This window comes from Stegostoma tigrinum, chromosome 2, assembly GCF_030684315.1.
Source record: "Stegostoma tigrinum isolate sSteTig4 chromosome 2, sSteTig4.hap1, whole genome shotgun sequence".
NCBI classification, from domain to species: domain Eukaryota; kingdom Metazoa; phylum Chordata; class Chondrichthyes; order Orectolobiformes; family Stegostomatidae; genus Stegostoma; species Stegostoma tigrinum.
This window is the reverse complement of record NC_081355.1, coordinates 51,018,664-51,162,842: the sequence shown is the minus strand read 5'-3', so window position 1 is coordinate 51,162,842 and position 144,179 is coordinate 51,018,664.

The following is a 144,179-nucleotide window of genomic DNA, read 5'->3' as shown; positions in this document are numbered from 1 at the left end:
TGTCAGTATTGAACTCTGCCATTTCTCCAGCCAACTGCCCATCTGATCTATATCCTGCTGAATCCTTTGACAACCTTCTTTACGACCCACAACTCCACCAATTTTTGAGTCACCTGCAAACTTACTAATCAGACCACCTATGCTTTCATCCAAGGCACTCTCATAAATGATAAACAATAGATGTCCTAGAACTGATCCTTGCAGAATACAGACCTCTAGTCAGTAAAACACCCATCCACAACTACCCATTGTTTTTTATGACCAAGCTTCTTCCATTACTATTTATAATGATTTCATAAATAAAACATATCACTTAAATTAAGCCCTATGAAAAGATGGAATGTGACCATACATAGTAGAGCAGGCAGCCTTACTTATTTCTCACCATACTTTCAGAAAGGAAGAAATTTAAGGTTCCCTGGGCTATGTGGGTTGCCACCTTGCCAACACACTACGAATCCCTTGTGACTTAATCTTCTGGACCAAGCTACCATTAGAGACTTTGTCAAAAGCTTTAGCAAAGGTTATGTACACAAAATCCAGAACACTACCATCATCGATCATCTTCATCACTTCTACATAAAATTCAGCCAAATTTGTGAAACAAGACCACCCCCTGCACAAAATCATGCTAACTATTTCTAATAAGTCCATTCTTTTCTTTTATGTTCATAAATCCTGTCCCAAAGAAGATTCTCCAATAATTTCCCTAGGATGGGTGAGAAAACAGTGAGGTGAGCCACCCAATATATTCTGTAACCCACCCACTGTCACAAATACATCCAGCTCTAGGGGATCATAAAATTCAGCCCTCTCTGAGCATCAGCAGACAACTTTCTGGTCATGAGGCTTGGGATTTCAGACACAGCACAGCTGCTATTACTGTGATGTTAGTACATAAAGGTGAAGGACAAAATGAGAAGTAAGATGATCTGGAAGGAGTCCCTGGAAAGCATAATGCTGAGTGTGGGGGCCAGCAATTGGGAGGGAGAGCAGTTAGGGAAGTGCGAGGGAAGGCAATTGGAAACTTGTGATCAAGCTTCTGGAACTCCTCATAATGGAGAAATAGAGCTGGGAAGAGCATTCCCAGGACCTTCCATCCCCATGTTCATGTAAATATTTTTCAATGTAAATTTATGTAAATTTTAGTTCTTATTATGAAACATTGGTAGGCCACTTTGCCTGACTTTGATGAAGACAGTTAGCCTGATGCAGTGGTAATAAATTTTCTACATATATTATCAAAGAGGCTTTAGGCAGTTTATTTGCATGAGCAATGGAAGTAAAGCTTTGTTCCTTTCGACATCCATATCTTTGTCTATATAAACATGGTGGGTGGCACATTCCCATCTCATATAGTGGTCAGCACAGTGGCACAGTGGTTAGCACTGCTGTCTCACAGCACCAGGGACCTTGGTTCGATTCCACCATCAGGTGATTGTCTGTGTGGAGTTTGCACATTCTCCCTGTTACTGCATGAGTTTCCTTTGGGTAGTCCATGTTTCTAAACCCACAGTCCAAAGATGTGCAGGCTAGGTGGATTGGCCTTGCTAAAATGCCTGTAGTGTTCAGAGATGTGTAGATTAAGTGGGTTATTGGGTGATGGGTTTGGATAGGATGCTCTGAGGGTCAGTGTGGACTTGTTAGGCCAAAAGGCTTGTTTCCACACTGTAGGGATTCTATGATATGGAGCTTGTGGTCCTCAACCATCACAAGATACCCACATGCCTATTTTGCAACTCAGAAACATAAATAGTGCCATCAGATTCCGAAGCTGTAGAGTTTTTATTATGGCCACATCTATGTAATCACCTAGCAATTGGTAGAAAGCAGCATTGGCTGTGTTTAGAGAGAAGGTTATTCACTTACCATCACATACTGAATCTTAAAAATATGCTTCACATAAACATTTGGGTTACTAAAATAAACTAGAGTACTGTGAAACATTTTAATCAATCATATGAAATAATCTCATTCATTATTTCTGACAGCATTGTAATATAAAAATATGATGAAAAGAAAAATTAATCTCATTTTCACATTACTGAGATTACCAAGAATTAACACAATGTGATACCCTTCCTTATACAGTCATGAAATACAACACCTCAACTGTAATTAACATTAGTGAATATTTACTGGACACATCATTTTCTTAAGAATGTAAATTTCTTCCATTACTATTCATAGTTATTTCTTAAATAAAATATATCATTACATTTAAGCTCTATGAGAAGATGTAATATGATAATTCATTGCAGAGCAGGAAGCCCAACTTAATTCTCAGCACTTTTTCAGACAAGAAGAAATTTAAGGTTCGCTGGGTTCTGTGGGTTAACTATTCGTCAGGGTTAACAGCCTGAATGGCAAGACTAGAGATTAGGTCTGGGACTTTATTAATATCAAGCTGCACTTATCAACAGTGACTGAGGTCCAGGCGATTGAAGGTGCAACCAGTCAGAGTTTTGAAGTTGAGGAAGTAATTAATAATTGGCGGAAGGGAGTAATGGCTGTATGTTTTAAATGTGGAGTCAAACAGAGCATTCCTGTTCTTCTCATTTCTGCATTCAGGTAAGAAATTTCAAAAATATACCTTTTCAGTAACAGGCATTTATATGCCTTGGTGTTGGACCTCCTATATATAAAAAAAAACTGCAACTCCTTTCCTGTCTCAAACTTTAGGCCTAACATTTGCAGATGGAAATTTGAGTCAACTTGCTGTGAACTTCCTAAGTGAATCGTAGTAATATGAAATATTCTGAATTGGTTAAGCCTAGTGCAGTCCTCAGAGAAATGATCACCTCAGACAATGGACCCAAGTTTGTTCCTTGGAAGTTCATGCAGTTCCGAACAAGCTATAGGATTCATCATGATCTGTCATCATAATACAACCCTAGCTAAGTGGATGTAAGAGACAAAAACATTGTCACGGTCATCTTTAGCCCGTGTAACAGTAGCAACAATGTAAAAGAAGGCATTCAATAAGATATCAGAGATGCGTGCAATACAGGACAACTGTAATCATGACTAACTTTATTTACATGTGGGTTAGACAAACCAAATTAAAAATGACATTGAGAAGAAGGATTTCCTGGAGTATGTATATGATTGTATTTTAGACTAGTATGTTGAGTAACTAATCAGAAAACAGGCTATTCTAGATTGGGCACTGTGCAACAAGAAATGACTAATTAACAAATTTATTGTGAGGTGGCCCTTAGGGATGAGTTACTATAAAATGATAGAATTCTTTACTGAAATGGAGATGATGCACGAAAGTCCAAAACCAGGGTCCTGAAACAAAATAAAGGGAAATGTGAGGTATGAATAGATAATAATGGATTAAGGAACCTTATTAAAGGGGTAAATGGTGAACATTAATGGGGTTAAAGGCTGACAAGTGACTATGGCCTCACAATCTTCTTCCCAGAGTACTAAAGGAAATGGCTCTGGAAGTATTGGATGCATTGGCGATAATCTTCCAAAATTCGAGAGATTCTGGAGCAGTTCCTACAAAGTGAGCGTAGTAATCATAATGCTATATTTTCATAAAGGATCAAGAGGAAAAAAAGAGAATTAAAAAGCAGTTAGTTAATATCAGAAGTGCTACAGTCTATTATAAAAGATGTGATAACAGAACACTTAGAAAGCATTTACAGGATTGGACAAACCCAGCAAGCGTTTATGAAAGACAAATCATTCCGCCATTTACAATCCGATCCCACCACCCAAGATATTTTTCCATCCCCACCCCTGTCTGCTTTCCGGAGAGACCACTCTCTCCGTGACTCCCTTGTTCGCTCCACACTGCCCTACAACCCCACCACACCCGGCACCTTTCCCTGCAACCGCAGGAAATGCTACACTTGCACCCACACCTCCTCCCTCACTCCTATCCCAGGCTCCAAGATGACTTTCCACATTAAGCAGAGGTTCACCTGCACATCTGCCAATGTGGTATACTGCATCCACTGTACCCGGTGTGGCTTCCTCTACATTGGGGAAACCAAGTGGAGGCTTGGAGACCGCTTTGCAGAACACCTCCGCTCAGTTCGCAACAAACAACTGCACCTCCCAGTTGCAAACCATTTCCACTCCCCCTCCCATTCTTTAGATGACATGTCCATCATGGCACTCCTGCAGTGCCACAATGATGCCACCCGAAGGTTGGAGGAACAGCAACTCATATTCCGCCTGGGAACCCTGCAGCCTAATGGTATCAATGTGGACTTCACCAACCTCAAAATCTCCCCTTCCCCAACTGCATCCCTAAACCAGCCCAGTTCGTCCCCTCCCCCCACTGCACCACACAACCAGCCCAGCTCTTCCCCCCCACCCACTGCATCCCAAAACCAGTCCAACCTGTCTCTGCCTCCCTAACCTGTTCTTCCTCTCACCCATCCCTTCCTCCCACCCCAAGCCGCACCCCCAGCTACCTACTAACCTCATCCCACCTCCTTGACCTGTCCGTCTTCCCTGGACTGACCTATCCCCTCCCTACCTCCCCACCTATACTCTCTCCACCTATCTTCTTTACTCTCCATCTTCGGACCGCCTCCCCCTCTCTCCCTATTTATTCCAGTTCCCTCTCCCCATCCCCCTCTCTGATGAAGGGTCTAGGCCCGAAATGTCAGCTTTTGTGCTCCTGAGATGCTGCTTGGCCTGCTGTGTTCATCCAGCCTCACATTTTATTATCTTGTATTCTCCAGCATCTGCAGTTCCCATTATCTCTCATGCTGAGCAAGTCTATTTCAGTTTTTTTTTGAGGATGTTGCTAGTAGAATAGATAAAGAAGAACCAGCAGATGTGGTGTAATTGGATTTTCAGAAGGCCTTTCATACGGTCCCTTAGAAGAGGTTAAAAAGTAGAAAGCCAGTGTATGATTTAAATTAAGGCTGGGGTGACAATGGCCTAATGGTATTATCGCTGGGCTGTTAATCCAGAGATCTAGATAATGTTCCGAGGGCCTGGGTTCAAATCCCACCCTGGCAGAGGGAGGAAATTGAATTCAGGAAAAAAAGAAATCTGGAATTAAAATGTGATGACCGTGAATCCATTGTCATTTATTGTGAAAAAACCTGTCTAGTCCACTAATGCCCTTTTGGGAAGGAAACTGCCATCCTTACCTGGTCTGGCCTACATGTGACTCCAGATTCTCAGCAATGTAGTTGACTCTTAATTTCCCTCTGGGAGTTGGGAATGAACAATAAATGCTGCCTAGCTAGCGACACCCTCATCCTGTGAATGAACAAAGAAAATAAATTGACAGTAGATTGGGAAGTGTGGAATACAATGAGACCTGAATGTTCTTGTACACCAGCCAATGAAAGTAAACAGCTAGGTGCAGCAAACAATTGGGAAGGTAGATAGTCTTCATTGGCCTTCATTGCAAGAGGATTTGAGTTCAGAAGCAAGGATGTCTTACAACAGTTATGTGGAGACCACACTTGCAGTATTGCACACAGTTTTGGTCTACCTTACTGAAAAAAATACTTGCCGTAATGGAGATTCGCTAGGCTAATATGAGGATTGCAGGACTGTCCTCTGAGGAGGGATTGGTTCAATTGGGCCTCTATTACCAGAGTTTCAAAGATTGAGAGTAGTTCTAATTGAAATATATAAAATTCTAACAGTGCTAAATGCAGGGAGAATGTTTTCGCAATGTTAGGATACAGAGTAGACTATTTGGGACTGAAATGTGGAAAGAAATTCTTCATTCAAAGGTTAGTGAACTTGTCCAATTCCTTACCATAGAAAGCTTTGGAGACTGAGTCACTGAATTTATTCAAGAAAGGGATGAATACATTTTTCGATTTTAAAGGCATCAAGAAAGCAGGAATATGATTCCAAGATGGAGGATCAGCTATGATCATTTTGAATGGGGGTGCAGGCTTAACGGACCAAATGGTTTACTCCCGCTCTTATTTTCTACGTTCCTATAATCCACAATCAAATGTGGCACCAAACAATTCATCAAGGTGATAAAGGACAGTCTGTGAGCTCATATATTAAAGGGAAAAAATACAAACATTGTATTTCAATCCCATACTTTGCATATCATTCCAGCCCACCCACTGACTAAATAAATGTTGATCAATCTTAGGCTAGCTTATAACTTCCACAATTATCAATGCCAAGTAATGAGGATTTCAGAGTGAAAATAGAACATGTTACGAAGTGAGAAGGTAAAGTAGAAGCTGGGTGCCATTTTTCATGTTTATTGCATAGTTGACAATTGGATGAAAATGAAAATTTTTTCAGATTTCATTCGGGAGAGTGTGTTTTAGGCTCTGCTTATTACTTCAGGTGTCTCCATGCAACCTTAACAGTTCTTTCTGTGTATCAGTTCCTGTCAACCCCATCAGATTTGAATCTTCTCACCTTCCAATCCAATCATTTGTTTAGCCATTCATCTCCCCGATTTACCCTCAAATTCAGGCTTACCACATAACAATACGAAATAGCATGATGCACCATCCTTCCTTGAAGATAAGGTGGCGGTAGTTGCTGATGAGAATCACTCCCATGTGAAATACCCTGTGTCCTGCCATGCTGTAGGACCTCCCATCTTAAACTTGTTCCTGTTCACAGTGATTTATCTGCTCTGCATCCTTGTGTGTTGGCTCGTATTCCCACTTTGGCCTCCCAATTTTACCAGTACAACACTGTCTCCTGATAGCGCACCTTAATGTTTAGGGCTGAAACTCATAGGACTGACTGTGCATTATCCTGGATAAATTTTGGAGACTGATTATTGACCAGAGCCTTACTGATTTCAGTAAATATACAGTAGGTAAGGATACAGAGATCAGGGCTTATTTCACCAAACAGCTGACTTATTGAGGTCACCTACACGGACTGAGTTTGACAAGCTCTTGACTGACAGTGGTGGGATCTCTTGACTTCACCTTGTCTAAACTAAGGACTGCTCCACTCTGACTTTTGGATATGGCCATCAAACTGAAGCACATGCAGTGCTGCAATGGCAACATGTCCACCTCCTTGACAGTTTGATGTTAGCAAATATGACAAGCTGTTTCTATCTGCACTGATTCTAACTGTGCTGACAAACCAGACAAGAAGAAAATACTGTGATCCTGGAGATTTTGAATAAAGAAGCAATGCACTAAAATGAATTGTTTTAGTGAGCATACAGGTAAAACAAAATGATTAAATGCTGGGAAAGCTAGAAAACAGCCAAGAGCTGCACCCTATTCCAGTGCATGAGATGGGTGCCTACCCCTACATGAAGAAGTCTCACAGCAGCATTGCAACAGAAGATGTTGGAAAGCTGCAGAATGCAATAGTCAAATGCTAACCTGTATTATAAATTAGTTTGAGGTGTGGCATGCTGATGTGATGAGGCTGGGTGCTTTGTTATTGGCAACTTTCATGTATAAAAGATGCAGGTGGTCGCCTCCCATGTACCATGCCCTAAGTTGCTGGGGATTGATGGCCAATATGGAGGTCCAAGAAAGACATCAGTGAAATGCAGTTACCAGGTAACCAACTTTGATTTTCAAGTCAGGAATTTGGGACATCTACACTCTCACTGGTACCTGAAAAAGTAACAAGCTACAGCCAAATATAGTGAGATTAAGCACTAATGACATGCCACTGTGTGAAAATAGTACCCTGGCTATTCACTCACAAGATTCACTTCCAGCCATTGAAACCTTAGTTTGAAAATCAGATTTTTTTAAATTCAAGAATCTTACTTTGTGATTCTTACATTTTCTCCAACTTTCTTGCCATTGCCAAATGAGTTAAGACACCAAGAACATTCTACCCGTAGTAATCCATTGCTCTGAGGTTGATTTTGTGAGTTTGTTTGCTTTAGCTGCTGACCAATCCTGATTGCTTAAGCCCGTCAGTGGACTCAAGCAAAAGTAAACAAACTGTAGATGTTAGTGAAAGAATGAGCTATAAGCATGAAGCAGACATTTTAAATCCATGTGATTAAACTCCTGTAGCACACACAAACTGATATGTCATTTCTTATTATTAGAATAATACAACGCAATCCACGAAAAAGACATTAACGCACTTGTTTGTTTCTATATTTCTGCTGTTTTTTTTCTTTGACTGTTTTATGTTATGTTCAAATTTTGTTCTCATCTAGGAAAATTGAATGGAAGCATCTGGGGTCCTAAAATCCAGTACACAGAATATCCTACAGAATTGCACCCTACCCATTCAGTAGAACATAGGCAGTTTGCCAGATTCCTGCTGTCAGATCATTATAGTGATTCCTGTGTGGAGATTGTGTATTGTGCATTGTTTGTTGACTGCACACATTAGCAAGGATACCTGTCTCACCTCCGTCAGTGCAAAAGTTAGTAGGTTAGAGTTGTGTTTGGGAATGAGAAAAATATGTACATTAACTCTGATCCAAATCCACCTTGTACAGAATTAAAATTCCTCCTCCCCACCAAAGCCTCAATGTAGGGCTTCATCTTCATAATTCTATCACTTTATCATCAGTGTGGGAGAGCTGCTTTTAGGAATACTGACACAGGAGAGTGAGCACAAAGGCATCATTGCAACATGATCTGATAATGGAATTTTATCTTAATGTAACACCATTGAAGTATGAGGATTCTATTTACTTACAGATCTCTAGTGTGTTGAGGTCGGTTGGCTCGCCGAGCTGGTTTGTTGTTCTGCAGACGTTTTGTTACAGTGCTTGGTAACATCCTCAGTGCAGCCTCTGATGAAGCATTGGTGTGTTTTCCTGCCTGGTTTTTAAACTCTGAGGTCTATTGCAATGGATTGCCTCACTTCCGGATTTCCTTTGTATTGGAATGTATTTGGGGTCAAGTTCAACGTGTTTATTAATAGTATGCTTCGTGGAGTGCCATGTTTCCAGGAAATCTCATGCTTGTCTCTGTCTAGCCTGTCCCAGGATCTTGGTGTTGTCCCAGTCGAAGTCATGGTTTTCCTTGTCCATGCGGATTGAGATGAGTGAGTATTGGTTGTGTCTTTCTGTAGCCAGTTGATGTTCATGTACTTTTATTGTTAGTTTCCTGCCTGTTTGTCCGAGGTAGTGTTTCTCATAGTCTCTGCAGGGGATTTTGTAGATGACATTGATCCTGTCCATGGTGGGGAGTGGGTCTTTAGTTCAGGTAGCAGTTGTCGTAGGGTTGATGTGGGCTTGTGTGCCACTCTGATGTCCAGGGGTTGTAGAAGTCTTGTGGTGAGTTCTGACATGTTCTTGATGTAGGGTGATGTGATGAGTGCATCGGGGCATGTAGAATCTTTCTGATGCTGTTCCTGTAGGCATCTCCTGATCCAGTTCTTTGGATAGTCATTATCCTTGAATACTTGGAAGAGGTGTTCCTACTCCTCTTGGCGTAGTTCTAAAAGGGCAACAACACACTGCTGCAACACAGAACTACACCAAGAGGAAGAGGAATACCTATTCCAGGTATTCAAGGATAATGGATATCCAAAGAGTCGGGTCAAGAGATGCCTACAGGAACAGCATCAGAAAGATTCTACATGCCCCGACGCACTCATCACACCACCCTACATCAGGAACACGTCAGAACTCACCACAAGACTTCTATGACCTCGGGCATCAGACTGGCACTTAAGCCACATCAACCCTACAACAACTGCTCACCTGAACTAAAGACCCACTCCCTGCCATGGACAGGACCAATGTCATCTACAAGATCCCCTGCAGAGACTGCGAAAAACACTACATCGGATAACCAGGAAGGAAACTAACAACAAGAGTACATGAACACCAACTGGCTACAAAAAGACACAATCAGTATTCACTCATCTCAATCCACATGAACAAGGAGAACCACGACTTTGACTGGGACAACACTAAGATCCTGGGACAATCTAGGCAGAGACAAGCACGAGAATTCCTGGAAGGATGTCATTCCATGAAGCATGCTATTAATAAACACATTAAAACTTGACCCCATATATATCCCACTATGGAGGAAACCCGGAAGTGAGGCAACCCATTGCAATGGGCCTCAGAGTTTAAAAACCAGGCGGGAAAACACACCGATGCTTCATCGGAGGCTGCACTGAGGATGTTACCAAGCACTGTAACGAAACGTCTGCGGAGCAACAAACCAGCTCAGCGAGCCAACTGGCCTCAACACCCACAACCTGAGCTACTGATCTGCTCCAAAACCTTAGAGATCTCTAGTGTGTTTATTTACACCTAAACTAATAAAAACAGTACATGTTAATCACCTGACACAATCTGCGCCTAAAGAGCTACAGTGCAGACAGCCTGTGGCCATTTGATCAGAAATGGGTACTTGGTTCATTTTGCATGTTGAACTTGTAAAGGGACACTACTTCAATAATGATAATGCAACAGGAAGCAGTGAGTATGAAGTCACCTTACAAAGTTTACATTAATTGTTCTCTTACCACATGTCTGGTGTGACAATCTTAAAAATACTTCTGAGATGCTGCTGGGCCTGCTGTGTTCATCCAGCCGCACATTTTATTATATCACATTGAAAGAAGTTTTGTTTTAGTTTGCTTGGCTGGGTGAGGCAAAGATGATAATTCATGCGTTTTTACAAACATTCTCCTAAGTGATTTACTACAATAGGTGGATAAGGGATTTCTCTGGCTACCTGCTGGATTTCTTCACAATGTTTTATATGTATGACGATGAGGGCAGCACAGTGGCTCAGTAACACTGCTGCCTCACGGTGCCAGGGGCCTGGGTTAAATCGCATCCTTGGGTATCTGTGTGGAGCTTGCATGTTTGCCCTGTATCTGTGTTGGTTTCCTCTTAGAGTTCAAAGGTATGTAGGGTAGGTAGATTGGCCATGCTAAATTGCCCAGGGTGTCTAGGGATGTAGAAATGCAGGATTACAGGGTTAGGGTAGAGGATGACTTTGCATGGAATGCAGAGTGTGGATGTCAGTGTGGATTTGATGGACTGAATGGTCTACTTCCACAGTGTAGGAATTCGACATTTCAATAAGATTTCTTTTTGCATGGTTTTCCACCACCTGCTCAACAAGAGGTCAACATAATGTTGAAAACTGTTTTTTTTTACCTGGACTGACCACATCAAAAAGAAAACAATTGTCATTCAGCTGGAATTTAAATTTATGTTTCAGTTAATTTCCTTCACAAAACAGTCATATTTTTGTTGTTTTATTCTCTTCGCTTTGTAAAGTAAGAGTGTCTGTATAATCAACATCCATTTTAATCTACTGTCTCCTCAAATAAAGTCTATCCTGGGAAAATTTAGTTCCATATTCAAATTTTGACAAGTGAAACAAACTTCTAGTCTCTCCCATTGTAAAGAAATCTAAATACAGACAAACCTATTTATTCATACTAACATATGAAGTGTTCCTTATTTTCAGTGAATTGGAAAGAACAACCAAGTAATAACACATATGTTCTTCCATCTTGGACAGCAGACTATACTGGCAGCATTAAATGTTGATTAGTCTTTCGTCCGTGCTGCAGTTATGTGAAATAAAAATGTTTGACATGAAAATAATGCTCAGTTTAAATGTATAATGAAGACTGAAAGATGCCTCGTGACCACAGAAGAACTAAAAAGCATCTCTTTCAATGTGTTGCTATCCAAGTTTTCTTTTAACCAAGATTTTCAATGACAAATTTGCTGAAATATTTTGAGTCTAAGGTCTTTTTTGGAGTCGCTGATGAGGTTTCCTAGATGTAAGGTCATGATATTATTAATATAGCCATCACTGAGTCATAAAATATGAACCCTTCAGTCTGTCAAATACACACCAACAATGTTCCTCAACTAAACTATTCTGCTTACCTGTGTTTGGCCCACATCCTTCCAAATCTTTTCTATTATTTTGTTTGGTTTATCTTTGACTATGGAATATTAGTTACTTTATCCAAAGCGCAAGTCATTCAGAAATTTGTAATTTTAAGTCTCACTTCAGTCACTGTACACAGGCTGGAAAGCCCCAGTACAGTTCTGATGTGGTCCTACAACATCAGGCATGTGGTATTTTGGGTGAATTATTAAACTGGAACCAGAATTGCATTTGGTGATGTCAACAGAAAATGTTGTTGAAACCTTAGGTGTTGGTGTTTGCATGATTCTCTCTATTGCCTCTCTGCCACAGTAGTACCCAAGGGCTCAAGATCTATTCCTTTCTGTGGGAGCACTTTTAGAACATAGAACATAGAACATTACAGCACAGTTCAGGCCCTTCGGCCCTCGATGTTGTGCCGACCTGTCATACCGATCTCAAGCCCATCTAACCTACGCTATTCCATGTACGTCCATATGCTTGTCCAATGACGACTTAAATGTACCTAAAGTTGGCAAATCTACTACCATTGCAGGCAAAGCATTCCATTCCCTTACTACTCTCTGAGTAAAGAAACTACCTCTGACATCTGTCCTATATCTTTCATCCCTCAATTTAAAGCTATGCCCCCTCGTGCTTGCCGTCCCCATCCTAGGAAAAAGGCTCTCGCTATCCACCCTATCTAACCCTCTGATTATATTATACGTTTCAATTAAGTCACCTCTCAACCTTCTTCTCTCTAATGAAAACAGCCTCAAGTCCCTCAGCCTTTCCTCGTAAGACCTTCCCTCCATACCAGGCAACATCCTAGTAAATCTCCTCTGCACCCTTTCCAAAGCTTCCACATCCTTCTTATAATGCGGTGACCAGAACTGTACACAATACTCCAAGTGCAGCCGCATCAGAGTTTTGTACAGCTTCACCATAACCTCTTGGTTCCGGAACTCGATCCCTCTATTAATAAAAGCTAAAACACTGTATGCCTTCTTAACAGCCCTGTCAACCTGGGTGGCAACTTTCAAGGATCTGTGTACATGGACACCGCGATCTCTCTGCTCATCTACACTGCTAAGAATCTAACCATTAGCCCTGTACTTTGCATTCTGGTTACTCCTACCAAACTGCATCACCTCACACTTGTCTGCATTAAACTCCATTTGCCACCTCTCAGCCCAGCTCTGCAGCTTATCTATGTCTCTCTTCAACCTACAGCATCCTTCATCACTATCCACAACTCCACCGACCTTAGTGTTGTCTGCAAATTTACTAACCCATCCTTCTACGCCCTCATCCAGGTCATTTATAAAAATGACAAACAGCAGTGGACCCAACACCGACCCTTGTGGTACACCACTAGTAACTGGTCTCCAGAATGAACATTTCCCATCAACTACCACCCTCTGTCTTCTTTCAGCAAGCCAATTTCCGATCCAAACTGCTATATCTCCCACAATTCTATCCCTCCGGATTTTGTACAATAGCCTTATGTGGGGAACCTTATCGAACGCCTTGCTGAAAGTCAGCGAAAGCATCCAGAAATCTAAAATTACTGAGGGACATGTTGTGCACATTTGTGCAAGTGAAAGAAGATGGACTGCAGCCAGTATGTAGAACCACTGTGCTGATAACACTTGCAACAAATTGACTTAGCCAGAATCCAGCACTGTCTGCATTTATGCATCCTTTATGTAAGGAGAATGTGACTTCTACCACACAATGCTGTAGTTTCAACTTTGGAAAACGTTAACTAATCCAATTGCTGATATTTAACAATTTTACAGGGTAGCAGCAGAAAGATTTTGCTTCAAGAATTTATACAACAGAAGCGTTTATTGGCCTTAAAGTTAATTTTATTGTCACAAACATTTAAAACATCTCATACCTGAGGATAATTTCAGTAAGCATTTGCTATGCTGATTTTCTGGTTGAAAATGTTACTTGTTCTTGCAGGGCCAATAAGACAGCACAGTGGCTCCATGGTTAGCACTACAGCACCAGGGGCCAGGTTCAATTCCAGCCTCGGGCAACTGTCTGTGTGGAGTTTGCACATTTTCCCTGTGTCTGTGTGGGTTTCCTCCCACAATCCAAAGATGTGCAGGCTAGGTGGATTGGCTGTGCTAAATTGCCCATAGTGTTCAGGGGTGTGTGGGTTATAGGGGAATGGGTCTGGATGGGATGCTTCACAGGGCGGTGTGGGCTTTTTGGGCCACAGGGCTTGTTTCCACACTCAGGTAATCTAATCTAAAAAAAGCTCACCATTGCTGCCATTTGAGTTATCATGTGACCAAATTTCAGACACTGGTTCTGTGAAATCAGCTTAATTTCAGAATTCATCATTTATAAGAAGATTTTATAGGCACCTTGAAACAAGAAACGTGTTGCAAAAACACTATTCATCAAATGATTTCTGCAGTTATTATCTGCTAAATACGATTATAGTCAGTTTGTCCATATTTGAGGAAGCAACATTACTTTTGAGTGATAACAAAGTGTGAAGCTGGATGAACACAGCAGGCCAAGCAACATCTCAGGAGCACAAAAGCTGTGGCCTGCTGTGTTCATCCAGCTTCACACTTTGTTATCTTGGATTCTCCAGCATCTGAAGTTCCCAATGTCTCTGATTACTTTTGAGTGAGTTTGCTCTCCGTTAAGATTTCTTTGCACTTTTTGGTATAAGTTCGGATCGGTTAATGGCAGGATTCCCAGCAGTGTGGAGGCACAGAAGGATCTTGGGGTCCACGTCCATCGATCCCTCAAAGCTGCTACCCAAGTTGATAGGATTGTAAAGAAGGCGTATGGTGTGTTGGCTTTCATTGGCAGGGGAATTGAGTTTTAAGAGCAGTGAGGTTATGCTGCAGCTCTATAAAACTCTGGTTAGGCCACACTTGGGATATTGTGTTCAGTTCTGGTTACCTCATTATAGGAAAGAAATGGAAGCTTTAGAGAGGGTGCAGAGGAAATTTACCAGGATGCTACCTGGACTGGAGGGAAGGTCCTATGAGGAAAGGTTGAGGGAGCAAAGAAGGATGAAGGGTGACTTGACAGGGGTCGACAAGATGATGAGAGGCAAGGATAGAGTGAATAGTTGGAGACTTTTTCCCAGGGCTGAAATTTCCATTACAAGGTGGCATAATTTTAAGGTGATTGGAGGAATGTATAGGGGAGATTTCAGAGGTAGGTTCTTTATACAAAAGTGTTGGGCGTGTGGAATGTTCTGCTGGTGGCGGTAGTAGAGTCAGATACTTTAGAGACTTTTAAGCGACTCTTGGATTGGCACATGGGGGATAGTAAAATATGGGGTATGCAGGGTAGATTGATCTTAGTAGGATAATAGGTCGGCATAACACTGTGGGCCGAAGGGCCTGTACTGTGTTGTACTGTTCTATGTTCTATGTTCTATAAGAGTACGTTCACAGTGATGATAATGAGAGAGCAGCACAGCACAGATAATGAATTATATTTATTTATTAGGACACAGACACTTTAGCATTACCACACAAGTTGTCACTGTCTTCTACTAGTAAGCATCTCTGTTTTTAAAACAAGAAGACAATAAGACATAGGAGCAGAAATTAGGACATTCAACCCATCGGGTCTGTTCTACCATTCAATAATGGCTGATAAGCTTCTCAACCCCATTCTCCTCTTTCTCCCCGTAACCCTTTATCTCCTTGACAGTCAAGAACCTATTTATCTCTGGCATAACTATACTCAATGACCTGGCCTCCACAACCTTCTGTGGCAGTGAATTCCATAGGTACAACATTCTCTGGCTGAAGAAATTTCTCCTTATATGTTCTAAAAGGTCTTCCCTTTACTCTAAGGCAATGCCTTCAGGTCCTAGTCTCTCCTACCAACGGAAACATCTTCCCAACATCTACTCTGTCCAGGCCATTCAGTATTCTGTAAGCTTCAATTAGACCCCACTCATGCTTCTAAACTCTAAACTCAGAGTCCTCAAACGCTCCTCATACGTTAAGCTTTTCATTCCTGGAACCATTCTCATGAATCTCTTCTGAACCCACTCCAGGGCTAGCACATCTTTCTTAAGATATGGGGCCCAAAACAGTGCACAATATTCCAAATGTGGCCTGTCCAAAGCCTTATTGAGCCTCAGAAGTACATCCCTGCTTTTATATTCAAGTCATCTCAAAATAAATGGCAAAGTTGTATTTGCCTTCCTAACTACTGGCTCAACCTGCAAGTTTACCTTGAGAGAATCCTGGACTAGAACTCCCAAGTCTCTTTGAACTTCAGACTTCTGAATGTTCTCCCCATTTAGAAAGTAGTCCATACCACTATTGTTTTTACCAAAGTGCATGTTTTCACACTCTCTCACACTGTACTCCATCTACCACATCTTTGCCCACTTTCTTAACCTGTCCAACTCCTGCAGCCTTCCCACATCCTCAATGCTACCTGTCCCTCTGCCTATATTTGTATTGTCTGCAACCTGAGGCAGAATGCCCTCAGTTCTTTCATCTAGGTCATTAATGTGTAAAGTGAAAAGTTGTGGTTCCAACATTGACCCTTGTGGAACACCACCTGTCACTGGCTGTCATCCTGAGAAAGGCCCTTTTAACCCTACTCTCTGTTTTCTGCCAGATGCCCAATCTTCTACCCATGCTAGTACCTTGTCGCTAACACCCTTATCTTAATTAGTAGCCTCCTCTACTGTACCTTGTCAAAGGCCTTCTTGAAGTCCAGTTAGATAACGTCCATTGACTCTCCTTGTTCTAACCTGATTATAACTTCTCAAAGAATTCTGAAAGATTTGTCAGATATGACCTCCCCCCGATGAAGTCACGCTGACTTTGCCCAATTTATCATGCACTTCCAAGTATTCAGAAATCTCATCCTTCACAATGGACTCTAAAATCTTACCCACAACTGAGTTTAGGCTAATCAGCCTGTAATTTCTGGTCTTTGGCCTTACTCCCTTTGTAAACAGGGGTGCCCCATTAGCGATTTTCCAGTCCTCTGGGATCCTCCCTGATTCTATGATTCCTGAAAAATTACCACTAACAACTCCACTATCTCTTCAGCTATCTCCTTAAGATCTGTTGGATGTAATCCATCTGGTGTTTTATCTACCTTCAGGCCATTCAGCTTTTATAGCATCTTCTCCTTGGTGATGGCCACCATACTTAGCTCTGTCCCCTAAACTCAGTCAAATCTTTGGGATATTACTTATGTTTTCCACTGTAAAGACTGAAGCAAAGTAATTATTCAGTTTCTCGGCCATTTCCTTGCTCCTCACTACTATCTCTGCCATGTCATTTTCTAGTTGTCCAATGTCCACTTATGCCCCTTTTTTGCCCTTTATATATCTAAAGAAACTCTTGTAGCCCTCCTTTATATTACTGGTTAGCCTACTCTCATATTTAATCTTCTCCCTCCTTATTTCTTTTATGTTGCCCTCTGTTGGTCTTTGTAAGCTTCCCAATCCTTTGGTTTCACATTGCCCTTTGCCACATTATGTGCTTTCTTTTTTGCTTTTATGCTATCCCTGACTTCCCTAGTCAGCCACTGTTGCCTCATGGGCTTTGTATCATGCTACTTTATCCTAGGGATGAATTATTGCTGAGTATTCTGAATTACTTCTAAAAACTCCTTCCATTGGTGTTCTACTATCGTCCCTGCTAGGCTCCTCTCCCAGTCAATTCTGCCCAACTCCTCCCACTTGCCTCTGTAGATGCCTTTATTCAGCTATAATACCATTACCTCTGAGTCTATCTTCTCCCTCTCAAATTGCAGAGTGAATTCAATCATATTGTGATCACTGCCTCCTAAGAGTTCCTTCACTTTAAGCTCTCTTATCAAATCTTCCACATTGCACAATACCAAATCCAGTATTGCCTGATCCCTAGTAGGGTCCACCTCAAGCTATCTCAAAAAGCCATCTGGTAGACATTCCAAATTTCCTTTTCTTGCAATCCTCTACCAATATGATTTTCTCAGTCCACCTGCATATTGAAATCCCTCATGATCATCATAAGTTTGCCTTTCTAGCACTCCTTTTCTGTCTCTTGGTGTATCTTACACCCCAGCTCCTGACTACTGTTTGGAGGCCTGTATATAATTCCAGAGTTTTTTTTTATCTCTGTGGTTCCTCAACTCTACCCATAAAGATTCTATACCATCTGACTCTACTTCATTTCTTGCTATTGAGGTATTTTCATTTTCTATTAATAAGGCAATGCCATCCCCTCTGCCCACCTGCCTATCTTTTTGATAAGATGTATATCCTTGGATATTCAGCGCCCAGTCCTGATTCCTATGCATCCATGTCTCTGCGAGGCCTATCATGCCAAATCCCCCAATTTCGATTTACTTTCATTTACTTTCTTTCTTATGCTGTGTGTGCATTCAGATATAACATTGTCAGTCTGTATTAACTGTCCAACTTCTCATTGTCAGTTGTTTATCCAATGTGCTTGAAGTCTGATTCCTAACTCTTTCCAAACAGTATGTCCTGTTTGTCTCTGTGCTGTAGAATTTAGTAACCTCTCTTGAGTTCTCCTTTCCCATCATTTTTTTCAGATTTTTCTACACAGTGGAATCTACCCCTCCTGATGCTAGCCTGCTGCTTTGTTCCTCACTGGGGGATGTTTTAACCTTCCCTTCTCCCCACGTTCTACTTTAAAGTCCTGTTTGTAGGGAGTGAGGAAATACACATCAGACACACCACATTTCCATCTTGGCTCTTTCAATCCTATTATGGGCCTTTTGCACCTGGATTGAGACTAGAACTGAATGAGACAAAAGTGACTAGCACCTTTGTTGGTACTGATGAGCTGGGGATATGTGGCAAAGTGTCCGAAGTAAGTGAGTAGGCAACACAGCAGCCATGCAGTGTTAATATTTGTGGGCAGTGGTAAGGAGGAGGTCAAGGTGAGTGAGATTGAATGAGGGAAGACGTTGCATGCAATAATGAGAGTTTGAGGCCATCCATGAGCCTATATGGGTGGTAGATGAAGTAGCAGAGTTAGTGATTGTGATATAAGCGAAGGGAATTGGAAGTACTTTGCCCTTTGGACACAGAGGTTTATTGACATGTTTGCAGCACTGTTGGCTGTTCTTCCAGATTTGTTAAATACCAGTGTCCTGGGTGCCAAACTGGACCAGGTTGGCAGTGTCTGGTGCTGTGGACTTCTATAGTGATCCTAAGGAAAGAAGACAGCCTTCCACGGTCCTGTTGGCAAAACATGAAACTAACTTGCTTCTATCTGCTATTAATGGTGTAATTCTCATGAAACAAGAGCCATGTGGGTCAACTCTGGAGTGATAGCATTTGATCTGTGCACGACTGTGTTGTAGATATGATGCCAATGCCGGGAATCCTGGGAGATCTTGGCACTAGTGAGTACATCCATTCCTGGTGAGCATGAGTGAGGCCCCATGAAGGCATGCTATAGAGATGATGAAGTGAGTTGTGGAGAATAATGTGAGAAAGCTTGGTAAGCCTGATAGAGAGAAACCCTGCTTGAAGCTCATCAAAATTGACATTTAGCTGATTTCTGATAAAATTAAATCCTTGATCAGTAATTGAAGCAGCACTGAGATTCCACATATACCTTATTTCAAATAGCTGTGGATCATTCAAATTAAGAATAAAACTGTTAATTTTAATATTTAGCCACTAGTCTAGCTGAATAAATCACGGTCATTTCTAAAATAGATCAGTCAACCATTTGCAATCAAAGCTAGTCAATCATTCAATCCAAACCACACATAATTATGTGCTTCTCTCCAGAGAAAGCTAAACAGCTTGGTCCTTGTGTACTTTAGAAAATAATTTAATTTAGGTAGGCAATAGATTTATAACATAACTTCATATGACGTATAAATCAATGAAAGGTATGCATTATTGCTAAATAATATGCATTGGATTTAGTTTGACCTTGGGGTACATTGGCTGTGGTGAATTAATCATTATTACTTTAGGTACTTAACCAATTCAGTGATTGTTGATATACTCTGTGCTCCTTTCCGACATTCCAGCAACACCACCAGCATGTATTTGTAACCCACAGACCTTCATTCCTTCAGATGATCCATTAGTAAAAACAGGGCAAAATGACATCTATATAAATTTTTTTGAGATTTTAAGCTTTGTAATAACCACGAAGCTGCAACAGCTTGCATTTATATACTCATTTCATGTTTCAAGGAAATAGTTCTTCACAGAAAAAGGAGGAAAAGAGAACTCACATGACAATAAAAGGATCATAGCCTTGACCACTAAAGAGAAATTGAAAGTGATCAAGAGCTTTTGCCAAAAACAGGGTATTTAAAAAGTTTTGGGAGAATGGAGATAGAGATTGAAAGGAAAAGGGGTCTAGTGAGGATGTTCCAGAGAATGAGGCTATGGTGGCTGAAATAGTCATCACCAATGCTGAGGAAAAAGGAGAGAGGGAAATGCAAAAAGAGAAGCACCAGAACACTGAAGATTAGCAGCATAGATATGAAGCTGAAAATGCTTGCTGAGATAGGGTGATATGAGGGCATGAAGGAATTTGAGGGAGCGAATTTTTTTTTAATTTCCTACTTTGGGAGCCGAGGAGCCAATGTATGTAAATCACTGAGGCCAGGGTAATGAATAAAACATTTTGCGGACAGGTAGCTAAGTTTTGCTGAGAAAATGCAAGCTTTAAGGCTCAGTTTAGAATTGAATCATGGTTTAACCTAAATTAGTAGTTACAGCCATCTAACAATGTCAACTATGAGTACTGAGGACGTGAGCTTTAAAGTAAGGACACTGGTTTCTGTCAGCCTGATATTGTGCATCAGCACAAACATACAAAATTCTCAAAATGCAAGAAGTTTTCATGGATTCAGGACACAAGTGAAGCAGCAGGGAGCTAACAGGGTGAATGAATTTTGCACTGACATGCTAATCACTGGTACAAGGAAAGTCTCGCCTTGTTGCATGACAATGGATTAGGATCGTGGGCTTTGGTCTTACAGCAGATTCAAGAAATGTTTTGTGTTTCCATCATTTCTCAGATTTGACCTTGTAAAAGCCTCTTTCCATACACTGCAAACAGGAAATTTGATTCAGTATTCATTCCAGATGAAAATCCCTCAATTTCCCATTCTGTATTATAATGATTAATCGCCTGCTGTGATTGCAAACTTTGAGAAATCAACTGTTGGAATCCAACATGAGGTGAGTTTGAACTATCCATAGCTTGAAACTCTGAATATGCAGTAACCGAGTCCAGTCCACTGCCTCCTTTGGACAATGTTGTGAACAAAATTTTCTTTTCAAGCCCAGACGTAATGTTGAATCTGCTAAGCTACTTGTATTTCAATTCAGGATAACTTTCCCTTGACAACTGTAGTGACAATTCCACTGAACAGTTTTTAAGTGCAAAGCAGTGAAAGGTAAGCTGCAAATAGTGAAGTAAATTACTTTAAGAAAATAAAAAGACACCCTCATTGCGGAGATAATAACAGTAACTGAGAAAATAATGCTGCCAATGGACATGAAGCAGCACAAGATAACATGTTAGTAAGTTGAAATAGAGTTCTTTAGAATAAGATGCAGGAGCATATCTCTAAAAATCAAAGTGGTGCAGTGTGGTGGACTAGCAGTGGCATTTGGTGATCAGCCCACATCATTTGGACAGAAGCATCCCCTATCATTACATTGACAACCTCAGTCAGAGACCACAGGTCGATTGGTGTAGGACATGGAAAAGATCATCTGTTGCTTCATAATGGGTGTTCACTTGACACGTAATTTTACAGTACAAGTAAATTTACTTTGCATCTAAGTCATCTGTAAGCGCTGAAGATGGATGCTTGAAATGGGAAGTATTTGTACCACAGTAGCAGTTTTGAAGAGTGGGGCTGTATACTTTCTCCTGGCATGCTGATTGGACATTGGGAGCTAGAATCACTGATCACCCAATAAAATCAATGCTGAACTCAACGTCTAAAGCTTCAGTTATGAACACAGTCACTGAAAAGGTATTATGTATGTACCCCAGATGACTTCCTCCTCATTGATCCAGGGTTATGAAGGTCAGCTTGAATATCCTGTACAAACTCTACTTATACCCTCTTTAATAATAAGCAATGTTGCTGGAGGATCACAAAAGTGCTTGCTCAGTGAAGAGAGGGAGCAAGAGATCTCGTGGTGGTTTAACCTGAGGATCACCACGGTTCATGTCTGAGTCAGGTTGAGGAAGTGGAACCTTCATGGTGACCTTAGCTGGTGCAGGAATCAAACTCACGTTGTGTTGACATCGCTCTGCAATACAAACCAACTGTCCAGCTGCATGAGCTAACTGACCCCATGGCATAACCTATTTAGTGTTTGAGTGACCGAAAGTGGCTCTACCTCCATTACAGACATTCCCAAAACAGAAGTGCAGAAAGGAAGGAGTGCAGGAGTTGGGAGTGCTCTGACTGCATCTTCCTGTTCCCATTCCCCAAGCACCCTTACTCTCACCCACAACCCCCTCGAGGTCAGTGTCACCAACCCGCTTTCCAGCAACACAGACTTTAAAACCAACTTCTCCACTTACTTTTCCACTCAACTCCACCCATTTCTTAAACCCCTTCCAAAGGATGCTCATCCCTTCTTGTCCACTGGTCCTTACTTATTTTTGTTAGGGGATTCACTGGACATTTTTTTTGGGATTGGTAGGGATCCTGACATCCTACGACAGAGATCTGGTGCTGCTAATCAATCTGATTAGCTGGCTGCTCCAGAGGGAAGGCTTTTCTCCTACTGAGGGGTAGAGATCCCAATCTCAACCAATTTAGCCACCCACTTTACACTAAGTCTGTGGAGCAGGCTTCTTCCATGGCTGTTGCCTGGTCACTTGCATATCTTCCTTTGAGGGCGGTGGCCTTCTGTGAGCCATTCCCCCAGAATTTATATGGCGAAATCCAGGTCCCTTACCTTAATGACAAAAAGTATCATTTGATCTTTCATTGCAATTAATGTTTAAAGGAATTTTCTTCAATAAATAAGATGAACTCTTCTCTGATTTGTTCTGGGATTCTGTTGTTGCAATTGAGGAAGTAGCCCTCTTTTACACATTGTCTGTTCCTCTCATTTTTATTCCACTTTCAAGGCTCCATCAGGCTCAAAAAGCTTTGATATCCTCAGGAGATGTTGTTAGCAGCTCCTATGTTTAATACCTTATATCTAGCTTTTTTATTTGTTATTTTTTCTATTTTCTTCAATCTTATTTCATATCTGACATGGTTAACCTATTGTAGGCTGTTCATTTCTACAATAGGATTGATTGGAATCTTCAAAGTTTAACACAAATTTCTCATGGGAACTGTTATGACATGCCTTCAAATATTTTTTATTGTATAACTTTGTTACCTGAGAGTGCTAAGGGGTGAAATTTATTTTGAGTGGTATCATAAAAACAATTGGAAGTCAACTTGGTAATTCATTTAGATTTGTCACATCATTTCTCTCTCTGCCTCTCTCTCTCATCCCACCCTCAATTCTTACAACAATTTGTGCATCATCATCGTTCATTTGTTTCTATTGACAATACATCATTCAGATCTTGTTCGGACTACTACAGAGCTGGCTGTCTATTCACCATTGAATTTTTATCTTCCAATTCTTTGAGAAACTTTCTCCTTTAATTAATTTTTGCACCAAGGCTTTACTCATGATATTCCTCTCTTTAGTCACCATTGCTATCTGCAAACTCATACCCAACATTGTGTACTCACTAGACAGCTTTAGGCAGCACAATAATTTCAATCTGGCACTGCTTCTATCTAATCTATCTTTTCCCCCAGCTGATGGTCACTAACTTCTATTCCTTTGTCCAACTTTTCCTATTTGGCTGAAGGGTGACTACCTCTTCCTCTTGTATAACATGAAGTATTTTCAATTGTTTCTCAAACTCAGCACCCTTTAGGCTAGAGCATTAGTGATGAGTGGTGGTTCCTTCTCCCTTCCCTCTTTTATGTACTCCAAAAAGGGAAAAGTGGTTACTGAAGGGAATGCTTGAGGTGCTAGTTTCTGCATGCAGTTACATCCTCAGCATGTAACTGGCTCACAGCCACCTTCTCAAAAGCAGCGAGTGATACACAACAAACACAGCTCTTTACAGAACCACCTGCATCTCTCAAAGGAATCAAAAATATTCAGTTCAAAATATTCATGTGCCACTTTTTGTCTGCTCAATTAACTGAACAGAATCTGAGCAGCAATAGATTTACCACAGCAACCCTAACACGTCTGGACAGGAAGGGGCAGATCATCTGGATTCATAGCTTTGGTAATTGTTCAAATCTGTGCTCTAGCTGGTTTCATTCAACTGTCCAAGCTTTGTCAACTCTTATAAAAAGAAGTAGTCTTGATATAAAATCATAGAGTCCCTACTGTGCAGAAGCAAGTCATTTGGCCTATCGAGTCCACACTGAACTTCCAAATATCATCCAGACCCATACCCCTACCCTATCTATGTATTTCCCATGGCTAATCCACCTAGCCTGCACATCTCTGGACACTATGGGTAAGGTAGAATGGCCAATCCACCTGTCCTGTACATCTTTGGACTGTGGAAAGATATCAGAACACCCAGAGGAAACCCATGCAGACACAGGGAGAATGTGCAAACTCCACTCAGACAGTCACCCAAGGGTGGAATCAAACCCTGGCACTCTGGAGCAACAGTGCTAACCACTGAGCCACCGTGCTGCCATCTATGAAGCTCTTTATTGCTTTTTTCAACAGTTTAAAATATCTGTACTTTTATCTACTGATTTTATATAATTAGATTTAACTTGTTAGACTGTTACCCAGCATCCTTTTGGTCTCTTGGGAGAATTAGGACACTAACTTATATGATTGCGCAATACAAGTTCTCTGGGTCACTGAAAAGGTAGTCACATTTCATTTTCAAATTACACAAAAAGGATTTATCAAATTGTATTATGGATGAAAATGGGAGGTAAATGGTACTGCAGGGAACACAGTAATTCATATTGGTGTGGCAGCCTAACCGTATTTGACAGGGAAAAGACCATCTGTGGTAAGGATACCTTGGTGGAAATATTGGCTAATAAAGTATAAACAGGCAGTTAAAGGCTGTTGTTCCTCTAAGCATTTCATATACCAAATAGACTCCATTTAGTTTGAATCATGCGAAGAATTTCCAGCTTTAGAAGTGCTGCATTCTCCCAAGAATAAAGTTTGGTCCACATCTTGAGCACCAAAGAGAACAACCGACTTAATTTAGATTTCTGCACAAATTTCAATTCCCAATTATAATCAACGAAAGGTGAGACTTAGCAAAATATTTCAGTGTACAGTTGATGATTCAGCTGTTACTCAAGTTTAAAAGTTGAATTAGAAACTCATTAAAGGAGTATAGTTGTTTAAAACCATAGTTAAGAAAAGTGATATAATTTGAAGGACCAGCACACACTTCATTGATTTTTACTTGGCTTATGCATTGCCAACCTAGAGATTACTGCAGTGAATCTGTCAGTGATTTCAAAGTTAGCCACTACATTTATATATTATTTCCATGTTAATTAATTCATATAATCAGCCATGATAATGACACACATGAGTTGAATCCAATTTTTAAAGAGACATTCGAAATGCTACATTCGCTATATTTGGATGTTGGGATCTTAACAGAATGAATTGATACAATTCAATCTAGATGGTTAAAAACTGGGCAAAGTTTTATTAACATCTTGCACATCCTGATGTGCACTGCACCCCAAACCATTCAATCTGCTTTCTCCAGCGTACTACTCTCGCATTAATTTAGTCTACAAATAAAACCTGCTCCCTTACTTTTATCACACTTGCCCATATCCCCGTTGTACAATCCACCAATAATGATCATGCTTTATGTAATGTATTATCTCTCCCTCATCGTCATCCTCAACAAGTGCTCCCCACCTGTCCATTCAACACATGCCATTGCTGTTAATCACAGATCTGTTTCCTCCTTGCGTGCTTAGAAGTGCTCACAGAAATTGAGGGAGAGACAAAGAACCTGTGCCTAGTCGCAGGGGAGGAAAAGGTGGATATCAACTGAATCTAAGAGTGCCTGGTGTTCATACCTGGAAACCTTCCCTTAGTGAGGGAAATACATGAATGAATGAATGAACCAATCAATCAATTAATGATTTTATTGTTACATGTACTTAACAGGAGTAAAACAATACAATATAGTGAAAAGCTTTTCCACATTCACCATGAATTAAATAGTTTTAAGAGTAAGAAGAAAAAAAAGATATATCTTAAAAAGAGTCCATCAGTCCTCAGCCAGATCATCATCAATGACACCTGTGCCACCATCCATCCTCCACTGCCTTGTTGCCATCTACACAGGACTCAACCAACATTGAAGTTGCCACTCTTCAGACACCATCTTTCACTGCTGGGCCGATCCTCCTCCACTACCTTGTCACCACCACCTGCACAAGACCCACTAACATCAGTGTCGCATGTCTCACTGCTGGGCCCACATTGATGTCGCTGTGATGCCCTTCCACCACTCCCTTGCCACTGCACACATCTGACTCTCTAATAATGAAGCCACCAACCCTCATGTGCTATTTTTCACTGCTGGGCCTACCTCACCAATGTCACCTCTGCCGATGTAACAGCCACTGATTCTAATACCTGATCCTTTGTTTGCCCTAGAAAAGTAAGCAAAGACCCACCCGCCACCACAAAGTGCACACTGAGCCCATGTATGCCTGCATTGGTGTTCTTTGCCTCCGCTAATACTGCCCAAGTTCAGGACAAGGGGTAAGCAAAAAGAAAAAAAAGAAGAAAAAAAAAGTGGTCGGAGTGGACGAGCCCTGGCTCAGGAGCCCTCCTCCACTATCAACTTGATGGTGTAGATGTTAAACATATAGCAAAAAACACCTATGTTAATGTCAGAATCAAGCAAAATAATCATGCATACAAATTCTTAAAACATCCTTAGCTTGATTAGTCTAATTCATGTTTTAAATCCCTTACAGCATTTTCATTTGTACTGCAGGAGGCAGTGGAGGAGATGACAATCATAACTCCTCACGTGAGATGATTGACTCTAGGAGCGTGAAATCTCAGGATTGCTGTGGGGCTCATAATTCAGTGGGACTGGCAAGGAAGAGAGATACCCTGTGTCTCACACAACAGCAAATGGTGGAGAAAGTGTCAATTATGGAAAAACATGCCAGAGGTTACAGAACGCTCCAACTTTTCTCAGCTGGTAATAACTGCTGAACCCTGTGGGCTCTCAATAAAATGCACAATGTCCTCGCTGACATTCCAAATGCATTGTGCATGCTTGCATGGAGATTGTGTGGCATAATGTCCCAGGCCTTTGCGATTATATCTTCCTCCATGAAAAAGGTAGCAAATTGCATGGAGTATCAAATGCACCAGTAAAAGCAGTGCGTGCCTAACTATATTAATGGTTTCAATACTGCAACTTTAAATAGAATGAACATATCTTAGGGTTAATTATTCATCATTCAAATAATCTTTGAAGTGTGTTTTGCAATTCAGTGGTGAGGCGTAAGTAGGCTATGAGAGGGAAGAAGATGACGAGATCATCAAAATGAGGATTTGATTTTAAACCACATCCTATTTGTTGCATCTCTTCTCCCCACCTCTTCTACCAGTCACAACCCCACATGTTGCTTTTTGTCCTGATATTGCAGACTGTCCTTTGACATGGCCTTCAAGTTCAAAACATTGAGGCTGTTGGTTAAACATTTCCCAGCAGTCACAGCAGATTCTGAGACTCCCTCTTTGCCCAAGTTATTGGGCTTGCATTACACAGAGGAACAGCAAAAATTAAGGATGATTCCACAAGCCCTCACAGGTAAAATTAAAATCTCTTTTAACATATGACCTAATAACCTCTATGAACAAGCAACTTGTTTTTTTCAAGGAAAGTGAAGAAATCAGTGAATTGGAGCTAGATTCCTGACTTCTAGCGATATCCATGCTTTGAACTCATAAGACAGTCTCCCCATACCACGGATCATCTCTGAAGTCCCTCCAATGCAATGACATCTTTGCTTAAATAAGGATGCCAAAACTGCTCAGTACTTCAGATGTGATCTTACCATCACCTTACAGTTGCAATAAGACTTCCCTACGCTTATACTCCAAACCATTAGAAATAATGACCAATGTACCAGGAGCTTCCTGATTACAACTTCACATTTTTCTGCATTATAGTACATTTACCAACTTTTTGCCCATTTACTTATCTTATCGCTATCTCTCTATAAACTCTTACAACTTGCCTTTGCACCTATTTTTGTGTTGTCTGCAAATTTGGCTATAGTACATTTCACCTCCTTCCTCTTAATTAATGTGTGTTGTAAACAGTCATAGTCTCAGCTCTGATCACCATGAAACCCCATTGGTCATAAGTCATTAACCTGAAAAAGAATCCCTTATCCCCACTTGACTTGAATTTCACTGAAGCTCCTATGTGGGCACAACCTCAAAGAGAAGGGACCAGTTTTTTGAACTGAGATGAGAAGGATTTTCTTCAACTAGAGGGTGGTGAATCTGTGGAATCCATTCCCACAGAAAGTTGTGGAGGCCATGTCATTGAATGTCAAGTTATTTAAGACAGATGGGTTCTTGGTTAAAAAGGGGACCAAAGGTTAGGGGGAGAAGGCAGAAGAATAGGGTTGAGAAATATATCAGTCAGAAAGGAAGGGTTGGTCTAAAAGCATTATTGCTGCACTGTTAATCCAAAGACACAGTGATGTTCTGAATGTAAGTTTGCTCGCTGAGCTGGAAGGTTCATTTTCAGACGTTTCGTCACCATTCTAGGTAACATCATCAGTGAGCCTCCGGTGAAGCACTGGTGTTATGTCCCGCTTTCTATTTATGTGTTTAGGTTTCCTTGGATTGGTGATGTCATTTCCTATGTTGATGTCATTTTCTGCATTGGTGATGTCATTTCCTGTTCTTTTTCTCAGAGGGTGGTAGATGGGCTCCAAATCAATGTGTTTGTTGATGGAGTTCCGGTTGGAATGCCATGCTTCTAGGAATTCTCGTGCATGTCTCTGTTTGGCTTGTCCTAGGATGGATGTGTTGTCCCAATCAAAGTGGTGTCCTTCCTCATCTGTATGTAAGGACACTAGTGATAGTGGGTCTAGGCCCGAAACATCAGCTTTTGTGCTCCTGAGATGCTGCTTGGCCTGCTGTGTTCATCCAGCTTCACACTTTGTTATCGTGGATTCTCCAGCATCTGCAGTTCCCATTATCTCTGAATGGTTTGCCAGGTTATTTTAGAAATAAATTAAGAGTCAACTACATTGCTGTGGTCACCAATTAGGCCATGAAGCAGTTGAATTTTTTTGTAACAATCTGCTAAATTCAAAGTTTTTTTTGATCAATACCGACATTTAGCTTGAGCAACCTACCACAAGTTTACATACTCATTCAGCTGAATTCTATTAGGTTGCCTCAGTGTGATGAAGGTATCAAAAGCATTGTCTGAGGATTTGATAGTGTTTTCTGCAATATTTCTTGTAGCAGCATGCGTACTGCTCAAAGTGGCTTCCAGGACATCACAGCAATTGAATAATCCCTTTTCCAAAAGATAGTTCAAATTTCTGGGGATCTAGCTTGTGAGAAATTGTGCCTGTGATAGTGGTGTGGCTTCATACAATACAAACCCACTGTCCTCTCTCAGATGACAGCATTCATCCCATGCCCGTTCTGCTAGCACCCTTGCCATTGTTTGCCAGCCAATCACCTAAGACTGCTCTAGTTTAGGCAGGAATAAAGTTAGAAATCACACAACACAAGGTAACAAAGTGTGGAACTGGATGAACACAGCAGGCCAAGCAGCATCTCAGGAGCACAAAAGCTGACGTTTCGGGCCGAGACCAGGTTATAGTTCAAAGGATTTGTTTGAAATCACAAGCTTTCAGTGTGCTTCTCCTTCAACAGGCACAGAATTTATAGGTGGTGACATCATTGCAAGATAATTCTAAGTATGCAAGTGTGTCAAAAGTTTGTACAAATGGTATGAATTGAGTGTCAACAGGCTGAATAACAAATCTTTGCAGATGATCAAAAATGTCAAATGGTGTGAGTAAAGTGTCAACAGCTGAATATCAAGCAAAGGGTTAACCTATGATCTGGTTACTTAAGACAGAGAGATGATTACAAAAATATTTTAAAAAACAATGACATGACTTTGTCCATCCCAGTTCAGCACTGACATAGCCACATCTTAGGCCGGAATGGTGCAGTCTTACTTTAATGGTCCACAGTTGCCCATAGTTGTCTTCCAAGGTTATTTGTGGTCCTTCAGTTGAAAAATCCCTAGTCTGACCTTGCTATAGCCAATGCACATGACAGAGAATTGCAGAACTTTTATGGTGCAGAAAGAGATTGTTCAGCCCATCATGTCTGAACTGGCTTTCTGAATATTTTGACTTATTGCCAATTCCCTGCACTTTCCTCATAACCTTACGCATTCTTTTTGATTTAAATAATCATTTAGCACCCTCCTTAACACTTTTTGTTTTGAATATTTGAATTGACACATCTTATCAGTTCTATCCTGTGGCATAAAAAGATGTAGAATCTAGGCAAAATCTTGATCTTCTTCCACTTGTCTCTAACATAAGAAATGAAACTTTTTTTTCTGTGTATATAGTAAGCTCAAGTGGCCTCCGTTATGTAGCAGGTTTACTGTGAGATGTTGCTTCTCTCTCCAATATTACCTGGAAGGAGTCAGACACAAAAAACAGTGCCAGTACCTTCATAGCCAGATGTAACATATCCCTGCCCTGCTTTGAAGTTACAGTCATGATGCAACATTTAGCTGCTTTCAGACTTAAAACTTGTGAAACAAGCACTTCTCACACTTTGGCCCTTGCTGAAATGAAGGTAAGAAAATTGCTCCCTGAAAAACCCTTGGCATTAATATCCTCCTGATGTTTACCCTTCTTACCTTTTGCCTCCACTCACTTCCAACATCTTGTATTTCTTTGCATGGCCTCTACTTATTCTTCCAATGATGATCAGTTCCATTGGAAGTCCAGCCAAGCCAGTCTGTACATCTTTTGTTTTGCGATAAGCTTTCAAAATGACAGAGAATTATGTCAACACCAGCCATACCACTACTGCAAGAATGTTAGCTAGATATAAGAAATTTTCCAAATGCACATATTCTTTTAACAGATTGCAGAACTCAGAGAAAACAGCACCCAAAATTTTGATGTTCATGATTCCCTTAAGTAGCACAGGGGGGGCATCTTCTTTCTATTTAATGTCATGATTTTTTGCTTGCACAGGCTGTGAGCTGATGTGTCAAGCTCCAAAATATGTTGCTGGCATCAAATTACCATTGCAAACTGTTGTCATAATCTGTGAGCCCTTGTGAGCTACCAGTGATTGCAAAGTGTGTGCATGCAAACCCTTTTCTGAAGAAGACCTTTAGAAGTGTACAGGGATAGTTTGGACTCCATCGTTGGGCATAAGCTGGGTGTTTATTACTTAAACTATGGGCCCTACATGGCCTAATTTGGCCTCTATTATCTTTTATTTATATAAGAAAAGGTCATGTTTATTTGCGTGTACAAAACTGCAAAAGATACATCAGCACCTCATTTGGATAAGGAATTTTAAAGCACTTACTCCGTCACAGTGTGTAAAACATGTAACTAAAATTTTCTTATAAATGAGGCCAATTTTTCATTGACAGATTATTTCATCCGAATTTATCCCCAAGAATTTAATTGAAAGCTAGCTCTGAAAATATATGCAAAATTGATGAACTTGAAAATCTCAATCTCTTTAATAGTTCAATGTTTCTTGCAGCTCTGACAACAGCAAAAATATTCTGTTGGTTGACAGTACGCAAACAGGGTCCAGCAATGTTTTTAGATAGCACATGTTTCAGCTTGTCTGAAATTCTTGAAAGCAGTATTTACCTCTTAAATGGCAGCTACAATCATTGTAAGGAAACTTTTGCTAACTGCCTGGGCAAGAACTAACTTCGAGGCTAAAGACTCCCTTAGAAGCAGCAAAGACGAGAGAGAGAGAGAGAGAGAGAGAGCTCTGTATTTTTCCAATGTGCACATGAGTCATTTGGTATAAGTAAATAGGAGAACTAGACCAGGCTGTGTTCCTGCAAGACGAGATAGTAATCTAGATAGATTTTTGTTGGGGCCTTTCATTTTAGGTGATTAGTTGGCTTTGTGATGGGACAAAGTAGATGGATTGAAAGTTGGGTAACATCCCATTTTAAGAATGGGATGACTCCTCTACATTCTTACTTCCGACTCTCCTCCTCCTTCTGAGATGAATTTTAGACATCTTTTTGCAAGGCCTGCACCTTCTGGATAGTGAGGATGTGGTTGGCACAATCATCTTCAAAAAACTGACCCTTATGAATACTGAAGTGTTCTCCTTGAGCACCCTAGGCACTGAAACCATTACTAGAAACTGCTCAGTGTCTACACAAGTCATCTTTCTATTACAGATTTGGCTTTGTTACAGTTAGATTAGATTAGATTCCCTACAGTGTGGAAACAGGCCCTTCGGCCCAACAAGTCCACACTGCCCCTTGGACCATCCCACCCAGACCCATGCCCCTAAAACCCACACACCCCTGAACACTACGGGCAATTTAGTATGGCCAGTCCACCTAGCCTGCACATCTTTGGACAGTGGGAGGAGACTGGAGCACCCGGAGAAAACCCACACAGCCACAGGGAGAATGTGCAAACTCCGCACAGATAGTTGCCTGAAGCTGGAATCGAGCCCGGGTCCCTGGCGCTGTGAGGCTGCAGTGCTAAACACTGAGCCACTGTGCCGCCCCTGCATTGTCCTCAAATAGTCTTGAGTCATGAGTACAAATAACATCCTTTAATTCCCAAGTAACTAATTTCTGGTTCATCATGTCGGCCTGGTGAGCATAGCTGACCATCTCAAAATGTAGGTAATATGGATGTTGCCAGGATAATAAACATTCTCCAACATTACAGTTCAAAATCCCAATTTTATTAGCATTGTATCGACTTTATTATGTATGACAGAACGAGGTTGAATCCAAAGGAGTGCCAATTCACAAAGAAAATCCCAGTTGGCCAAGGCACACATTTCAACTTTTGTCAGTGTCCAAAATAATTGTACCTAGACATCTTCAATAATCTAGCATGTTGCAGAATCACAAGGCGCCAATGGCTTCTAATTTATAAGCAAGCTGAGAAAAGTATGCAAATTCTCCACTTCCAGTCTTTTTTAGGGGTAGGCACTTTACTTCTCTTGAAACAAATTCTTCAGTATGCATCCTCATTCCTTGAGAATGGCCCTTTCTGTCTTTTTACATTAAAAAAAACGCAAATCATGGACCTCTGCTGAGTGCTTCATGATCTTGTGGAACACATTCAGCTATGTAAACTCTGTGGAGTTTTCAGTTGGACATTGTTTAACAGCACTTTTCCAGAAATAAGCAAGAGGGACCTTCTGCGGCTTCATCACCTGTATTGTTCACTCTGTCACTGCCTGTATGACTGACGCAAGAACTGCCTGGCACAGATTTGAGATTATTTGAATGTTTTGCAATGCAGACTTTTTCTCGTCTTTCACCACTTCATGACTGTCTCTTTCAGACCTGGGCCCCAACATTTAGATCAGCCAGTCGGCAGTAATTAATCCTGACCAATGTTTGCCAATTGAAGGATAATTTCTGAATTCTTAGAGTCAACACAACTGAGCAGATTACAAAGCAATGTTCTGAAGATAAATCCACATTCCTGCCTGTCAGAAAAAGAGAAGAAAGAGAGGAACATTTTAAAAAACAAACTCACCATTCTTGCCTGTCAACAGAAAGAAAGCAGGGCAAAAGCAGTCATTTGAAAATAAATGCAGAAATTCCTAATCCTGTACAATGAACCAAAGCTCATGTATGCAACTCAGCAGTATTATAGTAAAGAAAGACTTGCATTTGTTTTATGCCTGCACTATCAATGTTTGCCTCCAAAAGGTTTCCAGCCAATGAAGCACTTAAGTGTAGTAGCTGCTGCAATGTCAAAATCGTAGCAGCTAATTTGCACTCAGCAAGTTTCCACATTTAGCACAGTGATTATGATTAGCAAATCTGTCTTTATAATGTTGATTGAGGAAGTAATATTGACCAAAACATGATGGATCACGCCACTACTTTTACTCAAAATTTTGCCATCAGATATTTTATGACCACCTGAAAGGGCAGATGGAGTCTTGCTTTAATGTCTTATCTGAAAGACATTACAGAACATAGAACATAGAACACAGAACATAGAACATAGAAAAGTACAGCACAGTACAGGCCCTTCGGCCACGATGTTGTGCCGTGGAATAATACTAATCCAAAAATAAAATGACCTAACCTACATTCCCCTCAATTCACTGCTGTCCATGTGCATGTCCAGCAGTAGCTTAAATGTCACTAATGACTCCGCTTCCACAACTACCACTGATAAACTATTCCATGCACTCACAACTCTCTGAGTGAAGAACATCCCTCTGATGTCTCCTCTATACCTTCTTCCTAACACCTTTAAACTATGACCCCTCGTGGCAGTCAATCCTGCCCTGGGGAAAAGTCTCTGGATATCGACTCTATCCATGCCTCTCATTACCTTGTACACCTCGAACAGGTCACCTCTCTTCCTCCTTCTCTCTGGAGAAAAAAGTCCGAGCTCAGTCAACCTCTCCTCGTAAGACAAGCCCTCCAGTCCAGGCAGCATCCTGGTAAATCTCCTCTGCACCCTCTCCAAAGCCTCCACATCTTTCCTATAATAGGGCGACCAGAACTGGACACAATATTCCAAGTGTGGTCTCACCAGGGTATTGTAGAGCTGCAGCATAACCTCGCGGCTCTTAAACTCGATCCCCCTGTTAATGAATGCCAAAACACCATATGCTTTCTTAACAACCTTGTCCACCTGGGTGGCAACTTTGAGGGAGCTATGCACTTGAGCACCAAGATCCCGCTGTTCCTCCACACTGCCGAGAATCCTGCCTTTAATCCTATATTCAGCATTTAAGTTCGACCTTCCAAAATGCATCACTTCGCACTTATCCAGATTGAACTCCATCTGCCATTTCTCAGCCCAGCTCTGCATTCTGTCAATGTCTCGCTGAAGCCTGCAATAGCCCTCAATACTATCAACGGCACCTCCAACCTTTGTGTCATCAGCAATCATACTAACCCACCCCTCAACCTCCTCATCCAAGTCATTTATAAAAACTACAAAGAGCAGAGGCCCAAGAACAGAGCCTTGTGGGACGCCACTCATCACTGACCTCCAGACAGAATACTTACCATCTACAACCACTCTCTGCCTCCTGTCAGCCAACCAATTCTTTATCAGTGCAATACTCTCAGTACTCCATTGCAGTGTCAACATTGGTTTTCACTCTCAAGTCTTGAAGTGGAATTTTAACATAGAAACTTCTGGCTCAGGGGTAAGACTGCTATCAGATAATCGAGAATTGGTTGAGTTTACAAGTAAACTGCAGGTCCTGAGCCGACACTTGGTATTGATAGAAATTGTTAGTAGGTGTGTGATGGGAAAATTATGCACTGAGCTGCATGTGAGGCTACTGGGACAATGAAATATGGCATTTGAAAATACTTTCCATGACATTGATCTTGGCCACTTGTGTGAGTTAACTGTACTTTTTGTAGCACTGCATTATGCTGCCAGTGCATTGACTGTGGTGCCTATGTGGTTTACCACATTTTCAAAGTTTGTCTGTTTGTCTTGTGATCACCTGTGGACAGATTACATCTTTCCTCCTCTTTAACTCCATTATCATAACCTCTAATACAGCTTGAAAAACATTGCAGTATGCCTTTTCCTATACTGTGCCATGACTAAGTGCCATTCCAGGCATGTGCTATTTCAGAGGCCCGGGTTGGCTTTAATTAATGTGGGCCAAATTTAACGCCTGCTCGCTTCTTGCAATTTTGTGCCTCCCTACTCACATATGCATCTTCTTTACAATATATTTAATGGCTACACACAACAATCATGTAAATTTTCAAATTTGCCGCTAACATGTGAAGCAATGGGCAGGAGCAATTTTGAGTAGTGAAGCCTGTGCTTATTTCAGACTCTGTCCAATTTCTTGGTTTGTGTCCCTTGTTCCAGAATACATTCTGGTGTACTGTTAACTAACCTCGCTGTGTACTACCCTGTTGAGATTCCATATTGATTGATCGAAAGCTAAATGTAATTGTTTCATGCAATCTTCAAGATAACAATTTTTGGGAATGGATTCTAAAGGTCATAACTTCTTCCTCTGAAAGGAAATCTATGTTTATGTGCCTAAATTTATATTTTACTTTCTCCTCTTGAATGATTGATAAATTCCAGCCTAAGTTTAGAAACTGCTCTCCCAGTTGGAATCATAATCTCTACAGTTTAAAATACAGGCAGATCATTTCACTTGACAAGCATCAATGGAGACAGTCCAATTCAGGCTGACAATGACCAATACTGCCTTACCAGAATTGCAATACCTAAGCAACATATTCTGAGTAAAGAATCATGTCATGGTGTGTGCATAATTGCATTGGTGGGAAAGAGAATGTTAAGTACTTGCACATTTGAGGGTTTTAGAGATCTGAAGGCATTTTTCAATTTGATTCATAGGTCATTGTTTCTTTGTATCAAGTCATATAAACAGTCCCATATTTGTCTGACTTTATTGCCATACTCCACTTTAAACATTGGGCAAATGTGAGACAGCACAAGCTTTTTTTTTGAGACCATTCTTCCTAAATACGTGAACAAATTTCTTACAGATTTCATTTACTTCTTTCAGGAGTATACACTTGAGAGATTGAAAACATTGGAAATGATGGATCATAACAACTTAATCTTTGAACAGAGTGAAACAGTAGAGTTCAAGCATTAGCAACCTCTCATTATTATGCCTACAAATTCTAAATGTCCTCTTGAATTGTAAGAACAAGAAAAAATTACATTTGAAATAGTCTGTTCCTGATCTCAGGTTCACAAACTTTTATATGAGGTGACAGAAACAGTTTTCAGCATGATCAATGCTTTGAAGGGCACAAGGGCTGGCATGCTATGTCTACACCAATGGTTTTGGCTGACATCAGATCATGACAGGAAACAGAGTTGCAGCTGGATTGATGAATTTGGACTTCATATGATCTTGTGAATATCCTCTTAATCAGCCCCAGTTCAACATATATTTAATTACATGACAGATTCCCCAACAAGTGCTATCTAAAAATTCTGCAATTTAGATGCTTTTGACTCACCAAGGATGTGTAAATTGGTGGTTTACCCTTTAGGAGCTTTGATGTCTTGCTGGAATAAGAAAAGTGTATTGTAAATCTTGACAGAAGTTTTGCGACATGTCTGGAGAATTAGTTCATAGAGTTGCTGTACATCAGGAGACAAGAACTCATCATATTTTGTCTTAGCAGAGAAATACAAGAGAAGTGTGCATGCGGCTTTGTCAGTGTTATGGTTTTCCAAGCAATACAGGGAGACATCATCTGCACATGTGGCTTTGTGTAGAGAGGAGACAGCAAGTTGCATACATTATCCACATTTAGTCGGTATTGAGTCATGTCTAGACCATTAAGTTGCTGAATGTACACTAATTAAAGTGCAAATTGTCCTTATACAACATCCATGTGTGATGTGTCTAACAGTTTGGAATCTCAATCATGATGCCTGCACCCTAAGACAATCTGTTGTTCCCATACGTGCTGCTGCAGATTGGCTGTGCTTCCTGTGTACATAGCTCTTGACCTTTGTCCATCACGCAATCACACAAGGAAAATGTCTCTACAATAAGAGCCATACCATCAACAGGAACTGTACAGAACAGATCATTGGTGTTTACAAAAAACTATTGTGTTATGTGGTGCTTTCGTGTACATTCTCCAAATATACGGTAATCTTAACCATGTTCCATTATCTTGCTATTTTGAAGGCACAGACCTTGCAAATAGATATATTTGAACCATCTTGAATGAGAAAGAAGTACCGTGGAAGCCTTCATTCTCAACGGGCACTCTGCAAGCACCAATTGTGTCTTCCTAAAATGATCATTCCATCTTCAGTGTTGTTGTACAATTTCCTACCTTAGCATTCATCTGCTAAGTCCCATCTTGGCCATAATCCTGAGATAAAAGCTCCCGAAACAAAAAAAAATTCAAGCAATAGCTTTATACAACATGGCAGCTAATATTACATTTAAAAAATCAACTTTTACTTTGAGTTTCCTCTTTGTGCTTACCTTTCAGGTGCCTTTGCTTGATTTCATGTTTCTGCACAGTATCATTTCAGCCTTTGAAGATAGCTGCTGAAGGCAGCTGATTTTTCCTTTCAGACACTGCTGATGCCCTTGCAGAGTGTCTTTGCTCCTGAAAACTTGTACTACATTGACATAAGTGGCAGCAGTCTGGTCTGGCTGCTTGGTGGCCAACGGCAAGGCCCTGGCAGCGTGTCAGTGATGGAAACATGAATGTTGAGGAAGAGGACAGAAAGTTTATGCTGCAAATGAGCCACGAGGAATTACCCTGGAATGGGACCTCAGCAAATCTGATAATCTGTTGGATCACAGTCTGCAGATTGCTGTGAGAAGCTGTGCACTCTATTAAGCATTGATATTGGTAGCCATTATGTAACAATCACAGCCTGTACAGCAGTAAGAGTGGATCTCAGTCTGAGCTTCAACTTCAGAATGGAATCATTTGGTGCTGCAATGATAACTAAGAAATCAGCCATTCAGCTCTGAAAGATACGCCGTACCAAATTGGAGCTGAGCTTGTCCACAGTCATTGTTAATGACAAAGATTCTATCTGGCAAATCTACCAATTAACGCAGCAGGCAGTTTAGTATGCATTTCATCAACATTCTTCTGTTGTTTGCTCTATCAAAGTCCTCGAAGTTCCCTGCAGTGAAACTTGCCTGTGCTTTCACATGCTGTATTATTTCCACTGGCCTAGATTCAACATATTACTACTCAGTGACTTGCATGTGTAAACTGACACTATTTGACCCTCCAGAGTTCACACAGTGCCATTATATCAACTACCCTGCTTACGTTGCTCAGGGAATGAATTCATATATCCCTTTTAAGCCAGGTAGAAAGCCTTTGAAAGATTTGGCTAGATGAACCATGTGCCTAGTTCTGATGCTGTAAAGTCATATTTAGCCGAGTGAACCAATGTACAAATAAGGACCTAGCACAAATTTGTGGCCTGCTTGCTCCAATGGGTTAGGGTGCCAGCCTATTAAGAATTACAACTGTGATGTCTGGAAACAGAAACAATCTAATTTTGAGCTCCAAGTATCCTTCATTACAAAATGAATTTATTTTGTCAAGTTTCAATTAACTTTGAGGAGAAAGTTTAACACTACTTAGTGAGCTGAGAATGTGATGCCTATTTACCACGACTAGAAAAGAAAGTATCCAATAAAATAATAAATTGACCAGTTGCCATGAACAAATCAGTTGTTAAATGTGTAAGGGTAAGAATAAGGGAAGGGTCTGAATGATTATCCATTTAAATGAAAATGTTAGCTTTAGTGAGACAAGATTTCATGAAAATTCATGAAGTGGAATTAAAAGTTTCTAAAATAATAAACAATTGGGGAAAATCATGTTCACAGTAACAGGTACACATGTGAACAGTCAAACAAATAGGCACATTGCCATGTAATACATTAACTGGGATTCTTTTACACTTGTTCAACAAGTTCTGAACAGGTGGATGAGTCACAGGAGATGGGGAAAGTCTTCAATAGCTCTGTTATCAAATATGCTTTTTCTGTTCTGATGAAGTCATCGATATGGAACATTAACTATTTCTTGCTATAGATGCTGCCTCATTTGCTGGATACTTGCAGCAATTTTTAATTTTAATTATGTTTCTCTGTTGCTGCATCATTACTTAAAAGCTGCTGTTGTTTACAGCTCAAAAAAAGACTGTAATATGGAACTTTAATATGCAATTATGGTGATCTTAGGTAAGACATTGTTTAAACCTGAACTGGAGCATTGTGTACAATTCTGCAAGCTAAACTTCAGAAAAAGAAACTACTCATTGAGGGGCTGAGAAACCTCGGTTATGAAGATAGGTGGCAGAAATTGACTTTTTTTCTTTGGACAGGAGAAGGCTAAGAGGAGATTCGAGACAATTATTTTTAATCGCAAAGCAACTGGACAGAATAGATAGGAAGAAGTGTTACCACTCATAATGGATTAAGAATGATAGGGTACTGTTTTAAAACAATTTTAAAAGAACCAAATGTGATGAGAAAACAATATTTTACAATGCAAACAGCTAGTGTCTGGAATGCAATACCTGAGAATGTGGTGATGGCAGCTTCAATCAACATATTCAAGAGAATTTTAGATGATTATTGAATGTAAACAATGTGCAGAGTTATGGGAAAAAGACAGGAAGATGGCATTAAGTCATAATTTGGAGACCTAGTGCCAACACAATGTTCAAAATGGTCTCCTTCCTCACGAGAATAATTCTGTAATTCCACAAACTTCTCTCATAAATCACCAAAAATAACAAAAAGGCAGTATTTCACTGAGCTGTTGTCGATTTCAACAAAGTCATTTGCTTCTGTTCCAAATGATAAAATGAAAACTCAAAAACAGATAAGCATTAACAATCACAGATAAAGTGCACTCACCAACAAGCATTTACAAGCAAGCAGTTATTTTCAAAGATGCAGTAAGGCACTCAGCAACAATTATTCCCTCATTGCATAGATCATAGAACCCTTACAGTGTGGAAACAGGCCCTTCAGTCCAACAACTCCACACTGGCCCTCAAAGCATTCCACCCAGACAAATTCCCCTAATCTACATAGCCTTGAACACTAGATGCAATTCAGCATGGCCAATCTAACCAGCATGCATATCTTTGGGCTGTGGGAGGAAGCCAGAGCACCTAAAGGAAACCCACACAGACAGTTACCCAAGGGTGGAATTGAACCTAGGTCTCTGGCACTATGGAGCATTAGTACTAACCACTGAGCTACTGAGCTGCCTATTTGATGTATTTGTCAATTGCAACTTGATGTTTAGTAGTTTGATTTTAGGCAAAGATTTATTGGGACATGGTAAGTTTGACTTTGATTAACAGTACTGCCTCGGTGATAGAGGGAGCACAACTCTTTCACATCCTCTTGAGTGAATTGCTACCTGAGAAGGGTTTGCTCAGAGATGCCATGGTTGGTGTGTTTTTGCTAATGAGTTGATACATCTCGGTCAATAACATCAAATGCAACTCTATGCAACATCATCTATTTGACCCATTTCTTTACTCTTCTGCTTCCTTCTTCAACTATCAGAAATAATTAAATTTCCTTTGGAGTGCGTAAATTGTAAATTTTATGAATGATCCAATGATACAATGCTCTGAATAGAGAACTGCTGCACATAGGAGCTACTAGTAGTTTGATTTTGGCTAAAATCAAACTACTAAACATCAGGTTGCAATTGACAAATACATCAAATAGGCAGCTCAGTGGCTCAGTGGTTAGTACTAATGCTCCACAGAGCCAGAGGCCTAGGTTCAATTCCACCTTAGGTAACTGTCTATGTGGGTTTCCTTTCGGTGCTCTGGCTTCCTCCCACAGTCCAAAGATGTGCATGCTAGTTAGATTGGCCATGCTGAATTGCATCTAGTGTTCAAGGCTGTGTAGATTAGGGGAATTTGTCTGGGTGGAATGCTTTGGGGCCAGTGTGGAGTTATTGGACTGAAGGGCCTGTTCCCACACTGTCAGGGTTCTACGATCTATGCAATGAGGGAATAATTGTTGCTGAGTGCCTTACTGCATCTTTGAGAATAACTGCTTGCTTGTAAATGTTTGTTGGTGAGTGCACTTTATTCTGTGATTGTTAATGCTTACCTGTTTTTGAGTATCTATTAAAGTTTTCATTTTATCATATGGAACAGAAGCAAATCACTTTGTTGAAACCGACAACAGCTCAGCGAAATTCTGCCTTTTTTGTTATTTTTGGTTATTTATGAGAGAAGTTTGTGGAATTACAGAATTATTCTGGTGAGGAAGGAGACCATTTTGAACACTATGTTGGCACTCGGTCTCCAAATTATGACTTAATGCTATCTCCCTGTCTTTTTCCCATAACTCTGCACATTGTTTATAACATTCTAACCTTGATTGTCAGACTTGTACACCAAGCTATCGAGCATATCAACGTGAGATCATGCAATCAATCCTGGTAATTGCTGTCACCCTAAAGTCTTGGACCAAGACCTTCAAAAATGACCAATACCAAAATTCTCAATGAAACAGTATGTAAGTAATTTACTGATTAAAGTTGACTACTTTTCAGTCATCAGCCTTACTGCTTTGACCATTGTGTGTTGAAACAACTAATATAAAAGCTTGTTAGCATTGAGAATCGTGGCAAATTGCATTCAAATTTATTTGCAATTCATTATGTCTGCTTCGTGTATTGCAATGCAGCTCAGTTCTGTTTTCAATCAAACTGTTAACCCATTTGCCTTCCATCACCCTTCCCCCACCCCACCAAACCTCCATAAAGGAGGGGCAACAAGTTAGGTCATGAGTGTGATCCCAAGTAATTAGGTTGTCAATCAGATTTCATGACGCTACCATTGCTCATCCCATGTCATTGTTATTGATAATTGGAAAATGTGCCCCCTTATCCCGAACATTCCTCAATAATTTTGAGGAAAACGAACAGCAATTTTTTTTTCAATGTTGCTACATTACATGGCACTACTAAATCCCAGATAGCCTGTTCCACATGTTTGCCACACATTGAGAAGTAGCTACATTTTCTTTCTGCTGAGCTTAAGTTCATATCTCTGGTTACAAAGTTTCTGCTTGTGTGAGACAATTTATTATACATTTGCGTATTGAAGTGCTGACCTGCTTTATCTTTAATATAAATTGTTTAATTGTCTTAGTCCTGTCTTGTAGCTCAAGAACTAAATTTGCAGAACAAGATCTTTCCATCATCAAGCTAAGTCCAAAAGTTGCAGAGTTTAGAGCAGGGAAATCTGTGACATATGGAAGTAGGAGAGCAAGTGGATCTTTTATCAATTGGGCGATTGATTATTTGCTAATGGGATTTCTAATGGCATGAGGAACTGGGATGTGAAAGTATTGTGACTACTGTGCAAAATCAAACCACCACCATTTGTTTTTCTCAGGATTTTTCAATTTGCTCTTTGGACATGGACATCATTGGCTGGCTTCAATAGCGAATTATCTACCAGAAAGGTAAGTGTGGAGAGTGGGACAGTCTCCACACTTACCTATGTGTGTGTGTATGGTTCATTCTCACCAAGTAAGATGCATTTCTATGATTGCACACAGATTAATGTAGATTGAGGAACCCCACATGAAACAACAGGTTGCTCACAGTGGTGGACCTTTCTTTTCCCAACAAGAGCTGAAATAATTGTAGCCCTCTGATGGGTCAGCAAAGTAGAGTATGGGCTGCTGCTCTCAGAACTTAATTCAGGCCAAGTAGGGAACTTTGTGGGTTTCTGGTTCACCACTATCCTGCCTATTGAAACTGACTTCACACATCCAGGCCCACTGCCTCTGATCCCAGTCAATTCCACCCATAATGCTTGTTGCCGCAGTATTTGTTCCACAGTTAAGATGTGACTGTTATAGTAATGATCAGCTTCCATTCTGATGCAGTTTCATGCACAACTCCTTGTTTCTAATAGCTTTAGCAGTTAGGGAAGCACTGTGAGGAAGCTATAGTGGTTGCATGCATGATACTGGCATCAGTGAAAAACTATACTTACGCTGATGGATGAGATACTGATTGAATGGCCTGTTTTATTTTTATCTAGATAGGGTTGAACTTTCTCTGTGTAGCTGCAATATTTAGCAAAATGAAGGATATTCCATCACAATTCTAGATGGAGGAGATGCTTTAGGTGATAAGGAAATAAACTACCCATTGCAGAATGTCCAGTCTCTGATCGCTGTAGTGATGAATGAATGTATGTCGTTAGTGCACTTGAAGTTTTGAATACTGATAATCAGTGTCAATGTTGGACAATGTTTAAGCACACAATGCACAAGTGGAGATAATTATGCTCTCTCTTACTCAAGGTGTTTGCTGGCATTGAGTGCCACAGTTATGATTGATATTAAAGCTCAAGACTGGAATTTGTCTCCATCTGCATGTGAACAAAGTGGTTGCTTAATTATCTGAAAACATTCTTCATAGAGCTGAGCAATCATTGGTAAAGCAGCTCCAGTTCTGATGTTATGACAGGAAAAAAAAACCACAACTGAAGGTGTTTAGACCTAGGATGCTGTCTTGAGGAACTCCTCAAGTTAAGTTCTACAGTTGAGTTGATTGACGTCCAACAATCTTCTTTTCTGTCAGATTTGACTTATGGGAGAACTTTCCCAAATCCCTTTCATTTTCAAATTATTAGAGACCCTTGATATAGCATGTGGATGAATGTCACTATGATTTAAGAGCAGCCTTTTCTACACATTTCTGCGATTCTGCTCTCCAGCCCATTCATGGATAAAGACAATAATGGGCCTCCCTTCTTCAAGATGTCCCCTAATATTTACTATCTACTGAAGTCAATCTCATTCGCCTTTTTTAAGCACAAAAATCTTTGAATCCTTTCTGAATGCTAATATTATACTTGGCATTCTGTAAACTCAAAAATATTCCTCTTTCCAATTAAAGTCAAATACTAGCTATGACAGATATAATTGATTTCTTCCAGATCTTTATCAGTGCATGACTTATCCTGGCCTTGTGCTCTTATATTTCTCTGAGTTTATCGAATACCTTCTCATTAGTAATTGATAATATTCACTTTTGTTCTGGCCCGGACATTCAACCTTTGCACTACAATGGGTACCTCAATGAACACTGCCACAAAGAAGCTATTTGGATCACTGTCCTTCTTTAGCTGTCACATCATTCATGGGGTTATTTTAGACGCTCTTGATTCCTTGGCAAGCATAAAAGTATTTATCAATAATTCTCACAATGTGTGTTATACTCTCCACAATTAGAATCATGCTGTAGATATATGATTATTTCTGAACAAGGTCATGAGTTCAGTGTTGGAAGACGTGTGAGACATATTCATTATCCAAGACATCCACTGGTTCACATGGATCTGCAGATATCTGTTCCTGGCAGCTTTTTCTTCTTTTTCTGAAGAAGGGTCTAGGCCTGAAACATCAGCTTTCCTGCTCCTCTGGTGCTGCTTGGCCTGCTGTGTTCACCCAGCCCTACATCTTGTTATCTCAGCTTTTTCTTCAACCTGTTTAGATGTATTACTACCCACTAGTGGAACAGGTGGGACCTGAATCCAGGTCGCTTAGCTCAGAGATACGAACACTGCCATTGCAGCACAAGAGTCCTTTGAACTTTGTAGCTTTGGCAGTTTGTTAATATGATTCAGATGGGTTGCAATTGCCATCATTGTCATTCATTGATTGTTTGCCTGATTGGCAGTGGCAAGAAGATGGATGGCTTTGATGTCAGGATAAAAAGAGAGGTGTAGATTCTCAAGGGTCATGTGCTTATTTTTTGATTATTGGTTGTTGCCTATATTTATGTATTCACTTATTGCTGATCCCTAATGGCCCTTGGCAACATGGTGGTGAGCGACTGTCTTAAGCTGTAAAATCTATGTGGTTTAGACGTTAACCCAATACTAATACGGAGGGAATTCCATGTTCTTCATCCACTCATGATGAAGGAACAGCAACCTGTTTCTATATGGTGAAAATCATGAGAAGACAAACGTGAGAAGATGGTATTTCCAGTCTTCTGCTTCCTATGTTCTTCCAGGTGGTAGAGTTTACTAGTTTGAAAGGTTCTGTAGATGGAGATTTGGAAATTTGTTGGAATCCTTCCCATGTTTAATTATGGTTTGTTAAACTGTATAATATCCAAGAAATTAAACCATGACTTGAAAAAATAGAAAACATAAAGTTTGATGCACCATGTACTAGACCGAAAATTAGGAGAATTTTTTTTAGTGTAGTAAATTGCTATGATCTGGAATACATTGCTTGAAAGGGAAGTAGATTGAATAATAATTTTTACAAGGGAATTGGATATAGTTTTGAAACATAAAAAACTATTACAGAGTTAATGGACAAAAGTGAGGGAGTGTGATTAAATGGATAGCATTTTGAAGAAATGGTACAAAAAAGATGGGTCAAAAGCTATCCTTCTGTACCAAATGACTATAATTCTATACCTCTCTAATCACCAGATTCTGCATAATGATCTGTGTACATAAGTATACTTAACTGTGATTTCAAAGCGAATGCAACAAATTTATAAAAACAAAGCTATCTTTAATGTATGAAATCACAATTGGTAAAATTACTTAACTTATAAATACACATGTCCCCCTCCTTTCCTCTTTACTTTTCTGTAGATTTTAATTAACAAATTTCATACATCACCAATTATGCATTGTCCAAAGTGTAAATGCATCTGTTCATTTCTTGTTTTGTGTTAAAGCTTTTGCATTACCTGACCTCTCCAAATGTCAGAATCAGACATAAAGGAAGATGTCTGTTATCAAAGCAGTTGCTGTTTATTAGCTTGATTTTCTTCCAGTGTAAATCTAACATGCAGTTGGACATTTTTATGTTCTGGAAAATAAATTACACTAGAATTTCTGGCCAGCCGCTTAGGTATAAATTATCTACATGTTTTTCATAAAAACATTTTTTTTATCTTAACTACAGTTTTTAAAAAATGGAATAAAAATAAATAGAACAAATTCAGCACTGATAGTGATTGCAAAGTAATAATTAACTAATTCTGCTAATGTTTATCAGTTAAGGAACTACTTCAAATAAACAGTACAGATTTGTCATATCATTTGAAGAGATGAACTGAAATAATGCTTATTAATTCCTGTCAAGCTTCTTGTTATCTTATATTGTTCTTAACTGAACTTTTCATATTTCTATCCAAAGGGACAGAAAGGAAAAGTTGAAATAGATACATATATATAAATATATCAATACATCAGGGCATATTTCTACGGTACCAAAGTATACTTATTTTTATTTGCTTTAGAAACTCAGGGATTAAATATTCATAAAAGGAACATTTAAATTATATTAAAGTATTTTAGATGACAATCATAAGTTTTAGAAGCTGTTAGTAATATAAGCATTTCTTGGAAACAATTTTTAAAAGAAATATTCCCTATTAACACTACTGATTGTGTAGAGCAATTGAGGCTTTTTTCTAATTTTTTAAATACAGAATATTCCACATGGCAGAATAAATGTCTAATTATTCCCCTTTGCACATTAGCATAGGTTCAGTATGATGAAAAACTGGGTAAAAATAGTTAAATTTTTCTGTGTTAAGAAGAGACAATAATGTCTTGACATAACACCCTGTAAAACTATCCATTTGATCTGTACAGCAGAAGACGTTCAGTCCTGAAGAAGAGTCTAGACTGGAGCCATGATTCGTGTCCCCACACAAGGACATATCTCTGGTTTCAATGTGCTAATGGAAAAGGCTATTTTAGTGGCATTGATTGACTGCTGTGTTTCTTCAAATGGACAAATTCCAATATCTGGAAGAAAATGGATCATAACTACTTAGAAATATAGCACTGACAAAATGCTTAGTTTGGTTATCACAATTCTCGCAGTATGCTTTTCTACCATAAACCTGTAGGAGGAGCAACAGTACCATACTATGGTTCTGGATGAACAGTAACCAATGTTTCTTCCATCTGGCTGCAGATGAAACACAATTTTGTAAGTTGTCAGTCTCTGACGGTCCCCAATTAAACATATGATACTGTGATATAACGTGAACGCTTTGCACAGTCAAATTATTCTGATTTATTAACCTCATATGTTACCCAAATTTCAAACCAGAATGACAAAGTGAAAAGATATTCCACGTTTTAGAGAAATGGCTCAATTATAATGGTGCTAATGGCATATTGCCTTTGTGCATACTGATAATCAAAGCCACTGGCCTGCTGTCTTCTGAGAAAAGTGGATCAAATCATGCAATAAAATTCCTAAAACACAGCAAATTTCCAAAGACCAAGATGCCATAATGGGATCTGGCTCATTCGCTTACCAGAAATCAATGGATTTAATTTCAAATGAGTAAAAATTGTGGAATAGGAAGGCAATATCCTTAAACGAACACCACTAACCAATGGCTGTGGTTATGACATGAAGTCTTAGGCACATTGTAGAACTCCTCCATTCTGGAATGGTTTACGATGGACAAGAAAGAAAGAAGTCGGATTCAAATAAAAGTTAACTTGAAAGTATCTCAGCCATTATGTGAAGTTATAGGCTACAAACAACATAGGGATATGGGTTAATTGTGCAATGTTGCAGAGTTTAGATGGAATATAGGAGAGAAAGATATTGGACAGGAAGACTGCACCTTACACTGACTCCCCCTGCATAGTTCCCTGAATCAAGCTCAATTGCAGTGTTACTTTGACAATTATTTAACAACTTTCCCTCTCTTATCCCCAGCCACAGATTAGAAAATGAAATGTCTAAATAAATGAGTCCATGCCTATAAAATGGTCCAGTTCTGTTTGAATTAGTTCTGTTTGTTCTTCTTTCAGGAGGATAGCTTACCGGAACTCCCAAGGAAATTGAAGATGTATCAAAAACAGGGACTGAATGCAATTAATATAATTATAAGACATCTGTAGTGACAAAAACAATGGAATTACAGAGTGAAAAATCTCCAGGACCTGATGATTTCCAATTGAGGATGTTAAAGGCATAAGGGCGCACATTGTAGCGATCCTAACTATAACCTTTCCGAATAAAAGCCAAAAGATCTGCAGATGCTGTAAATCAGGAACAAAAACAAAGCTGCTGGAGAAGCTCAGCAGGTCTGGCAGCATCTGTGAAGGGAAAAAAAGAGTTAACGTGAACTCTGTGTTCTCCTTCACAGATGTTGCCAGACCTGTTGAGCTTTTCCAGCAACATTGTTTTTGTGTCTATACTCTTTCAGAGGTCCCTAGGTGCAGGAATTATCCTTCTTGATTGGAAATTGCTAGAAAATCGAAACCGCGTTTCAAGAAATGTAAAAGAAGAAATCTAAGGAATTACAGACTAGTTAGCCCAATATCTGTGGAGGGAAAATTGTTGAAGTCTATAACCAAGGGTGGGGTAACTGAACACTGAAAATTTTGGTTAATCTGGAAGAGCCAGCGCAGATTCTTAACAATCCCATTGAATTCTTTTGAAGATGTGACTAAAGATGTGGACAGTGGGATATCTATGGATGCTGTTTATATGGACATCTGGAAGGCATTTGATATAACCCCACAAAGAGACTGCTAACTAAGTTAGAAGCTAAGAAACAGAGGACAAATTACTGACATTGCTGGGAAATTAGTTGAGTGGCAAGTGATGGAAAGTAGAGATAATAGGTAAGTTCTCAAATTAGCAGGATGTGACCCATGGTGTTGCGCAGAGATCTATGTTGGGCCACATTTTTTCACACTATTTATTAATGATTGAGTTAATGGCATACAACCAAATTTGTTGATGATACAAAGTTAGGTAGTATGGTAGATAGTGGAGTTGATAGCATAAAATTACAAAGGGATATTGATATACTAAGCGATTGGGCAAAACTGTGGCAGATGGAGTTCAGCATAAGCAAAGTGTAAGGTTCTCCATTTTGAATTGAAAATAGGTACTTTCAAGATACATCATAGATGGTATGAAGTCAAATACATGGATGTCAGAAGAAACTTGAGAGTTTGGGTGTGGAGATCTTTATAATATCACAAACAGGTGCAGAAAATAATCAAAAAGGCTGTTGAGATGTTGTCTTAATCTCTGGAAGACTAGAAGAGAGGGTTGCAGAATGTATACTGCAATTAGACTCCACTTGGAGTATTGCGAGCAGATCTGGACAGCACACCTTTAGAAGGATGTATCTGTAGCTTTACAAGAATGATACCTGGATTTTGGGGTGCAGTTATAAGGAGAGATAATACAATTTTTGCCTGTTTTCTCTAGACGTTAGAAGCTTAAAAGGTGAACAGATCAAAGTTTTTACAACATTAACAAGAAAAGACAAGATTGATAAAGATAAACTATTTCCATGTAGGGGATTCCTGAACAAGGGGACATAGTCTGAGAATTAAGGCCAGGCCATTCGGGAGAGCATTTAGGAAGCACTTTTATACACAAAACGTAGATGATGTTTGGAACTCTCTTCACAATGGCAGTGGATGCTAGATCAGTTGATAATTTTAAATGAGAAAGATGTTTTATTATTAAGTTATGTTATTATGGGATATGGGCCAAAGGCAGGTATATAGAGTTAAGCCACAGATCAGCTATGATCTAATTCAATGGCAGAACAGGCTCAAGGGGCTGAATGGATAATGCCTGTTTCTATGTATCTTTCTTTGCACAGAGTAGAAGGCCACAGATGAATTGATTTTAGATTAGCTCACCTAATTTTTCACCTTACTAAATATGATCAATTACATTACCTTTTAGTGTTGAAAATGATCTGCTGCTGTCTTGTCATCATGGGCACCAGGAATATATGGAATCACTAGCATCAAACTTGGATGCTGAACAAAAGACAGGAAATGCACAGTTCATAAAAGGCTTCTATTGGTTTTAATTATGGTAGGTTTATGCAAGCTTTGGCCCATTCCTAGCTGAAGAAGTGGCATTAAGTAATATAAAGTTGGCAAAACATTGCGCTACCTTCTAATATTCCCATTGATGGTACAAATTTATTATTGCATTATATTACTCCAATAATATTATTTAATCACAAATAATTGAAATAAATTTTGTCCTTGATATCGTTGACGTGATCCCAATATAAAAATTGTCCTGTTTTTACTTGATCTCTAAGCAGAAAATCAGTGCTTTGTTGTTGCTCTTTCATGAGAAAAACAGTTCTCATCACAGCTGCATGGGCTATAAAAAAAATACTTGGAAAGCACATTTTGTTCTGAAAAATGAATCTTTTTGACAGTCCTAAACTGAATTTGACATCATCAGATCAACATATCAAGTATGGAGACATCACAGAAAAATGTAGACTTCTGAGAAAGGAATTTTTTTATGAGACATGAAATTATTTATGTTTGAGTAGATTTTGTACTTTCTGGGAAAAACAGGTGCCCAATTCTATACTTCTCATGAGAAAAACAATCCAATTTGAAATTAATTTATTAATCCTTGCATTGGCTTAACAGATTGAAACAATAGTATTTCTAAGTAAGCCAGACACATTCAAAATGCATCAATTTCAAGAAGTTGAGACATGCTCTTGAGACTTCGGATCAAATTCACACGGAGTTTTCCTAAAGTACATTTCTTCACTTCACTCTTCTCCTAATTTGCACCACCGAAATCAAAGTGATTGAAATTAAAGATGGATACCTGAGTGAAATAGGAAACACCTGTTATGGTCCTGTCACATAAATGTGTAAAACACTGAAAAGCACTATAATGTATTTCATCTGTTTGTTCTGCCGTATATGATCTTTCTTTGCACAGAACGAGAAGGGTTCGCAGATAAACGAAAGTTCAAATAACTCACCCCCATTCTGAAAACATTCTTGAGAAATTGTTTTTAGAATTGAATATTATTACTTTCTGTAAATGAACATCCAGTATCCAGATTTATTAACTAGATACTGAACTGTTTTTTTAAAACTGCTTCCCTAAACTGAAAGCAGTTGTGCGAGTATATAAACTTCATGCTTTAAAACAGTTTAAAAGTTTGCATGCAAGAACTGATATTCATTCTTTTCTAATATACTTGTATCTCAAAACAGAAAAAAAACATTGTCACATTCCTAATGAATTAGAAGTACTTGTGACAATGCTGTAAGAAAAATATGATCAATAAACTGTGAGATGATTGAAATGCACACTCTCAAGCAGACCACATCCTGTTTTCACAGTAACTGTCAGGCTGATTGTTCAGCATTTGGCTTTCAGTCCGTTAAGAATCATTCTCAAAATCTTCTTGAGTGATTAATTCCTTGGACAATCTACAAACTTTAAACACAAGGATGGCGCATTTAATCACTGCTTCATGATTTATTCCTTCTACTCATCTTTCCTTCTCAATCTTGGTGGTATCTTTGGCATCACAGTTAGATTTCATAATAAATAATATAAAAATATGATTACATTTTTGTAAATGCTTTATTTTTAAGAGCTCTCAATTATAAAGAGAAAATAATTTCATGCTGCTAGTGCCTTGTCTCAATTTCCTGTGGTACAAGAAGATTTTTTTTATGGGAATTGGTTCAGGAAGTCCAGTGAACATGGGAACAAATACCTTTGTGAATTTTATTAAAACTGGGCATTGATTATTCACGTACTCTTTTCATACTGTACTCAAATATAGCAACCATGTCATGCTGATATATGAAGCACATGTAATGAAATAACAGTGAACAACAGAAACAATTGAAATTTCCATTGGGGTCATATCATCTTGACTAAGTGACATGACATACAAGTTAAAAATATTATAAGAATCAAAAACTGAAAAGGCCACCTCTTTGATAAGAATGCTGGCACTTATCAGGTGACAATAATTCGTGAGTCATAACTTCAGTAGATTATTCTCTTCAAGAAACATCTATGACATTGTATAGTTATCAGTGGTATGTCTTCACTCTGTGTGAATAACTGCTGGTAATATTTTACAAGGCTGCAATGTGTTTGAGCTCAGAGAGTATGATGAATCTTAACTCGGGAAGGAGTTAAAAAGGAAACTGACACAAGTTCATTTCCCTTCTGGCATTGGCAGCAGGGGCCCTTTTATGCTCCAAAGACACTAAGTCTGGGATTTTCCTGTTTTTGGACTAAGTCTGAAAGTGTGGAGCTTCCAAGGTAGAAACACATGGCCAGACAAGGTAAAAAATCCTATTGAATCATAGGCAAGTTTTCGACTAGAATAAGGAACCTGGACCTGGAAGTCTTGTCCATCAAGACAGTCAGCCAATCAGAGGCTTACAAGCGTTGAGCAGTTGAGATTGTGGCTATGGTTGGGACAACAGCCCCCAGACTCCTTTCCGGGATGGTAAATCACCCATAGGAAAGGAAAATGTTGTTTGGGAAATTTTTCTGGATTTGGCAGGGTGGGGTGGGATGGGGGTGGAGGGGCGGGGAATTGGTGGAGTTGAAAAGGCCTGGTTTTCTCCTGTCCTAGGGCCAATCCTTTGGTCTTGCACAAATGTCTGCAAAACAGGGGGCACTGTTCCACCAAAACTGAAAGCCTTCCCACATTGGTTTGCCAGTTGAGTAAGCCAATATTTTTCTCATCCAGTCTGGAGGTGAAATATTTGCATTCACTGACCACATAGGGCCCTCATTTGGCAACAGTGCGGGAAGATTGAGTTTGGGCCTCTCTACACAGAACTTAATAGAGGCGGGGCCGGGAAGGTGGCAGGATTCTGGCACATGGCTAATTGGTTTTAATTCTCACGCTGAGGCCTGAAATGTGGTTCACTAGATTTCAATAAAATGCTGCTGGATTTAAGCCAAACATAAGAAATACGAACAAAAGCAAAGTTGTTGGAAAAGCTCAGCAGGTCTGGCAGCATCTGTGAAGGAGAAAACAGAGTTAACGTTTTGCATCCAGTGACCCTTCCTCAGAATTACCTCAGTTCTGAGGAAGAGTCACCGGACTTAAAACGTTAACTCTGTTTTCTTCTTCACAGATGCTGTCAGCCCTGCTGAGCTTTTCCAGCAACTTTGTTTTTGTTCCTGATTTACAGCATCCACACTTCTTTTCCTTTTTATTGTGAGCAATAGGAGCAGGAGAGGCCATTCAGCCCCTCAAATCTGCTCCACATTTTAAAATGGCCTTAAAGACACTTTCTTAATTGGCCAGGAAGGCCTTGTTGGACAAAAATTTGTCTAGCTTCACTTTGAGTATATTCCACTGCTCTCTGTGGAAGAGAATTCCAAACTTGAACAACCCTGTGAAAAAAGAAATTAATCCTCAGTCTTAAGTGGAATCTTATATAGGCTTGAACAATGTGGGCTAGGGTCAGGAATATGACTGATTCATGTAGGAAGTCTGCCAAGGCCTGTCTTAATGATGGGAGCAATTTGCTGCATTTTTTAACCAAGCACTGGGCACAAGGTAAAATTCTCACCAAAGAGCACTGAGTAGCCCATTAACAGAGATTATTGCTTGTCAACAACATTATTAATGAAACAACAGGCTTTATTAACATGCAGCTTCCCATCCTATCACTGGTCGGAATCAAACTAGATCCCAACAATTTCTCCACATGGAGGTCAGAATGGGTACCTGGTGACTTCAGCTCATGTATATTGGCATCAGGTATTTGACAGCCCCTCAGGCTCTTCATGACAGCTCTCCGATCCACTGACAGAATGCTTAGGAAGCACAGACTTGTACTGCATGGCTCACCAGCAACTAGTTTAGAAAGGACACTTTGTACATGTGGACTGGCACCCAGCTCACAAATTGGACCAGGTATTATCTCAGAGCTTCTCATTTGCTCCCTTAGCTAACTCAATGCCTGTCTGCAGCCTTACAATTTTCCTGTCTTGCCTTGCCTTTCCACACCATTTGGCACACTCACCCAACCCAGTAGCTTGCCATGCTGGTCAGTGGACCTCAGCCAAAGGGGTATGCATATTGTTGTTTGTGAATCTCACACATGCGCTATGTATTATCACTTGATGTGACAAACATGCTGTATGTGCAGAAAGCCAGCAGTCATCTGTCAAAATCTCCAGAACTTACTCCACATTTGAGTTGATGGGGGCAAAGAACAGTGAAGGAGTCCCAGCATAATAAGTCTCCCATATGAGTCTAGAGGATGAGTATTGTTCAGAGCTCTAGTCAGGATGCTCTTGGTCAGGTGGTTTGTGCTTCTGGAGGATCATTAGGATTTCCATAGATCAGTCAGGGTCGAGGGGCAACTGTTACTTTCTCATATCTGCGAAGCCTGATTTAAGGGCTTTGAGAGGAAAACAACATTACACATAGACCCATGCACTGGACAGATTAGAGACCCATAATCTCCCTAATTCCCAGTGATCCGATGACACTGTTTCCCTGAGTACTGTACATTTCCCTGCCCCAGTCATCAGCGAACATTTCATTCATACCAATTCTTTTGAATACAGAGGCCAGGGACAGAATAATGATGTTCAAGGACATGAGGCAATGGCATCATTCTAACCCATTGCCTTATATATGGCTTGATCATCATTCACATGCTGCAGCAGACTGTCAGCATAGATGTGTGGTCATGAATTTAGACCGTATACAGGGACAGTTGTATTTGGGGATAAACAGAAATACAAACACACGGATATAGTGCAAAACAAGTAAAATTTATTTAAATGCAATAACTCACATATATTGTTGCATATCAACCATATCAACAAAATGCCTTAAACAATTGCCTTCTTTCTTACTTCTCCCACTATGTCTTAGTGTTGCTCCAGGTTCTGCAGTTACAGTAGAAGGAACCTATTCAGCAATGGAGCCCATTGTCCTTGGATGTTTGGTCAGGTGACCCCAGAGGCATTTCTGTCTGAAGGGCCTACACACAGCGTCCATTCCTTAGCATGAATTTCCATGGGCAGAGGGAGGCAAGCAGGGTCGAGATGGTGAGCCCAGCCATCTCTTGAGTTTCCTGAAAAGAGATTCTGAGGGGCCCATATGTGTTCCTCCTCCTGCTTAGTATCTCCTGTCACTGTTCTGGCTCCTTATGGGGAAGAGATATCTATAGTATGTGTCAATTTCTCTGACTCCTTGTCACCATATCCTTGGTCCTAAGAATCAATAGGTAGAATCAATGGAGTAAAGGTGTGAGCGCCTGTCCAACAGATCCTGAGGGTGTAGACCTGTAGGCAGACAGACAGTCACATGTTTGACATAGCTGGGTCCCATAGTGTAGCTGCACCTCTGCAGCATTTGGGCAATGAGGGCCATTGTGTCCCACATACCTGTTTGCTGCTCTTGTTCTTCGCTGTATGTACTGATGAAATCCATGATAGCCAGCACCACAGTGTCATCTCCTGCCTGGAGCTGAGCAGTTTCCTTGTCTTTCTCAGTTGTCCAAAGTGTCAGTGGCGGGGCATTCCTTTCATGGCCAGCTGTGGAGCTGTCAAAGTGAGGTGATCGCAAAAGTCAGTGTTCGCAAATTTTCTGAGTGTGGTGTTCACTCTGAGGTTTTGGTATTGAGCTGACAGGAGATGCAGGAGGCAATCTTGCTGGTAGCTTTCTCTGCAGCCTCAGTACTCTCATCCCTAGAGGTCAACTTTTTGCAAATTAAGCTGTTTCTCTGCTGAGGTCAAGAGAATTCCAATGGTACCTGCAAGACACAAGGGAGAGAAGGCTTTGTGGCCAGTGGTTAGAACGACTCTGGCAGTGGGGATAATATGAGAGTTGCAGCGGAATGAGGAGTGGTACTTACTGATTGGTTAGACATGGACGACTCAGCATTCTCCTCTCCTATGAAGCCAAGACTTTTTTCTCCTTATGGTGAGGACTGTCATGTCAGGAAGCCTTCCACCCATCCAGGCTCTTTCTGCCCCATTATGTGCTGTGTTTTCCTCAAGTGAGAGAAAGGGAGAGGTTGAGTGAGATATAAATGTGTGGCATGGCCATTAGTGCTGGTGCAGGAGGCAGAAAAATGGTAAAGTATCCCAAGCAAGTAAGTAAGGTCTGTGCCAAGTTAATTGTGTGGAAGAATGAGGGGAAATGAGAGCAACTGAGAGCGAGAGATGCAGAACACAAGTCTTGGTGGGATGTAGGTGCAGCAACTGAGGTAGGAGAGTGTGAAATAGCAGAGGGAAGCATGTGGCATATACCAGGAGTGGTGAATGTTATAAACTTTCTAGTGATATTACTAGCTGTTTCCCTGGGCTGTGGAGGCTACATTGGCAAACTTGAACCAGATTGTCAGGTTTGGGTTTGCAATCTCCTCTTCCAATCCTTCAATAAGAGGATACCCTCCTCTGAACTATCACACTCACCGGGCCTCCAGGTCACTGTTGGAGAACTGAGGCATTGGGTTCCACTCCTCTGCTACTCTCTGACCGAATGTACATCACAATGTAGGGCAGCTTCAGGACGTCAGTGCTTGTTTGGGAGTATAGCAGCCTTTTAAGCATTGCACATGGACAAGGAATGCTGGACTTTTGGTGGCTATCTGATGAGGGCAGGTAATGGCCTAGTGGTATTATTGCTAGACTATTAATCTAAGAAACTTGGCTAATGTTCCAGGGAAAACACAATGTGAGAAATTCCTCACTAATGAAACTCATGTCTTGCCATTCAACACTTCGTTGGAAAATAAGAATTTTTGCTCTTGACAGCAGTAAGTTTCTCCTTTCTGATCTTATGTGATTTTCTCAACTTTCTCACCAACACCATGTCTTTCCGGGACTGGCAAGATTCCACATTTTTGGAGGGGGCCCCATTGGGTTGTGAGTAATCTGAGGTAGACCACACTGGAATATTTCTTGTAAGTGAAAGGTTTCTGCATCCCCTAGTCCCACAAAGAAAGTTGTTTGAGATACCTTCTCACCAACTGATTGCCAGAATCATTTCATAGGAAAGACGCAATGGTTTCCCCACACAGATCTGTGTTAAAATATAACCCGGTTCGTCTTACTTAAATTAGGCTTCTTTCTGTATGATTCCAACCATTCCAGCGTTTATTCTGAAGTTTCAGGCACACTCTGCAACTAAGGTCATTGATAGGAGGAAATCAGCAAGATTCAAGAGGGTATCAAAATATAGAATGGTTACTGCATTTAAAGAGGCCATTCACTCCATTTAGTCCACGCTGGTGCTTTCCAAAACCAACTCAGTTTGTCCCACATCTTTGCCTTTTCCCTGAAGGTCTGCAATGCCTTTTCTTCAAGCATTTACTGAGTTCCCTTTTGAAAGATCTAATATAATCAATCACATTTTCAGGGAATGAATTTCAAATTTTATCCACCAATTACATTAAAAAGGTGATCAACTGTTCTTTTGTCAATCATCTTAAATCTGTGTCATTTGGTTCATGACCCCTTCCTCCAGTAGGAGTGGTTCCTCTCTTTCTATTCTGTTCAGACCTTCCATAGCTTTGAGCACTTTTATCAAATCTCTTCTCAGCCTTGTTCTCTGTGAGGAGAACAGCTGTTCCAATCAAATCACAGAAATCCCAATATCCTGGAAACAATACTCAAGTTTGAACACAATTTTCCAGTTATAAATGCTCATTATTACATCTTTGTTTTTGTGCTCTGGACTGCTTTTTATAATGCCCGGAATCCCATAAATTTTTAACCACTTTCTAACCTTTGCTGCCCTGCTGTGATTTGAACGCATCTACGCCCAGGTCTCTCTCTTCTGGGATAGAAGGAACTACAGATGCTGGAGAATCTGACATAACAGGTGTAGAAATGTCCTCTTGAAATCTATCTCTACCTTTCTCATATTTCACAATGCTTCCATCTGCAGATTTTGAAATTGTACCCTGTAAACTCCTATCTAGATCATTAATATACATCAGAAAAAAGCAATGGTCTTGGTATCAACTTCTGAGGAGCCCCACTGAAAAAAAAATTGTTCACCACTGTCTTTTATTTTGCCAACATGATTGATTCTGCCTACAAACTCAACCAATTTTCACCTGATGAATATAGTTAAATCGACCCCTTGATGTTATATTATCTGCTGTTACCTGTCTAGCTTTCCTTTTCCTTATGTTCGGGTATTTAGCTATTTTTGTGCAATCTCCTTTGTGTGCAATGTTTTCCTTTCTGTTATTAATGCTTGTTATCGTGGTTATTGAGTTTAACTATTAGATGTGTAATTCACAATTTGGAAATTATTTTTAATACTAAACAAAATCTCTGTGATCTTTTCTTGTGACATTCAATATGAAATATAATTTTCCAGCACAAAAACAGAAATTCTGGAAAAACTCTCAGTTTTGTGGAAATGTCACTGGGCCCAAAATGTTAACTCTGTTCTCTCTCCACAGATGCTGCCAGACCTGTTGAGATTTTCCAGCAATTTCTGTTTTTGTTTCTGATTTTCAGCATCTGCATTTCTTTGCCTTTTTAAACTTATCACTTTGTCTCTTATTGGATTTTTTAAAAGTCAGTACTGCCCTGTCTAATTCATTCCATTGTGCAGTTATCTTATATTACATATTTTACCAAAAGTAGGCAAGGTAATCTTAAGTTGCAGAATTGATCATTTTAATATCAAAGTTTAGTATCAAATACGTCCTTAAAAAATTTAGTAATTCCTTGATTCAAGATTTCAAATATGCATACAATATGTATTCGTACTGTATTTTGATTGAATTGTTACCTTCTCAATTCTTGTGCTGTCTCTTCAAAGAAAAGACAAAATCATATGTTTATAACCCTTTCCTCATATTTTAGCAAACAGATATAAATCTTGTGGTATAGTTACTGATAAATGTTGGCCAAATCTCAGAAAAGAATAATATCCAAAGAGCAGCATGTTTTTCTTTCAGTATTTAACAGGTATGTACCTAATTTCTGCTAGCTTTCATTAAGTTGAAAATAAATCATTGATTTTAAGCACCATAAACCATTTACTTAGACTTTAGCGATTTTCTCATGTCTAATGCACAATTATGAAATACTTTAAAGTGAGCTTCCTAGTGTTGACTCATGTTTTACAAGCACTGATTCTGCGATGTAATAGGAAGATCAGTCTATGACACATGCACTGTTACTTTAGCTTACTTCTTTGCTTTATTGTGTCACCACCGTTATGTTAGATAATGAATCTCTAACAAATATTTTCTTAATCTTGTTGAACCCTTTATCTGAAGTATCATGTTTTATGATTAAAATAAACATGATTCATGGATGTTCCATGTCCAGATCTAGTTTGCAGAATCTAGAGATTAGTTGTTTAGTTTTGAAAGATGGCAATGAATGTAAGTAAAACAAATCTCCAATTACCTTGTTAATTAAAATATTATGAATTGTAGGTTTATGGCTAATAAAAACATTTTGATTTTTCAGACATATTCAAAGCCATCTTGCTATTCCTTGGTCAGTACACCATAAAAGTTAGATGATTGTTACTTTTAGCTTATAATGATGATTTATAACATATTAAATTCTGAAGGTAGTTAGGTCTGATCATATCCTTCTACAGTTTTATATGTTTTGGACGTGCCAGCCATTCAATGGTATGTAAAGATAAGCAAATAAGAGAAAGATAAATAGTGTGTGCAGAAATTGGGCAGTTCCTGGGCCTCATCAACTTCTTTTCTAAACAGTTTTTTTTTAATGTTAGCCTCGTTCCTTTTAGATCCTTGATAAAGTCATTGACATATTTGTTGAATATAGTCATTGCAATTTAAAAAAAAAGGTCGAAAGAGAGCAATATTCATTCACTTCAATCTCCAATTCATTGCATTCTTCAGTGGGACAATACATTGTCATTCCCTATGGCCTATCTGAATGAAGCCCATAAATCCAATGTAAAATCTACACAGTGTTTCTTTCATCTTTTTCAATCATCATATTCTTTTCGGTAAATAACTTTAACAGCTAAATATGGTGGCTATTTCCAGAATTACATTACTTCAACTGGGCTACAATATCAAAAGTATGATTATTCGATGATAATGTTAATTCAGCAAAATTAAGTTACTGTGCAGGATTGTCCAATACCCGGCATTAGAAACATTTACAGAGTGCCTCTCTGTTGATATGTTAAAATTACTTACGTTCTATCCTCCTATTCTTGGAGATTGGTTCTCATTGAATCTATTTTATATGCTTAAAACCTGTGTAATGGGGAAGTGGGGTGGGGGATTGCGGACAAATTTTGAGACTTACATCCCACTCACAAAGGATGGCTAAAAGATATTTAATGGTATATTACACCAAGTGAATGCAGCTGATACATATTCTCCAAGAATTGAAAACAGAATTGCAGAATCGCCCAAACTACAGAATTCATTGTAGACAAAATAGTATGCAGCATTGAGAATGATAATTAAAGCCACTATGTTTACACAAATAAAATCAACAGGAATAACAATTAGGAACATAGTGCTAGGATTAGGCCATTCAACCCATCAAGCCTGACGTGTCATTCAATACCACTAATTGCTGATTGAATACTCCAGTGCCTTTCACCCGTTTCTCCACATAACTCTGCCCACCATTTGTAATTAGAAACCTACCAATCTTTACTTTAAGTATACTCAAGCTTCCCTTGCCAGCCTTTTATGTTAGAGAAATCAAAAGGTTCACAATCTTCAGGGTACGAACAAATTCTCCTCATTCTGGAAATAAGTGGCATTCCCCCTCATTTTAAAATTGTCATCCGACTTCTAAACTCTCCAACCAGGTGAAACATGTTACCTCCATCTATTCCTTTGCGTATTTCAAAAGGTTTAATAAGAACACCTTACATTCTTAGAGAGTAAAGCTCCAGTTCACCTAATCTCTCTGCATATGATTCTCCTGCTATCTGGAAACAAATGTGGTGAATGTGCATTGTACATCATCTATGGCAATAATATCTTTGTGGAGATAAGCAAACTAAAACTGCACACAGTACTACAGGTGCAGGTTAACGAAGTTCCTATACAATTAAAGGAAGATTTCACTATTCCTGTACTCAAATCTTGTTGTGATAAAGACTAGCATTCCATTAGCCTTCCTTACAGTTTGTTGCACCTTTTCAGTAGTTTATCTACAGGGACACCTAGCTCCCTTTCTACATCTACACTTTCGAAACTCTCACCATTTAAGAAATACTGTTCCACCTACAAAAGAGGACAACCTCACATTTTTCTGCAATGTATTCTATCAGACATGTTTTTCCCATTCACTAAATCTATGCAAATCCTCCAGAAAGTACTTTACATCTGCTTCACAGTATGCATTCTGCTGAGCTTTGTAATTTCTGTAAGTTTCCTTTACTCATTAACGGGGTGAGGGCATCACTGGCTAGGCAACATTTATTGCCCATCCCTAATTGTCCAGGGAAGTTCAGAGTGGGTCTGGGGTCACATGAAGGCCAGAGCAGGTAAGGATGACAGTTTCCTTTCTGAAAGGACATTAGTGAACCAGATGAATATTTCTGACAACTGGCAATGGTCATCATTAGATCCTTAATTCCAGACATTTTTATTGAATTCAAGTTCCACCATCTGTCATGGTGACATTCAAAATCGCGTCCCCAGAACATTATCTGGGTCTCTAGATTAATGGTGCAGCAACAATACCACTAGGTCATCACCTCCCTTTATGGAATTATTTCATTGGCTCCCCACCTCCAATTGTTGATATATTATACCACCAGGCCCAACTACTGATCCTTATGGTAGCTCATTGTACAGTCTGCCAACATAAGAATAACACATTTATTACTGCTTTTTTTTTGCCCATCCTTACGACATGTCAGTATGGCACTTCCTTTCCTACGTGCGTTATTTTTTCTAAAGGTCTTATGCTGGGGGACTTCATCAACAGTTTTCTGAAATTCAACATTCAACATCCATTGGTTCTTCTTTATCAGATTTGGGAGTAACATCTTTAAAAAGCTTAAACGTGTTCATCAATTATTACCAACAAAGTTTCCAGCATAAGCTTGGTGGGCTGAATAGCCTCTTTTTGTGATGTAATCATTTCATGAAACAACACAGAAGGATATAACAGAATGTTTCATATGAGAAAGATGGATATGCCAGAATGAAAAGGGGTAATTGAAACTTTGAGTTGATAAAAGCAAAGTCCAAAGAGAAACAATTTCAAGAAGCTTTGAAATCAGGAAACACTGTTGAGGATGTAAGTTTGAAAATCTAGCCTCAGAGGAACAAAACAACAATAGCTGCAGAAGTGGAATTGAGAGGATGGAATGAAGAACTAAATCTTTTTTTAAGGACAATATTTTGGTGTGAACACAATTGGTGGAGATGATCAACTGAGGGTGGCTAATTAATGGAGAGCTTTGAGGGCATTGACCTTGAAATTATCTTGCTGAAGTACATGGCTCTGAGCAAGATGGAATTTACACATGCTCAAGTTCTTTCCATCTTTGAGCATACAGTTTGGAACATTCTGAACATTCCACATTGTGAAAACACTGAAAACAAAGCACTCTGAAAAACCCAGGTGTTAAAGTAATAAATGTGTACAGCAAAATTCAGGTATCCTTGAAAGGGAATCAATGTACCATCACGTGACGTTTGCGGGGTGAAAGAAGACTTGAAGCAATGAGAACTATGTATGGATACTGATTTTGTGCTGATATACCCCAAGGTTCCATGCTCTCAACATAGTTTGTGAAGACAACAGCTAGGAAACTGAAAGGGTCAAATCACAACTTTTAACAAACTTTTTGCAAAATCTGTCATGCATAACAAAATTGTCAAAGTCTCTATAAATTAAGCAGTTAACCAGAACTGGCAGTTGTACAACAGGGCCTAGTTCAAACCAACCCAATTTAAGTTTACTTTTATGTTGTGCTTGTGCCGATGATCTCTCATGTGCATGTTGAACACAATCCGTAGAAGCATCAAAGACAACTTCCCAGAGAGAAAAAAGCATGACTGCTGTCTAATAAAAGCACTGATGTTAAATAAAGCCCTGCATGTTTTAGATGCCATGGGATCAGATGGCAACTACATGGTAAACTGGTTAGTCTTTGTGAACTTGGCACGTATACAGTGGGATTGCAATCAGACATGTGAAGCTTTTATGAAGCTATCGAAGACCAATGTGGAAACAGTTTAACAGTACAGACATTTTACATTGAAACTGGTTGCATTTGCTTTGCAGAGGCATGGACTGTGGTGCAATTAAATCCCTTTCCCAGAGCGAGCGACTCCAGAGATGTTGGACTATAAAGCAATTTAAATGAGTTTATTTGTGTATACAACTTAAGAGGTTGCAATTTCTATCCTTTTATGGTTTCTATAATGGGTGGTAATCAATGATACAATGATTAGTGTGCAAACACTTCTCAGTTGACTATTGAACATTCTAATTACCCGCAGATTAATGGGCTGAGTTACTGATTTATATGTCAACTAGCCAGGTTTACTATCAGCTGATTAGAAAAAGAAAGCAACTTTATCCTTTGGTCTGGTTGTAAAGCTTTGAAATGATCGCCCTGGGGCTCTGCTACTAATTCTAATTATCACCTGATTATAGTGATAATAGAAGCTCCTGCTGTTAGGAATCTAATAGGTTTTTTTGACCATTTTACAGCTTGCTTTTATCAGCAATGAAAGTTGGTATATATCCACATAAATTCCATCAGAACCCTTTAGGAACAACATTCTGTATAACACATCCATAAATGTGAACTATTTGAAAAATTGTGACATGTTAATTAGAGTTCTTCTCATCTCATTTCAAACAATATACTTAGCTTAGATAATATAATGATCTGGTTTGTGTGACGACATGGATGTAACTCAGTTGAAATGATTAGGGAACCACTCTTTTATTCAGATGTGACTGAAGTTCAAAAGCAATTCATTTCAATGTTAATTCACCACAATTGGCTGACTCATTGTGGTTTTCATTCCAGGTCCAGGAAAGCATCAGTGATAATGTCAGCAGGTGCAATTCTGACACATTCTTGCAGCTACAATGCTTTGCCCATTTCAGGATAATGGATGAGAAAGTAACTTTGATGGTGCTCATTTTTGGGGGCCACAGACACCTTAGAGCTGCAAAATTGTATCCACAGTGTTTGCATAAACATTGTGGGTGAACTGTGCTATATTGTTGAGGGCATCTATTCATGCATATTATGCCAATCAACATGCAACACTGATTTTATAATGCCATTTTGAAGCTCAATACTGCAGCTAATGCCCTTTCTTAATTTTGCAAAACCAAGCATGTGTTCAGAAACTGGAAATATCCCCTATCATGGCTACTTAAAGGGATCAGCAACTAGTTAAACGTTAGTTGCTTGCTGATTTATTCTAGCTGTTGATATGATTCTACAACTGCTTGATGATTTACAGAGCAGTTCAAGTTTGCCAGTGTGTAGGGAAAAGCATTGTTGAAGCACTTCTTTCTGTCGTCAAAGCTACTGCACAAATTGGTTCCACAAATGAGACCACTGGTAAGCATTTCTCTTGGAGTACAGTGTGACTTGGGAAGTAACATGCAGAAAGGCCTAGCTGCAGGATGAGGGAGGAGGAGGGGAAGCTCTGCTCTGACTTGCAGGCCACATTCACTCTAAGGCCCAGGGAACAATTCTTTTACCTGGATCTTAGCAAAGAGATGCTTCTGTTTCATAAGGTAGCTTTCAGTGAAATTTGCTACTTGTTGCACACAGAATTGCTACCTCTAAGCAAGTAAGGACAGCGAATACAACAACAACAAAAACAGAAGTTGCCAGAAAAGCTCAGCAGGTCTGGCAGCATCTATGAAGAAAAAACAGAGTTAATATTTCAGGTCTGGTGGCCCTTCCTCAGAATAAGTTCTGAGGAAGGGTCACTGGACCCAAGATGTTAATTCTATTTTCTTCTTCATAAATACTGCCAGATCTGCTGAGCTTTTCCAGCAACTTCTGCTTTTGTTTCTGATTTACAGTATCCGCGGTTCCTCTGGTTTTTATGAGGACAGAAAATGTCTGTGAAGGTAATTATGGACCTGAATTTTGATGTATTTGGTTTCTTCTGGCCTGGAGCCAGAGATACTTATCACTGATCAGCACTATTGCAAACTAACTTCTGATTTTCAGCATATATCATGTGCACATTGACTCCTTTAGAGGATTTCTGGTCCTAATATAAAGATTACATTGCCTATTCCAGTCATGTTACAAAATTGAAGCATGTGGGATAGGAAGAAATTTACTAGCATGGACTGAAAACAGAGAGTATATGTAAATGAGTTCTTCTCATGTTGGTGTGCTGTTAGTGTTGTGAGGATCCAAACTTAGGCCTCAGCTGTTCTCAATGATTGTGATGTGAGGCCCAGATTAATATTTCCAAGTTAGCAGATGTCATGAAGTTAGGTGAGGAAGATGTAAAGCAACTTTAAGAAGATTTGGACAGAATTGATATGTGGGAAAGGAAATGGCAGACAGAATATAACATGGAAAGATGGTGAGACTATCTATCACTTTGCTAGAAGAAACAAATATGCACAGTATTTATTCAATAGAAAAAGTTAGAAAGTGTAGATGTACATAGTGACACAGGTAGTCTTGTCAGTAAATCACTGAAGGCTGACAAGTAGGTGCAGCAGACAATTCAGAAGGCGAAAGAGGACTTGGGAACATGAGTAAAGAAGTCTTGCTCGAGAAGCTGAATGGCCTACTCCTGTTCATGTTTCTTGTGGTTTTATAATCTAATTGCATAGAACCTTGATTATACCTCATCTGGAGTATTGTCTGCAATTCCAGTGCACTAATACAAGGAAAAATATTATCACAGAAGGAGTGCAATGTATGTTCATCAGTCTGTTCCCTGCAAGGATGATTGAATTGTCCTATGAAGATGAATTAAGAAAACTGAGTCTGTATTTCTGAAGAAAGGTCTAGGTCCAAAACATCAGCCTTCCTGCTCCTCTGATGCAGCTTGGCCTGCTGTGTTCATCCAGCTCTACACCTTGTTATCTCTATATGCTGAGATAATGGGAACTGCAGATGCTGGAGAATTCCAAGATAATAAAATGTGAGGCTGGATGAACACAGCAGGCCAAGCAGCATCTCAGGAGCACAAAAGCTGACGTTTCGGGCCTAGACCCTTCATCAGAGAGGGGGATGGGGAGAGGGAACTGGAATAAATAGGGAGAGAGGGGGAGGCGGACCGAAGATGGAGAGTAAAGAAGATAGGTGGAGAGAGTATAGGTGGGAGGTAGGGAGGGGATAGGTCAGTCCAGGGAAGACGGACAGATCAAGGAGGCGGGATGAGGTTAGTAGGTAGCTGGGGGTGCGGCTTGGGGTGGGAGGAAGGGATGGGTGAGAGGAAGAACCGGTTAGGGAGGCAGAGACAGGTTGGACTAGTTTTGGGATGCAATGGGTGGGGGGGAAGAGCTGGGCTGGTTGTGTGGTGCAGTAGGGGAAGGGGAGATTTTGAAACTGGTGAAGCCCACATTGATACCATATGGCTGCAGGGTTCCCAAGCGGAATATGAGTTGCTGTTCCTGCAACCTTCGGGTGGCATCATTGTGGCAGTGCAGGAGGCCCATGATGGACATGTCATCTAGAGAATGGGAGGGGGAGTGGAAATGGTTTGCGACTGGGAGGTGCAGTTGTTTGTTGCGAACTGAGCGGAGGTGTTCTGCAAAGCGGTCCCCAAGCCTCCGCTTGGTTTCCCCAATGTAGAGGAAGCCGCACCGGGTACAGTGGATGCAGTATACCACATTGGCAGATGTGCAGGTGAACCTCTGCTTAATGTGGAATGTCATCTTGGGGCCTGGGATGGGGGTGAGGGAGGAGGTGTGGGGACAAGTGTAGCATTTCCTGCGGTTGCAGGGGAAGGTGCCGGGTGTGGTGGGGTTGGAGGGCAGTGTGGAGCGAACAAGGGAGTCACGGAGTGGTCTCTCCGGAAAGCTGACAGGGGAGGGGATGGAAAAATGTCTTGGGTGGTGGGGTCGGATTGTAAATGGCGGAAGTGTCGGAGGATAATGCGTTGTATCTGGAGGTTGGTAGGGTGGTGTGTGATCCGGAGGTTGGTAGGGTGGTGTGTAGTTCGTCCCCTCCCCCCACTGCACCACACAACCAGCCCAGCTCTTCCCCCCCACCCACTGCATCCCAAAACCAGTCCAACATGTCTCTGCCTCCCTAACCGGTTCTTCCTCTCACCCATCCCTTCCTCCCACCCCAAGCCGCACCCCCAGCTACCTACTAACCTCATCCCACCTCCTTGACCTGTCCGTCTTCCCTGGACTGACCTATCCCCTCCCTACCTCCCCACCTACACTCTCTCCACCTATCTTCTTTACTCTCCATCTTCGGTCCGCCTCCCCCTCTCTCCCTATTTATTCCAGTTCCCTCTCCCCATCCCCCTCTCTGATGAAGGGTCTAGGCCCGAAACGTCAGCTTTTGTGCTCCTGAGAAGCTGCTTGGCCTGCTGTGTTCATCCAGCCTCACATTTTATTATCTCTATATTCTATATTGTTTCAAAAAAAGGAGGTGATCTCCTTAAAAAACCTACGATAATTAAATGGCAAGACAGCGTAGAGGTAGACAGGATATTCCCCTTCCCTGTGGAATCTAGAACCAAGAGCGTCAATTTCAAAAGAAAGAGTAAAGTACATAGGACAGAAACCTCATCCTGCCTCCTTGACCTCTCCATCTTCCCTGGACTGACCTATCCCCTCCCTACCTCCTCACCTATACTCTCCTCTCTACCTATCTTGTTTTCTCTCCATCTTCGGTCCGCCTCCCCCTCTCTCCCTATTTATTCCAGTTCCCTCTCCCCATCCCCCTCTCTGATGGAGGGTCTAGACCCGAAACGTCAGCTTTTGTGCTCCTGAGATGCTGCTTCACCTGCTGTGTTCATCCAGCTCCACACTTTGTTATCTTGGATTCTCCAGCATCTGCAGTTCCCATTATCACAGACATATTTTGGTAACAGGTTTGTGATTCTGGAGGATTCTTCACCTCAGAGAGCCGTAGAAGCTCAGACATAGAGTAAGTGTAAAGTAGAGATGGACAGATTTCTAATTATTTAAAGAGATATGGAGACAGTGTGAGCTCAATTTTTGCAGCAGTAATGGGAGCAGTGAGACCGAGGACCGGGGGCTGCTGGGAAGGTATGTTCTTTATTTTGGCAGCAAAGCTGAGTGGGAGCAGTTGAATTATGCTCTAGGGAGGTGAGTGAACTGATATATTTGGGCAGTGGCCAAATGGCCTTATCGGTGGTCTGACTAACAAGTTTTCAGAGGATACTAAGATTGATGGAGTAGCAGATAGTGAAGGGAGTCAGAGAATCCAGCAGAATATAGTTAGATTGGAGAGTTGGGCAGAGAATTGGCAGATCGAGTTCAATCAAGGCAAAATGTGAGGTGATAATTTTGGAAGATTCAACTCGAGAGTGAACTATGTGGTAAATGGAAAAACCTCGGGGAAAATTGTTGCTCAGAGAGATCTGGGTGTTCAGGTCCATTGTGCCCTGAAGGTGGCAATGCAAGTCGATAGAGTGATCAAGAAGGAATATAGCATGCTTTCAATCATCTGGTGGGCATTGAGTACAACAGTTGGCAGGTCATATTATAGTTGTACGGGTCTTTGATTTGACCACATTTGGAATACAGTGTACTGTTCTGGCCACCACATTACCAAAAGGTTGTGGATGCTCTGGAGAGGGTGCAGAGCAGGTTCACCAGGATGTTGCTATGAAGAGGGGTTGAGTAGATTAGGATTATTTGCATTAGAAAGACCAAGGTTGAGTGGGGACCTCATTGAAGTCTACAAAGTCATGAGAGGTATAGACAGGGTGGATAGCAAGAAGCATTTTCCCAGAGTGGGGACTCAATTATTAGAGGTCACAATTTCAAAGTGAAGGGGGAAAGGTTTAATGGAGATATGCATGGAAAGTTCTTTTGGCAGAGAGTGGTGGGTGCCTGGAACATGTTTCCAGCGGAGGTGGTAGAAGCGGGCGCGATAGTGTCATTTAAATGCATCTAGACAGATACATGAATGAGCAGGGAGCAGAGAGATATAGATCCTTAGAAAATAGGTGACAGGTTTAGATAGAAGATCTGGATCAGTGCAGGCTTGGAGGGCTGAAGGGCCTGTTCCTGTGCTGTAATTTTATTTGTTCTTTGAAAAAGACATTCAAGAAGATGATCAGCCATGATTGTATTTAACAGGAGAACAGGCTTGATCGGCTGAATAGCCTTTCCTGCTCTTATGTTTCTAAATTAATATGCAAATTAATAGAGACATAAAACATATAAACACACCCTTTTGCCCATCACGTCTGTAGTGTAGCAAAGAGAGCTGTGCACGGTATTCTATCTATAACATCCTTCTCCTCTGTGAAAGCATTTCTCTGTGAAGTATTCATTTAAGACCTGACCCACATTCATTGGCTCCATGCACAGGTTGCCCCTTTGGACTCTAAAAGGTACCACCATTTCCCTGGTAATCCTCTTTCTCTTAGTTTTTATGTAAAATATATAAAATTGTGACAAGACTTTCTTGCTCCTTTTTTCCACCAGCTAATGAAGGCAAACATACTGAATGCCTTCTACACCACCCTGTCTACCTATGCTGACACCTTCAGAGATCTGTACACAAAGGCGCCTTTTTATTCTCAGTACTCCCACAGGATCTATAATTCATTATGTATGCCCCTATTAGACCTCCCCGAAAAGCATCACCTCACACTTAACAGGATTAAATTCCATCTGCCATTGTTCTTCCTAATTTACCATCTGATAAATATCACCTGTGGCCAGCAAAATATTAAATGTTCTGCCAGCAATCTCTTTCCTTGTCTCCTACAGCAGCCCTAAATACATCTCATCATGTCGTTGGGATTTATTCACTTTTGTGTCCACTAAAATTTCTAATAGTTCTGCCTGATTAACCTTAGCATGTTCTAGAACCTCAACATTTCATCTGAATTTGTCGGCTATAACATCTTTCTCCTCTGTGAAAGCATTTCTCTGTGAAGTATTCATTTAAGACCTGACCCACATTCATTGGCTCCATGCCCAGGTTGCCCCTTTGGACTCTAAAAGGTACCACCATTTCCCTGGTAATCCTCTTTCTCTTAGTTTTTAATGCACAATACCTGACCTATGCTTCCTCTTCTTTCTTCACCAAACTCTTCATATTGCTTGACATCCAGGGTCCTCTGGAGCTGCTGTCTTTGCCCTTTACTCTTAAGAGGAACACACTGACCCTGAATTCTCCCTATGCTACTTTTAAAAGAACCCCATTTTCCAAATATAGGTTAACCTGGAACCAAGTGCTTCAAGTTCATGTTTGCTGTTAGCTGATATTGAAAACGGCCTTCCCCAAATTTCGACATATAACTTCTGCATTATCCTTACCTCTTTCCACAATGACTTAGAAACTGACAGAGTTATGGACACTCTCATTAAAATGCTTGCTCATTGAAATTTGAACCATTTGACAACTTTATTCCCTAGAATTAGCTAACACTACTAAGTAAAATGCGCAGTTAATTTATACTACCGATTAAAATCCAAGGTTAAACAGGACATTTCATTCAATTCCCAACATCAATTAATTCATTACAGTAAAATTATCGTAATATTAACTTCCTCTTCATTTCAGATCAGATGACCAAAAGCCTTGTCAAGACTGAATCATTGCAATTCTGGTGAAAGGATAATGAAATGATAGACCTGACCTATATTCAAACGTTCAAGACGAGGAATAATGGTCCTAGACAGAATGAGTCAAAGACAGGAAAAACAGTCCACCCATTGATCCAAAGGTACAGCACAGGGGAGAACAGAGCAAGCAAATTTAATAGAGTATCCCTCAATTAAGCAGAACAGGAAGATAATGATTGGGATAGAGCATGAATTTTGGAATTTTAATGAGTTTATTTCAGTTTTGTCAGAGTTAATCAAACAGATTAATTACATGGGTATCGTAAAGGATTTTCATAGTAATCTGTGCCATCAAGGCTGACATGAGCTGTCGGAGATTGTCATTCAGGTGACGAGCATTCAAAGGGATCCCAGACGGAATACACCTGCCAGTGAACACAACTCAAGGACTGATTTGTTCAAATGGTAAAGTGACATAACTGAAATATAAACACTAGTCTCTACCTTAAATGTACAATGCAATGCAGTTCTTTCCACATATCCTGCTTCCCTCTGCTAGAAACATTCCTCACTAAGTGAAATATTAGTCGTCTTACATACCAGAGGCTAAATTAGAGGACTTTGGAACTACATATAAGGCTGCATGTCCACACAGAGTTATGAGGATTCCTGTCATTGTAAGACATACCGTTGATCAACAATCTGAAATATAATTTATCATTTCATTGAAGTAGCATTTGCCTATTATTATGTTTATATTTTATTTACACTTGCTCTGATTCATGTTAAAGTAACACTTTCATTTTCCTGGATAAAAAGAAACACTAGACGTCCAAGTAGTACTAACAGGAAGGAAGTTAACATGAACAAAAATGGAAATTCTGAAGAAGGGACCTGAAACTCTAACTCTGATTTGTCTCCACAGATGCTGCCAGATCTGCTGAGTTTTTCCAGCAATTTCTGTTTTTTGTTTTTTGTTTCTGATTTCAGGCATTCTCTGTTCTTTTGTTTTGCTTTGGTTAACGTATAAAGGCTGCTTGGCCAGACATAAGGGACAGCTGCAGGCAAAGAAGAGCTACAACAGAATTTAATTCGGAAGGCAAAATTACCTTACAATTTAAACCCTTTCTTTTCATTCGGGAGTTGCTTGGTTAATTTGTTAATTTTTGTTTACAACTCTCCCATGGGAATATAACAAAAGGCAAATATAACCTTGGACAATACAATTTTATACTATCATACCATCACTTCAATGATATTGTGAGATTTTCTTTTCCGGAAGTTGTGTTACTGGTTTATTCAATTTGCATGGACTATTATTTGATCTTTAATATTTTATTTTGCTTCTTCAAATAATTCCTGCCAAACCTGTTAAATGAAGGATTTGAGGAATTTAAGTACATTGCATTGGAGGCAAAAATGTTTAGCATCAGGTACATTTACTTACAGGTTAATGCGCGTGTCATTGTTCATAATGGCTTGGCAAAATTTTGCAATTATAATTCCACATAAAACAACGGCAACATATCCCCATGAACACAATGAAATGTCTCATGATGCTTCATCAGCACATTATAAAATAACATATGACATCAAACCATGTAAAGAGACGTTCAATTCTAAAAGCAAGAGTAGGCACTGAAAAGTATCTAAAAGGAGGAAGGCAATGTATATTGGTGAGAAGGTATGGTGAGGACATTCCAAGCTTGGTGGTGAGACAATTTAAGACAAGTTCATCAATAGTGACGGATTTAAGATTGGCACAAGCATTAGGCATTGAGCAATAAGGATGTGTCAAACAGTTGTGTGCCTGCAGGAAAAACAGAAAAAGAAAGGGATGAGGTCATAGAGGCATTTGAAAGCAGACATGAGAATTTTAATATCAAGGTGTTGCTTTATAAGGACAATGCAGGCCAGCAAGTACAAATGGCACCAATATGCATATAAATAAGCAACATCTGTAAAAATATTGTGATTTATAAGGTCAGAAATCACACAACACCAAGTTATATTTGAAAACACAAGCTTTCGGGTCTTCACTTCTTTAGGTTTTAGCGAGACAAATAGCATCAGACACAGAATTTAAAAGTAAAAGATCAAAGGGCCACACCACTGATGAACATGTATTAAACAAACCTACATTTCTGTTAAATTTTTAATCAGTTAAAAGGCTTCAATTGATTAACTTATTTATATAAATCCCCAAATTTCTTTCAAAGCACTCCTGAGAGAACTAAAAGTTTTATCAGTGAAAAGAAGAGATAACATTTTAGGTCAGACAATACATGTTAGTTTGAGGCCTTGTTTAGAATCTGTTTGTATTTAGGTTTGGAATCAGACTGGTTTTGTTTCTAAAAGTGGGAATTTATAAAATGTCATATTGCCTATAAATTGTGTGCTTTTTGAACAAAATAGAATGTATCTCCAAATACAAATTCACCCCATAGATTTATGGGTGTGGGTGTGTGTTTGTGTGTGCATGTGTGTGCGTGTGTAGGGGGGCAAGAGAGAGTGTGTGTGTATGTGTGTGAGTGAGAGAGAGAGAGAAAGAGAGTATGTGTATGTGTGTGGGGGTGGATTGGGGGGGTGCGTGTGGGGGGTGGTGGGAGAAAGAGACAGTGTGTGACACGGGATATGTCTGATAAGGTACACTTCATCATCCAGTAGTTCCCAGGATTGGTGAAACTTTGCCACACTCTTTGCAGCCTTCAACATTTCATGGATGACAGTGAGTCTTCACCAAGGTCTTTCCCACACCTCTACTTCTCACCTTCTAACAACTGCCAAATCATAAATAGACCATTGTTCGCAGCAAGAAATCATAATAACTGCCAATGCTGTAGTCAGAGATAACACTGTGTGGAGCTGAGGAGCACAGCAGGCCAGAGAGCATCATAGGAGCAGGATGGTTGATGTTTCAGGTCGGGACCCTTCTTCAGAAATGGTGGAGGAGGAAGGGAGCTCTGAAATAAATAGAGAGAGGATGGGTAGGGCTGGGAAGGTAGGCGAGATGGTGATAGGTGAACCAAGGTAGGGAATAGTGGGGATTGGTCAGTGAGGTGGAGGGGTGGATAGGTGGAAGAGGAGATGGGCAGATTGTGTCAGGTCATGGAGGCGGGGATGAGAGGGAGGTTTAGTCCTGGAATGACACTGGGAGGAGAGGTTTTTGAAACTTTTGAGATTTTAAAAGCCGAACTTGAGACCATCGATTGTAGGCTCCAGGGATGGCAGAGCTGGTGGGGACTGTGGAGTGAATGAGGGAATTGCAGAGACCGTGGTCCCTAAGGAAGGCAGATAGGGGTGGGGAGGGAAATATATCTTTGGTTTTGGGGTCAAACTGCAGGTGGCGGAGAATGATATGTTGAATCCAGAGATAAGGGCTTAGATTAGTTCACAGGTTGGTGCAACATCAAGGGCCGAAGGGCCTGTTCTGCTCTGTATTGTTCTATGTTCTATGTTCTAAGTGGGGTGATACACGAGGGCAAGGGGGATTCTGTCTTTTTTTGGGGGTGGAGGTAATGTGAGGGCAGAGGTGGAGGAAATGCAAGAGATGCGGTTGAGAGCATTTTCGATCACTGAAGTGAGGGGAATTACAATCCTTGAAACAGGAGGACATCTGGGATGTTCCGGAATGGAATGCCCGATCTTGGGAGTAGACATGATGGAGGCAGAGAAATTGGCAGTAGAGGATCACATTCTTGCAGGAATGTGGGTGAGAGGAGGTGTATCCCTGGTAGCTGTGGATGTCAGTTGGCTTGAAATAGATGCCAGTTTTGAGGCAGTTACCAGAGATGGAGGCAGAGATGTCCAGGAAGGAGAGACAGGTATCAGAGATGGTCATATGAACTTGAGGTCATTTGCAGCAAACTATCCATCCTTCAACCACATCAACCACAATATTATACAATCCTGTCATGGAAAGCTTCACAAGACATGTCAGATTTTCTACATGGACACAAACATGACATGTGGCACACCACCACATGCATGGCAGATATTCATGTGACATGACCAATATAGTCTATCTCATATGCCTCAGGCTAGGATGCCTGGAGGCATGGTATATAGGCAAAACCATGCGGATGCTATGACAATGGATGGATAGACACTGCAGAACAATTGCCAAACAGGCATTATCCCTCCCAGTAGGAGAACACTTCGGTGGTCAAGGACCTTCAGCCTTGGATCTTTAGGTAAATGTCCTCCAAGATTGGCTTTGGGATACACAACACCACAGAATGGCAAAGCAAAGGCTGATAGCTAAGTTCAGTCTCCGTGTGGATGGCTTCAACAGGATCCTGGGTTCATGTCGCGGTACAGGTGACCTCATCACACTACACGCAATCACACAAACACAGTCACACACATGTATACACACACACACACACACACACAGATATGCACGCGCACGCACTCTTTCTCCTACACACGCATACAGACGCATACATACTTTCTCTTTCTCACTCACACAGCCACAGTCTCTCTCTCACACACACACACACACACACACTCACTTCCTCTCTCTCCCTTCAATCACACACATAGATACACACACTCATTGTCTATAACCCCTCAGATACACACACACACAGGCTCTCTCTTGCCCCCCCCTCACACACTCGCGCTCTCTCTCCCTCACACAAACACACACTCACACAGATCCTCCCATACTCACACTGTCTCTTAAGCACATACACATAAGTGCGCGCGCGCGCGCACACACACACACACACACACACTCACTTACTCACTCACACACTCTCTCTCTCTTTATCCCTCACGCACACACAGGCACTCATACTCTCTCTCTTCCCCCCTCACACATACAAACACTATCTCTCTCTCTCCACTCTCACACGCATTAACACACACTTGCTCTCTCCCTCACACAAACACACACACATACACACACTCTCTCCCATATACACACACAATCACACACGCTGGCTCTCTCACACACACACACACCACACACACACTCTCTCTCTCTGTCCCCTTTACTCACACACACATTCATTTACTATCTCTCTCCCCTCTCAAACACAGACAGACACGCACACACATATACATCTATAGGGTGAATTTGTATTTGGAGATACTTTCCATTTTGTTCAAAAGGCACATAATTTATAGACCGTCAGTCAATGTGGCATTTTATTAGTTCTTACTTTAGAAATAAAGCCAGTCTGACTCCATCCCAAGACACAAACAGATTGTAAACAAAGTTTCACACCTAACATGCATTGTCTGACCTAAAAAGTTCACGTCTTCTTTATACTGATAAAACCTTTAGTTCTCTCAGGACAATCACTTGAAAGGAATTTGGGGATTTACAAATACGTATTAACTAATTAAAACTTTCTGATTGTTTAAAGATTTAACAGCTTCTTCAGTTTGATTAATACATCCTCGTCGGAGGTGTGATCCTTTTGATCTTTTACTTAAAAATCCTGTGTCAGATATTAGCTCTCTCACTGACACATGAAGAAGGACCGAACCTCTGAAAGCTTGTGTTTTCAAATAAACATGCTGAACCATAACCTGGTGCTGTGTGATTTCTGACCTTTTCCATCCCAGTCCAACATCAGCACCTCCACATTGTGATTTATAAGTTTAAGAACATTATAGATTCATGGGAGTAAGTCTTCATAAAGATGGTATAAAACAGAAATTGCTGGAAAAACTCAGCAGGTCTGGCAGTATCTGTGGAGAGAAATCAGATTTAACATTTCAGGTCCAGTGACCCTTCTTCAGAACTGTACCCGAAATATTAACTGTGATTTCTCTCCTCAGATGCTGCCAGACTTATTAAGTTTTACAGCAATTTCTGTGTTTGTTTCTGATATCCAGCATCTGCAGTTCTTTTATTTTCTTTATTTAGTATTTCACAAAGATGGCATTCATTTTGTGAAAATAAATTTGGTAAAATCAGAGTTGCTATGTCAGATTTAAACTTCTATTTTCTTACTGACCAAACCCAATCAAATTATCTCTAAAATAAAACTGGAAGGGAATAATTTTAGATAAAAATCTGAAGAAGCAAAGTAAGAAGGCAGAAAAAAAACTCCAGGAACAAAAAGAATATAGCAGAGATTTCGTCGTCCAGGATATGAAACATGTTGAATTTCTACCCCACCTGCACAACTTGTTCTGATGGCACAGAAGCACTGTCAAACTTTTTAATGCCAACACCTAAATAAACACATTTGTGGATTCATTATGTTAAACCTTAGCTTGAATGTTAATTTTTACTGATCCTAAGACCGTAGATGTTTCAGGAGGCACATAACGTCAAACACAATTTTTTGTGAGATCTTGCTTAAAGACCTACTAAGTGTATAATTCAAGCAAAATTTCTATGCTTAAGAAAGCATGCAGTTCAGTAACTTATTTGGATATTTGTAGAAATCTAGGCAATAAACTTTTTTTAAAAAGGATCTATTTGCCTATTTAATCAAATTCTCCTTTTATAAGATAGGTCATTAAATGATCAGATTTATTAAAGGATATTATAATCCAAAGGTGGAAGTTATATTCTTCAAGCATTCACCAATGGGTTTAAATAGCTTTTAATAATTGCATTTAAATCCTTCAGTTAGAAGTAGGTCAGATATTGCAAAGGAAGTGAATTTCAGACTGATTTAGCAACTTGTTTCCAGACTTGTCTGAACCCCTGCTTGTTTGGATCCATGCTGAATCATCTTTTTCGGCCATATTTAATTGATTAAGGTAATACAAGCCACAGGTCTTTCTGGTTTGTGTGGCCCCAATAAATAATGACAGTCTGTATTTTCCACTAATTTGTTGCCTCTATTCATTGATATGTGACAGTGACCAATTAAAATGGGAGCTCATGAAAGCTGACAATGAGTTCATTAATGATTTGTAAACAGAGCCCTGAATACAGAGGGCATCTGGCTTGATAATATAACACCAGAGGCAGCAATTGTTGAAAAGCATAATTTTATCAGGACCAATGATCTCTACACAAATAATGAAACAAACTTACTTTAAGTGCAACAGTATCTATTCTTCTAGTTACACGAATAATTAAGATATATAAAATAATATATACGTGGCTTCAGGGAGCCTTTGTATCATGTATATGGCTTCCAAGATGCCTGTGATACCTTAAACCCTGCAGAGAGGTGCAATATAATTTGAACTTGCTGTAGTGATTTCTAAATACTTTGGGAAGACTTGCACAACTATTTCCAGCACTAAAGCTCTAGACATCTGACTTAATTAAGATCAGTTTAATCACAAAAATGATTATCCTTTCAGTTTTGTTTTTCAACTTTCTTTGTGCAACCTTGAAATTCACTCATTGTATTTTCACCGACCTAGATAGAATTGCACAGAATATATAACTGAGAAACAGGCCTTTCAGCCCAACTATTTCATGCTATGTTTATGCTCCATTCAGGGTTTAGTTCTTTTGCCTCGCCTAAAGCCATCAGTTTAACTTTCTATTCCATGGATGGACAAATCATTCAGTTGGTGGAACACAAAAACATCGGGAGGTATGTCCATAAATGGTCAAGACGAGAACAAGGACAAATTTTGGTATAAAGTAACACATTTATTATTAAGACATTGATACCACCAGAAACTTGCACGATGATTACAATAAGGAATACAAACATGCTCTCTTTTTCAAGTCCTTTTTACTTATGTGGACAGTGTAATTTCTCACTCCTTTTTCCAATGGCATCAAAATCCACCATTATGGACTGAATTTTCCCAAGTCCAGAATGATGTGGATGATGGCAATTTGTTGAAAAATTATGTTGAGAACTGAAAAATGAGATTTTCAATTTCATCCCAAAATGTCTGATTTTACAGCCAGGATTTTAATAGTTACATGACAATAACATGTGAGTGTTGAGGGGCCTATTTGCATGGATTAACATCATATTATTACCTAATATTGCCTCAATTATCTGTAGTTTGCTATTTTACCAGACAGTGGAAACTAGACAGTGACAATTTTCAACATGGAAGCCTGAGTGGGTACCAGAGTGTTTCTGGACCTCCCACTCAGCCAGTGTTCCTCAACACCTCAGGGCTCTGTCCCAGTGTAGCAACAACTTGCAATTTCATCCACAAAGTTTGGCATTGTCAAGACACCAGCCTCACCATAGTATCACAGCAAATCTTGGAATAATTTATAATACAATTTGTTATCAGCATTTTGGAGCTCACCAACACCATGCATTGCTGTCAGGCATTGTTTTTGGACAGGGTCAGGCATTCATCTCATGTATAAGAACATGGTGTAGCTCTATGCTCTTGACATGCTTTCTTAGTATTTACTTGCTTTGCACCTATGTGAGTGTCATAGGATTTCTTGCCATGTTTGGTAGCAATGACGATTGAAAGGGAAAGTATGATCAGTCAGGGTGCCGATCCATCATCAGTCAGGGAACATTGTGAGGTGTCACAAGTGAGTGAGAAGGAAGCACAGAGGGCAGGAAGGTTTACTAGTTTGAGAGAACTTGAGAGTAGTTTGAATTTGAGTGTGGATGAGAGACCATTGAGATGCTACATGTAACATTGAGATTGGTAGACCATGAGCCTTGTTGGAGGTGGTGGTGATAGCAGTACTACCGTGAGTATGAGGATGCAGAAAAAACGATGGTGGTTCTTACCCTTGTGGAGCACTGAAGGTCATTGAACTTCTTGCAGTATAGGTGCATATTATTCTCGTCTGTGGAAAACACACTGACCTGGTGGCTACTACAGACCAAGCTGGCAGTGTCTGGCACAACTTGGAGCTGGGGCTTAAATATTAAATGTAGGTGAATGTTGAAAGGTCCCAACTCCGGTAAGAAAAGTCATCAAAGCTGGAGGAGGGTATCTCTTCATGAAACTCCCTGAAACTTACACTTAGCTAATTTTGATGAAAATTCAACCCTGTACTTCTCACCACAGGTGCTATCTGTCCCCTTGAGTGCTTCCAGCATTTTTGTTCTTATTTCAGATTTCTAATATCCAAAATATGTTACTTTATCAAGCCTAAATAAGTATTGTTTTACTGTGGTGATGTCCAATATCGAGTTTGATATTCCTAACCAGGTACATAGCTGAATATGTCAGATCAGATTCAAAAATAGCTGTCAGGTCCTGAGTTGTAGATTCTCATCGCCCCCATCCATGAGGCCAACAACTTCCTATATTTGTAGGATCAGGGCTGGGCCCAGAGCCAGCATATTGCTGGTTCAATATTGCTAGCCCTATTGTAGAAGGGGACAATTCAGATTTTCCACAATTTTGCTGGAGGTGGTTAGGTTTTGCGAGGTGACATGAATCACACAAGGACAGAATACCTCAAACTATGTGTGTTCCGAATACAAAATATGATGCCTACTTCACAAGTCATAATGAAATGCTGTATCATAATTGTATTGATTCTTTTTTCACTTCTGATCATTGATTATTGGGTTTTTATTTGAAAATATAACCGTTGAATAGTGTGGCTGTCAGTTTATAACTTCTGAAATTGATAAGCTGTCAAGGAAAAACGTAGCATTGTGAACATGAAGAAGTCTTCAGATGCATTATCCATTGAATAAAATGTTAATCTGTATTGTACAACATTGAATTCAGGTCTGATAGTGTGAAATGTTCCCATTGCATCAACTTATTTTTATTATTTAGCTATTTCAAAGCTTTAATAGATGGCTGAGATTCGGGCTGTGTCCAAAAGAGCTAAGGGATTCTGCTCAGTTTGATGACACAGCTCTTCATGGGAATGTTATTAGGAATGTTTGACTTTGTTTGAAAAAAATAATGAATTCCCCTCAGCAGGCTTTGTTGAACTATCTACCAAGGAGGAAGTGAACACAGGTCAGTCAAGGTTCTTCTCTGTTCACCATTTTGAGCTATTTGTTCAAGTTGGTTAAAGGGCTGGGCCAAAGTGGGATGAAACGGAGGGCCTCTATGTAGCTCCTCTTCTGGCATTGGCCTGTCTCCTTATCAGGAAGGGGCATTTGCAGTGAGGTAAAGATCTCTCATTGAGGGATCCCTTGCGCAGTGGCTAGCTCAATAGCGTACACATACATACAGCAGATGCTGAGACAGCTGAACCTGGGTTTCCATGACCGTTGCCAACCTGTTTTTGGAGGAAACTATGATGTGTGTTTGCTATTTTTCAGTGTCTCTGTCAAAGCAGCCTGCTACTTTAATGTCTCCCTGTGCATTTGCATGAATTTCAGAAATGCTGACCCAGTGGAGTCTTCAGCCTGGGTCTAAGCAAGTGCCTCATCTCTGGCAGTCCTCTGTGTGACCTGGCACATTTTTCCCTCAACCAACTGTGGAGTGATATAAGACCGCAAGACCATAAGACATAGGAGCAGAAATTAGGCTATTCAGCACATCAAGTCTGCTTCACCATTCAATCATAGCTGATAAGTTTCTCAACTCACTTCTCCCACTTTCTCCCCATGACCCTTGATTCCCTTGACAATCAAAAACCTACCTATCTCCATCTTAAATATTCCCAATGACCTGGCTTCCATAGTCTTCTGTAGCAGTGAATTCCATAGATTCATCGGCCTCTGGCTGAAGACATTCCTCCTTATCTCTATTCTGAAAGGTCTTTCCTTCATTCTAAGGATGTGCCCTCAGGTCCCAGTCTCTCCTCACAATGGAAACATCATCCCAACATCCACTCTGTCCAGGCTATTCAGTATTCTGTAAGTTTTAATTAAATCCCCATCACCCTTCTAAACTCCATCAAGTATAGAACCAGAGCCCTCAAACATTCCTCATATGTTAAGCTTTTCATTCCTGGAACCATTCTCGTGAACCTCCCTGAACTATCTCCAGGGCCAGTACATCTTTCCTAAGATATGGGGCTCAAAACTGCACACAATACTCCAACTGTGGCCTGACCAGACCCTTTTTAGAGCCTCAGAGGTACATCCTTGTTTCTATATTCAAGTTCTGTCAAAACAAATGCCAAAGTTGCACTTGTCTTCCTAACTACTGGCTCAACCTGCAAGTTTACCTTGACAGAATCCTCGACTAGAATGCCCAAGCCTCTTTACAATTTAGACTTTTGAATTTTATCCCCATTTAGAAAATAGTCCATGCTTTTATTTTCCTTGCCAAAATGCATGACTTAACACTTTCCCATGTTGTACTCCATCTGCCATTTCTTTGCCTACTCTCCTAACCTGTCAAAATTTTTCTGCAGCCTCCCTGCCTCCTCAATACTACCTGTCCCTCCATCTATCTTTGTATTGTCTGCAAACTTAGCCAGAATGCCCTCACTTGCCTTAATCTATCTCATTAATGTATAAAGTTGTGGTTCCAACAATGACCCTTGTGGAACACTACTTTTCACCAGCTGTCATCCTGAGAAAGACCCTTTCAAACCCACTCTTGGCTTTCTGTAGACAGCCAATTTTCTATCTATGCTAGCACCTTGCCTCTAACACCATGGGCTCTTATGTTACTCAGCAGCCTCCTATGCATAACCTTGTCAAAGGCTTTCTTGCATTCCTGGTCAATAACATTCATTGGCTCTCCTTGGTCTAACCTGCTCATCACTTCCTCAAAGAGTTTAAACAGGTTTGTCAGTCATGACCTCCTCTTGATGAAGCCATGCTGGCTTTACCCTATTTTACCATGAACTTTCAAGTGTTCAGAAATCTCATCCTTCACAATGGACTCTAAAATCTCACCCATGACAGAAGTTAGGTTAATCAGTCTGTAATTTTTAGTCTTTTGCCTTATTCCCTTTTTAAACAGGGGTGTCATGTTAGTGATTTTACTGTTCTCTGGGACCCTCCCTGATTCTAGCAATTCCTGAAAGATCACCACTAACACCTCCACTATCTCTTCAGCTCTTGCCTTGAGAAATCTGGGATGTAGTCCATCTGGTCCTGGTGAGTTATCTACCTTCAGGCCATTACATTTTTTTTGCACATTCTCCTTGGTGATAGCTGCCATACTCAGGTCTGCCCCCTAACTCTCTCGAATTTTTGGGATATTACTCATATCTTCCACTGTGAAGACTGATACAAAGTAATTATATAGTACCTCAGCCATTTCCTTGTTCCCCACTAGTATCTCTCCAGCATCATTTTCCAGTTGTCCAATGTCCACTTTTGCTCTCTTTTGCCCTTTATATACCTAATGAAACTTTTACAATTCTCCTTTATATTACTGGCAGGCTTACCCTCATATTTAATCTTCACCCTCCTTATTTCTTTGTTTGTTGCCCTCTGTTGGTCTTTGTAAACTTCCCAGTCCTCTGGTTTTCCACTACCCTTCACCATATTATATGCTTTCTCTTTTGCTTTTATGCTATCCCTGACTTTCTTAGTTAGGCATGGTTGTCTTATTGTCTCTATACCATGATTCTTTTTTCTAAGGGATGAAGCTCGCAAGCATGTCCCCTTGATTCTTGTGAAAATACCCACCGATTTGTCAGTATCTGGTGAAGTGTATAAGAGGCAGAACTGCTCTTGCTTGCTCTGAGGGATTTGTGGCTTCTTCCTGAATTTGGAGGAGGATATGTTGTGTGTAGTTGGCCTCTTGGCCCCAGACACTGATAGATGCCACTTGTTCATGCAAGAGATGTAAGAGAGAATGCAGTGCAATCAAGGGATAAAAGATTGGGCATGCTAAGAATATATTCACAGTGTTGGTAATAAGACAGTAGTCCAGCAATGAATCTTGTTTGTTGTCATATGAAGTTTTAATATCACCTCATGAGTGTTCACAGTTCATACGAGTTAGGGCAAGAATCCTATCCTCAATGCTGATTTCTGTCCACAGATACTGCCAGACCTTCAGAGTTTTTGCAGCAATTGTTGTTCTATCCTCAGATGGCATGAGAAGCCAAATATCTGACAGCCCACAACTAATCTTGTTTATCTGTGTGTTATTGTGAGCCACTATTTTCCTAGAATGAGACAAGCGAGGATTGAGTGAGATACAAGCAACTGGCACGGTCATTAGCATTACTGCAGGTGGAGGAAAGAGGCTGAGGTGTCCTGAGTGATTTAGTAAGAACCACAGAGGGCATGCAGGGTTAATAGGCTAGGGGTAGGTGGGAGCAAGTGAAAAGGTGATTTTGCACGCTATCATGAGTGTGTTGGAGCACAAGCCTTGATTGGAGGGGAGTGTACGTAGCAGGGATAGAGTTAGCAGGAGGGCATTGAAATAAGATGGTGGGCAATACCCTTGTGGAGGTTACTGAATTACTTGTTGCATCGCTCTGGACTGTTGAAATAGCCATCTATCGCGTGGGCAAGTTTGGTGTCGTGCTCTCCCATGCTATTCCTGATGGAAGAGAATGGTCCTCCTTTTCACTGCCCCAACCACCAGAACCTCCAGGTCCCTGTCTGCAAAGTGGGATGCCAATCTTCCATGGTTTGACATTTCTGACGGAATGGTATGAATGTTCTGGAAGGCTGGTGCATGATTATTTTAAATATGATGCCAGCACCAGGAATCCTGGGATGTCCATATAGTTGCCATTACTTTCAGCTTTGGCTGGTGTGAGAATATAACAATGGGGCACCATAGGACTGTGCTGCATATTAATAAGGCAAGTAGCACAAGAAAACTTCTTTGGCTTCACTGAAAAAACACCACCATTGCAACTCACCAAAATTAAAATTTTGTCGAATTCTGATAAAATTCAGCCCAATAAAACGGCACCAAGTTACCACTCCTCAATACATAGTGTGAATATTTTTGAATGTACATGAAATAAAGTTAGTTTTATGTATTATTATGTCTTACTGCTCAGATTAGGGGAAAACGTTACATTTATGATTACGCAAATGAAATTTGGTTGAAAGTTTAATTATAGTCTAATGGTCTGTCTGTGGGACAGGGTGGACAGGCTGGATGTCCTACTCCTGCTCCTAGCTCTTATGTTCTTATATTCTATTGTAAAGCTGGGATGCAAGATCCTCAGTGCCAAGTAAAATCCCTATACAACAATATATGATCCTAACGGTGTCGGTGATAATTATAACAACCTAAACTTCTGAATGGGCTGCCAAATTTTAAATTTAATGTTGACCTCGCTCTTTGGGCACCTTCTCTGCAGGCGTAACTTTGTATTCTTTGCTCTGTTCGATGGCCCTAAGGTACTTTGTATGGTATGACCTGCCTGTACTGCACGTAAAACTCAACTCTTCACTGTATCTAGGCATATGTGACAATAATAAATCAAATCAAATCAAATCCGATCCGATCAAATCAAGTAATATAACATGGGTCTCTAACTACCAAGAGTAGTAGTCAGTAGAGGTCAGTTTGAAATTATCATTATTTTGGATCCTTTATCTGATGAGCTACAATGGTTAATGAAGAATTAAGGAACAATTGACCTATCAATCCAATCTCTATATAGCTCTATATACCTCTTAGCATACATCTCAATTCACTCTGCCTCCAGAAACAGTGCTTGCAGTCTTTCAGCCACTTATCTGCCCTTGGGAGCGAAAAAAAGGGTAGTTAACTGACTTTGTACTGACCACCTCTCAGCATTCTGCTGTTTCCATTAAATTTCAGCCTAGCTCCCCAACAATGCAGAATATGCTTCCAGTAATTTTTAAATATGACCAACCTGCAAAAGCTAAACCTGGAGAGAAGAGAGCTGCTCAGTATGACTGGTTTTTCCTCCAGCCTGTATTGTTTCCCCACGGCAGCACAAACAATTCACTTTTAGACAGCGAGTAATGTTAAACTCCTCCTGACAAAATATTTGAGTCAACGAATCACCAACAGGGTTTAAGATGCTCATTAATGGATCTTTGTTTTCATTCCTTTCATGGAACAGTTTGGGCTTTAATAACACAGACATTCAAACAACTGGCCGAGTTTATGGTACAAGCCAATTAATCCTGACTGACCAAACAGGAATGAAAACAAAGGGCAATTTCACAAAATCCTTTCTGCATGGATCACAGCAGGAGAGCTGCTGAAAGTTTAGACATTAGAGACATAAGAAGCGGCTACTGTCATTTAACATAAGTGCAGAGTTGGCCGCATATTTTTTTAAATTCTGAAAGTTGAAACTCTTTCTTAGTTTCTGAAATTTCAGGTCCTGGATCTCTCAGATTTCTTGGGAATTTTTTTTGGCTGCTGATTTGGAGCAAATCCCAGTGGGGAATGCCAAAACATAGGCATGTGAGGCCACAAAGTTGAATCCATAAACATCTCCATCCTCAATTATTAGGGGAGACAATGCAACAATTCAAATGCTGAGTTTGAGATATATGCATCCATCTACGGCTAGGATACCTGTTTTCAAACAATTTGTTTTATTCAATGTAATTTCAAGCCCAGCTAAACATACTGAATGCTGCAAAAGCTCTGACAACATTCTGGCAATAGAACTGAGAACTTGTGCTCCAGAGCTAGGTACTCCCCTGGCCAAGATGCTCCAGCACGGTTACAACACAGCACTGACTTCCACTCAACAATGTGGAAAATTGCCCAAGTACATTCTGTATTGAAACATCAGGACAGATCCAACCTGGCCAGTTACTATCCCATCAGTCTACTCTTGATAATCTGTAAAATGATGGAAAGACTTGTTGTCAATTCTACCAATCACAGTTACAAAGGAATATCCTGTCCACAGTCACTATTTTTAAGTCCACCATGACCACATGGCTATTTGGTGGAATCTTGGTCCAAACATGGGCAAAAAAGCTCAGCTGTAAAGAAGTGTTAGGAGTGACTGCCCCTGACATCAAACAGCATTTGACTTCCACCATGGAACCTGAGCAAAGCTGGAGTCATTGGGAATCAGGGGGAAGCTCTCACCAGGTTAGAGTCATGCCTCACAAAAGAAGGTGATTGTTGGAAGTCAATTATCTCAGCCCCATGGCATCTCAGCAGAAGTTCTTCTAAGTTGTGTCTTAGATTCAACTATCTTCAAATGCTTCATCCATGACCTTTCCTCCAACATCAGGTCAGATGTGGGCATGTTTGCCAATGATTGCACAATGTCCAGGTTCATTCAGGGTCCTCTTATCCTGAAACAATCAATGTTCAAATGTCAAAAGACCCAAACCATATCCAGGCTTAGACTGGCAAGTGGCAAGCAACATTCATGCCACATAAGTGCTAGATTCAAAAGAACTTTTCTAAGGAGATAAGTTAAATGCATACAATAAATAAATGAGATTAAATTAGCAGGTGTCTGAGGATGGCAGGTGAGTAAGGTGCATGACGGCAATTGTGTATGAGGGTATAGGTGGCAAATAAATGGGTGAGAGGTAGGGAAGGGTGTTGGAGGTCAGTGGATATGTCAAAGAGTAGGAAATCAGGTATGTAGGTGAGGGATAGGGCGGCAGATGGTTGAATAGCAGCTGGGTGATGGAACCAAGCTAACATGTAGGTTGGTGAGAGAATAGAATGGCTAATGGATTAGTGATGGAATAGGATGGCACATGAGTGGGTGAGGGTTTGGGTGGCTGTTGTGTAAAGGTGTAGGAAGGCAGGTGTGAGTGATTGTGTGGTTAGATTTGTAGTTCCCCGGGAGTGAGAGTAGATTTGAATTCCTGGATAACAATGTAATTTTGACAAGTTAATTGGAACCCTCCAAATTCTATAACCCCAACTCTAAGTTGAATACCATTTTTGTAGAGTCGCAGAAGCCAAATAATTGCTTATCAGAAGTTAAAATTTCTGGAGCAATTTCCGGGTTGTCAATGTGTTGGGATTTATGCTTGGTTTCATAGCACATCTTTCAAGCTGCATTGCGGTAACAATATCTTCCAGCCAGAACATCTGGGCATAAATATGACCACAGATTATTATTTTTCAGATGTAAATCCAGAGAGTGAATTTTATCTTCCAGCTTCTGATCGCCAGGTCAGGTCACATATATAAAGCAAATGTGTACATATTGAACATCACTTCTCCAAAGTCATACCTCAGATTTTATTTATATTGTGGTGAGTTGGCTCACTGAGCTGGTTTGTTGTTCCGTAGATGACTCATTACCCTGTTGAGTAACTTCATCAGTGCACCTTCCAATGAAGCGCTGTTGTGTTTTCCTGTCTGTTATTTAAGCTCTGGTGTCCGTTGAGCTGGAATACCTCACTTTTGATTTTCCTTCACAGTGGCGTATATAAAGAGTCTCACTCTCTGTGTTTGTTGATGCCCTTCTTAATGGAGAACCAGATCTTTAGGAATTTCCATGCTTGTCTTGGCTTGACCTGTCCCAGTCCTGGTGTTGTCCCAATCAACCTGGTGGCTTTCCTAATCCATGTGTACGGAGATGAATAAGTATTGCTCGTGTCTTTTTGTTGTTAGTTGATGTTCATGCAATATTGTGGCTAACTTCCTTCCTGTCTGTCCAATGTAATGTTAGTTGCAGTCTTTGCAGGGAAAATTATACAGGACATTGCTCCTGTCCATAGGGTTTGTGCACTATTGTAATGCCCAGTGGTCATAGGTATCTTGTGATCAGTTCAGATATGTTTTTGATGGAAGGTAGCATGATGAGTGTGTCGGGGCATGCAATATCTTCCTGGTGTCGGTCATGTCATTGGCATCTTCTGATCCAGTTTATTTGGGTATCCATTGTCCTTGAATACTTGGAGGCAATACACTTCTTCTTTTTGGCATTGGTCTTTGTTGCTGAGTGTGTTGCTGCCTGCTTAAATAATGTTTTAATGCAACTTTTTTTGTGCGTGTTAGGGTGGTTGCTGTTGAAATTCAGTATTTGGTCATTGTGTGGCTTTCCTGTGTCCCTTTGCTAGGAATTCCCCATTGGTCCTGTGCCCCTTGACATCCAGGAATGGGAGCTGTTTGTTCTTTTCCTCTTCACTGGTGAATCTGATCCCGGTGAGGGATTGTTTATTAGTTTGTGTGTCTTCTCTAGTTTGGTCCATTTAATAATGACAAAGGTGTCATCTATGTATTGTATCCATAGTTTCAGCTTGAGTTGTGGAAGTGCCATACTTTCAAGTCTCTGCATCACCGCTTCAACTATTAGTCCAGAGAAAGGTGATCCCTTGGATGTCCCATTGATCTGTTTCTATATTTTGTCATTAAAGGTAAAGTGGGTTGTGAGGCATAGAGCCAGTAGCTTCAGCATGTTGTCTGTGGAGATGGTGTCACTCAGGTCTTGTTCTTGTTTTAGTAGTGTTGCTAGTGTTTCTCTTGCTAGTGGTATGCCTATCAGTGTGAATAGGGCAGTAATGCCAAATGAAACCATGGTCTCAGCGTCGTCCATTCTTATGTCCTTGATACAGTTGAGGAACTCTTGGACTGAGTGGATTGAGCGAGGTGACTTGCTGAAGAGGTGCTTCAGTCTCCTTTGTAACTCCTTTGGTAATCTATGTGATGGCGTGCCTGGCAGGGAGACGATGGGCCTGAGGGGTAGTTCCAGTCTGTATACTTTCTGGAGACAGTAGAATTGGGGAGTATTAGTTCCTTCTCGTTTCATTCTTAGGTAGTCGGATTTTTCTGGTCTGTTTGAGTCTCTTTAGTTTGTTGAGTATCTTGTTACCAAGTCGTGGTGTTGGGCCTATCAGTACTTGCTGGTATGTGGTGTTCTTGTCAGCTAGTAGTGTCTGTGCTTTGGAGAGGTTGCCTCATTTGTTTGGTATTACTGTCATGCGCCCTTTGTCTGCAGGCAGCATTATGATTTTTTTGCCCTTTTTCAGTCCCTCTAGGGCCTTCCTTTCTTATGTGTTAAGAATGTTAACGCTTCGGGTCAGTACCAGAATCACTGTCTGTCTTATGGCTTGTTGTGTTTCTTCATTGATGCTATTGGTCTTCAGTGTGGCTTCTAATGTGGCTAGAAATTCTGTCTTGTTGGCATCTCTGTGGTGTAGTTGAGTTCGTGAATTAGAGCAGATTTCGCTGTGTCTGTCAGTTTCCTGTCTAAAAGGTTTTTTTATCCAGGTGTCAGCTCTGTTGCTGTCATTTTGGTGGGTTAGATTGGTTGGTTTCTCCTGAAGGATCTATCTTTTCTCGGCTCTTGTATTCTTTTGACTGATGTCAATGGCTCGTTCTAGGTCAGTTGTCCAATCCTGGTTGGTAGCATCTAGGAATAAAATTTTTTGGGGTGTATTTTCTCTGTCATATCTGTGGAGCAGGTTGTGTGCATCACTGATCATTACTTCAACATTATCGAGCCAACCAACCACAATACCCAAAACCCGAGCTATAAATCTGCTCTAAAACCTTAGAAACCTGTGGGTGAAGTGCACTTGAATTGGCACAAAAATGGGAAATCGACACCAAACGACAGAGTACTACCTGTGAACAACTCCACTTCTGACACGATGTCTCAGGAACCAGGTATTATCATGCAATATGAGATACAAATACCCCCTCAACAACCAACAAGATCGTAGGACAGCAGGCAACAATGGCCACAGGATGGTGAAGGTAATGATCAACAGTGCACACAACCGGCTCCACCGATATGACGAAGAAATTGTGAGCCAAAAAACTTTATTCCTAGATGCTGGCAGCCAGGACTGGACAACTGATCTAGAAAGAGTACCTCCTCCAAATATTCGAGGACAATGGATACCTGAAAAACTGGGTCAGAAGTTGCCAATGACACAAACGACAACAGGGAGATAATGCATGCTCCGACACACTCATCATGCTACCTTCCATCAAAAACACATCTGAACTGATCACAAGGCACCTATGACCACTGGACATTACAGTTGCACACAAACCCACATCAACTCTATGCCAACTGCTAAACCAAAGACCCATTCGCCACGATTGACAGGGCCAATGTCATATGTAAGATTCCCTGCAAAGACTGCGACAAACATTACATTGGACGTACAGGAAGAAAATTAGCCACAAGAATACATGAACATCAACTAGCAACAAAAAGACACGACCAATATTCTCTCATCTCCATCTACATGGATAAGGGAAACCACCAGTTTGATTGGGACAACACCAGGATTCTGGGACAGGTCAAGCCGAGACAAGCAAAAGAATTCTTAAAGGCCTGGTTCTCCACTAAGAAGCCATCAACAAACACATAGAGCTAGACCCATATACACACCATTGTGAAGGAAAACCGAAAGTGAGGTAAACCAGCTCAATGGACACCAGAGTTCAAATAGCAGGTGGGAAAGCATAACAGCACTTTATCAGAGGGTGCACTGATGAAGTTACTCAGCAGGGTAATGAAATGTCTGTGGACCGACGAACCAGCTCAGCCAGCCAACCAAACACAACATCCACAACCCCAGCTACGAATCTCCTTTAAAATATTATTTATTCATGTGTTTATTGTGTACGCAAATTTTTTACAGCTGATTGAATTTCATATCCAAAAATAGCAACAAGTCATATCTGAATCAATATGAAATATTGAAAAACAATTTATAAGTACTATAATATTTTCCAATAAGAGAAGGGAGTAGTGAAACCATCAAAGTATTCAAAAGGACTCATTTGATTTGGCATTCTTACACTTTTACACATTTTCATTCGGGAGAAAATGTACCAGTCTTAACATAAGAAACACACAAAAAACAACTGTGAATGAATTATTCTTACATAGTTCATCACACAGAGTCTGTGTTGGGAGTCAAATGCTGAATTTGAAGAACTTGAGAAATTATATTAGGTTAAGGAATTATAGAACCAAAAACAAAGTTGCTGTAAAAGCTCAGCAGGTCTGGCAGCATCTGTGGAGGAGAAAAAAGAGTTAACGTTTCAGGTCTGGTGACCCTTTCTTAGAACAAGAATTATATTTGGTTTCACCAACATTATTATCGGTGAATGCATTGTTTCTTTCTGACTGGCTGCAGTACATGCTTGATGGAAGAATTCCCTCTCCTCTTCACTTTGGTTTTCAAATGTAATTCAATTTTCCTGATTTTCGGGTCTAAGGGATACCATTGACATGAAGATGAAACATTGACAGACTAAACTAGAACACGCTGTTCTTAAACAAATTCCACACATATCCAATGTTGAAAAATCCAAAAACTGAATACTTTTGTATAAAAAGTACATCACAATGTTAACTATGAACCTTTGGACTTCATCTGAGGTAAATGATGTAAATAGCTACAGACAAGGAGCTGTTCTTTCTGCAACATGTGTTTATTAAAGCACCACATGTTTACTTACTGTTCCAAGAACAGACTCTACTCCAGGCATAACACCTCATTTCTCCGGATGTATAAGCACAGATTAAGGTATTGGCTTTCTTTGGGCTTCTCTGCAATTTTACCAAAACTGTTCAATGATTTGACACTTAAAAGTGAGAAGAGTTGAGAAGAGAAATGAAAAGAATATCTTGTGGCATGGGCTATAAGAAATAATTCAGTAAGCAAACAGGTAATGTCTGACAGATCCGGAAAAGTTTTCTAACCATTTTCTCTGTTACGGTTTGTATGGAACTTCTGGAGAGAAATACAGACCCCAAAACAGCTAAATCATAAGTTGCAAAATGTAAGCCTGTGTCATGTAATGTTCATAATATATGGACACAGCCCTTGTCCCAAACATTTCCATTTTAACTGTTTTCTCACTCAGAAGAGTAAAGAGAGACATGTGCTTTGATAGAACTTTTCACAACTACTGGATGCCTCAAATCCATTGAAGTATTTATAAAGCATAGCCATTGTTATAATGTAGGAATCATTGTAGCCACTTTGCTGTTTGTGGAATTTCGCTCTGCACAATGTGACAATGAATGGCTGATTGAGGAGACCTATTATAATATCCCTGCTTGCCTTTGAAGGAGTGCCATAGAATCTTTAATGTCTCATCTCAAATCTAGCATATCCAACAGTGCAGCATTCCCTCAGTTGTTTTGGTTTTGATTTTGGTTTCTGTGCTCAATATCTGGATTGGACTTGAACCTAGTCTTTTGTGAATCAGAAGGTACATTCTTTAACATATAAACCATTGCTATGTGATGACAGCTCAAAGCATAAAGCCAAAATGGAGGCCTATCTGAAATAAAACCTTCAGAGATGTTTTATCAGCTCTTCTTCCAATCCAGTCCCGACCAATATTCCCAATAGCTCTTAGATTTATCATCAGAACCTGTGGGAAGGAGGGACATTTTTATATTTATCTGAAAATGATGTCTGGAGAAAGAATTACAATGTATAGGGAGAGCAAAGTTGTCAAAATTCCTTCTTTATTTGAGTTGGAGGTAGCCAGCACCAATGTACATTTTCCAATCCCTCCAGGCGATCTCAATGACGGAAAAGGGAATCCCACTCGTGGCTTTGCTAAAATATGATAACCTCCCTTATTCTAGAAAATTGTCCATGTGACATTTTATCTAACTTCTGCTGCAAGCAGGCAGTGATTTAAATTGCATTCCTAAATCATGACATCAATGCTGCCACAACAGAATTTTACTCATGGGGTAATTGCATCATGTCAAACACAGATGCAGGACAGTGGCCAAAATGTCAATTATTTCAAAGATGTTTTCTTCTTAGAAAAGCACCCAAGAAATACTCTTTATTTGCTCAGTGTAGAAGGCTGATGTCACTCGAGCTTCTGATGGGAGCCCATAATTAGCCAGATTGAGACATAGTCCAAGTGATTTCAATGTCTCCTGAACTAGAAAGACTTGTTCAGAATGCTTGATCTCCAGGCTTTTTAACAAGAAAATTTGGCTGGATGTAGTTCTTTAATGACTGTAGTTAACCATTAAGTGTAATCAATTGTAGGGATTGAAAACTGAAGTACAGCTTCACAATGACACAGTGGAGAGATGTGAACATTGTTACTCCCCTTCTTGCTGAAGAGTTGGAAATTATGCTACAGGCCTGCACCAAATGACATTCTTGAGGTTGACGACACTTCCTGTAAACACATGGTGTATCCCTGCAGTCACTTCAATCTACTACACTTACAACAAATGAAGAGACAGTTCATCATTTTGCATGTGATCCAAGGATTAGCATGCAATAAAGAAGATAACACAAAGTTCCAATTTCGACATCTTCTACAATGACTTGTTTCATAATGCCACCCAATTCAGTCCCCAGTGTATGCACAGTCTTGTTGCCAAAACTACTCAACATACTCCCATGAAGTTGAAGATTAGCTGCAGTGCATCAGGTAGAAGTTTCTCGGTGGGTGCTGTCATTGAGGGAGTACTTAACCCAAGTCACTAATATGACATTCTACTACTTCAATAGAATTTCCTCTCCTTCTACTTGTAGGCTGCTGTCTACTGATTGTGCCATGGCTGTTTGTTGGAGAACAAAAAATAGCTTTGAAATTATGTTTCTGTGGCCAGATATTAAGTAAGCATTAATTAAATGCAAATCCTCTCTATTCTTGAAGACCATGGGACTGATATGAGGGCCTGCTATCCTATTACAGTTTTCCTGTGTATGTCTGCAATGTGGGGAATCCAACTGTCAGTTGAAAATTGTATATTCTGTCCAGTTTTCATGTGGAAGGGAGCAAGTGCTGCCTTTGCAAACATTGTGCTTGTCACTTCATTGCTGTATATGTACAATGCAGACTGAGACTGCTTGATCCTGGTGTAGGTTGGAAGGATGTGGTAGCATGAAATTGACATGTTCTGGTGACCTTTATCTTCATTGGATAGAGTAATGTCAAAAGCAGGTACTCTAAATTGATCATTTTACAACAGCAACCTGCATTGCCAAACAGAAGCAGGAAAGGTGGGTCGACACTGACATAGCCAAGCACGGATCTTTTGAGGAAGTTAGTTCCAAATACTCATGATCTTCAGATGTAAAAAAATGCTCTTGATCTCTGTTCTAAATGAGTTATCTTTTGGTTTTAAACAGTGACCCCCAGTTTTAGATGTTCCAACAAGCGAAAATATCCTTTTCACATCCACCTTAACAAAATGTGTCAGAATTTTGTATGTTTCAGTCAAGCCCACTCTACCAACCCTGTCCTGAACAAGCTAACTATCACTCTGAGGAAGGCTTTCTTATACACTTTTTCCATACAAGCATGTGTGTTCAAACTTTGATACTGGCAATCTCCAGCAATTTGGTCATTGGCAAATATCACACTACTTTCCATGGTTGGTTTGATCAATTACTCATTGTTTTCTTTTCCCTGCAAAGAGGCACATCTCACTGTTTTAATGAACTTTGACCTTAGTCTTAGCTTGCTCATACTGTTGCCAACTGTATATCCTCCAAACAATGGTATGATATTTACACAGCATATTTCTGCTATCAGGTACACTTTTTTTTATCTGATAGTCACCTTATCACATCCAGTATCCTGGACTGCTTTTAACAGGACTTCAGACTTTCACATATACTGTGAAAGTTTAGTTGAATTTAAAGCAATCTAACAATTGCTTGTGACAGTAACAGTCACAGTAACATTAAAACCAGTGACCTTTATAATCACAGGTTATCATCTTAGCAATTAACTTTTCAATTGAGCAGGCTTTGTATTTTTTTGATATCATTTAATTTCAGCTAACCCAGCAAGTTTTAGGTTGGTATTTATACTATGCTGAAACACTTCGCTTATCTTGCTTATGTCATCGGTACCTACATGAACCATAATGACCAGACTCTCCTCCTTCCATTGCAAGTTCTTCAGCCCTGAGCAGATGTTCTGAAACCTGGAACTAAGCAGGCAACATACCCTTGTAAATTCTTATTCTTTGCTATGGTTACATAGCCCCTTGCAAAACTGTCACATACTATCACAACATTCATTTTTGTTCCTCTCCACTGGAATGACTTCCTGTGCCATGATGCTATGGCTAGTTAGCTCATCTATCCTGCAGCTTCCACTTTCTTACTGGCAAGTTGAAAAATCCCTGACAATTGCATAAGTCGAGACAACTGTACTCTGGTTCTCCTCACCTGCCTTAGTCACAGTCACATCCTGCTTTCCATATCAAATAACCTATGCAAATAGAGTGACTACTTCCTGGAATAAAATGTCCTCGTAATTCTCCTCCTTTCTAATGTGTTACTGTGTCATCCTACTGCTCAATTACAAAGCTAAAGATACTTGAGCTGCAAACACCTTACTACAGGCTGGGTAAGGATGTTAGATTTCCTTACCTGAAGGGCAGTGGTAAATCTAGTGGGCTTTTGCACTAGACAAATTTGTCTATTCCAAACGTGTTAATTCATTGAATTTAAATTCCACCAGCTGCTTTGGTGGGATTTGAAATAATGTTATTGGATCATTAGTCTAGGCCTCTCAAATACTGGGCCCATACCACAATTATAACATTCCAGTTGATTAATTTGTGCATATTACTATCCTATAGCAATCAATCAAATCTGCTTCTTTCATTGTCTGTGAACATCTCATTCAAAATGCTATTGTGTACTAGCTCTGCATTCACTGTAATATTTTAATCACTAATTCAACATGAGAGTTCTGATAGTATACATGTTATAATCAAAATTCTTAGACATGTTATGTTGCACCTCTGGAGGAGGTGGGACCTGGGCGTTTTGGTCGAGAGGTAGGGATACTACTACTACTGTTGCACATGCAGCTGACAGGACTGAAGCTGATACTGGAAACACTAATCATTTGCAAATACTTCGAGCTGATCACTCAGCCACAACCAAAGGCCCAGTCTGCCGGTATATATTTCTACCTTGGTCCATAAGAATGTCATAACGTGTCTGAATAGGTTGAGTAAAAATATCCATTTTGGTGTCTTTAGTGTTAGGTCCTTAAATATCCAAATTCTTAACATTTGTTCTTAATCATTTACATTGGATGCAATTAAATTTACAAACAAATGAAATAAAACAATTACATTAGTATATGAAATGAGCTCATATACTCATTTCTAAGTATATGAACAGAAGTGATGGTTGCTAAATTGTTTACAACCTGACTTATATGTTCAATTAATGAAGAGGTGACTATGTCAGCAACTTGAACAAGAGCAGAATTGAGCAGAAGCACCAATCACAAGTTAACGCTGAAATGCAGAAACATTTGTAACGCAAGGCAAAAAAGAACTTCACATACAATGTATTTAATGGCAAATTTGAAATAACACATTGCAGAATCAAACAAAAGGGGGAAAGCAGAGAGTTGGCCTCCGATAATTTTATTTTCTATAAATTGTTCTTTATTGTCTGCCTTGTAGTTGAGCAACATAACTATTATCTTCACAAATCAGCTGGACAGGTGTAAGTAAAGAGTAACGATGGCTCCAATTTCTGGAAAGCTCTAACTAAAATTTTCAAACAATGCTGTTTTTTTTTCTGTACCCTTGAAGAAGAAATTGGATTCTCATTTTGAAATGAAAGAATGAAACATTTGTAATTCTACAGATGTCAAAGCACACCTGCCAATAATTCTCTTCAGTCAGCCAATTTGGGTACTTTAATACATTGTATAAAACAATGTTACACTGAGTTAAATGGATTCATTCTCTTTCAAGCAAAAGGAACAAGAATCTTGTCTTTATCTTCTCTCATTTCAGTGGATCTTTGGGAGCTTTTGAGATGCATATATCCCTCTAATGACTTAATCATCTCATTAGGTCCGTTCCAAAGAAATTGGCAAAGAGTAGATGGTTAATTTTCCATCTGATTATCATATCACTATGGCAAAGAGTCTTGAACAACTAAAGTCTTTTGCTGAAGAAAACTCCGCAGATAAAACATTAAGATTAAAGGGAAATGAAAAAGCACCAAAGACAGCAAATAACAGGTGACTAAGGTCTTTTTATTTAGATAAATATATTACAGATATGGATACATTCTAAATTACTTAGAAAACCCCTTTAATTACCTTATGATTATATGAAAATGATAAGGCAACAATAGTTCAAATTCCATGTTGTTCCCATAATTGAGGCATAGAAGTCATGTTAATTGTTTTGTTCATCTGGATTGTCTATGACTCTCAATGACTCATGTTCACCTGTTTAGTTAACAAAGTATAATGAATGGTTTCCAAATGTAGCTCAATTTCAGGAAAGTAGAGTTATAATTGTGATGTTAACACTAACGCAGAGGTGGGGGGAGATTTCTGTTTGTGAATCTTATTTGTTTCAAAATATGACTCAACATGGTTTATTTAGCAATAATGTATGGTACCATTTATTAGGTAGACTATGAAGTTATATAACATAACTAGATCTTGTTTATCTTGTTTAACAAGAAACTTGGAAATCCAGCAATAAAATGTTACCAATTAATTGTTCAATAATTGTCATATCTGTTTGTTGGCGCATGCAGTAGTTAAGTATGCCAGTACATCTTTCCAGTATTCCAACATACTTTCAGTGTATGACTATATAAATGAAACTGAAAAATCAAATCAATCATTTATTGTTCAGAAACCACACAAAGCAACAGAAGCATCAGTTTAGGAAGTGCTTTTTGATGCTCATTTGTAAATGATGCATCTAGCCAATGAACAGTGCACTTAGGGATAGCTGCATGGAAGAATCATGTTAATGAACAGGCAGCTCTAATGTGGCATGATGCATGCAACACATAAAATGGGCATGGGGTACTTGCACATTGCAGGACAAACAGCTCCCATCAAAAGCCTGAGTGCTGCAGTCGAAGCTCAAACTAAAGTCATGCACAAAAATCATACTGTCAACGCAGTAAGTAACAGTACTTATAGGGGCTTGCAGAATGTGACAGCACTCCAGCAATCTGTCTCAGCAGGTTACGAGGATTACAAAAGCACTGCCAGAAAGTAGCAGTGGTTCCATGGAGCACGGGCCTGCTGACCTCAATGGATGACAGCATCTGTGATCTCACCATTACCATTCTGTAATTTCCCCTGTTATTGTGTCAGCCAGCTCAAACTGCTGCTAGCCATTCTGAGATGTTGTAGTCTGAAGCCTGCCCTTCAATGACCTGAGCTACCCAAGGTTATCCTGCAATGCCATCTGCAATCTCCTCCACTAAATGCCAATGGTTTTCAATGGCTGAGTTATCACTGTGTAGAATCACTAGCCCAGGCAAAAGCACATTTTGAACAGTTACTGAGGGGATGAAAAATAGTGATTTTTAGAAATTCTTCTGCATTCAAGAGACACAGTTTCATTCAAAACTTTAGTTTCAAAATAGAGGATTGCTGCAGTTTGAATGCACAATGACTGCTTCCAGAGGTCCTATACTGAACTGCTTGCTTTTGGTTGCACTGTCTGACAATGTTGACATACAGTGCTACAGAGTGATGTGTGTAGAATTAATTGCAATCGGCACCATGAAGGAATCTGCAAAGCCCTCAGATCTTATGCATGCTCAACCTGTTTTTCACAAGAAAACACAAAGTCACTTCTCTTTGCATCGACAGTTTTAATGACTTCCCTTATGCAATAGTGGTCCGCAGATTTTGTGTTTTTTCTAATGTTAACATCAGCCTGAAATGAACAAGGTATGTTAGCAGTCATAGCCCTGATCACATTCACAAACAGTGGCTGTGTGGTCTTTGCCTGTTTTGATGTTTAAATTGTGCCTTCAAAAGTTGGCATTCCATGACAAGATCCATATGAATCATAGAATGCCAAGAGTGTGGAAAAAGGTCATTTGGCCTATCATGCCTACACTGACACTCCAACGAGCATCCAACACATAACCAACCCCAAATGAGCCCCTTAATCCTGCAATAAGCATAGCTAAACCATCCAGCCTGCACATTTCAGTACACTATGGGGCAATTTAGCATGGCCAGTCTACCTAATCATATTTAGACTGCAGGAAGAAACCACAGCACCCTACGAAAACCCATGCAATGTGCAAACTCTGCACAGACAGGCACCTAACGCTGGAATTGAAATTGGGTCCCTGGCAATGTGAGGCAGTGATTCTAACCACTGAACCACTGGAAAGGCATACCTCATTGCTATAGTTTGTGTTCTGAAACACTCTGGGTGGGTATGGTCTCCTGCTGAGGGCCTGTTTCTCCGATTTCCATTTCCTTCTTCCAGCAGTTTGCTCTACTTTATACGGCCTCTGCTCTTTCTCACATTTACTCTCCATTCCAAGAGGAAAGCTGAATAATACATCCATATCTGGGAAAACCTGAGCCAAAACCTCAAAGTCAGCAGACTGCCTTCAACACCAACTATAACCATTCCCTCTAGACTGTTGAAACTTGAAAAAAACTAGATTTGTATTACTAATCAGATGAAATCGTCTAGCAAATAACCTGTAATTAGTTGCTGACCCTTTTATTAAAACTCATGGAAGCGTATTTCATGCCACTTAAAACATGTTCAACTGTCTGAGTATAAGAGAGGATACTAAGCTAAAGAATAATGCTCTAAAACGGTATAGCTGGCTTCAAATAGCATTGCAGGCTGAGTGATGATCAGCCTGTTCTACTGTCTTCTTGCAAAGCTTAGGCACACAGATGCAAATCACTTTACCAAGGTCCTTGCACAGCAACTACAAGTAAACGTCACTCTTCCCTTCTTTAAGTCTCTCTTAAAAGAAAGATGTATTCAGGGTGTGGCAGGTGGTGGAACTGTCTACAAAATTGTTTCATAGAAGCTATAGCATTATTAATGCAACTGGGACAAATTCTCCAATACCTTCTAATGTGGTGCTGTCGGCCTTGGTACCCAGCACTTGGAAATATCGACAGAGAACTGATTTTTCAGGAAGCCAGGTGACACCCTCAGGCACAAACTACAAAGGAAGACTGGGAATAGCTAGTCATATTTGTCAATCGAATGAAGCTAGCCCCAAGGATTTTGTTGCCTTACTGGAAGAAGTTCAATGATCTTACAAATGTATCCAAGGTTGGTAAATACATCTTTAAATGCTCCAAAATCAAACATTGATTGCTATCCATCTCACCCCTAACCTCACACACACTGTTTACTGTATCATGCTCATATCAATCATCCATCATCATTTTTTAGCAATTAGGACTTAAGCCAAGTATTCAGATGCTCAGCCTTACTCTCTCACACTTGTCAGCTCTGTAAGCTTCACACACATATCTTGTAGCTTTCGCATAGCTATTCAAGAATCATAGACGCATTATAAAACTACAGTGCAATGCTACTAACAATCTCTCCTCATTCTTGCACAGTATAGAAGGTAACAATAGACAACTGGCAGAGGATGACATAATTGTCCCTCCTGAGCTGTTTGGAAGAGATGGCACTGAAACTTAATTGGCCAGCAGTGATTCAGCCTGTTTTCAAGAATGAAAACATTTTTACCAAGTGTGAGCATCTTTCTTTAGTCTCATCTGGATATCTGCAATTCTATGCCAGCTGGGCCCTTGAATTTCTTTTTTTCCACCTAAACCATTGCCTCCCTTTCTGCATTTGTGCTTTTAATACCACCCAGAATTGTCACCTCACAGTCAGTGCAGCCTCCTAATAAAGGACACAAGCAAGAGCATATCTTTAATAAAGAACCCGAATAGTCAATCTGTTGTTTACAGCTAACAGATCAGGCATAGTTATTGCACATACATTGAAAGGTGACATCATGCCAGCAGAGGTAAATAGTTAGTGAGTCACTGGGAATGACCCAGCCAGTGAGACAAGATAGCACCCGTGCTATTTCCCCAAAGGTGAGGTTGTAGATGTGTGCTGCTGTAAAGCACTCGGATGGAGGCCCCAATGGAGCATGGCATGGAAAATACTGAAAAGCAAATGCCAAGAAACATGGAGAAGCCTGGCTATGATTTGACATAGGATTTAGTCAATAGTTTACAGCCTATTCTTTCTAGTATTGTATGCCAAACTATGACACTACCTGCTGACTTAACTTGGTAGTCTCTGATGACCAATATCTCAACTTGCACCTACACAAGGTTGGAACACACCCAACAACTTCAGTCTTCATATTGAGGTCTTTAGATTCATGTTTGCTGCCATGCAAGCCATACCATGGAAGTTTGATGCCATGCAGATTCAGAATGCTGCTGTTATGTTTGCAACTCTCAAATTCTAACAGCAATCTAGTAAATTGATATTCACTGTTGATTCAGACTACTTTAATATTGCTGCAGTGGAGTGGCAATAGGTCCTTGGTGGACAAACATCCTGTGCTCTCTCAGAGTGCACCCATCAATGACACTTTGCTGTTGCCTCACAAGGCCACAGCCTTTGAGGAACCAGGTCAGAAGTCACATGACACCAGGTTATTGTTCAAGAGGTTTATTATAAATCACAAGCTTTTGGAGCAGTGCTCTTTCATCAGGCAACTTTACCTGATGAAGGAGCAGCGCTTCAAAAGCTTGTGATTTCAAACAAACCTAATGAGCTATAGCCTGATGTCATGTGACTTGTGACCTTGTCCAAACCAGTCCAACATCAGCACCTCCATATCATTTGAGGCAGCTGTCTTGCAAAGGAGCCCAGCTGCTCACAATATTGAGATGATGTAGTTCAACTTTGGGCCTTCAAGGGCCCTGTACTACTTGAAGAAGTCCCACAATATGATTTGCAGTCTCTACTATTGAAGGTTTGCGGCTTTCCGCCAGCCATGAAAAGGTTAGGAAATATAGGGTAGCTGTGATGTGGGGATACTGTCGGCAAATTAGAATCTGATTAACCACTTACAGACAATCCACCTGCAACATTGGGCTGCATCTTCTATTCCCTCTACTGAACCTCCTGAGATCCTTGACAGAGGTCTGATGGCCAAGGGTGCGACCAGTTCAAAAATCAGGTTTTGCAGCGTCCAGCAGGCAGCCACCAATTTGAAGACATGCACTGAAAGAATTGTATGTGTCCCTTGAGTATTTCTGGCAATAGAATTGCTATGTTAGAACACCAATAGTTACCCCAGTTACCTCTATTCCTGCTCTCCACCCCTTTGGAATTGTGCATTTTGCTTGATAGTGATCTTCTCATTCTTCAATTCAAAATGTACCGCTTCACATGTCCTTGTGTTGCAACTGTACAAAACGTTAGTGCGGCCTCACTTGGAATATTGCGTGCAGTTCTGGTCGCCCCATTACAGGAAGGATGTGGAAGCATTGCAAAAGGTGCAGAGGAGATTTACCAGGATGTTGCCTGGTCTGGAGCGCAGGCCCTATGAAGAAAGGCTGAGGGATATGGGTTTGTTCTCATTGGAGAGAAGGAGGCTAAGAGGGGATTTAATAGAGACATACAAGATGATCAGAGGATTAGATAGTGTGGACAGTGAGAGTCTTTTTCTGAGGATGACGACTTCAGCTTGTACGAGGGGGCATAGCTATAAATTGAGGGGTGATAGATTTAAGACAGATGTCAGAGGCAGGTTCTTTACTCAGAGAGTGGTAAGGGCATGGAACGCACTGCCTGCCAATGAAGTGAACTCAGCCACATTAGGGGCATTTAAACAGTCCTTGGATAAGCATATGGGTGATGATGGGATGGTTGAGGGGGAGGGGCTTAGATTAATTCACAGGTTGGCGCAACATCGAGGGCCGAAGGGCCTGTTCTGCGTTGTATTGTTCTATGTTCTGTGTTCTATGAAGTTCATCTGCCATATTTCTGCCATACTTGTGCCTATTCCATCAGGCTGTCTGTGTCTGTTTGAAATCTGTCACTGCTGTCATCATTCCTTTCTAATGGGGGTCAATTAGCTTACTTGTTGCCTGGCTGATGCACAGCGATTCCAACAACATGGATTTAATTCCTGCACGGGCTGAGGTTACTATGAAGGACTCCCCTTCTCAGCCTTGTCTCTCTCCTGAAGCATGGTAACCATCAATTGTCTCTCTCTAATGGAAGAGCAGGCCTGTGTTCTGGTAAGACTATAGTGACCTCATCTTAATTTACTGTATGTTGAAGTTGTGTAACATCCTCAGATTTTGAAATTTTGCTCCGTACTATCATGCCTTAGACCTAAATAAAGATCAAGAAAAGTGGCACTAAGCCCTTCAGACACCCACCATACAACTTGCTCCAAGCCAAAAACAATGCATTATTACGATTCTTGCCTTATCACCCAGCCATGTGTGTAAGCATTCCGCTACTGTCCCTTTTATTCCAATGGTTTCAACTTTGCTGGGAAGTCTATTACAGTTTGATAAGTGCTGAGTATGCTACTGTGACAGAGACCAGGTTAACGTCACAGGACCAGCAGCCATTAGGAGTTCAAGCAGCGGCATTTTAGAGTAAAGATGAGTAAGTAACTTGCCGCAGTTCTAGAGAAACGTACCTGTTTACTTTCGTAATATCTGTTTCAGATTTTTCAAATAAACTGAACCTACAACACTTAACTATCCAATTTGAGAGTGGTTGTTTTGAATTAAGGGAAACAATGCAAGAATGTGTCAATTATGTGGCACCTTATCAAAAACTTTTGGAAGCTTATGCATGGCACATCATGACCAATGTACTTTATTAGTTCATCAGAGCCACAAAAGAAGGAAGAGATACTAAACAAATATTTTCAGACTGATTTTACTGTGGAGAATGCCATGGAGACTAGGGAACTAGGGGAAATAAATATTGATGTCTTGAAATCAGTCCACATTACAGAAGAGCAGGTGTGGAGGACTTAAAAACATATTTGTGGATAAATCTCCAGGACCCCATCAAGTTCATCCTAGGACATTGAGAGAAGTTAGGGAAGAAATTGCAGGGCCCCTACACATTGCGGTTATGGTTGTCTTCATTGCCACTGATTGTGCTGTTTTTGGTCTGGTTGGAGAAAGTGGCTCAATCAGTGACTATCTCATTGGTGAATCATAGCTGCCATACACACTGCTTCTGGATGGGATGGACATAGGAGAAATTCTTGCTGAAAGCCTTCACTGGATTTTTAGGAACCTTTCTTCCCTCACTCTATGCATAGTTTCTCATCTCTGCTGTTTGTGCTTCATGTTTCTGTCATGCTGCAGCCCTAGAGGACCTGCAACTACAGCTTCCATTAAAAAATATTGGGCTTTCTGCTGACAGGCCCTCAGAATCCTCTGAACTGCTTTGAAAAGTCCAGTAATACTCCCTTCTGACTCTAACAATGTTATGATCTCCTAAAATTCCTACTGGACACAATATTTTCACTCACTCTGCAACAGCAAATGAAAGACCAAAGCTCATCAATGGTAGTGTACAGCTGGGAGTATTTAAAGGAAAATGTAAACATCATTGGCAAGGCCTAAAATGGTGTTTCGGCTGCCAAATCGCTAATTGGCATTAGATGTGGAATAACACTGTGATCTGCCGCTCTGTATGCTTTTGATATTTACACGTTGCCAGTACAAACGCAATGTATTGTGTGGGCCAGACATAAGGTGGCTTGCCCTCCATTTTTGGGACACTGCATTCCCATTTCATGGCCAGTAGCACTGTAGCGCCTAAGTTTATGGTTCCTGAGTTCTGCATATAGATTTTTCTTAAATGCACATGATAATTAAATCGTCCACTTCTCAGAGTCTAATGCAAAGTACATAAAGAAGCGCTATCCACTTCACCAATATTAAACTGCTAATAGGGGAACATAAGTAAAAATATACTAACTCTACAGGAGAAATTTACAAAGACATTTTAGTCTTTACACCCAATTCATGCCATGTAGAGTTAATTGAATGATGGGATAGGCTTGAGTCCCGACTGGCCTAATTCTGTTTCTATGTTCATATGCTCTGTGTCCATTTATCGTGAATCTTGTAAATTCTTGTATCAAAGATCAGTGGATGTGAAATTTTCCTTGCATCACATCCACTTCCTGAGCAAAGGTTTTTCATAACTGAAAAGTACCCAGACAGAAGGAGGGGACAAAAATTGACCCGATATATTCAGCTAACAGAGCTGCATTTCTCAGTATTATAATTATTTTAAAGCAGAAGTTGAAATGTTAGCTACTTTTCAATCATCTGGTATTACTTTTATGTACAAGTGGAAAAAGAAGCCTAAAGGTAATTTCTGATTCTGCTGTTATTTCCTTAAATGTTATTTAATGAGTATCATCTGTTCTTGTTCTCATAGACATTGAAGTCGTCCAGTTTATTTTAAATAATAATTTCATTGCTTTGTTCTCTTTGTTCTCTTAAATGTTCTTTGCCAATTGATTTGCTCTTCCTTTCTTGACTAAAGATATTTACCTTCGTATGGGAATCACCTTATAATGTCCTTCCCATGTTTCAGTCATTTAAATGAAAGTCTGGTAATACAGTAGTTGCACAATTCAATTCCATGATCTCCAGAGTTTCAATGCTATGGATGCTGTTTTGGTACTACATTGGCATCCATGATGTAAGCACTATTTCTTGTATGGTTCTCACTGGACAGGAGTTTTTTTTTAAGGTAACAACGGGGCACGTACAGGCGCAGGCAACAGAAACGTGCATGAGAGGCATATTGTGATGTTAGTGTGTAATAATTTTCCGAAATGCTCCTTCAGCTACTATTCCCTCTTAAAAATGCACAGATGAATGTGCATTTCTGTGTTATTTAAAGGGACCATGAATTCCTTTTAAGTCAGTTCCTGATTGATTTCTACAAGCTCTCTCTGGATCAGCACATCTGTGAGTTTTCTGCTGCTATTTAAAATGGATGAAGTCGACAGGAAGTGTAATGTTGCATGTGGTGAAGGCCTTCATTCCACTTAGTTGGATTATTTGTTCTCACTCATGAGTCCTGTAGTTACCATCCCCTTTGGCCTGCAGAATGGCAGGGAAAATAAGCAGAGAAAATACAGAAGAGAACACTCAAATGAAAAACAAGTAATGGGGGATGCTAGAAATCTGTGACACTCTTCCATCCACCCTCACACCTCGTTATCTCATGGCACCTTGCCATGCAATCATGGAAGATGCAACCCTTCCCTATTCACCTCCACCCTCCTCACTCTCCAAGGCCCCAAACGCAGCAGTTTACTTGTACTTCTTTCAATCTAGTCTACTCTATTCATTGCTCACAATGCAGGCTCCTTTACACTGGTGAGACCAAGCACATACTGGGTGACTGCTTTGTTGAACACCTCCACTCTGTCTGCAGGAATGATCTAATCTTTCCAGTTGCTTGCCATTTCAATAAAACATTTGGCTTTCGTGTTCATATTTCTTGACCTCAGTCTGCTGCATTGTTACAATAAATCTCAATGTAAGCTGGATAAACAACACCTCATCCTCCATTTTGCAATTTTATGGCTTTTAGAAGTCAGTATTGAGTTCCACAACTTCAGAGCAGGGCCTCTGTCTAACACTTTTCTTACATTTCCTTCACAGCTGTGTCTTTTTGTGTCTTGGTTTACTTTGTTGTCAGCAAAGCACACATTTTCTTCTTGCAGTCCTTCATTTTTATATATTTTTTACTTTTCATATTTTTTCTTTACCACCATTAGCAGTCCACTGACTCCTCCCTCTCTATCAACAGCATAAAAATCATGATTTTCCAGGCCCTATTGTTCCGAAAGAGTCATTGAACTTGGAATGTTAACTCTGTTTCTCTCTTTATGGATGTTGTCGGTCCCATTCCAGCACTTTCTTTTGGATTGCAAAACAAAATGCAAAGCTTTCAGAAAGAGGATGAGGAAGAGCAGGAGAAGAGCTCTTAAGAGGACCCTCATCCAGTTAGATCTTCAGGGAGCTTTCACATACTCTGAACCTAAACTACAAACAAATTTTACCAAGGAGATGCTTGCGGAGATTTGTCATCTTTTGCAAGTGGAGCTGTAGCTTCAGAGCAGTTTTTTTTTATAAAGTGTAAAGTTGCTGATGTCGTAAGTTTTAAGAAGTGCATTCCAGAGATTAGGGCTTTGACGTCTGAAATTATAACTACCGATGATGGAATGATGCTTCAATTCAAGGGATGTCAGTTAACAGTGTAACCAATATTGCAGTAAAATTCGACATGCCAGTAGTGCCTCTATTTTAAACTGGAAAATGAGATCCAAGATAAATGCACACTTCTGATGGAGAGTGTGCAAAGCAGTTCTAGCAAAGGCATACGTGCCTAGCATACAGAGCAGCAAGATGATAACATGAGAGATTGCAAAGGCAGATTTTAAGCCATTGCCACTTGAAGCCATTTTCTAATTCTATAGACCTGCCAATTTCATGTCTTAACCCTGTAATTCAAATGGATCATGAACAAATTCCAATTTCATTGTTGGATGGTTCCTCCTGTTTGATAGGATAAGTGCATACATTTTTGGACTGACTGGTCTTGCAGAACATTTTTGTCATATAAAACATCATACCAAATGAAAGATAGTAAGAACTGCCGATGCTGGAGTCAGAGATAAATGAAGTAAATGAAGTTGCTTGTGGATATGAATGACCTATTTGAATTTTTCTGAGAATTGAATTGTGTGGTGAGAATGAAGAGAGGCCATCCAGAGCAGGACATGATGCTAGTATGCAGGGAAGGGGAAGATGAGTGAATTGGAATTATAAGGGAGGATATAAGAGACAACAATGTAGACAATCCCTTTTTTTCATGGCCCAACATGAATGGAATTTTCATGAATATTAAAAGTGATCTCAAACACATCTCATTCAGCAACAATTCAGACTTCTCCTTTATGATTGATTGTCATTCTATTATCATTCTGAAAAAAATAAAATCCACCAGAAAACACAAATATAATACCAATTTTATAAATGCACTAGGTAACTAATGAACACAAAATTGTGTTGAACATACAGGTACATTTGCTTAGTGTCCAACTTCTGAATGACTGTTACTTCTTTTCATTATTGCACAAGGTGTTTCCTAGCAGCTGAAGCACTGTTGATAGAAAGCTGCTGAACTTCATTTAGAGAGAATGCAATTAGCATCAGATGGCAAACCTGAACATCTCTGGAGCTAGACTGCACTTCAGACTGCAGCATTGACCGGGGCTCCAGCAGCCCGGGCTTCTTGATTGACATATAATAGCATGAAGGTTCAGGCATTCCCGGCAGGCATGTTATGTTGTCTTTATCTGGCTCCTCTGCAGCTGAAACATGTGTTCATCTTTGATCTTCAATGAGTTTGCAATTGCTCTCATGCACAATGACTCAGTAAGTGCATGTCCTGCCTTTAACACCAGCATCCCTAAAAAATGCAGGACAGGATTTTTGCACAATTAGCTGACTCTAGAGGTCTTTGGAAATGGTGGGTGGAACTGACACACAGAGGGAGGCATAGACTTGGCAATGGGGTATGAAGGGATATTGGGGTATGTGGTACAGGGAGATAAGGTGAAGTGGCTAGGAGTGAAGAGTGAGGGACAGGTGGAAAAACAGCTCTTAATTACATTACAAGATGGGTTTCTAACCCACCCACTGCTACTCTCAACTGCCTCACAGCTGCCTCTGAACTGCTTCTGTATGTGGCACCCCAAAATAGTCACACCCCAGCTAGCCCAACACTACAGTGAAAGTTATGCAAGCAGGGCTATTTGACTTGGAAATTGTACAGCTAAATTAGGGGATTTTTCAATGAAAATTCCAGCTCCATGGCGAAAATCACAGTGTCAGTATTGGAGCTGGCAGCTGTAAATGTGGAATTGCTTGATGGTGTCTTTTCTCCTCCACAGTCTTCTCTTCCTCCAGAAAAGTTTCTGACTACATCCAAGATGAGAATTAAGTGCTGGTAAGGGTTGATGGATTGAGAAAGTAAGAAATACATGCTTACTTCAATACATCCTGTGTGCCAGAAAAGACTATGCCATGAGGGAGAAGAGGGATGAGAGTGAAAGGATTCAGTTTTCAGATAACATTAGTGGTGTCATGGTGGCTACCTCTGTGATGCCCTCGCCCTCAATGGATAACACTTCAAGTTACTAGAATATTCCATTTGAGAATCAAATTAACTCAGCTTGATAACTTATTGAATTCTATATGGCAAACTTGTTGTTGCAGCAAAACTGTTTTCATTGACTTTAGCTGCTACTTCCACCTTCTGTTTCTTGAACATATGTGTAGACGGTTTCTTATCCCATTGTACATAGAGAATGCTCCTCTTTCTCTCTAAGGTCTCAAGTCCATTGTCAGAAAAACCTGGCACCCATTTTCTGCCATTTGCACCAAGTAGCTACAATGCATCTCACATTTACGTGGTACCAGCCACTCATGATTGTGCCGATGAGCAGAGCAGGTAGTGCTAGCTTCATGCAGCAATCATAGAAAACAACAAACAATGCAATGCAATACAAATGTGTACAATAAGCACCGTCTGTGATCACCACAACTGTTTTTGGAACATATACAATTTGAGCCCCATTTGGCTTTACGTTTACGACTCAAAATGAAATGTTGGCGTTTCAAAAAAAAACTGAAAACGCCACATAAAGAAAACAAAATAGGAGGTAACCAGGACCACTGTTTTCTTTCATGAGCAAGTATATCAAAGTTCATTCCTAATACATTGGCTCCTAAGATCTTTATTAATGCTTTTGGATCACATTTTGCGGTTCTGTTTAATTTTCCATGACAACTGCAAGTTGATATGCCTTTGATATAAAGACAAATATTCAAATCCCCCAAGCTAATTAGTTTGTGTAGTAATTAGTTCTGTCTTTCATTAGAACTGTTATCTCCTTATTAAATGCATGGTAAAAGAGAATGCAACACAATCTGGTGATTCAGAAAAGATAGTTTCTTTTTCAATATGAAATAAACAACTCTGATGGAATCTGACTGAATATAAATCAATTTTCTTTTCTCCCTGAAAAAGAAATGCTGGAATGACAAAGCTGGAATCTGGAACCTATTCGCTGCTATTGAAGACTCACAGACCAAGAACACTCACACTTGTTTGGCACATTTTCTATCTGGTGAGAAACAAAAATCTCTTTTATTGTGCTGGCTGCCAGTGGCTCCATTAGAGGCAATTGCTTACTCTACAAAGACACATGGTGCCTGATGAAATTCTATTTCCTGACCACAGGAAAGGGAAATTAAATAATGAAATGTAAGAAATAACAAAAAAAAGGAGGACTTTCTGCTCTGCTACATTTCTGAGGACACTTGCTCATCCGTGGAGACAAGAGGCTGCACTCATAAAAAAAGGAGTCCAACCAGAAACAAAAGAATGGTACTGCCCCTGAATGCATCAAGTAGCAAATATAGTCAGTTGTCAGGATCCAACAAGCCAGTCATTTCTTTTTCAAGTGGAACTACTTCCCTCACCTTGAAAGCCCTGGCTGTGACTATTTTTACAGTTGGAGAGCTATGCTCTATGCTGTGAAAACTCATTGACTTTGGGCAGAATTGATGTCTGTAATGTGGGTGGTGGGCATTCTGCAAAGACCTGCCTTATCATTAAAAAGAGCACTTTTAAATCAAGTCAAGGATATTATTATTTCTTGTTCAATAACACTGTCATGGATACAAAAGCAGAAAGTGGAAAATCGACTTGAATGCACTCCAACTTCTACCTACTGAATAAAGCAATCACCTACTTCTTACGGTCGTAGTACAGAGATTTTTCCCACTGCAGTGTGCAGATTAATGCAGAACAAAACATTTATTCTCACTTCAAATATATTTCCCAAATGGTTACTTTTATTTAAGGCTACCAACAGCCCTCCAAATGTAAAATTAATCCATCAGCTTGTCTCAATACCTTTTACAAACCTCTGCATATTAAACAATGTGGATTAGAATTCAAGAAATGTACAGAAGCACACAGCAGTTCACAAAAGGCTCCCTCCTGCAGCACTCTCTGTTGGGAGACTTTTGGAAATGGTTATTGAGGTTGTCATGTTAGTTTTTATGTGAGACAACAATTGGGATTCATAGTACGTTATAACTGGCAAAAGACTTGGCTCCAAAGCAAATGCTTTTATCAACTAAAATAAGAAGAAAAGCAGTCAGTATCACATTTATTTTGATACATGCCAACTCAAAGTCTTAGGAAAACTTCTCAACAAAACAAAAAAAGACAAGATAAAGGGCAGAATATTTTCCTTTGAGAAGGTGTGGAACATGGTGGAAAGGTCACACAATAGGATTGGATTGCATCGGAGAGGAACCAGGTCCCTTTCCTGCCACCTCAGAAATGAAATACTGGGTAGGAAGTTCATGGCTGCTCTTGCCATCCATTCCCCTATTATACACATTGGCCAGTTTTATTTCCTATTTCAGAAAAGGGAGCAGTGTATGTAATGGGCAAATAGCCAGTGAAAAATAAATACACAAACCAAGGTTCAAATTTGCTATATATGCCAGCAGGTTTTAACCAACGAAATAAGGTGTTGAATATTAAGAACAGGAAAAGCCTGCAGTGTTCCTAAACTGCCAACTTCTGGCTCTCAAGATTTCTTGTGACTATCATAGGAAGAAAAACGAAACAATCATTACGCATAAACTTTGAAGGAATTCCCAAAGAAAAGGAACAGAATAAACATTTAAAAATTGAATGCAAATTTTTGTCCCAGTAATTTTCTCAGGAGTATAAGATTTTAACCTAGGCAAAAACCAGAACAAATAATGTATCTTGATTTACTTTCAGGAAAGCAGGAAGGGCCTCAAAGCCTGCCTACTGTGCTGATCCCCCAAACTCATACTAACAGGTTACTTGTAGGCAGCTGAAACCTCTCGAGCTTGGGAAGTTGAACCTAAAATTCCAGTTATCCTCTTCTAATAGTTATTAATTGACAATCCAAGAACAAGTCGCCTTACAACCTCCCAATCCCCTCTACCTGTCTCTGGTCTTATGAAGGACGGGACACATATTCCCCTCCCTTGCCCACCTTCTGCAGGGACCAATCCCTCCGGGACATCCTGATGCACACTTCCTTCACCCCAATGCACCCCCATAGCCCCACAGCACCTTCCCCTGTAACTGGCAAAGTTCTAACACCTGCCTATTTACCTCCTCCCTCTCCAGTATCCAAGGGCTCAAACATACCTTCCAGGTGAAGCAACACTTCAGCTGCACTTCACAGTGTCTAGGTTCCTGCATTCACTGCTCACCCTGTGGTCTCCTCTACATTCGAGAAACAATGCGTAGACTGGGTGACCACTTCGCACAACATTTACATTCTGCTTGCAAAAAAGACCCTGAACTACCTGTTGCCTGCCACTTTACTGCACCACACTGTTCCCTGGCCAATATTTCTGTGTCTGGTTTGTTGCAGTGCTCTAGCGAAGCCAAATGCAAGCTGGAAGAACAACACCTCATTTTCTGCTTGGGAACCTGACAGCCCTCCGGACTCAATGTTGAGTTCAATAGTTTTAGGGCCTAAACTCTCTCATATCCCGGCCCCCTACCCCACACACCAGGCCTTGTAACCACATAGCCTGCTATTACATACCACCTGTTGGTAATCGCTAATAGTCCCCATTAACAACAATTCATCCTCCCAGCCTGATCGTTATCAACTCTTTTTCTGTCCAGCTGCTCTTCTCTCTCTTTGGGATCTCTCTTATCATTTACTCCCAACCCCAACCCCCTCCCTTTTTTCTGCTTATAAACTGACGTTTTCCCAGCCACCATTAGTTCTGAGGAAGGGTGACTGGACCCAAAACGTTAATTTGTCTTTTTCCTTCACAGGTACTTTTCCAGCAACTTTGCTTTTGTTATGAGTGATGAGACTGGCCTCAGCACCGCAGAACACTCCAAGTAGTTGGACTGTTTCATATCACTTGTTCTTCATGGAGAAACTTGCAAAACGAAACCTTTCTGAGCACAAGTCAATCAGGAAGTGATCAGCAAGTAGCATCCTCAAGACCTTGCAGGAAAAGGAGAGGGTGGATCCTGTCACTTAGTTCTCTCAGATCCTATCTGTGAGATGCTTCGGATACACCCAGACTCTCTGCGCCACCACACACTGACTTCAAAGTGGCTGCAGGGGCATAGAGAATGTTACACATCTCCTGCTGGAATGTACCTTTGCAAAGGAAGTCTGGACGGAGATGCATTTATGTCAGGATCCATCCTGAGCACATCCTTGATATAGGACTCTGTGCTTTACAATCTGTTCCCAGGACACACACAAAAACAAATAGTGACTGCGCCTGGAGGACGATCAACTCAGTGAAAGGTGCTCTTTCATCTGCCCAAAGCTTATTGCAGACTGGCACTTTCCAAGTTCCAGGGCTACATGCTAAGGTGGGGAAAGACCACCATCTATGCTCTTTCAGTCAAAGCATAATGGGGGTCTGTTCAGTTATCAGACCCTCCCAATGCTTCAAATATGTGTGAACATTATCTTGCATAAGTAAGAAATGCCTTTGGGTTTATTGCAATTGTCCGGAAAGTCAAACTACAATGCATGCTTGTTCTTTATATGCTAAGACTGTACAGAACCAAACTGTTTTAGAGACTATGTATGTATATAAACATTTTAAAACAAATAATGTATATTTTTGAAACTAAAAAAATACTCTGGGAAAATGTAATGGGCAGGATAGGGTTCATGGAGCAGTGGCAATGTTACTAGTCTAGTCAGTTCCACCGAGGACACTCTGGAAGTGTACAGCCCCTCAACCCCACCCTGTGGAAGTTGAGTCTGCCACTAAGCACATCTGGGGTCTAACTGCAAATACTGCCATAGTTGTCTGCTTAAATCTTCCTGGTCAGTAGATTAAACTGCAGACCATGCTCTCTCCATCCCAGCAGTGGACCTGGGATTATACTTAGGTATATTGGGAAACCAAGAAAATACTCAGAGCAATAAATATACAAGTGTACATAAGTGCATGAGTTACAAATCATTGTAAAGACCCTATCGCATCTGTAAATATATATGCACTTTTAAACTGCTTATGTTGGATGGACTCAACTTGACATTTTTATGATGACAACACTAGATTAGAGATAAAGTAAGTTTCTTGAGATAGTGCCTGGCCAGTACTCTTGCTTCACACTAACAGCCATTTTGTGTGTATGTGATATATGATTATCTATGAGTGTGCATTTCTCTGCAGAAAAGGTTCATTCCATCTTACAAAAGTGTGCACTTTTATTTAAGAGTGTGTGATGTCCAGTGTTCTATTTACAATCAAACTCTACCTCATCGTAAAAACAAAAAATGCTGGAGATCACAGCAGGTCGGGCAGCATCCATGGAGAGAAAGCAAGCTAACATTTGAGTCTAGATGACTCTTCATCAAGGCTGAAGTGAAGTCTGCAGGGGGCAGCATTTATACTGTAGAAAAGGAGGGTTAGAGTGCTGGGGGAGAAGGGATGTTGATAGTTCAGATTAAGTGATTGGAATGTGAGAATGGCAGAACAATGGTGTGCCTAACAGTCAGACTGGAAAGAAAAGATAGTCCCAGTTGAGTAGAGGGAGAGGAGAGGGGACGTGGGCACAGTGAACACAATAGGTAAAGCTAAAAGGTTGAGATAGAATGGGTTCACAATTGGAAGGTCTTGAATTCGATATTGAACCCAAAAGGTTGTAAAGAGCTTAGTTTGAGGGTGAGATGTTGCTCCTTCAGTTTTTGCTGTGATTAGCTGAAGCATTGCAGCACTCCAAGGATAGACAAGTGGGCATGTGTGCAGGATGCTGTGTTAGAATGACCAGATACAGGAATGTCAGGTTCATGCTTGCACACAGACCAGAGGTGTTCCACAAAGCAGTAACCCAGTCTGCGTTTGGTTTTGCAAATGTAGAGTAGGCCTCATTCGATGCAGCAAATATAGTAATCAAGATTGGAGGAGGTACAGGTGAAATGCTGCTGTTTAGGCCCCTGGACGGTGAGCAGGGGGGAAGTATAGGGGCAAGTGTTGTACCTTCTGAGTTAACGTGGGAATGTACTGTGGGGCAGGGGGTGATGTTGATCATTGAGGACTAGGCTAGGGTATCCCAGAGGGAATGATCCCTGCAAAATGCAGACAGGGGAATGAGGGGAAGATGTGTTCATTGGTAGTATTTTGCTGGATTTGTCTGAAATGGTGGAGGAGCAACATCTCATCCTCAAACTCGGCACTTTACAACCTTATGGGTATATCATTGAGATCAACATCTTCGAATTGTGAACCCATTCCTTCCTAGGGGACTGTTCGTTTCTTTCCAGTTGGCAGTCAGACACACCATTGTTCTGCCATTCTCATGTTCTGATCACTTAATCTGAACTGTCAACATCCTTTTACTGCCTGCACTCCAACCCACCTGTCCATTGTTGCATAAATGCTGCCACCTCCACACTTCACTTCAGGTCTGATGAAGAGTCATCTACACTGGAAACTTTAGCTTGTTTTCTCTCCATGGATGCTGCCTGACCCACTGTGATCCTCAGCATTCTTTGTTTCAGTACAGATTCCAGCATCTGCAGTAATTTGGTTTTACAGTCTGCCTCATTGTAGGAAAAGATGGTCTCTGTCAACATGTTGTTGTGAAGTATCCTAAGATGGTACATGCTTATTCAGCAATATATGTGAACTCACAGACACTGAAAGCTGAACAATGATGAGAGAGTCAAAATGATCTGTTTTGGAATGCCTCTCAAACTGGTATTAAGGAGAACTTACTACAGAGATCTCAGATACTTGATCACAAATGAAGCCTCAGAAACTAACCTTCCTGAGTGGCATTTGATGTTATAACCCAAAGAGAATTACTACTACTCTTCCCTAACACTCATAACAACATACATTGTTTTCTTTCTTGAATGTGGGAACAGCAGATAATATAAAATATTCAAGCAGTTGGTTATAGAATCTTTTATTTCACAACAGCATCGGCAAAGAAATTCCACCAAATAAAAACTCTGAGATAACAAAGTGTGAAGCTGGATGAACACAGCAGGCCAAGCAGCATCTCAGGAGCATAAAAGCTGACGTTTTGGGCCTAGATCCTTCATAACGGTCTAGGCCCGAAATGTCAGCTTTTGCGCTCCTGAGATGCTGCTTGGCCTGCTGTGTTCATCCAGCTTCACACTTTGTTATCTTGGATTCTCCAGCATCTGCAGTTCCCATTATCTCTGAAATAAAAACTCTGCATGTTTTCTGCCAGTAAATAGGAGCTGCTTGTCTTTGCTGCAACATATGCCATCAAACGGATTTTGTCTTCACTCAACTCTTATATCTTGGAAAGGTTTGTTAATTAAGATGATTTCTGAAGAAGGGTCCTGACCCGAAACTTCAACCATTCTGCTCTTCTGATGCTGATTGGCCCACTGTGCTCCTCCAGCTTCACACTGTGTTATCGCTGACTCCAGCATTAGCAGTTCTTACTATCTCTCAATTAAGTTCTGCCTCGCTTCTTGCACCCAATGATACATGATCTGGATTTCTCAATATGACATTTTATCCTGTTCAATGTCTTCATTTCAATCCTTGGAAGACAGTGCCACCCTCTCAGCTCATTAGCGTCCAGGGCATCCTTTCATTTTATGGTGCAGATGTGCAGGGCGCAGCATAACTAGGATTATGTGGCACATTGTATCTGGACAGTATTGCAAAGTCCTGCCAGGGCAATCCAAGCATCTTCAGGAGCTGTATGATCTATTCCATAATGACCATGGTGGAAGAGTGGGCTGCATTGTATGCATATTCTATATCAGTCATCACATTCCGCAAAGGTATCATCAGCTGTGTTGTCCTTGTCCTAGCAACCAAGAACACCATAAAAAATAGGAACAGGACTAGATCATGAAGTCCTTCCAGCCTGTTCTGCTATACTTTCTCTGTTTTCCCCTTAACTCTTTCATTCCCCTACCGATCAAGAATCTATCAATCTCAGCCTTAACTATACACAATGACTCTGTCTCCTCAGCTCTCTGTTGCAAGGAGTTTCAAAGACTCATAACCCTCTCAATTTTAAATCAATGCCCTTTTTTTTCAAGATTATGCTATCTGATCCCTTGCTGTCCTATGACGGGAAAAAAATTTCTCAATATTTACCCCGTCAAACCCCTTAAGAATGCTATTTGTTTCAATGAGATCACCTCTCATTCTTCTAAGCTCCATTGAGTAAACTCCTAACCTGCTTAGGCATTCCTAATAAGATAATCCCTTCATAACAGGGATCATCCAAGTGAACCTTCTCTAAAACACCTCCGATGAACTGAAATAACAAGGTGTAGAGCTGGATGAATACAGCAGGCCAAGCAGCTTCACAGAACAGGAAAGCTTGATGTTTTAGGCCTAGGCCCGAACTGAAATCTTTTCTTAAGTAAGGGGTTCTAAATTGATTGCTATATTCCAGATATGGTTTCACCACCATCTTATACTGTTGCAGTAAGACTTCCCTACTCTTAGACTCCAACCCACTTGAAATAAGGGCCAATATTCTATTAGTTTCCCGATAATATGGCGCATATGTGTGCTAGATTTTTGCGTTGTGCTCACAAGTACCCCCATTCCCTTTGTGTTGCAGCTTTTCTCTATTTAAACATTATTCTATTCTTTTGTTCTCCCTAACTATTGATTGCTAAAACAAAGTCCCTCCTCCCTCAGTATCCTCTGCCTTACCATGTTGTATCAGATCTTACGTGTACATTTGGAATTGTCCCCTTCACTGCCTTTATCAATCATTGTCACAGCGGAATGCAGCTTATGTACAGGCTTCAGTTTCCCATTTTCTGTGCCACAGCATGGATAACTGATGACTGTCTTAAACACTTAATGCTCAAACCCTCAAGATCAACCATGGGCATCCCTTCAGATCTACTTGTGAGGACAGGGACACCTAGTCATGACCCAGTCCACTGACTGTTGAGGATTCACACACTTACTTGACTCCATGAAGAACTGCTCTCCTTTGACTTCCAGACATGGACTTTTGGTTGAATCATATGCAGTGTGTTTGTTGCATAAGCTGCTGACATACTGTAGGTCTAATATTGTATAGTATGATACCATAATTGATGACTGCAAAATGTCTGTTCCCCTTGACAGACTGTTTGGTGTCGCCAGCCAGACAAGCTGTTTACTTTTCTGTCTGTGTTGAAAAGTAAGTCAAAGATACTGTGACACTGTAAGTTCTCAATGAAGCAGCAATGAGCTACAAAATAAACAAGTAATGGCTGAGATGTTGTGAGCATCTAAGAAACAGTAAAGTAAGTGAATGCTAAGAAATCAAATTCAGATGCATGAGGTGGTTGTGTCCCAGCTTGCAGCACAACCTGGCAGGAGTATTACAATGTAAGGTGATCTCAAAATACAATGGTGAAATATGTAAGTATATTGTCTGCTGATCCAATATGAGTCATGATGATTTGATGTGGCTGGTGTTTTGTTAATACCATGTTCCATGGATGAGGTAGTCAATGCTCTTGGATAATATAACGTAATGTTGGTGAATGGACCTTAAGACAGAATAAGTAACCAGTGGGTTGCATCCTCCAGGTAACCACCTGATTTTCCTGTCAGAAATTAACCGCTATCTAGTTTTTCAACTGTGTGTGAGATAATCACAAACTGTATAAAAATTAAACAACATTAGCTAATAATGAGACACAAACAAATGCATATAAGGTAGTTACTATTTATCATTGAGATTTGAAACTCGGCATTGAAGCCTGAAGAGAAGAATCAATATCCATAACACTCAGGGGCTGGAAAACTTCACCTGAATGCCCTGATGATGTCCACTGCTGTAAGTTATCAATTAGTGTAATTGCTCACATCAGTTGTTAGGAAGTACTTCCAGAGTTTGTCAGTACTTCAAGCAATTGCAATTTGTGATTTGCTCAAAGAATATAAATAATCATGAATACATTTACAAGTTGATCAGATTTGTCAATTCTTCATACCATTTATCAATAAATATAACTGTCAAAAGGGTCTGGTCAGTTAATAGATGGCAATGATATTTGAATCAGACTTGCCATTACTTCTTAGTTCTTAATTTCAATCAAAGGAAATTTTCTCATAATTTTTAAGAAGTGATTTCCATTACTTTCAAAAAGAATTCATTGCTGCTTTTAGCACCATGAAAAAGCACTACATATCTTCTGGTATAGCTTACAACTATATTGATTCAAATAATGTTTAGTTTACTTAATAATAGTTTGAATACTTACAATGAGTTAGTTGACAGCCTTGAAATATTTTGCTAATTGAAGTCAACAGGAAATGAAATTGAGCTGAATATAAAGAGATATCAAATCCAATTCTGTCAGTTGTCAAGTGGGTTACAGGAAAGACAAGCTCAACTGGCACAACATCTATTGTAAAACACGAAAAGAATCCCCTCTTTTCTTCCTTTTTTGATTATTTTCCCCACATTTTTCTGACATGTGATTGTCCATTTACTACATCTAAAATATAACCAGGCATGATGAAAGAAAAAAAAATGCATATTTTACTTCTCAGGGAGAAAATAAGGACCAAGGCACAGTATGAGACTAATTCTCCAAAAATCCTTAAAGCAGTTTCATCATTCCCTTCTCTCTTCACATTATCAATTTAAACTATGTACTGTAATGTCAATAATTTTATATGTTGTAATAGCATTTTTATTCTAAAAAACAACCTACAAGTCATTGTTAAGATCAGTTAGTTTCTTTGTTTCATTTGGGTTTCTCTATTTATTACTAAGCACGTGGCATTTGTTTATATCAGTGCTATAATTGTAGTGATAATAACATCATTGATTTAGTGTCTGAGGAAATAATCACTCACAATCATTTGTCTTATTTTATTTGCCATTTGGCCTTCTCCACTGAATGGGAATGCCAGTTCCTTCCCATTGTCCTTTTTGGACTGGGCAACTAGACGTTAGTTATTGAATGTTTGTCCTGCCAGGAAAAGTATGACTGATAGCTCGGGAACAAACACATTTTGCAGTGGACCATGGCTGACACACATAGAAGAAACAAACCTAAGCATTGATTTGTTTACTTGCCTAGGATCGAATTTACTCTGTTTAACAAAGTTAAACACTAGCCATTTCTTGGAAGCCTATGGTCATTTATCTCATTGTTTGTTTCACAATCTGAAATGAAAAGTGAAGGGCATCTTTACAATGGGGGCAAGTGGAGGATTAAGTTGACATTAAATAGAGATGTAAAGCCAAATCAGTATGTTTTCTCCTTCATCTCCCACTTTTTTGTCTGACACTATGAAAGGTGAGTTTGAAATATCATTTGATGGTACAAAGGCTGGTGGGGGGGGGGGGGTGGCTGTTAATCACATGCTATTACGAAGTGACCATATTCATAATATTATACATGTCTGCTCGGAGAATGATTCTCCTTCACCAATGCATTGAGTGAATCTCAGCTCTGAATCTGAGCCATTATTCTGTAGGGTGTGTCACTTACTGGATTTCTTCCAGAATTGCGGTTTGCCATAAATCTCTCATATCGTGAAAGTGATAATGTTATAATATTCTGGATCTATACATATTCGTAACCATATGTTCATGCGTATATCTACATAGTTATCCAGATTACTCACCACTACACTAGAGTCAAAGTATCAGAAAACCCACATGGTCCGATCTGAGAAACATAGTCAATGAAGTTCCAAAAACTCAGTTTAGAAATTTGATTATTTTGAATGTGTGGGAATCACAGGACATAATATGGGGGCCACAGGTATCATCATAGTCAGGATATTTTTTTATCTATACCAGAATATTATAACAGGATAACAACAGTGACAATTTTTTCAGTAAGTGTCAAAATCGTAAACCCATTTTCTAAAATCAGAATTTATGTGGTAATTGGACCTGGTGCAAGAAGGAAATTTTCCAACTTATTTGGGGGATGCGAAAGTCTTCATTGTTTGTAACTGCTGTGACGTGTTTGACCAGGTCTGAAAAAGCAAGCGATTATAAAATATTTAGGAATTGCAATACAATGACTGTAATCATTTTCATACTTTCTGGTCTACCGATTCATTGTTTCCATTATTAAAATTTCCATGACAATCATCAACCGGCCATCTCTCTGGTTTTAAAAAAGATAACCACAAACCAGCTAATTGTTTTTTTTACAATTACGCAAACCCCTGTTGATAGCAGATATCCTGAAATGCTAATTCATAAGCCATGTGCATCATTATACACTTGTTTGCATATTAATAAGGCACTTGGCTATGCACCTTCATGAATTAGTGTAAAGATGAAAATGCAAATCAGAAAATCTGCAGAAAAGGTATAGTTTGAGTATTATTGCATCTGTGTATTGCTGTCTTTTTCAAATTCTGCATATACCCAATAAAAAAAGAACATTTGTGAGATGGATGCTCATCTGTTATCAAAAGTCTGAAGTGTATATTAGTTTTACAGATTTTAATTTGAAGTGATGTCAGTCTTTTCTTCCCTGTATTGTTGTGCAAGAGCCTGCCATCTGCTTATAGTAATGAGTCTGACAATCCAAGTAAATGTGATTTGCTGCTTCTTTTGCTAACATAATGACCAGGGTATTGATCTTAATAGTGGAACATTTGCTATCATTATATCTTGAAAGAATGATAGACATGGTGGAAAAGATTTGGTCACTGAACAGAAGTGCACAGATGGGACTCTGACAGCTTCACTTCAAGTTCTGCATCCGGACTTTAAAGAGATTTACTTGGATTTTTATTACCCGAAATCCAACAGTGCCTTCCAAGTTAAATTATTTTGGATCTGTTTTCCATTGTAGAACTTGTGTTGGCAAAAAAATTCTGATAATTGTGCAAGGTAATGAAAATGTTTGTTTAAAACATTTTGCCCTTCTGTAGTTTAAAAATGGAATATAATGATGATTGGTAAAAAATAAATATTTAAATTACTATGCATATCTTTGGTATTTTAAAAATAAGATTTCTGCCAAAAAGTGATCATAATATATATAAATTTTACACAATTAGAAGAGATTTCAAGCATTTTTTAAAAAATCTCAGCTAAAAAAACACCTCTGTTAATGCAACTCAAATGTGCAATTCTGTAAGTGAAGCAAACCAGCAAACATTTATGAAGAAGACTTTTTTTTGTTGCAGTATGTTGTCTTGTACTCATTTGGCTGAGATCAAGTGTGTGTTATACCAAGTGTTTACACTTGGTGGCACTTTTACGTGCTGAGGCTCGGCCTCAGTGATGGTGATGTCGGGATCATTTTTAATGGTCTCAGTGTGGAGGCAACAGCACAGAAAAAGCATCAGGACAGTTCACAAAAATATAAAAGATGAAAACCATCATTTATACCATATGCAGGAGGAGTACGGATTGCAAAATGGACTCTGATTGGTAGAGACATTGTCATGGAAAATGTACCAACTTCAGGTTGATTGACAGTTAACTGCCAGACTTTGTCTAGATTTTGAACTAGGCAGGCTGACTTTGATTGGTATAGGCTTTGCCCTGAGAAATGATCCAGAAAATGGGTGACATCTATTTTGTTCCATTGAGACAAGCGCAGGGCTTTACTTGTTTTTCTCTATCTGCCAAGAACAAAGCTCTCTTTATGAATATATTTGACTTCCAGTAGAATCAAGTGCACAACACTTCCTATTGACATTATGCTAACAACCAATTTAGCATTGTCAGGCTGGCAGTTCACTATCAATCATCATTAATGCCTGTGTTCTCCTGGAAAGACCTCTACCAATTACATTCCATTGTTCACAAACACTTCTCTCATACAGTGTAGAATGTTGTGTATCTCTTTTATTGGTATTCTTGCAAATTGTCCTGATGAGTGCAAGATAAAAAGCTTCAACAAAATATGTGTATTTTTCTCAGCAATACTCAAGCTCTGTTGTACTAATTTATTACATATATGAAAATAAAGATTATAGAGGAGAATTTCAATAAGCAATTATAAAATATGTGATGTCTACAGCTCTTGTCTAAAATTCTGTTTGGGAATACATTAAAATCTTTCAATGAGTGGCAAACACTGGTTTCACAAGCAGTCTTGTGAGGAAGATTCAGCTGGATAACTGATGAGGTGGGTCACGAGAGAGGGAGATAACTTTGCTTCCTTGTGTTCTTGCTTCTCGGCTTCATGCCTAACAGATGGTGACTTGCGCCATTCCCTCAAGATGGCAGAGCTACGCAGTATGCAAAATCCCAGCTCAAATTGTGAGACATGCGCAGCAAAGCACTAAAGGTCTCTGCCAGAGTGCTGTACATAGCCAATTTGTTGTTTCGGCACAATAGTTATCTGCTCAAGTTGCAGCTTGGCTCTCACTGTATGCAAGCTGAACATGTACATAAGTTATGAAACAGAATCATGAGCCATTTCACTTGTAAATGGGCCATGTCATCCAGTAACCACCACTTACTTTGCCAGTAGTACAGTTGGCACACAGGCCTACAACTAAATTAATAGATCACGGATATTTCCTGCCATCCTCTCTGGTTGTATGCCAACTTCGCATTATAATTGTAGAATCACGTTCAGATCTGGTACATGGAAGCAGTGGCATGCAACGCTGAAAAACCCCAAAGTGCATAGAATAAATGGCACCATGATCCATGAGGATTCTTGTTTTAGGTGTGAAGTTGTGGTTACAGAAGTGGATAGATTTGAGCCTAGGCTCCTTAGTAAGGCACAAATATTTCATATATTTGTTACCTCTAAGAGGCAGGTTGGAGTATCCTTCTTGAGCATCTTTAGGAGATAATGACTCCAAACCTCCTTCTTCTCCTCCTCGTTTCTCATTCTTCCATCAGTTTGTTCTGCTCATTTCCCTAATCATATATGATTTTGAGAATGACTGCAAGCATTTCCTATTTTGGAGCAACTGTCTTTAAGTCAGCCAAATATATTTTGTTACACAGCCCCTGTAAGGCTTTTTGATTTTGGAAATAACTCTGAAAACATAATGATGTTTTGAACTGTAGGAAGAGTCAGCAGAGGTCAATGAGAGGTTAACCTCTCAGTGGTTGTTGTTCCTTCAAAATAACACTGGATAAAAGATAACTTGTGTTGTATAATATGCATTGATTTGTTGAGGTTATGGCCAGGCTTTAATGAAACAATGAATTTCAAAATGCCAGCATGAGCACTCCATCAGAGTTTCATTTTACCTGCTCTGCATACATTCTATGCATGTTGAGTGCAATATTCTTCGCATCACATATGTGCAAATGTACCACAAACATAATTTGGAAACTATAATTGCGCTCAATTTCTTTGTTCATAATAAGTCCAAGCAAACTCATCTGGTATCAATGTGGACATCACAAGCTTCAAAATCTCTCCTCCCCCGACTGCATTCCAAACCCAGCCCAGCTCGTCCCAGCATCCCTATTCTGCCCTTCCTCTGACCGATCCACTCCTTCCACTTCAAGTCCCATCCCCATCTCCTACCTACCAGCCTCATCCTGCCTCCTTGACCTGTCCGTCCTCCCTGGACTGGCCTATTGCCTCCCTAACTCCCCACGTATACTCAACTTTACTGGCTCCAACCCCGCCTCTTTGACTTGTCTGTCTCTTCTCCACATATCTTCTCCTATATCCATCTTCTACCCACTTCCCCTTTCTCCCTATTTATTTCAGAATCCCCTTCCCTCCCCCATTTCTGAAGAAGGGTCCAGACTCGAAATGTCAGCTTTCCTGCTCCTCTGATGCTGCTTGGCCTGCTGTGTTCATCCAACTTTACACCTTGATATTGCAGATCCTCCAACATCGGCAGTTCCTGCTCTCTCTAAACTCTGAGACCTAGGTCTTGGCTCCCGCCACTATAACCGGATCCTCAACTTGCTGAGTCATAAACCACCATCAGTAAAAATAGGCAACATCACTTCCTCCACCATGGTGCCCACAAGGCTAAGTGCTCAGCCCCCTACTAGTTTCCTCATACACTCGCAATCACATGACCAAATTCTGCCCCAGTCCATTTACAATTGTGCTGATCTCACCAACATTGTAGGTCAGATATCAAACAATGACAAGGCAGAATACAGGAAAAAGATTGAGTGCTTAGCGGCATAATGTAAAGACAACAATCTCTCCACCAAAGTCAGAAAAAGTGAAGGAGCTGGTCATTGACTACAGGAAGCAGAGCAGAGTGCACACCCCTGTCTGTTTGCATGTTGATGAGGGTTAGACAGTTGACAGTATCAAATTCCTGGGAGTGATGATCACGAACAACTGACCTGTTCGACCTATTTCAATACAAAAGCACAGCCAGTGTCTACTTCCTCAGAATCATCAAACCTCTACAGTGTGGAAGTAGGCCATTCAGCCCATCTAATCCGTATCGATCATCTGAAGAGCTTCCCACCCAGACCCAATTCTCTACCCTATCCCTGAAACACTGCAATTTAGTATGGTTAATCCACATAACCCGCACACCTTTCAACTGTGGGGGGAATCAGAGCACCCAGAGGAAAGCCACACAGGCACAGGGAGAATTTGCAGACTCCACACAGACAGTTGCCCAAGGGTAGAATCAAACCCAGGTCCCTGGTGCTGTGAGGCAGCAGTGCTAACCACTGAGCCACTGAACAATTTACATTGGGCGAGCAAAATTTTAATGAGACATGGCCAAATTTCCACCTGCAAAGTCATGGAGAAAGCTCTAACTCAGACACAAACAGAGACACTATACAATACTGCTGCTCTGTGGTTGGGAGATCACCAACAATTTGCTGCTAAGGTGAATGTCAGGGGCTACACTAATTAAAATCAAATCCTGAAACAATTGATTCCTGATTTCGAGGGCAGACCTGATGGTATACCATACCGGTCTGGATCAAGACTTCTGTACTGCTATTGGGCAGGATGCTGTTATTCTGTCCTGTTAGCTGGCAATGTCATAATAATCCCCTCTCTGTATACAATACTGTTACATCTGATGTCATTGTGTGATAAAATTATTTTAAAAAATGCTATTCTGCCTGATTTCAAAGACTCCTTTCCTGAGTACATGTTTAATGACTTATTTCCATGTTTCCAAATTGAATTGGTATAGGTTTCTCAGTTGATGAAACTTACATGTAGATGACTCATGAGGGCCAGAACGTTTGATTCCTTCCCTGTGCTAAATCAGCCATTATTAGTTAGAAGAACGCCACCATCACCGCTGGCTGTAGTGCCTCTGCACTAGCGAGACTAAAATAGACAATTCCAATCCTAAGTTTTATCAGGTGTGTCCTCCTCAGAAGTGCTTCTCTGGTTCATTGGGCTCAAATGTAATACTGTTGGTAGTCAAACAGACCTCTGGCTCATTTGTAAAGATTGACCATTTGGATTCTGTACTGGATTAGGGAATCTAGTGTGCGGGAGCAAAAAATTATGTGGAACAAATCAACCCTTTTTGGTAAAGACAAATATTTTTAAAAATATGATACAGATTGTGGGATTTTGTTCTTTGTCTTCCTCAAATACAATATCATGATTGTGTCTAAGGCTAAGGATGTTTGACATGTTCACAAGGAGTCTTACCAATCTTTATAGATGCACCATAGAAATGGTTCTAACTGGATATATCATAGCATGGTATGGCAACTGATCTTCCCAAGACTGCAAGAAACTACAGTCATGAAGATAGCCCCGTCCCTCATGCAAATCAACCATCTAAAAATTGACTCCATCTATACTTCCTGCTGCTTCAAATAAACAACCAATGTAATCAAAGTCCCCTCCTGCTCTGGTTATACACTCTTCTACCCTCTTTTATCAGGTAGAAGATATGAAAGTTTGAATGCATGTACAAAAAGATTCAAGAACAGCTTCTTTCCCACTGTTATCAGACTTCTGAACTCACCTCTCAAATGTTAATTCTGATTTCTCTTGCTGCACCTTCGGTGCAGCTGTAACAATGTATTCTGCATTGTGTCCTGCTACCCTAATACACTTTGTATGGTATGATCTGTCTGTATAGCATGCAAAACGGCACTTTTTTTTACTATATCTAGGTACATGTGAGAACAATCAACCAATCAATTAACTGGGAGTACTTAATATTGACACCGAATGACAAAAATGAAAACAGTTCTCTTTCCCGACATTAATATCCCTCATTTGATATTGTTACGTACCATGTCTGTTGCTCTGGGCTCAGTTACTCCAATGTGAACTGTTATCCTATACAGAAAACAAAACCAAATTAGAGACAGAATCTGTTGTTCATAGAAGCTCACCCAACTTCCTAATTGGTGAAATTTCCAACCACCAGACCTATATCAGCAAATTCTGACTTAACAGTTGTGACTACTTATCAATTAAGCAATAAGTTTTGCATTGTGGGAAAAGACAAGTTCATATTTTCCTCTTTGAATTCACTATTAACACCACTGAATTATTTTGTACATATTAAGGCCCCATAAACAAGTAGATAAGTACCCCGTTAATCTGTTTTAATGATTTTAACTGGAAGTATTCCTCAGCACTTCTCCAAACAGCACCACCTGAGAGGGTAGGCAGAGCCTTAATTCCTTTCTCATCTGAAAGGGTTACATCTCTAACACACTCTTCATTCTAAGCATTAGTGTAGTTTATATGCTCAAGTGTTTGAGTGAAGCTTGAACTTATAACCTTCTGAGGAGACAGTGCTACGACTGAGCCAAATCTGATACCTGAGGAGATCTGTGCTTAAGCCTCTGTCAATATGACTCTTCAACCAGTCAACAGGTAATGAACCTGGCTATTATGATCTCTATCAGAAAGCCCTTTACTGAGGTAACAATACTAGCGTTGAGTAACTCACGGGACTGAACTCCAACCTCAAAACTCTTAACTTTGCAGATATATATTTGGCAATTTATATTTCTGTTGTAGATAAGTTATGCAGTCACATTCATATATCTTAGTGTCACTTGAGGATGTTTCAAATAAAATATTTTTTCTGAAGAAATTGTCAAACATAAGTGTGAAATCTAGTTTAATGAAATATTAGGAGGTAAAATATTTTTAGCTGCAACTCTAGCAATATCACAATGCTGTAATATGCAAAGGATCCAGGTTTTTGGTAACTTTTCTAACTTCACATCAAATTTGTTTGCTTCTGAAAAAAGTGTTCTGCCAGCTCTGGTCAGGTTTCTAAACAGATGTATAGTGGTTTTTCCTTGGTTCACAGGGGAAATATAGCCAACCATGCCAAGTAGACACACAACGTCCATCAATCAGAAGTCAACACTAATGGTGGACAGAGTAAAATTGGTGACTCTCCAAGTTAAATGAAGAAGTGTACTTGTCAGTGACAACAGTGGGGATCTAAAATGGTTTGACGGATGGAGAAGGTGTGTTGGAAATTTAAACAAAGGAAATGATTGCTAAAATTGATATCTTATTAGTCTCAAAGTATGGCGAGCAAGCTGAAGACTGGTCAATTTGAATAGAATTTCATTGCACATACTATGAGTCGGGAGAACTAGGAAAGCACAAATGGACAAACCTGAAAAAGTAACTTAGAAATTTGTGATACGTAAAATGCATTGTTAGTTCCAGCTGGAGCAATCCATAGGGGCATTAACACTCCTTTATTTGGCCATTACACTGTTTTAGGTGGTGCACCCAGACAAAAGAGAAAAAAATGCTGTGACAAATTCAGGAATCAATTTAACGCTAATAAGTGAAGGATGCAATGATGGCCTTCTATGTTTACTGTGTGGTGAAAGGTATATGCTTCAGCTCCCCCAGAGTGTGATCTGGTTTGTTTGGCTGACTAAATGGTTAAAGAGATGTCTACTTACAGCTGTCAAAAGGTGTAGGAAATGGTAGGCAGGCCATTCCGCCTGACCTGTTTCTGACCTCTCCCACTCAAAGGTCAGAGTGTGGCCGTTACAAGAAGTGGAACCTGCCAGACATGATGGTGAAGAAAGATTCTAATTTAGTCACATTCTGGAGCACTGAGGTCAGCAACTTTATATGTCGTAACAATGAGATGAAAAAGAATTAAATAAAAAGACCTAATTCCAAAAGCATTTTTGAATATTCAGTGTGCAATATTTTTCAAAATATAAGAAGATTATTTCTGAGCATTTTTCCTTTTAACAGACATGTACAATCCTGAATATTCCCATCATACATTTTTCACAGGATAAGTGAATCAATTCTTTTTCAAAAGATGTAAAATATAATTGAGCAAATAATTGTCATTGAGCTGTGGTACAATTTAATTTTTAAAATATTTAAATATTTATAATACACGTATTGGTTCAAGGTTTGTGCTGTGATTTCTGAGTATGTGATAAATGGAAGAATTTTATCAACCAATGGTGATATGATAGTTGCTGTAGGAGCAAGGCATAAATTAAATTTGGGGAATCGTGTTGAAGCATGGGAGATGGAGCGATGGCATGTGTGAACTCCCTGTGCCGGAGCGGTTTTCCAGTGGTAGGCTACATAATGGAATGGCTGTCCACTCCACTGAGATGCCATGTATGATTGGAGCAGCTTCAGTAGAAAGACTCTTGTGGTGGCCAGCTGGGCCATTGAAAGTGGAGGCAAGATTTGAGATGATGGTCAGGGAGGGTAGCTTCTTCTGCAGCCCCAGGGATCCCCACTGGAGGAGTTTACCCTACAAACTTTGACCTACTTAACTTCTAATTCTTAGTTTACATATTTGGATGTGTCCCAAAATCTCTGAACTGCCCTTGCTTTTTTTTTGCACCTTTCCTGGTGCCACAACAGAGTCTTCAGAGGTGTTCTTTAATTGGGCTGGCAATATCAGCAATTTGTATACTTAATTGGATTAAAAACCTGCAAGGAGCTAATTGGAAGACCACCTTCAATAAAAGTGATCCAACTACAATAAGGACAAGCTTGGGGCTCACTTTCAGTGTCAATGCTGGAGCCTGCAGTAAAATTCAGCTCAACGTAATGAATATGATTTATAATCTACTTTTAGAAAGCTGGGATGGCTCTGAGGAGCTAATCGTTCCTTTAATACTAAACCAACCCAAAACCAACATTGTCTATCAGTGACTCATAAATTAAGAAACAAATCCTTCCTGTGCACCAAGAAGAATTTACTCATCAAACTAATTGGCAGTTTTGAGTCGGTGAATATATGGCTCCATGACATTTGTGGTTAGGGAAATGTACACTTTCACTTTTCCTTCAGGCTAGTCGAGAAACATCAGCCTTGTCATTTAAAGAGAAAATTTGCAAAGTGGGCTGAATCCATTCTCACCAATTACCACTCCATCAATCTGCTCTCAAGTGGCAATGTGTTGGAAGATATGGATGACAGTGCTATCAAGCACCACTTACTCAGTAACTTGTTCATCATTGTGAAGATAGGGCTTTACCAGGACTGCTTGACTCCAGACTTCATTAAAGTTCTGGTCAAAATGTGAAGAGAATAATTAAATTCCAAAGGTGCAGTGCATGTGACTACTGTTGACATAAGGTCATCATTAGACAGAGTACAACATCAAGTGACCCCAAGTAAATTTTAAGTCAACCAAGTTATAGGGAACATTCTCCAGTGGCTGGATTTATACTTTATGGAGATAGAGAGTCATAGAACATGGAAACCATCCTTCGGCTTAACTAGTCCATGTTGACCAGGTTTTCTAAACTGAACTAGTCCCATTTGCCTGATTTTGATTCATATTCCTCTAATCCATACCTATCCATGGTTAGGATGGGTAAAATGTCTGTCCAAATGTCTCTTAAATGTTATAATTGGACCGAACAAAACGAGATGGTTGTCATTGTTTGGGGTCAACCAGATCACCCCCAGAATATTCCAGCAGAAGTTACTCAGGATTGAATCTTCAGTCTACTCACATTTAGCTGCTGGCTACCATCATAAAGTCAGGAGTGAAGATGCTTGCTGTTATGTTCATCTTCATTCAGAAATCCTCGAATGTTGAAGCAATTCATTACCTGAGCAGTATCACCTGTATAACGTTCAAGTTTAGGCTGAAAAGTGGCAAGTAACATTCAAGTGGGAGTGGGACCATTTCATAAGAGAGAAAGTAAACAAGGGAAATGTTTTCATAATATTCAACAAATCTTACCATTAGTGAATTCCCCATCAATAATATATTTGGGGTCACCATGGACCTGATTAGAAACTGAACTGAACTATAATGTTGTAACTGGTAGAGCAGGTCAGAGACTGAAACATCTCTGGCAAGTAATTCACCTCCTAGATCTCCCAAGACTGTTCATCATCTACAAGGCACATGTTAGGACTGTGATGTGATACCCGTCATTTGCCTGGATAAGGGCAGCTTGGTCAACATCTTCCAGCTCAAATCAGCTCCCCTGATGCATCACCTTAAACTTGTACCTTCTTTACAACTGGCACACATTAGCTACAATGTGCATCACCTTCAAGCTGCACTGCTGCAACTCACCGAGCTCTATTCATGGTGCCTCTCAAACGGTCAACCTTTACTACCAGAAAAAACAAGACGCCATGGTAAACATCATTAACCGAATGTTCCCCTTTAAGGCACACACCATTCTGATTCGGAAAGTCAATGTTGGTGCTTCACCATTGGGTCAAATGCCAGAAGTTATTCCTTAATAGGACAGTGGAGATTTCCTGGACAACATTGAGTGCAGCATGTTTTCTTCTAATTCAGAGAAAGAATCAGTATGAGTCTAAAACAGGAAAATAAGGCAATTATGTTAAGGTAACATGCTGCCCCATTGGAAAACCTTTATTATGATAGTTAAGAATCAATATAAATAAAAATAATACAGATTTGACTCAAGAAATATAGCAATTCTTGTAAAAAATACACATTCCCCTTTTCTTTAAACCACATTCTGGACGGCTCTCAGTTCAAAGGTTCTGGAATCACAGAAGGTGACGTCCTTTCAGGGTCAATATTGCTATAGGCTATGATTAGACATGTTGTTGTTTTACAGCATGTCCACTATTGCACTACACTAAAATGAAGGAAGTTTTCATTAGTTAGTGAAGTGCAGACAAGATGATAGATGGTTTTTGAAGGTGACCATCTGCCCTGAACTGTAGAGATGCTAAACTGTAGAAACAGACACAGCCTCAGTAATCCCAGACGAACTTTGCAAGGGGGCCTCAAGACAAAGGTTTCTTGCAATGGGAGAGGAAAATAGTCCAGAGGTAAAACTTTAATGTATGATGGATGAGGCTGTGAAGAAGGCCATAGCAATGAATAGGAGGAGATTGATCGAGGAAAGCAAAAAGCTCAGATTTGCCTGAACCCTTGTATCGATAAAACTTGTTCACTTCAAACCTCACTGATAAATACATTTCAAACAAGCCATAACCAGAATATTATAATATAAAACAAATTTATTTTTGCTTGATTTTTCTTGTTGGCAGAAACTAAAGAAGCCGTTTAGTGTACCTGAAAAGGTTTAATAAAATTTCAGATGCAATCCTATTCTGTAATTTTTCTTAAATACACAAACTTATAGATGAACATACATAAGTCTATGCCTGTATGATTCCTTTTAAAAAGTCAAGTTATTTGTAAAGTAGAGTAATGTTTTCAAAGCAACCCCTGCCACTTATTTACAAAATGAGCTCATTACTTTCGGTACGTTGGAGAATCTGCATTTCTAAAGAGATAAAATGGGCTTTCACTGCTCTTTTAGTGAACATTTTGAGCACTTGTATTTCATCACAGAATGGCACAATCAGGTTAAAATAACCAAGGCTGTCATTGCCCTTTCTAAATTATGTTTGGTCACATCATCCATACTTCACCATCAGCTTTCAAATTTCCTACTGAGAAGTCTTTTTTGTCTCAACTGGCAAGAGTCCAGAATAGGGTAATGGAAGACAGACCTTTGTGAAGGCAGGAGAAATGACAATAAGATCACAGAATTGACCTTTGACCTAGACACGATTCTTTCAGGTTACTGTTGTGGGCTTCTCTTTCTTCTCCACCAGCTTGAACTGTAGCCCAGGCCTATTATCTGTGTTTCCTTTGTTCAGGAAGTGGTCACAGCAATCTGGAAAAAAATGCTGATGTTACACAAAACAAGTTGGTTGGGAATAGCTTAAACTAGGGCAGGGTTTATCAAGCAGCGCGAAAGAAATAATAGTCTTTTCATCCCACTGACAACTGGCTGTGTTTGTGTGTTCGTAAAATCAATGTGTGGCTATTGTCTGTTGTTCCTTAATAGAAAAACTCTTCCTGAAATATCTGATACACTCACGTTAAGCAGTATTTCTTTGTGATAACAATACACAGCCCAAAGGTTAATGGTTGTTTTCTCATTCTGCGCTCTTGAAAGAAATACCTGCATACTTGTTACAAACTGCGCTGGCAAAAAGCCTTCAATTTAAATGCATTTTATGCTGCTCTTCTTCTTATTATTAATCATCCAGAAAAAGAGGTACACAGACATGAGGCCTCATTCATTTAGGAAACATTACCTGTATCTAAATCACATTAAACAGTGGAGGTTTGCGTAACTTTAATGAAAGCTTGAGATAATAAACATGCAATATGTCTTCACGAAATAAAGTCACGAAAGATTCCATAATCATTTTCCGATTATTTTTATTCCTCTAAGTCAATGTGGACAATTTGTTTTTGTCCTCATTCAAGCACCGTTTATTCTTGTTTGATATAACTAGAGGCCCAAGAATTAGGTTAAAACAAAAATCACATTAAGTAATTTTGTATTCACTGAAATACAGATCGTTATGGAGCTTTTTGTTTGAGGTGTTTCAGATTTTGAAAAGAATTGATAGAATAGATAGATTTTTTTTTCTCTTTGGTTGGATCAGTTCAAATTAAGGGCTCACAACCTTAAAATCAAAGCCAGTCCAATTGAAAAGAGTTAAGAAATTTTGCTCATAGGCTGATAAAGAGTACCACAAAAATAAAACAACAATTTCAACTAATAAATGTAATCCTGAATTTGGCAGAATTTTGCTAGTTGAGGTATATGAAGATAAATTGATAGATTGAGTTAAGATGCAGATCAGTCGTGATAGCATTGAATGATGGAACAGATTTAAATGAATAGATGACCCAGTCCTGTTGTTATTTTCTTAATTAATTTTCAAAATATGTTCCTTTTTTTTGTATTCACCCTTAATGATCAAATAGATCAAACTAGTTTACCTCACATCATTGTGCAATCAGCTGAATTACCTAATATTTGAAAAGTAGATTAAAATAATTCCCACAAGTGACATAGTTGGAGCTCTAATTATTAATATTCTCAGCTATCTGTATTTATATCTGATCATACTTTCCTGTTCATGTTTATCTTTAGACGTGGAGAGAAAGAAGTTGTGAATTGCAGTTGGGCTGAACTTAATGAGCACCTATATTGTAAGATTTAAAGGCTGAAAATCATCTACACTCAAAAGCATCATTGACTAATTTAGTATCAAAGGCACGATCAACTCATTTCTATTTCAATTTCATATACATTTATCCACTTTTGACAAAGATGTTACATTCTTAATCTAATGAATATTATCATTCACTAATAATTCAGTTAGTTGAGCTGTCAGAATATTTGACTTTTGATGGTGCTATCTTTTTTCTACTTACAAAAAGGACTTGTCACCACGCTGATGCCAGGCTGTATGAATTATACAGAAAGACGTGCATATTTCTCTAACCCTGGGAAAAATAAAATAATGACCATCTGTGAATTGTAACTTTTATTTGTTTCTGAGCCCCTTCATATTAAGAGTTGGAGTTTCGGTTGCCCTTCCACACAAATAGATTGCCTAAATTGCAGAAGGAGGTGATTCGGCACATCGAGTCTGCATTGGTTCTCAGTGGAGCATCCCACTCTATTCCCATTAACTTCACATTTGCCATGGCTAAGTCACCCAGCATGTACATCCCTGGACACTTTGGAGAAATTTAACATGGCCAAACCACCGAACCTGCACATCTTTAGACTGTGGAAGGCAACCAGAGCACCCAGCAGAAATTCACACAGACACTGGGAGAACATGCAAACTCACACAGACACACAAGACTGGAATTGAATCTGTGTCCCTAGTACTGTGAGTAGCAGTACTAACCACACTGCTATTGTGTCCCCCTTCATCTGCCTCCATAAGGTAAATCTATCATGTCCCGCAGGTTAAGTTACTGCCACCAGCAGTATCATTGCATTTCACTTCAGAAACTATTAACTAACAAAGCAAGATGCATTCCAAATTATATTAGTTTCTGAAATGAAACTACAGTTTCAATTATTGGTCCGAATTGGTCTTCATAATCAAAAACATAAAATCCTTCATGAGCTAGCACAGGTGGGCTTGTGCTTCAGAATTAGCAGCATCTCATGACGATACAGTACTGACAATGTGGGAAGTTTCCCAAATATGATCAGTCCACAAAAAGCAGGACAAATCCAAGCTGAACAGTTCCAACCCCGTCAACCACGCTGTCAATCATGAGCAAAGTAGGGGTTTGTGTCAGCAACACTGTTATCAAATGGCATTGTAAAAATCCACAGCCCACTCTCATGTTCATTTTGAATGCAAGGCCACTCAGCTGCTGATCTCATTAAAACTTCAATTGAATTATGTGCAAAAGATTTGGTGAGGTGAGAAAGATTGTCCTTGACAACAAGGCAACCTTTGATGAGAGTGGCAGAGAGCCATAGAGTCATAGAGCATGGAAATGGACTCTTCAGCTGAACTCATCCATGTCAACCAAGTTTCCCAAACTAAATTACTTCCACCTGCCTGAGTTTGACCCATATCCCTCTAAGCTTTTCCTATTCATGTACCTACCCAAATGTTTTTTAAATGTTGTAACTGTACCTGCATCTACCACTTCCTCCGGGAGTTCATTCCACATACAAACTACTGTCTATGTGAAAAATCTGCGCTTCAGGTTCCTTTTAAATCTTTCTCCTTTCACATTAAAAAAAATTGTCCCTTAGTTTTGAGATCCCTCAGCCTTCGGGAAAAGACCTTTGCTGTTTACCTTATGTATGTCCTTCAGGATTTCAATAAACCTCTGTAAGGTCACCCTTGAACATCCTATGCTCCAGTGAAAAATGTCCCAACCTTTCCAGCCTCTCCTTATCAGTCAATCCCTCCAGTACTTGCAACATTCTGGATCCTCTCGCACTTAATAATATCCTTCCTGTAGCAGGGGACCAGAACTAAATGTAGTACTCCAAATGTAGCCTCACAAATGTTCTGTGCAATCTCAGCTTGAGCAAAACTGATATCAATGGGAATCAGAGGATAACTCTAACTGATCAAACCTATCAAAAAAGGAAGACAGTGTGAATTTTGGCAGTCAACCATCTCGGTCCCATGGCATCATTCCAAGTCATTTACTATCATTATTTGGAATTTTGGTTGTGGGGATGAGTTGGTATACAGCACATAAAAGGCAGCCCATTGTGTCTTAGAGCTCTTCTCTTTCCAACTGTTTCTGCTACTCACTGTGGCCTCTCCACATTTTCTCAGTCATGCTCAATTACAATAGGTAATTGTAATTCAGACCTCCCATATCTTGAGGCATATTCAGCACAAATGTTTAAATATTGAAACATCAGTCAAATGTAGAAAAGTTCCAAAATTACAGGCAATTGCACCAGCAGCCAGAATAATTAATCAACTAATTAGCCTCCAACTGGTTCATGATCTTTTCAATAGTGTTGCTGCCAGATTTGGATGTTGGTAGTCTTTTATGCCTATAAATGTTCAGTTACGTGGTGTTAAGAAAGGACTGTCTGGTGCTTGACATTTGAAAATGATAATGGTGTCTTCAAATGAACAGTGCACATTGATTAATGTTCTCATACTGCATGTGCAAACCCTTCTAATGGGGTGGCTTGCAACAAACTTCACATGGGAAGTGCATGAATGCATCTCTGACACCATATTGTTCTGTTAAAAAAGCCACAGCATGTCTAAAACTCTGGAGGTGCTGAGTTTTATTTTTCCCTCTCGCTTGTATTTCCCTGACGTTAGCGATAGGCAAAGGTTGAATGTTAGTCATGAATACATGAACAGGAAGGGAATTGAAGGATACAGATCCTGTAAGTGAAGTCAGTTTTAGTAAGGAGGACAAAATGTGGCAGCACAGGCTTGAATGGCCAAAGGGTTTGTTTTTATTCTTCAATCTCTTTGTTGGTTATACTGCCTGATAGCACAGAAGTAATGGGCTGGTCTGAAGAGAAAATGGAGATGTAGACCCGGTGTCATTGGCATAAATCTGAGGTTATCTAAGCACATGTATGTAGATGATGTTCCCAAGGGAAATTGTGAGATGTATTAAAGAGGATGATCCAGGTTGGAATCTAGGGTGAGTCCAGAAGTAATAGTGAAGGGGGCAGTTGGGGGTGGAGACGAAGCTATGGTGAGAAATGCTCTGGCTGTAACATAGTAGATAAGTGTGGAAACAAGTGCAGTGTTAGCAAGTTGGACAACAAAGGAAAGATATTGGAGGAGACTCATGTGGTCAAGCAGGATAGACAAGGATAATGTTCCAGAGTCACAACGGCAGACAATGTCATTCATGAATAGAAACAAACAGATAATCCTGGAAGTTTTCTGCAGATCAGAAACATCTGTGGATTGACAAATGAGTTCATGTTTCAGGTCAATGGCTTTGCATTGGCAAAATGAAACATTAAACCTTTTTCACTTTTCCATAAATGCTGACCCACTGTGTATTTCTGAGAATCTGCTACAATCTGTTCTTGTGCTAATATCATTTTTGGTCTGGCTCTAAAACTACCTTTCTTTTTCTGAAAATGGTCGTTGATATGAAGGCAATCAACCAGCATTCCAGTGACTTCCTGTACCATGCAAGTATAACCAACCAGCCAATCAATCAGTATCTTGACCTTTGATCGGCCTATTTTGATGCTTTAAAATACCTCTTTGGAAGAGTAAAACGTAAAAGTATGCATTAATTTAAATGCAAGGCAAGAACAATTTACTGCAACAAACATGTCTGTTAATATTATATATTTACCAATAACATGATCTTTTCACACTGGCAAGAACTCTGTTCTTATTGTTTGCAGAAAACAGAGTAATTTCATTGTATACAAAAAATACTATTAAGTTAGTATATTATATTTAGCTTAAGCAAAGCTTTAATGTGTAGGTTTTATTTCTATTTCTCATCCTCAACAAAGTCATATTGAATTTGTGATCAGACATAATGGGAACTGCAGATGCTGGAGAATCCAAGATGACAAAGTGTGCAGCTGGATGAACACAGCAGGCCAAGCAGCATCTCAGAAGCACAAAAGCTGACGTTTTGGGCCCAGACTGATGAAGGGTCTAGGCCCAAAACATCAGCTTTTGTGCTCCTGAGATGTTGCTTGGCCTGCTGTGTTCATCCAGCTACATACCTTGTTATCTCATATTGAATTTGTATAGTGTGGCTTTGAAAGAAAACAAAATATCCATTGAAATGAAATTCATCTTCAGTTTGTCCATCAAAATTTTCTTAACATGAAGTTGATTAGTATAGTGTAATGTTAAGCTCTTTTTCTTATCCTGTTAAAGAATCTATGCAGTGGCAGGCACTGATTATCCAGTTTTCAAGATTTCACTAAGGAATACAATTCCCTTTGACTACAATTCTGATTTTGTAGCAAATATTTAAATTAGTATCCAATTTGTGCTGGTGTGAAGAGTTAAAAAAAAGTTGCATTATGAGAGGTGTAAACTATAGACTATGACATGTTATAAACACTCAGGAATGCTCTTTCAAAATCATTGAAAATGATTCTGCCGGGACCAACCACTCAATTAATCAGTGCTCCTGTGATTGAGATTGTTTTCTTGATGTTCTTCCACTTGGATTCTTAGTAGGGATTGTAACATAAACAAAAACAGCATGAGATTTGAAGGCCTGCAGACAGTTGCACAGCATTACAAAACCTTGCTTTTGCTTTCCATTTGGGGAGAAACAGATTTATGACTTTTGGAAATTAAAGCTGTTAAAACAATAGACTGATAAAAATGTCAGCTGTGTGTATGAGCTGGCTATTTGCATAACATAAAGCAGCTAGCATATTGTGGAAAAACTCCAGAAGTACAGAATCTTGCAGCCAAATTGATGTTTTTACTTAGTAGAATCTAACAAGATCAAGCGGTGGAAATGCTGGTGAAATGAGTTTCAACCACAGAAAATTCAGCATTATCATCCATTTATCATTGTGGAAGTGCCAAGTTGTCGATATATCAGGTTTTCAGTAGACTGAAAACTTATCATTACATGTCACAGCTGGATCTACAGACCCAAATGTTTGTCTATATCACCTCATGGTGACCACTCTCTCCATATGTGCTGTACTTCAATCAGTAGAGTTACAGATCTTGGCTCTTCCAATTTTTGATGCAAGTGATGGTTTCCCCAATATTTTGATAATGACAGATTCTCACTAGTATCTGATACTTTTATACAAACAGCCTCAACTGTCCTTGGGCCTTTAGAAGTCCTTGAGTGGTCACTGATACTTACAATTGTACATGTTCATCAAACTGTGCATTTAGCAAGCATAACTGCACAGAAAACACAAACCTCTTGTTCCTAAATGGCAATCAAGACTAAGGAGCAGTAATGCCAAATTATCTGCAGCAGGGGTAGGATCATGGTTGGTCTATACCTGGCAGCTTTAAATGCATGTGTTAGTGTGCTTTAAGTACTCTTTCTCTTTTTCCAATTAATAACATGAGATCTTTTATTCCTATATGAGACAGTAGCAGAGGCTTTAGTTTAAGATCTGACCCAAAAGACAGCTCCACTGACTTTGAAGCACTCTGTCAGGATTGCAGAGTTTGAACTTAGATTTTATATGAAATTGCTTCAGTGGGGTATCTTCTTTCTCAGAAAGAAAAATGCTAGTTCTGAACCATTACTGATATCGTTTCTGTGCTATATGCCTGTAAAACTTGACATGGATGTTAGGTTTTACTCCTCCAAGATTGAAAGCTGTTCTTTCCACAAGTCCACAGCATAGTGGATAGTGTTTATGATACAATTTAGTATTAACCTTTTCAATCCCATATAAAACTCCTCCCCTGAACTTTTCTTTCCCTATTGTTTATTATGTTATATAAGACCATAAGACATCGGAGTGGAAGTAAGGCCATTTGGCCCATCAAGTCCACTCTGCCATTTAAATCATGGCTGATGGGCATTTAAACACCACTTCCCCGCACTCTCCACGTAGCCCTTGATTCCTTTTGAGATCAAGAATTTGTCGATCTTTGCCTTGAAGGCATCCAACGTCCCGGCCTCCACTGCACTCTGCGGCAATGAATTTCACAAGCCCACCACTCTCTGGCTGAAGAAATGTCGTCTCATTTTAGTTTTAAATTTACCCCCTCTAATTTTAAGGCTTTGACCACGGGTCCTAGTCTCCCCGCCTAACGGAAACAACTTCCTAGCGTCCACCCCTTCTAAGCCATACATTATCTTGTAAGTTTCTATTAGATCTCCCCCCAACCTTCTAAACTCTAATGAGTACAATCCCAGGATCCTTAGCCGTTCATCATATGCTAAACCTACCATTCCAGGGATCATCCGTGTGAATCTCCACTGGACACCCTCCAGGGCTAGTATGTCCTTCCTGAGGTGTGGGGCCCAAAATTGGACACAGTTGTCCTTCCTGAGGTGTGGGGCCCAAAATTGGACACAGTATATTTACATTGAATTACATTTGCCACTACTCCATCTCTTCTCAAGTCTCTGGCTTTACAAACCTTTGTTTCTTTAATTCTGCCTTCACAAAGGAACATAGGAAGAAGAGTAGGTCATTCAGTCCATTGAACCTGCTCACCATTCTTAGCTGAACAAATGCTTCAAAGCATTTTACCTACACCATCTGCATAACTCATCAATAATTAAAAATTCATCAATTTCTCCTTAGCTTCAATAGTCCTCTGGGATCGAGATTTTCAAAGATTTCAAACTAAAACGATTCTCCTTTCAGTTTTAAATGACATTCGTCTCATGTTTAGATTGGGCTGCTTAGTTCTAGACTCCTCAACCAGGGGAAATATTTTACCTGCATCAACACTGTCTATCCCTTTGGCTGTGTTTTTAGTTTTGAACACTGATAAAACCTTTAGTTGTCTCGAGGCAGTGGCTTGAAGGAAATTCAGGGATTTAAGTATTAATAACTTCTAACTGATTGAAGATTTAATAGTATCTTAGATTTGTTTAATACATCCTCATCAGTTGTGTGACCCTTTGATCTTTTAGTTACAAATTCCATGCCTGATTCCACATCTCTCACTAACACCTGAAGAAGGAACAAGGCTATGAAAGCTTGTGTTTTCAAATAAATCTGTTGGACTATAACCTGACGATGTGTGATTTATGACCTGGTTATTTTCAATGAGTTCACCTCCCATTCTTCAAAACTCCAGAGAATCCAGGCCCAGTTTGTTTAATCTCTTTTCACAGGAGAGTCCTGTCTTCCCAGGAACAAGCCTGGTGAACCTTTTTTGCATTCCCTCTATTGCAGTAATATCATTCCTGTGTTAAGCAAACAAAAACTACACAGGAATGATATTACTGCAATAGAGGGAATGTAAAAAAGGTTCACCAGACTTGTTCCTGGGAAGGCAGGACTCGCCTTACTGTGTTAAGCAAACAAAAACTACACACAGTACTCCAAGTGAAGTCTAAACAAGCTCCAAAATAATTGAAGTAAGTCTTGTTACTCCTATGCTCAAACTGTTTTGGAATGAAGGCTAACATTCTCTTAGTCTTTCTAACAGCTTGCTGCACTTGCATGTTAGTCTTCAATGACTTATTGATCAGGAGACTCCAGTTCTGTGCCTAATCACTAAACCTACAGAAATTCTCCTGAAAACATTTCACATCATCCTCACAACATACATTCTTGCTCAGCTTAGTATCATCTGCAAACATGGAAATATTACACTTAGTCCCAGTGACTAAATTATTAATATATATTTTAAATAGCCAGTGGCCAGACACTGCTTATTATGGTACCCCGTTAGCTACAATCTGTAAATGTGACAATGGCTCATTTATTCCTACTCTCGGTTTTCTCACAGCCAATTTTTAACCCATGCCAGCACATTATTTCCCACACCATTGCTTTAAATTTGCTCACTAACCAAATGGGATCTTTACCAAAAGCCTTCTGAAAATCAAAATATACTACATCTATTGACTCCCTTTCATCAATCTTGTTCATAACTTCCGTAAAAAAATGCAACACATTTGCCAAACACTATTTTCTATTCACAGATCCAGGCTGACTGTGCCTAACCGTACCATTTTTATCCAAGTGTCTATATAATATGTACTTTATGATAGATTCTAGCATTTTCCCTGCTAGTAATACAAAGCTGATAAATCTAAAATTCCCTTCATTTTCTCTTGCTTCTTTCTTGAAAAGTGGGGTGGCATTTGTTGCTTTCCAATATACTGGAGTCATTTCAGAATCTATAGAATTTAGAAAAATAATTACCCAATATAATGAATATCTCTAAAACTACCTTCTTTAATACTCTGGGATGTATAAAAGAATCAGTTCCTGGGTATTTATTAACTTTCAGTCCTATTAATTTCTCCAATATAGCTTTCTTAATGATATCAATTTTTTCCAACTTCTTATTTTGCCTAGTCATTTGAGTCTCCAATTCTGGGTGATTTCTTATTATTTTCTTCAATGAAAACAGATGAAAAGTAATCATTGAGCTTCTCTGCCATTTCTCTATTCCCAATTTTAAATCCTCCCAATGCTGCTTTTAATGGACCCACATTCATCTAAGAAAAACATCACCTTTTAATGTACTTGTAGAAAACTTTACTGTTGTTTTTCTGTTTTTAGTTAAAATGCATTTGTATTATATTCTTCCTTTCCTCATCTGGTTCTTGTTCCTCCATTCCTAATTTTTTATAAACTTCCAAATCCTCAGATTTAGTGCTATTTCTGGTCACATTATAAGCCTTAACTTTTAATTATATATAATCCTGAACTTCCTTTTTTGGGTTTTTGCATGTTGTCGGAATGGATATTTGTGATGATGCTTAAAGTGGGCAATTGCTTTTTGGCCCTTGATCCCCCTTGCTACAGCAATGGTGGTACTCGCAATTAAAGTAGGCACACTCAATTTTATTCGTATGCACTTACTTAATTTTTTGCTCAGCCTGAAATACTGTATAATTCTTACAAGTGTTCCCTTATCAACTAAGGATTTTAACTTTTCAACTCTAGCACATTTTTACTTTGAACTCTTCTTCCACCATCTTCACCTTCATGCCAACTACCTTGTACAGGAATTCTCTTCCCTCCATACAAACTCTTTCAACTACCTCCAACACTCCTCCTCCACCTGGACACCTCCCTCTGAACCTTTACCTCTTCTTGATCTCTTCATTGAGAACTGCCAACATGATATTGGCCACCTTAATTTCTCTGCTCCTTCACCCACTCTCACCTGCCTCCCCCGAACTTGCTGCAGTCCATTCTCTCCAGTCTAACTTTGACTGCAATAACAAATCTGCTGATAAGGGTGGTGCTATT